This window comes from Neophocaena asiaeorientalis, unplaced genomic scaffold (assembly GCF_003031525.2).
Source record: "Neophocaena asiaeorientalis asiaeorientalis breed wild unplaced genomic scaffold, Neophocaena_asiaeorientalis_V1.1 scaffold180, whole genome shotgun sequence".
NCBI lineage: Eukaryota > Metazoa > Chordata > Mammalia > Artiodactyla > Phocoenidae > Neophocaena > Neophocaena asiaeorientalis.
The window spans coordinates 3587256-3731434 of NW_020173697.1; positions in this window are offsets into that span (position 1 = coordinate 3587256).

Genomic DNA, 144179 nt, shown 5'->3' on the forward strand with positions numbered 1-144179 from the left:
CGACCACATCAGGTCGCTAGGAAAAGCACAGGTGGACTTGTTACTACCCTAACCACACCACAGCTTACACTTTGCTGGTACAGGTGCTGCAGCCAGTGTCTCATCTTTGGTCGTTCTCAGCCCTGTATCCCCCAAGCTGTGGGGGACAAATATGACGGCATCCGAAAGAGCCATTGGGAACCCCACCTCCCTCTCAAGGGGAGACGTGACGCATCTCATAGCACAGTGAACTTCCCACATCCAACGTCTCTCCAGTAACACACACACACACAGACACACACACACACACAGACACACACACAGCCTATTTGTTCTGTTTCTCCAGAGAACCCTGACTAATACAGCGGGGTTTGCTGAGACAGGCCCTTTATGAGGACCCCCACCTCTGGTTCCCTGGCATGGCTGATAAACTCTTTAGAGCCACTTTAAACCCATCCCATCGGTCCTTGCTTCTCAGCGGTCCATCCAGGCATCATCCCAGCTAAAGTACCTCTTCTAAAAATAACTCCAAGTGTGTCTGACCCTTTGATCTCCCGCCCGACCACATCAGGTCGCTAGGAAAAGCACAGGTGGACTTGTTACTACCCTAACCACACCACAGCTTACACTTTGCTGGTACAGGTGCTGCAGCCAGTGTCTCATCTTTGGTCGTTCTCAGCCCTGTATCCCCCAAGCTGTGGGGGACAAATATGACGGCATCCGAAAGAGCCATTGGGAACCCCACCTCCCTCTCAAGGGGAGACGTGACGCATCTCATAGCACAGTGAACTTCCCACATCCAACGTCTCTCCAGTATCACCTCTGTATCTCAGCATCTCCACCCTCTTGTATAGTCTGGAGGCTGATGTCAGTGACATTCATCACATCCCTCATCTGAGACCCCCTTTGCAAATCTTCCTCAGGCCGTCTACCCCTCACAGTGTTCGGCACTTAGTCTTGAGGCTTCGCCAAAAACACAGACAGAAAATTACCATTTTAATATCTGCATTTACATAAAGCAATTATGATCATGTTAGTCCCCTGCTCTGAATGTTTTAATAGCTCCCTGTGGGCGCTGGTGTGCAGTTTCCTTTCTTAGGACAACATACCAGGCTCCTTGCCTTTCTCTCCCGCCTCAACGTCACGTCTCCGGTCCTCAAACCTGAGCTCTAGGCATTGATTTCTTCTCAGTCCCTGAACTGGTCTTTGCTCTTTTCTCTCTTTCAAACCTCAATCCCACTGTTGCCTCTTCCATGCTGTTGCCTCCACTGCACCAGATAAGTCCTGCTCGTCCATTAGGACTGAGCTAATCTATTATTATCCCTGAACCTTCACCCGGCCTCCCTAGCAATACCAACTTAGATGCCCCTGCTAAGTGCTCGTAAGCACCCTTCTCCACGGTGGCTAGTAATTGCATGGTTAATTGCTTATCATCTCAATTAACGTGTTGTAAGGGCACGTGCACGGCGTAAGGGCAGGCATCGTATGTATCTAGCTCGAGGCTGCGCACCCAGAACCTAGCATAGTGACTAATAATGCATAGCACCCAATAAATATGTATTAGATGAATCAACTAACCGTTTGGTTTGGGCTTGGCACTCATTATTGGGAAAAAATAAATCACATCCATTTCAGTCACATGAAAAATAGGATTCTGCCTGTTGTCTAACTTGGCATTTGACTGGATTTCCAAGGTACAGTTACAAAATTATTAAAAAGACCTCTGGTACTTCTGTTACAGAATACAGTATCAGGATTTAAAATAAATGGGGACCCCAGAGATTATTTTAAACATCTTTGGTGTTTCAAAGAGGAAGTCAAAAGAAACTTTCTTTGGGGTACTCTAAGAATACAATTCTTGTATGTTGTGAAGTTACAGCACTGAAATCCTTTTTACAACAAGACCTTGTACCAAATAGGTCAACAGTTAATCATTTCCTTACTTAACATTTTCTGTCCTTTAAGGGTCTTAAAACTTCAATGAGAGAAAGTACTCTTTGCATTCCCAAGTAACATGAACTGGAAATTAAATAAGGATGCCTCTTTTTAGTCTAGTTGAAGATGACAGAAGATATATGTCAACTCCCAGGATTCTGTAATTTAAATGGTAACTGAGTTGATATATCACTGTAAAATACTGACAAAGGAAATCACATTGTTTCTCCTTTAAAAGTAAAATTCTTGTCAAAACACTCTCAGCTATTTCCCCTCATTTATTCTATTTGTCATCCTATCATGAAATCAGATTAGTTAGACTTTACTAAGTCTTCACAAAACCGTGTTGGTCATTACCTTGGCTACTTGTGAGAATTTTATATGGTAGTTAATGATTTGTTTTAGTCACCATCAAAGGAAGGAAGTGAAACTGTCACTCCTGTAGTTCCCAAGGTGCTGTGTTTAAAAGGTAAATATTGCTATGACCTGGTTTGAAATGCACTCAAGTTCACAAGTCACTCATACCTACACATCTGAGGAGAACCTATGCCTTTTTTTTCTCTCTTCTCATCTTAGTTGTGTCATCATCCAGCCCATGTCACGTCCACAGATTTTTAGTAACAACTGAATCTGCTTCTATAGACTGAAGTTAAAGAAAATGGAGATAATTAACTCTACATCACTTTAGACCCATTAATTTTGCTTCAGTAGCTCTAACTTTCTATCCCTAGCTACTGAATGGACAGATTTTGTCATAACCACAATACATTTAAATTTCTTTTTATTGCTCTTGCTAGATATATATGTTTCTAGAGAGAGCCAAAGTAAGCTTATACCCAAGACAAATACAATATATATATAGTTTAAATAAAAGAGAAAAAATACCAAGCTATAAAAAAAAATGCTGTTGAGAAAATCTTCTGATCATAATATCCAACTCCAAAACTGCCTCTCATTGCCAAAACACTGCACTTAACATTTAAAATTTAGTAATAGAATGACTGCTTAGTTTTATTTTTATTTGTAATTAATCATCTTATTATTAAGAATAAAGACAAAACTTGTAATAAAACATGGAAGGCAATGCTGGAGTTACTTTTATAGCTTGTGATAGCATCATAGACAAAAAAAGAATCAAGTTTTGTTTCATGACTCAAACAACTGGTCAAATGCATTGCCTTTGGAAATGTCTAAACTGTGTCTTTTCTCTTTGCTGGTTAATCTTTAAACCCATGGGCATTTCATGGTAAACCTAATCAGTATGCTTCTGATTCATTGCCACTAAAGTTATTGAAAAGTTGTTCCTAAAATGTTAGCTCACGACAAATGAGCTTTTTGAACCATTTTAAAATACTCTCAGGACCTTGTAGTTAGAGACAAAAAACCTCATGAGTTTTTCCCAATGTCACTGGACTGAAATCCAAGTACGGAGAGCTCTAACTATAGAATTCTAACAGTCAGAATAGATTTTCAACCTGAAAAAGCACATCTTCTGCTGCTATTCTCCAGTGTTGTCCAATCTTCTCTCCCTTTCCATGGATTTGTTATTTAAGAAATTGAACTGTGACTTCAATTTAAAGGCTATCCAAGCGCTTCTCTTTGATTGCATGACTTTTTCACCATTTACCTGTTAAAATGACACCTAAATAACTTTTTAACTCATTGATCAGATTCATCTTTTTTACACTTGTGCATTTCATATTTGCAATTACATTTATATTAACAGTCATAAAAGCATGTTAATTACTTGAAATTAAATATTTTCAACTGTTCTTATATCAACAGTAACAGAAGTATGACGATAAAAAAATAATCCTAGCAAGTCCTTACAGTGTGTGTTAAGGACATTATACACATTATCTAATTTAACATTCTCTACAGTCCTTTGTATTAGATATTATTGGTACTGTTTTAAAGATAAGGAAACTAAACTTCTGAGAATTTAAGATATTTGACTAATTTTGTATAGCTAGAAAATTTCAGATTGTGAGCCCAGATCTGAGTCCAAAGCTTGTGCTTTTATATACATACATACATACACACACACACACACGAACTACAATTTATGAATGTCTTACATGAAACTATGTCTGTGTTTAAGTAGTTTCAGTTAAAACTGCTGATTTTCAGTTTCTATGTCAGGGGTAGATCAACTTTTGATTTTTTAATCTCTAGGCAAAGGGGCTCACACACTGAAAGCTATTTAAGGAATCGAGCTGCTGGAGTGAAGTTGGTACAGTAAGAGACAAAAGAATCAAAGAGAAGCTGAGGAGAATGCCTAATAAAGCCAAGCCACTCGTTAAGACTCCTCTCTATTTCTCTCATACACACACTTTTCCCTCCACATACACTTTTAACCTTTGTGCTTTAACCTTTCTTCCCTTGGTCTCTCTCTCTCTCATATTATAAACTTAAGCCTTTAAAAATGATGTATTATGATATTTGGTTTTATGCTCTTACTTTAAAATCACTAAAGCATTTAATGTTATCAAATTTCTTATTTATCGAAGAAAAATAATTTAAAAAACATGAAGCTGGGGGCTTCCCTGGTGGTGCAGTGGTTGAGAGTCCGCCTGCCGATGCAGGGGACACGGGTTCGTGTCCCGGTCCGAGGGGGATCCCGCATGCCGCAGAGCGGCTGGGCCCGTGAGCCATGGCCGCTGAGCCTGCGCATCTGGAGTCTTTACCAGGTCTCTTTACTGTGGTTTCCTGCCATGTGATGGGTCCCCACATTAATACTCCAGGGGATCTTACATGGGAAAGGACCTGTGAAGGGCAAAACGCTGAGGAGGAGGGTTTGGAGAGCACACAATGCCCCCAGGTCCTCCCTTCTTTCTATTAAAGACTGCCACAGCTCCAGGAATCCCCAGCCCAGATCCCTCCACCTAAGCTAAGCTACGGTTTCCAGAGGCTTCTGTTTAAAGATATACCACAGCTAAGGTTGATGATCATCAGTTAACTTTAATTTAAAAATCAGGTGTATGTGCTGACATGACGACAAAACTGACGTTTAAGTTTTGACGTGGAATTGGAAAAAATATTATCTTAACAGTAATAATCCCGATGATGCTTTGGGTTAAGAATTCTGGGAGGCAGACCTGAGTGAGCCCCTCTGAGGATGCTTCCTCGGTAGGGAAAGAGGAGAGTCATTAACGGGAGAGAAAAACAAAACAAAACAACAAAACCAAAAAGACACTAAAACAAACTTCAACAGCTCACACTTTTATCGAGGTACTCAAGACAAGACCTGAACACAGAATCAGCCCGTTAAACACAAAGTATTTAGTACAGATGTGATGGATCTTGTTCTGTGATAAATTAGTCTACAGAACTCTAATGCCACAGATGGCATGTTGTTATAAATTTCAATAAGCTTAAAACATGTCAAAAAGAATAAACTCACTTATTCAGGAAGTCATTTGAGCAGAGCAAGTAATGCTGCTTTTAAGAGTGACTGGTGTTCATTCAGAGGCACAACAGGCACATGAAAAGAGTCTCCAGATCGTTAATTATTAGAGAAGTGCAAATCAAAACTACAATGAGATATCTCCTCACACTGGTCAGAATGGCCGTCATCCAAAAGTCTACACATAGGGCTTCCCTGGTGGCGCAGTAGTTGAGAGTCCGCCTGCTGATGCCGGGGACGTGGGTTCCTGCCCCGGTCCGGGAAGATCCCACATGCCGCGGAGCGGCTGGGCCCGTGAGCCATGGCCGCTGAGCCCGTGAGTCCGGAGCCTGTGCTCCGCACCGGGAGAGGCCACAGCAGTGAGAGGCCCACGTACCGAAAAAAAAAAAAAAAGTCTACAAACAACAAATGCTGGAGAGAGTGTGGAGAAAAGGGAACCCTGTTGCACTGTTGGTGGGAAGGTAAATTGATACAGCCACTATGGAGAACAGTGTGGAAGTTCCTTAAAAAACTGAAAACAGAAATACCATATGAACCTGCAATCAGACTCCTGGGCAAATATTTGGAGAAAACCATAATTCGAAAAGATGCATGCAACCCAATGTTCACTGCAGCATAATTTATGATAGCCAAGACATGGAAGCAACCTAAATGTCCATCGACAGAGGATAAAGAAGATGTGGTACATATATACAATGGAATACTGCTCAGCCATAAGAAGGAATGAAGTTGTGCCATTTGCAGAGATGTGATGGACCTAGAGATTATCCTACTAAGTGAGTCAGACAGAGAAAGACAATTATCATATGATATCACTTATATGTGGAATCTAAAGGAATGATACAAATGAACTTATTTATAAAACAACTAGACTCACAGACAGAGAAAACAAACTTATGGTTACCAAAGCAGGAGGGGTGGGGAGGGATAAATTAGGAGTTTGGGAATAACATACACACTGCTATACATAAAATAGGTAAACAACAAGGACCTACCGTATAGCACAGGGGACTATACTCAATCTCTTGTAATAACCTACAATGGAAAAGAATCTGAAAATGTATACACATATACGTATACCTGAATCACTTTGCATACACCTGAAACTAACACAACATTGTAAATCAACGATATCTCAATAAAAATTTTTAAAAAGAGTAACTCATGTACTACAAGTGCTACTGGTGCCCAACACTGGGTGAGGTCCTCATCTGCCCACTCAGCCAATGTCCCCTGACCACCTGCTATGCGTTAGGTGCCACGAAAACAAGACGGGGAAGCAGTTGGTGCTGTGCTGGTCGTGGCCCACACCAAGGGACAAGAACTGATAGTCAGATTTCAGCAATTTTGAGCTAACTGTTAAATAGAGACACTGTTTAAAATTAAATTATATAAGCTTACGATTAAGCGCCTTTTATTTTTTTAAGTTAGTAAGTATTCAAGGCTCATAATTCCCTAATCATTTTACTACATTTTACTGTAATCCATCCTCTTGAGCTTATCTGTGTCTAGCGACCTGTACGATGGAAAGATAATATAGTGGTTGCTACTCTATACCGCTTTAGAACTCACCTCTCAGTGATGTCACATCAGTAACTTGTAATATGTCAGGGTGGGAGTTTTACACCACAGAAATGAGCAAATGCTACAAATCAGAGTGTGATTTCTTCATTGTGTTGATTGTCAAGACATAAGCAAATAATGGGTAACATGTTAATAATGCAGATTTAACTTAAAGGTGTATCATTTTTCTATTTGCTACACTGTCGATAGCACACAAATTTGAAGAAATATACTTCGAGGATTCAAAACTATCATGCCTTTCAGCAAAGTCACTCACCTCAGCGACTAACATGTGAAGTCCCAGCACACGTCCTTGCTGTTTGAACTTCATCTTACTCATTAACATAAATGAAAATATCAACCAACATTCATGTCAGAACTACACTCACCCACCAGTGATGGCCATAGGTTGATTACAGATACAAAAATGCATCAGAAGTCAACAGAAGTATTCTCTGAGAATCAGCTGCCTATGTGGAATGATCGATAGAGAGCTTTGTACATTTAATTATTATTTATGTATTGCATGCTACACAGTCTTTATGTCAGTCAACTTCATAATAAACTTACGTACATATATATGCATACTCTCCCTTTCCAGGAGAACTGGTCGTTAAACACCTATGAACACGTGTTTGGAGTGGCTGTAATGGTGTACTTATTTTGAAGACACTCAAAACCTAGTGTAAACGAATGGGCACTGCAATAACAGACATGCAAAAGGACAGACAACCCAGCTGAAAAATGGGGAGAAGACCTAAATAGGCATTTCCCCAAAGAAGACATACAGATGGCCAACAGGCACATGAAAAGATGCTCAACATCGCTAATTATTAGAGAAATGTAAATCAAAACTATAATGAGGAACAGTCTCACACCTGTCAGAATGGCCATCATTAAGAAGTGTACAAATAAGTGTTGGAGAGGGTGTGGAAAAAAGGGAACCCTCTACACTGTTGGTGGGAATGTAAGTTGGTGCAGCCACTATGGAAAATAGTATGGAAGCTCCTCGAAAAACTAAAAATAGAGTCGCCCTATGATCCAGCAAATCCCATTCTTGGGCAAAAACTTGGAGAAAACTATAATTCGAAAAGATACATGCACCCCAATGTTCATTGCAGCACTATTCACAATAGCCAAGACATGGAAGCATCCTGAATGTCCATCCACAGAGGAATGGATAAAGAAGATGTGGTACATGTATACAGTGGAATGTTAGCCATAAAAAATAATAAAATAATGCCATCTGCAGCAACGTGGATGGACCTAGGATTATCATACTAAGTGAAGTAAGTCAGACAGACAAAGACAAATACCGTAGGATATCACTTATAGGTGGGATCTAAAATACGATACAAATGAACTTATCTACGAAACAGGCTCACAGACATAGAGAACAGACTTGTGGTTGCCAAGGAGGAAGGGGGTAGGGGTGTGTTGGATTGGGAGTTTGGAATTAGCAGATGCAAACTATTATATAGAGAATGGATAACTAACAATGTACTACTGTATAGCACAGGGAACTATACTCAGTATCCTGTGATAAACCAGAATGGTAAAGAATATAAAAAAGAATGTATCTATCTATCTATCTATCTATATAACTGAATCACTTGGCCGTACAGCAGAAATTAACACAACATTGTAAATCAACTATACATCAATGAAAAACTAAAAATTAAAAAAAAAAGATATGCAAAAGGTACCTGAGAATACAGAGGAGGAAACCTAACCCACAAGATATCCAAAGAGGCTATGGGACAGTTTTCCTTGAGAGCCCAATAGTATTTGAGCTAAGTAGGAAGTGAACCGTGTTTTAAGACAGAATTATTTACTATAATGATTGCTGAAATACCAAGCTCAAGATTGTTTTACATGTAACCAATCAATATGTAAAGATCGTTGCCATGCAGAACTATGATGATTCTGCATATGTATATAAAGGGTGTTCATTTAGAAAGTTAACAGAAAATATTTTTTAAAGAATACTTTTAACCGCAATGCTTTTCTGAGTCTATTTCTGCACAGAGAAGGATGTACAAAATCATACAAAACTAGATGTCTTAGGAGAGTAAGGCATTCATTTGTAAGTCGTACCCTGGAGCCACAAAGTATTAACTGACAGGTTATTAAGAGATCTCCCACCTACCAGATGTGCAGAGACCGCAGAACATCCACGCTGTCAGCAAGCTTTCAAAATTGCCAGAGAAAGTGTGGAGACACAGCAGAGAAGTTCTTTCCTGGGGTCAGGAGTGGAGGGTGAGGAGGATGAATGTTTCCAACAGTCCCAGACACAGTCCTCAATGACAGCACCCTAAGAGAACATGCTATGGAGCACTGCAGGGGAAATAGAGAGAAAGCTGCCTTCTCTCCCCCTGCACCTCCAGGGAGGGAGACTCTGACCAAGTGCTCCTGGACACGTGGTCAAGGATCAAGCCTGCACATGCAGGCTTGTGTGTGCACGGGATGTGTGGGGTGTGTAGGTAAAAGAAAGAGAACAGAAACTAAACAGATTAAGTCAGATAAAAGCTAGACTCCTTGGCTTCCTAGTAAATGTCCTCAAACTTTGCTCCCTATTCTTACTCTACAAAAGATAGCAGTCATTTTATTTGATTCTAGGTCTAAGTGCTGCGATTTCAGATATGAATCCTAGTCTCACATTCAGCTCTGTGTCTGGGTTACTTACAGAGAAATGCTCGAATCTCGGGAAATGACGCTTTCCTTTTTGTTATCCTTTCCCTACTTCTAGCCCCGGAATCAGCTTAGTCACTTCTGGATTCCACAGCTAAGTTGACAGAAGAAGAAACCCATTCTCCAGATGGCTCTTCACCTTCCTCTCTTCACAGGAGCTCTGCCTCTAGCCTCTGTTCACGGGTGACTCTTCTGCTGATTTCTTCGGTGACATTTCACATTGATCTCAACTTTACAATTTCCCTAACGGTTTACCGCGTTCATCTTCTTGAAGGAAGAATATACTGTCGCCAAATTAACTGGTTAATAAAGTGACTGTATTGCTTTATCGCTAGCATAGTAACTGTGGGTTGTATTTTTTTCATCTTATTCAGCATGAAAATTTATTCTACATTTCATAAGCCAACGAAGAGTAAGAACAAAGCTGGGGTTCTAAAATAGCGACATCTATTAATTCTTAAAAACAAGAACTCTTCTGCATTTATATTAAATTCCTATATATTGTATAAAATATGTAGACAGTAGTAATACGGAAAATTTTATCTATACTCTGATTCACACCGCCCTGCCCCCCGCCCCCCATAAGAAGAATACAACTTGAAGACTATAAATATTGTTTGGGTGAAAAAAACAGCACCTGAAATTTGAAGTATATTTTCTTCATACTAGTCTTGGCCATAAAAAAAAGGTAAAGGAGTATTATGTCAGTCAAGATAGACTAGGTTGTGCTGCTGTAATAAAAACCTCAGCCTCAGATGGCTTATAACAGTGTATTAGCTTCCCATCAATGCTGTAACAAATGACTCAGACTTAATGGCTTGAAACAACACAATTTATTATCCTACAGTTCAGGAGGTCAGAAGTCTGAAATGGGTTTCAGGGACTAAAATCCTTCTGGAGCCTCTAGGGAAAATCCATTTCCTTGCCATAACCAGTTTCTAGAGGCCATTTAAATTCCTCGGCCCCTCGCTTCATCTCCATAGCCAGCAATCACATCAGCCCAACCTCTCCTTCCACTGACATCTTTAAGGACCCCTGTGTTACACTGGGCCCACCCAGATAATCCAAGATAAGAGCCCCGTCTCAAGGTCCTTCACTTGATCATATCTGCAAGCTCTCTTTGGCCACAAAAGGTTACATATTCACAGGTTCCAGGAATTAGGACTTAGTCACCTTTGGGAAGACATTACTCTGTCCACCACTCACAGCTCAGATTTGATTCCTGATCGTGGCCCACGCCCACTGAGAAGGCAGAGCCGGTGTAGTCCATCAGCTAACCAAGCCTCAGAGCAGCTGCTACCTTGAGCAATGCCAGCCATGACACAGGGGAAAGGGAGCTCTCAGAAGCAATTAGGTGCTGGGTCTTGAAGTGACACAAATCACTCTTGCTTCCAGTTCATTGGTCAGAAACAATCACACAGTCTCGCTCAATTTCGAAGTGTTATCCTTCCATGAGAAAGGATGGCAGAACCTGAATATTGGGTGCAGGGTATTCTATCATAGCCCCATCACTCAGGTCACCCCCAATTCCCCACCAGGATGTGGTTGCTGTTAACGCTTTTCACCAAATATTGCCAATTTTTCACCATCCAAATATCATTTAGGCATCTCTCATGATCAGACTAACTCAGAACCACATGGAGAAGGGAATTTTGCAAACTGTACTTCTAGGCCTCTGTTAAATGATACAGAAAACCCCCAAAGGGGTGAGCAGTGGTAGACAATTAACAAAGTAAGACTAAGGTGTTCCAGTAAAACTGCCCTTATCGCATGCTTACATATAAACTGTCTTCTTGCAATTGTGACATTTAATCTCAAAACAATCTTGAAATAGTGTGATGTTATCGCTCTGACGTAGAGTTGAGTAGTCTGCCTAAGTAAGCAGTGAATGTTGGCATTGAGAGCCAACCTTAAGTCTTCTTTTATTCCCAAGTCCATAGATTTTCAGTCCTTTTTTCTTCCACTGTATACTTACAAGCTCGTGAGAGAACCAATCTGCTCTGCTCTGAACCATGACTGCTATGCCAGTAGCACAGTCAGAACTCATGATGAAGAGATGGTATCCAAGTTATAATCCGTGAGGGGTGACCATCAACGCCCACTGGCAAAGCACACCATACGGTAAGAACATGGAGGCATAAAACGTGGACTGTATTCCCAACGTGGCCAAACAATCACTTTGAGGTGAATCACCTTCTGTCTCCAAGCCGTCTTTTCATATACAGAAGTGGGCAGTATCACCGTAAGCCTCTGTTGCAATACTGAAAAGATCATTTGCAGTGACAGACAGGAAGCTACAAATCAATGCATTTACACTAACATTAATTCATGTACTCATTTAACAAACAACTATTCCTTAACTATTCCCTAATGGACACTCAAAATATGTGATCACGGAAGTGTTTCAAAGTAGGGAGATTTGCACACCGATGGATCTGATTACTCATTACAAAAGTTTTATTAAGAAAATACTTTCTGCCAAGTTTACGTTAGATTCTCTCCATATTAAAACCAGAAAACATATAATTCCTAGTGTCAGAGAAGGGTCAGGCCCCATTTCATAGGTAAGTGATAACTCTCACAAAGACAGACTTTTAGTACCATTCTGAAACAAATATTTACTCCCCCAGTTTTATTTCTCTTATTAAATTACTACAGTCACGTTTTGTCACATTTTCACAGAATTATATTAATTTATGCACATTAGAATGTTTCTTTCTAAATTCAAACTCACAGACATTGAATAACATCCACAACCATCTCTACAGAGTCACGAGTCCTATGTTGACAGGATTTAAACATTTAAACATTTCAAACAAAAAAGCACATTAATGCATGTAGCAATAGATTCCAATCGAAAAGGATTGTGCCAGCTTCTGTTGTGCCAGCTGACTTTGTGAAATACGCCCATGTGCTTTATTCACTGTATTTTCCCCTTTTCCTCATTCTAAGCAGGTCACCGAGTGCCCTATCTTCTTAGCTGTGACTTTTTGTTCGCGGAGAACTAAAACTGATTGTATCTTTTTAAAATCCTAAATTCACTGACAACATAATGCCAGGCATCGCAGAGCAAGAAGGGACTGATTGACAAGGAAGCCAGCCCATCATAGAGGAAAGGGGAGTGGGGACTGGGAACCCAAGCCCTGTCCAGAGTTTGTTACCTGAGGGCGTGGCTGGAACTCAGAACCACCTGATACCTCAGGCTTTGGCTGCAATGACTCGCAGCATTGCCAGGCTGTGGATGGAACACCAGGGATTATGTATGAAACGCTAACACTTTTTAATGCAATGTCATTAACTTTGTGTTCAAAAGAACCTGATATTTAAATCATTTACGTATCAGTAATGAAATCCGTAATGTAGCTTCTTGATATGTGCCGAAAAGACAAAACAAAGGGCTGTCTATAAGCCCAGGCAAATCTGAACCTACACATTATCTTCTATTTTTTTTTTTTTTTACTATTCTACTATTTTAAGCATAATTATTGCCAATTACAAAGACCTTTTGAACAAGTGAAATATTAGCACCGTAGTATTAAACTGATACGTTGCATTGATTGTATTGTGGGATGGTGCTGAAAAAATGTCTTCTATGTTATCAATAGAACCTGTGATTATTTAAAGATAAGGGACTCAGGGGAAAATATCTGAAGTTTGTTCATAAATGTCTACTAAACATTCTCCTGCTGGGGAAGACCCAGCAAGGGCCTTGCCATCAGTTGGAAATCTTTTTACAAAAATACACTCAGCTCAATAATAATCCTGTCAGTGCAATTTCTTAGAGGATCTCTTTTACAAAGAAATTGAACTGCATAATATCATTTTAATGATTCATGCATAATTAAGTGTTCAATTTAGGTAGTGCTGGCTTTTGGATGATATTAATTCTTCTAATTTTATCAGTCTATGATAATATAGGTTTAATATTTACATTTTGTTACTGATATTTAATATTTCTAATATATTTATACATTTAATGTATCGCATACTGAATTTTACTGATTTTTTTATATTTTATGAAGTCTTAACACATTATTAACATTATTACCATTATTAATTAACAAGCAATAAAAATATTAGTATAACTATTACACTCTCCTATTGGAATCATTTTCCCGGCCTCGCCAATCTCACCTGTGTCTCAAGAACAGCAGAAAAAACATTAGGACTGACTGTAGTGATTACATCCTAAAACAAGGGTGTGTCCGCAGCCGTGACCCCAGCGGTCTTCCTTAGATTTTAATGGGAAGACATGACTGAAGGGAAAAGTCCACTGAGGACTGAGATTAAAGTCCTTGTTAGCAGAAAGACAGAAGGGGGAATGATAGGTGGATTTTTTCATATCGTAATTCTTGCACACCAGCAACTGAGACTGCAAGTTCATGTCTTTTCTGACTTGGTATCTTTGCTGTCCATACTGTAGCCTGCATTATCCCGTGCCTGTCCTCTGGTGAATTCTGCCAAACTGTCTGCTCAGAATTCAGGTCCACGGAAAACAATACGGCTTCCGCGGATTCTCCCCTCATTGCCCTCCAGGAACCAGATATTCCCCTCAAGATCTCTCTTAAATCTGATCACAAGACTCTTAAGAAACATCAGTTCTGAACACTGTATTTAAATTATGTGTACTCATATTTTGTCTCTCCGATAGATTTTCACGCTCTTCCACGAAGAGCCCTTATTTATTTTATCTTAGTATTCTCATTGGTGCCTACCATGGTGCTCTGTACCTAGCATTCTCCACTGTAGATGTTCCAAACCTTGGCCATCCCACTTCAATGTATAATCTGGCCTCAAACAGTCCTCAGCACTGTTCTTTTGGCTTGTCCTAACTTGTGATATTTTTCCTATGAATTCTGGAAACTTTTTCTGGTTAGGTTCTCCTTATACCTTTTTCAGTTCTCATTTTCTGCTCCTTTAAACAGCTATGACTTCCAACCTATCAATGTCCCCCGGACTTACAGGGTTGGTGCATTTACCTTGTTGTTCACGCACTTTGTCTGAGCCCCAGCAGAGCCTCTCACAGCTCCATTCACCACAGACAACTCCGAATACTGTTGGTCTCACAGCTTGAATTTAACCTCTCCCTCAGCATGTGCTCCCAGGATTTTTCTCTGGTTTAGTAAAGCCCCCCTTCATCTGGGCACCCTACCTCCTAATTCTTTCTCCTCTCAGGGGGGTCAGTGTAAATGTTAAATGGGAGGGAAGAACAATGAGGCTTGGGAAAATAAAACCCAGATACGTATTGAAAGCAGACCTACAGGATTTACTTTGGGTGTACAAAAATGGGAAAATAAAGCAAGACTGAGTTTTGTAACCTGAATAACTGGCTGAATGATGGTGCCTTTTTCTAAGATGGGAGGCACAGGAGGAGTCAGGTTTATGTCAGGGACGTTGGTGATCAGGGTTCATTTAGAGCCACGACACACAGACAGAACTATCCACTAAGAGGCTGATACTTGTGTGCACAGTGTGTGTGTGGGTATCTGTGTGTCCGTGTGAAAAGACAGAGATTGGTAAGGTCTGAAAATCTAGGACATTAATGTACAGATAGCATCTAAAGCCAATGAACTAAAGAAGATCATTTAAGAAGTGATTAAAGATGGACAAAAGAAGAAATCCAATAAAGGAGAACTGGAGCAGCCCAACATCTACAGGCAGGAAATGCAGGACTGAGCGTTGGAACAAGATAATTAAAAACAATGACCCCTGCCAACCCAGAAAACCTCTCTACAAGAGTAGAAGACAAAGAAAACAGTTTTCGTCTGTTGAATTACCATTGGTACTAAATTACTACTGTTAATCATACTGTCTTAGTATGGGTTGTACAGCACGGGTGATCCACTAAGAGACTGCAAAGACAGAAAGAAATCTTATCTTTTATAAAGCCAGGTAGATACAGCCCATTATATACATGTAAGATAACCAATAACTAGTCCTCAAATGAGAGGACTGACAGCACTGTTTGTCATACAGAGTTCCTTCTAGATTCACGTGGTGATGGGGTGGCCATCTGTATTACCTAAGTGGCTTTATCCAAAGGAAAAATAAACTTCTTACATCTTTATTACAGGAGGTAGTTTTGTAACTTGGAGCAAAGCATCCACTGAAATTAGGCTTTTACTCTCCCACAGAAACTGGGAGATGGGGCCCTATCTTCCTTGATGATTACATTCAGAAAAATGGTTCTTAAGTCTTTGAGATACTCCTGAGTCTTAAAGGTGGAAAGAGGCTTACTTAGCGATAAAAACATTTTACATACATCTTTTACGTTATAATTACAATGTTTGGTTTTAAGTAAATAATATGCTAAGAAAATGTGGCATGGGGAGTCTCTTTCCTTTTTTCACTGGAGAAAATTGTGGGTTTTTTTTTTCTTTTTTCAGCTTGTATTTATCCTCAGATGAAGAAAGAGGAAGATTAAGAGCACATGGTACCTTTGAAAGCAAGGGGGGAAACCAACCAACCAACCAGAAATATTTTGAAAAGGATGGTGTAATCAGCTATGTCCAATTTCATGTAGCAGTTGAGCAAGGAAGGATTGAGGAATGATTGTCAGATGTGGTGACATGTAGGACATGTGACCTTGATTATTTTTTTTAGTTATCAGTGGGATGGTAGGAAAAAAAACCTTAAAGTGGAGCAATTCAGGGAAGAGGGGGCAGGAAGGGGAGAAAGTGACTAACAGAAGTTAACAGTTGAAGGGTAAGGCATTTGATGCTTATGGGATAATCCAACAGGCTGGGAAACATTGATGTTTCATGAGAACAAAGATGATTAAAGCAGTGATGTCTTGGGTAAGAGACCAGAGGAGATGGAGACCTAGCAGAAAATAGAGGGTTTGTCCTTGGATGAAAGGAGAGGTACAGGCAGACCTACAGATTGGGTAATGGATGATGATGATGTTTCCTTCCGATTACTTGCTCCATGAAGTAAAAAGCAGGACCACTCTCTGAGATGCGAAGAGGAAAGAGGTGTGAGCTAAGCAGCTCAGAGCATGGTAGAGTCACAGAGACCTGACTAACCCAAAGCACTATGAACGTCAGACACCAAGATCCTGCTGGAGTTGGTTTGTGGTCATGAATTTAGGTGATACTAGTAGGCATGGATGTGTCTGTCCAGTTACATGAATCTGCTCTGACACTACTGTGGAATTCTGGGAGTGCTAGATTTAACCAGGACTGGGTTATAGTGAGGCAAGTGCAAACACAGAGCAAAGGATATAGGAGTTGGGATGCCTGCTTATAAATTACTATATTGACTAGGGGCATTTACTTCTAAGTATTTGAGTTTTCACAGTAAACTGGAAAACAAGATTATCAACTGAGAGTAAATATGGATGAGAAGGTGGAGTTTGAAGATTTGAAGAGAGGAGAAAAGCGAAAAAGCTGTCCAGAAAGAGGGTGAATACAGAGGAATATAGGGTTTCTGAGCAATAACGAGGGGCCATTCAAGGTTAATGATCATGGATTTAAAGGGAGACCAGTCACCATAGTTTTTTGTTTTGTTTCTCTAACCATGTTTAGGTGAGTGCATTCAGGCATGCAGTGGGAGGAAGCTTAAATTTAAGCAGGGTTGTATTTATCCAAGCAATTAAGATGAAGGAAGAGACGGACAAGGGACTATGGCACAAATATCAAGGTGTGATCAGAATGCTTTAATGTGGATAGAAGCTAAGTAAGAAGTCAAGACTTGAGGGGTTTGAGGGAAAGTGAAAAGTTGGGACGGGGATCAGGAGAGATGGCAAGAGATTATCAGATTAGATAGATATTAGAAGTGACCTCAAAAGATGCCAAGAGAGGGATGTTCGCTTTTGATATTGTGGAGGGCTTATACCCAATGATTACGACAAGTGACTTCCTAGAGTGAAAGCAGAGGACCACTGAAAAAGAGGGCACCCAGGACATGGAAGCAACCTAGATGCCCATCAACAGAGGAATGGATAAGGAAGGTGTGGTACATATAGACAATGGAATACTACTCAGCCATAAAAAGGGATGAAATTGGATGGCCCTAGAGACTGTCATACAGAGTGAAGTAAGTCAGAAATAGAAAAACAAATACTGTCTATTAACACATATATGTGGAATCTGAAAAAAATTGGTATAGACGATCTTATTTACAAAGCAGAAATAGAGACACAGATGTAGAGAACAAATGTATGGATACCAAGGGGTAAGGCGGGAGTGGAATGAATTAGAAGAATTCACTTTGCTGTACAGTAGAAACTAACACAGCATTGTAAAGCAACTATACTCCAATAAAAATTAAAAATAAATAAATAAATAAAATTTTAAAAAATAAAAGAAAGAGGGCACCCAGAATGGTAACACTATAGAAGGAGCATCTACATGGATACTGAGATCACTGAAAAATATAGTAGTGTGAAGAGGAACAATGGAATAGGAGGTAAATTTTTGTTTCTTTTCTGTACGCGGGCCTCTCACTGTTGTGGCCTCTCCCATTGTGGAGCACAGGCTCTGGATGCGCAGGCTCAGCGGCCATGGCTCACGGACCCAGCCGCTCACCGGGGCACAAACCCATGTCCCCTGCATCGGCAGGCGGACTCTCAACCACTGCGCCACCAGGGAATCCCAGGAGGTAAATTTTTAAGGAATGAGTTTTGATCAAGAGGAATGGTAGATGGCTACAATATGGAGGAGTGATACAAAAGGTATTAATAAAATATCACTAAGATACACAAAGCAAAAAAGGTTAGAAACATAAGTAGCTGTATAAAAATACACGGAGTGGGAGATTTAAAACAACTACCTCAACAATTGACAAAACAAGCAGATAGAAAAATCAAGAAGAATACAGAATATGTGAACATGATTAAATTATTGACATAATGGACATATATAGGAGATTATAACAAATTACAGTAGAGTATATATTATTCTCAAACACAGAGGAACATTTACGAAGATTCATCATATAGTAGTCATAAAGAAAGTTAAAACAGCTTTTAAAAGTTTAAATCATACAAAGCATGTTTTCTGACAATGTAACTTTTCAAAAAAGGGTATCAATTACAAAATAAGTATTTCATGTTTGGAAGTTAGAAAATATGTGTAAAAAAACTCATGAATCAAAGCAAGAGTTATAATCAAAATTAAGCATGTAACAAAGTATCACATACAAAGAAGTAAGTGGCAGATAAAGCAAAACTTAGAGGAAAATGTATAGTCTCTCTCTGCCAGTCAGAAACCACTAGGTTCCATATATTAAGAAGTTTGACCTTATCGACAATGGAAGCTGGTGAAGCTGTCTCTGTAAGACTGTTGTCCTCACACCAATGTTACAGCTTGACATCCCCAGGGCGAGAATTGGGAAGGAAAGATGGATCAGAGGTGGACAGAGAGAAACCAGCTATAACTCCTGAGCACAAGCCTGGAGACAACACTGAAACCCATGTCAGTTCTTCCACCTTTGGTCTCAGTGGCCTGGGTGTCCTGGAGAAGCCAGGGCTCTTGACTGTGTATGTGAATACACACACGCACCTAGGAGTGAGGAGGCTTCAGGAAGAAGCAGGAGAAACTGGGGCAGTCACTGCCCAAACCACAGAGGGGAGTCGGCCCTTCCATGTCAAAGATGAGCTGCGACATGAGCAGTTGCTTCACTTCTGCCTCCAAAAAAATGTGTTGTTTGGTTTTGGTTTTGAGAACTTGATTATTTTTCCAGGTTTACTGAGATATAGTTGACATAAAGCTCTGTATTAGTTTCAGGTGTACAGCATAATGATATACGTATATATTGCAAAATGATAACCGCCACAAGTCCAGTTAACATTTATCACCTCACACAGTTACAATTTTTTTTCTCATGAAGAGAACTTTCAATATTTACACTCTCAGCAACTTTCAAATATACAGTTAAGTATCATTAACTGTACCTTACATCTCCAGGACTTATGTTATAACTGGAAGTTTGTACCTTTTAAGTACCTTCGCCCATTTCTCCACCCCCTAACCCCTGCTTCTGGCAACCACCAATCTATTCTGTTTCTATGAGTGTTTAGATTCCACATATAAATGACATCCTCCTCCTAATCTTGTGCAAGGACCTCATGTAACCCACTCTAACTGAAAGCATACAGGGGGATTCTGGGCAATGTAAGTTAGCTTAGCCCAACACGATACGTACAAAGCCACCACAGCCTCAAATGCGTATTTTAATAACAAACAGATGTCAATTAATAGACCAGGCATTTCTGACAATATATTAAAAGGGTACAATAACACCAAAAGAAGTAGAAAAAAAAAAAAAAGAGAGAGAAAGAATTATAAGAAAACATAACAAAAGAGTAACCAAGAAGAATTATAAGAAAAGAACATGAAATAGAAAACAAATATAAAACACAAATAGACCCAAGCAGACATAGTGAACAAACTTATGGTTACCAAAGGGGAAAGTTGGGGGAGATAAATTAGGAGTTTGGGATTAACAGACCCAAACTACTATAAATAAAATAGATAACCAACAAGGACCTACTGTATAGCACAGGGAACTACACTCAGTATTTTGTAATATAAAAAAGCAAATAAATATAAAATATCAATAGAAAGGATTAACAAACCAGAAGCATACCTTTGCAGAGCTTTTTAAAAATTGACAAACCACTCAAGATGAAAAAAAGCAAGAGGACTCAAAAGCTAGTATCACAAATGAAAAAGGGAGGTATTATTGAAGATGCTACATAAGAGAACGTTAAAAGCCAAGTTTATACTAGTGCATTTTAAAATTGAAATAAAAGGATACATTCTGAGACAAGTATGTGATATACTAAACAAAAAGAGCTAGAAAACCTAAATAGTCCTACAATCACTAAAGTAATTCAATTAGTACTCAAAATCTTCCCAAAGAGACAATTCCAGTCCCAACTGACTTTTTTGCTACATCTCCCAAGATCTATCTGCATCTCCTTGTCCAGTAATTCCACTCCTAAAAGTCTGATGCAGTTGAGTACAAGGATGTACATACCACCTGTATGATTACAGCGTGGACAATAATGCTCACAGCAGTATTATAAAAGCCCAAAGCTGGAACAACACATATGTTCATCAACAATAGGCTGGATTAATACTATTCTATCAGTTGAGTACTGCATAGTGACAAACAAACAAACTACAGCATCATGTAATGACCTAAATGAAATTCACTAAATTACGTTAAGAAAAAAAAAAAGCAGATAATGAAAAAGAGAACGCATTATTTTGTTAATGGATCTATTCATACACAGCTCAAAACTAGGGTAATCTATTTTCAGGAATGCAAACAAAGGAAGCAAAGTGCTAAGGAAAGTTGAGCGTGTTGATCACAGAAGGGCTCTAACAGTGAGAGAGGGGGCTCTGATCAGGGTGGGGCTTCTGGGGTGCTGGCAAAGTCTTATTTATTTTCGGCTCTGAATGTTTCTTGGGTTTTCACTTCATAGGTATTAAACTGCATGTATTTTATTCATTTATCTGTATGTCATACCTTATAGTAAATGAAGGAATGTTATTAAGCTCAAAGAAAGCCTACTTGATGTATAATGTGTATTATTTCAATTTAGAGGAATCAGATTGTAACCTTTCCAAAATCAAGCCGTCTTTCAGAAAAGCCATCTTCTACAGTCAACTGCAAAAAGAAGTTAGTAGCATTTTGATGAATGTGTACTGCTGACAACCAAGTCAGATGAGATGTTATTGATTTCCCTTATTTTCAGTAGACCTAGCCAAGGGGAAGGTATTTGATGGTTGTGCTCTCAAGAGGCCAGTGACAGGTGGTCTGGCGGGAGTTTACTCTCGCTGCTACTCACTCTTGAGTTCTCTTCATGCGAAGAGATTTATCATCACTCTTGTCAAACTGCGTGATTACGTCAAAAACAGGGTAAATTTATGAGTTTTCCCGTGCCCTTCAGTAAATCTGCTGATTAAAGCTGAAGATGTGAATTCTATACTTAATCCTCAGGGATCCTATGCTTCAGCTGGAAAAACAACAAAAATACTTGACATATGACCCCTCAAGGTGTAAGAGCAAGTTATACAGGAGCACGAACTGATTTTTGAGTGTGTAAGTTCAGGCTAATTACTAGACTTTTAGTGTTATAAACTGAGGCTCAAAAGGTGTGCTAGAGTCAACTCACACATCCAGTGGACAGAAAAGATGATCTGCATTCTGGTCTCCTGACAACCTAAGTGCTGTTCCCTGTAGAAACCTGTACTCCCTGGACCAAAATTTAGAGCTTCTGAGGCTCGTAACTGTCTATATTTTTCCTTCCTGCTTTCAAACTACTGTATATACTTTAGAGTTAACCCCCTGTTATCTCCATTTGAATTATTTACACAGGGTTAGTTCTTTCAAGGGTCAGATTCCCGAGTGGAGGCAAAAAAGAGACTCCATTTTTTTTTTTAACCATTACCTTCTGAAAATGTTAAGTGTTATCATAAACTACTAGCTAAGAGAATCCTGCTTAATTGCTTAGTATTGGATTATTACTTTCTAAATGTCCCTGATAATTAAATATTTTGACGATTAAACACAATCAGCCTTATTACAACTCCTGATCGGCTAATTTGAAAAAATATATTAAAATGTAATTGAACCTTCTTAATGACATTTGTGCTACGTATGCATGCACACACATTGTCATTCCTCTGTTTGCCAATTTTATAGCAAATAAAAATAATTTTAGTGACTGCAGTATTTCAAAAGAGCAACCAGTGCAGCCTACCTCTTATTTCTCTACCAAGTGGCAGAGTATGTGTTAGACAGAGTTGGACAAACCAACTAGGCCCCCGAATGCAGACAAAGGTTCTCTTATCTTCCTGTGAATCATGCACTGAGAGTGAAAACAGCAACATTATATACCGGGTGCATTTAGAAATTATGTCTGGGTGTAACGGGTTAAATATTGAGTAGAAATGTGAATAAAAGAGTTGGAAATGTGAGATGCATTTAAATTGACTGAAAAACTCACACTTAAAGACATTTGCTTCCAGGAGTCACCCCATTCTTGGAATGTGGTCCTCATGAATAAAACGAAAGTTTTATTTTTACCAAATTGTCTCCATCCTCACGTTTTATCCCATTCCATAAAACCATTTTCTCCATACAACCTTATGTTAATAATCTGCAAAGACCTTACACTTTGGTTTAAGTTCCTTTGGGGTGAACTGAAAAACCATCTGTGATTCACTAGTTCCTGTGTAATTTTAGAGAATTTTACAATGTAGCTGGTGCTCGTCTTATTCAACAAGAGTTAGCATACGGATACAAGACAGTGAGAAAACTAAAATCTATGGTGCATGTTAAAATGAAATGGGTTTTAAAGGCAGCAAGTTTTAAATGTTTTTTTTTCCTGATTATAAATATTGCAATGTATAAAATTCACAAATCATGGAAAAGTATTTTTTTTAAAAAGCCCTTCTAATTCCTAATTCTACTCCCTAGAAGCAACAACATTTAGTATTTAGGCATATTTCATCTCAGTCTCGTAATAGTAAAAAGTATAGAAAAAAAAATAACCCCAGCACATGAATTCCTACTCTATTTTAGCCCCAGTATATCTATTTCAGTAGCACAGGTGAAAGGGAGAAGCAGGGGGAGGGGAGAGGGATAGAGAGGGAGAAACATAAATTAAGCAGGGAGTTGGAGAGTGTAAAGTAAGGGGTTGGAGAGAGTCTGGGGTGCTATTGCCATTCTAGGTCAGAGCAAACTTTCCTAAAAACTAGACATGAGAGGCGAGTCCTGAATTCCTGAATGATCTTTGAGACAAACTCCTCTGTGTTCTTGCTAGCAAATTCCTGGGCTCTTTCCCCAAAGATTATGATTCAAAAGTTCTGAGGTGGATTCTAGTAGTCTGTATTTTTAAAACGCCTCATTTGACTTCAAGTAATTGTGATGCAAGTGACCTGCTTTCACACTTTGGAAAACATCAAGTTTCATTGTCCTATACTGTAGCCACTAGTCACATGTAAATATTAAAGTTAATTTTTCATTAACTAAAGTTAAAAATTAAGTAATAATACACATTTTTTCTTTTTTTTTTTTTTTTTTTTTTTTCCTTACGGGCCTCTTACTGTTGTGGCCTCTCCTGTTGCGGAGCACAGGCTCCAGACACACCGGCTCAGTGGCCATGACTCACGGGCCCAGCCATTCCGCGGCATGTGGGATCTTCCTGGACCGGGACACGAACCCACGTCCCGTGTATTGGCAGGCGGACTCTCAACCACTGCGCCACACTTATTTTAATTAAATGAAATTTAAAGTTCAGTTCCTCAGTCACACTAGGCACGTTTTAAATGCTCAGTTGTCACATGTGGCTAGTGGCTAGTGTATTAGATCCTGTGATACGGGACATGACCATCGCCACAGAAAGTCCCCCTGGACAGTGCTGGTCTGGCAGGATCGGTCTCCCTTTTCCCGTGGTCATTAGCCAGGTGACTGCAGTCAGCAATGTCAAGAGAAGGGAAACGGGTATTCCAAACCCAGAGGTTCTCTCTAATACTTGCAGCAGATAAAGTCATCCTGAGAAGATTATCCTTGGGACTTTTCTAGAAATTTCTGAACACCACATATAATTGGCACTGACTGGTCAAACCAAAATTATCTTTCTAGTCACTTTATTCAAAACTGATTTTTTATCAATTTTTTAACATGCAACTCTAAAAAAGGAAACAATAGGGATGGTTTATTCTTCTTCCAATCCTTTCAGTCCTGCCTAAAAGTAATGTGTGTAAAAATCTGTCCCAATAAACACTTTTAAATTCAGAGTGCTCAAATTCTAACATTTTGGTAACAAAGACATTTTTTGTACCTGAGGCCAATTATGCAGTGCCAAATGAAATCACTAGTGAACTAGGACTCTGAGAGACAAATCAAATTATAAAAATCTTAAGTTGAATTTAGGGTCAGCATAACCTGAATTAAATATATAGCTCATCTCTACTAGATTCAGATACATGCGTCCCTAATCTGACCCAATACAGGTGCTTAAAAGCCACGGAGGGCATGTATTCTCAATGACAAGGATGGCTGCCTTATTTCTAGCTCCAACAATGCTGCCATGTAGTGAAGCAAACACTCACCCATGAATTCATTATTTTTTTAAAGCCTGAAATCAGAACTATCAGAGTATGAAAGGGAAAATGTTACCCAGTTTAGGCAATGGTAAGGCTGCTGAAAAGACCCTGCTTCATTTTTTCTCATTTCTTTCTTAACTCTCCATAGTTCTATAAAAACCCATAGCCAATCGTAGTAGGTATAATTAATAACATGTAGGTTTGGGGGAAAGAAAAATCAGCCATGACCTATCTCTACCCTCCAAAAAGTAACTTTTAAATTAATTCAGTTCTCAAATCTCCTTCTTTGCAGTAACCCATTGTCTTGACTTCTTTACTCAACTCATAATGCAGTTAATATAGTGATATGACTATGCAAACATACATATCCAGACCTCAAAGTCATTTATTTGTAAATGACAAGTTTGAAAAGTAGATAAGACAATACACAAAAATTAAATACTCTATGTTACCACCTATATGTAGAACCTAAAAAATAAAACAAATGTATACAACAAAACAGAAGCAGACTCACAGATATAGAAAACAAACTAGTTATTACAGTGTGGAGAGGGGAGGGGAGAGGGGCAATTTAGGGTAGGGAATTAAGAGGTACAAACTACCAAGTATAAAATAGATAAGCAACAAGGAAATATTGTACAGCACAGGGAAATACAGCCATTGTTTTTTAAATAACTTTAAATGAAATATATCTATAAAAATATTAAACACTATTTTGTACATCTGAAACACACAATATTGTAAATAAACTACACTTCAATAAAAAACTATGTAGGACTATTTTAAGAATTTTCTTTTAAATAAAAGCCTTATTAAAACTCTAAAAAAAAATCAGTTGCATTTCTATACACTAACAATGAAACGTCTGGGAAAAATAAACTACCCCATTTACAACAGCATCAAAACCAGTAATATACCTAGAAATAAATTTAACCAAGGAAGTGAAAGATCTGTACAATGAAAACTATAAGACTTTACTGAAAGACATCAAAGAAGACACAAACAAATGGAAGGACATCCCATATTTATGGATTAGAAGAGTTAATATTGTTAAAATGTCCATACAACCCAAAGCCGTCTATAGATTCAACACAATCCCAATCAAAATTCCAATGGCATTTTGGAATAGAATAAACAATTAACACATAGAATAAACAATCCTAAAATTTGTTTGGAACCACAAAAGACCCTGAATAGACAAAGCAATCATGAGAAAAAAAACAAAACTGGGGCTTCCCTGGTGGCGCAGTGGTTGAGAGCCCGCCTGCAGATGCAGGGGACGCGGGTTCGTGCCCCGGTCCGGGAAGATCCCACATGCCGTGGAGCAGCTGGGCCCGTGAGCCATGGCCGCTGAGCCTGCGCATCCGGAGCCTGTGCTCCGCAACGGGAGAGGCCACAGCAGTGAGAGGCCCGCATACCGCAAAAAACAAAAACAAAAAACTGGAGGCATCACACTTCCTAATTTAAATATATATATGTATATACTACAAAGCTATAGTAACTAAAAAATATGGTACTGCCATAAAAATAAACATGTAGACCAATGGAAGAGAATAGAGAAACCAGAATTAAACCCCTGTATATATGGTTAACACATATTTGATAAGAGAGCCAAGAACATCCAATGGGGAAAATCTCTTCAACCAATGGTGTTGGGAAAACTGGATAAATACATGTGGAAAAATGAAATTGGACCCCTATCTTACACCACTCACAAAAATTAACCCTACATGGATCAAAAACTTAAACATAAGACCTGAAACTGTAAAACTGCTAGAAAAAACATAGGGAAGAAGAATTCTCAACATTGGTCTTGGCAATGATTTTTTTGGATATGACACCAAAAGGACAAACAACAAAAGAAAAAAAATCAATAAGTGGTATTACATCAAACTTAACCTTCTGCATTGTAAAAGAAACAATCAACAAAATGAAAGAGCAACCAATGGAAGAAAATATTTGCAAACCATGTATCAGTTAATGGGTGAACATCCAAAATATATAAAGAACTCATACAACTCAATAACAACAACAGAAAACCCAATTAAAAAATGACAGAGGAACTAAACAGAAATTTTTCCAAAGGAGGCATTCAAATGGTAAATAGGTATATGAAAATGCACTCAACATCACTAATCACCAAGGACAAGCAAATCAAAACCACAGTAAGATATCATCTCACATCTGTAAGAAAGTATATCATCAAGAAGATAAGAGATAATAAGTGTTGGCGAGGATGCAGGAAAAAATGGATCACTTGTGTATTGCTGGTGGGATTGTAAACTGGTGCAACCACTATGGAAAACATTACAGAGGTTCCTCAAAAAATTAAAAATAGAACTACCAGCCATAGATCCAGCAATTTCTTTTCTGGGAATATATCCAAAGGAAATTAAAAAGAGAATATTAAAGAGACATCTACATTCCCATGTTCATTGCATACAAACAACCTAAGTGTCCATCAATGGATGAATGGATAAAGAAGATGTGAGATTACACACACACACACACACACACACACACACACACACACACACAATACTCTTCAGCCATGAGAAAAATAAAATCCTGACATTTGCAACAATATGGATCAAACTTGAAGTCATTATACTAAATGAGGTAAGTCAAACAGGGAAAGACAAATACTGTATGATAGTCCTTACATGTGGAATCCAAAAAGCACCAAACTCAAATAAACAGAGAGTAGAGCTGAGGAGTGGGGGAACAGGAGAGCTGATTTTAAGGGTAGAAACTTGCAACCAGTAGATAAGTCTTGGCAATCTAACACACAGTAGAATGATTATAGACAATGTAACTGTATCATAAATATTAAACCTGCTTAGAGAATAGATCTCAATTGTTCCCACTACTAGAAGAAATGATAATTATGTGACATGACAGAGGGGTTAGCTAATGCCACAATGGCAATCATACTGCAATATAAACTATCCAATAGATATGCTGTACCTCTTAAACGTACACATTACACGTCAACTGTATCCAAACACACACACACACACACAATTCTCTTTGTAGCGAGTGGGTACCACTGTTACAAACATCTTTATTACAAGTGTTTATAAATACCTCTCTAAATGCATTACCACGAAGAGTAGCCCCCGCTCACCACAACTAGAGAAAGCCCGTGCGCAGCAACAAAGACCCAATGCAGCCAAAAATAAATTCAATAAATAAAATTTAAACAATAGATGCATTACAGAAGTAATATCTAAAAAAAATAGTAAAATAAAGAGTAGATAAGAATAAACAACTGGCCACTTCATTTCTGGAATAATAACTGGGAAAAATGTTCAACTGACAGAACTATTGAGAGGCAGTTGTGCTTCAGTATAACTATTGCATTAGTACTTTTAAATGCCCAAAGAAACTATTCTGAACGAAAGGGTAAGTGCTAGTAAAAGTTTACTGTTTAGAATAAATTTGTTTAGTTGGAAGAGTATTTTTTAGATAAATTATGTTTAGTTGATTGCTTTGTTGCAAATACTAATTTAAACAATTTTTAGAAAGAAATTTTCAGACGAGTTGAGCCACTTTCAATGCCAACTTTCACCCTCATACAATTTAACGTCACAGGATATAAAACCACAGAAAAGAGAATTTATCGTGGAAACTGCAATAGCACTGCCACCCTGCAGAAGTAACTAATTCTGTTATAACTGAGGTCATAGTGCTTCGTTAATTCAACTTTATAAGCAGCTGATGGGCAGGCAACATGAAATAAACTATAACCAAAACCATCAACAAATCCGTTTCAGGAATTTTACTCAACAATGATAATTTAACCATAATGAATCTCTCCTTAATCTCTCATATTATCTAAACATACATTTTATTATTCGGTATATTTTATCTCAAGTTTCTCTCCAGAAAAAATTTAATAAAACCAACCTCAATTAAATAGAGTAGGGAGACCACCAGGGGGAACCTCATGCCCTGTGACAAAGTCCAACAGGAAGAAGACTCCTTTTCTTTCCTAACAAGGACTCAGCCACGAAAAGCCATGGACTCTGTTTACTGTGGCCCTTCCCTTTTCCTCCCTATAAAAGTTCTCCTTTCCTTGCTGTGTGGGGATTTGCACGCAGCTCACCATGGTTGCACAGCCCTAATTGAAATTCTCTGCTGATATCCTGAATAAACCCATCCTTGCTGGAGAAATACCTGGCCATCTATTGGTTTCAGGTTAACACCTCTCATGGTTCACATGTTTAACTTATACCTTCCTAATGAAACTACAGGTGCCTTAAGAGGAGGACTTTGGGAGGTTACTCCTGGCAGCCAAGGCAAAGTTGAAAGGTTGGCAGCATAAAATCGAGTGTGCCCTGGAGGCGAGGCCAGCAGCCACTGCGCAGTCCAGCAGCCTGTGTGGTGTAAACATGACGGGTCCTGATGAGTTTCTGGGTTCTCCAAGCTGGCAGGGCATCTGAGAGCTGTGCACCACCCTTAAATTCAGTTCATTTCCTGCTTTGTTAGTGAGAGTTTCTACTACTGACAGCAAAGAACCCTGTCTGATAAAGTACAAATAATAAAAGAGTAAAGTGCAGCCTTTACAGTTACCAGCCATTTCACATGGTGATTTAGGAGTTTAACTCCAAGTGATTGCTCCTAAGGTTTGGGCCATGGCGAGCTGGGATAATTATAGGTTTACTCTATTCATGGTGTTCTTTAATACAAACATCCATCAAACATTCTCAGTGGAACAGAAAAAAAATCATGTTTTCGTATTTAAACCACGATTTTTCAGGAGAAGATGCTCAGCTGTTTAATAAAATATCAATTTACTTGAAGAATCACTAAATAGGAAATTTCAATCACTATGTATTTTCTCACACAAGGCACAGCAGAACTACTGTCACTTGGAAGTCTAGTAAACTAATTCATCTTTTCAAAGAAGTGCAGACTCAAAAAAGGAGTAAAACCCTGACAAAGATTTTTTTCACATGGAAAGAGCCATTATAAGGTTATTTTCAACCCAAAACTTCTAAAATTGCATGAAACCGATAAGAACCTTCTGGATCAGCATGGGAAAACGCATTCCTAAATACCTGCACACAGTTACAGAAGGCTCAGTGTGGGAAGGGAAAGTGACTGTGTGAGGTTTGTTGGAGGGATCTGGGCATAAATCTCCAAGAAGAAGGGTAAACATGTGACAATGAGTTCACCGTCACTGCTATTACAAAGCCCCTCCCTGAAGCAGAGAGTCACCCAGGTTCTTTCTAAATAATACTCCAGTCAATGAAGAACTAAAACAACCAGAATGAAATAAGGCCCACACCAGCCACGGTCGGAGAAGACAGAGAACGGCACAGAACTGGCTTGAAAAGGAAGACAAATACAGGAGAGCAGCATTTACCTGATTACAGGGCTTCTCTAGGACTTGCACAATACTTCGTTGTTGGTTTTTCTTTTTTCCATCCTTTAATTTCAATTTTTAAGTGTGTCTCTTGTAAACAAATTTTTTTTAATTCATATATCCCCATATCCCCTTCCTCGTGTCTCCCTCCCACCCTCCCTATCCCACCCCTCTAGGTGGTCACAAAGCACGGAGCTGATCTCCCTGTGCTATGCAGCTGCTTCCCACTAGCTATCTATTTTACATTTGGTAGTGTATATATGTCCATGTTGCTCTCTCACTTCGTCCCAGCTTACCCTTCCCCCTCCCCATGTCTTCAAATCCATTCTCTACGTCTGTGTCTTTATTCCTGCCCTGCCACTAGGTTAATCAGCCACGTTTTTTTAGATTCCATATATGTGCGTTAGCATACCGTATTTTTCTCTTTCTGACTTACTTTACTCTGTATGACAGACTCTAGGTCCATCTACCTCATTACAAATAACTCAATTTCGTTTCTTTTTATGGCTGAGTAATAGTCCATTGTATATATGTGCCACATCTCCTTTATCCATTCATCTGTCGATGGACACTTAGGTTGCTTCCATGTCCTGGCTATTGTAAATAGAGCTGCAATGAACATTGTGGTACATGTCTCTTTTTGAATTATGGTTTTCTCAGGGTATATGCCCAGCAGTGGGACTGCTGGGTCATATGGTAGTTCTATTTTTAGTTTTTTAAGGAACCACCATACTGTTCTCCATAGTGGCTGTATCAATTTACATTCCCACCAACAATGCAAGAGGGTTCCCTTTTCTCCACACCCTCTCCAGCATTTACTGTTTCTAGATTTTTTGATGATGGTGTGAAGTGACATAGCTACATGTAAGAGAATGAACTTAGAACACTTCCTAACACCGTACACAAAAATAAACTCAAAATGGATTAAAGACCTAAATGTAAGGCCAGACACTATAAAACTCTTAGAGGAAAACATAGGCAGAACACTCTAGGACATAAATCACAGCAAGATCTTTTTTGACCCATCTCCTAAAGTAATGGAAATAAAAGAAAAAATAAACAAATGGGACCTAATGAAACTTAAAAGCTTTTGCACAGCAAAGGAAACCACAAACAAAATGAAAAGACAACCCTCAGAATAGGAGAAAATATTTGCAAATGAAGCAACTGACAAAGGATTAATCTCCAAAATATACAAGCAGCTCATGCAGCTCAATATCAAGAGAAACAAACAACCCAGTGCAAAAATGGGCAGAAGACCTAAATAGACATTTCTCCAAAGCAGACAGATTGCCAACAGACACAGGAAAAGATGTCCAACATCATTAATCATTAGAGAAATGCAAATCGAAACCACAATGCACACTTTAGAAGAGACAAAGACCTAAGCTAGTTATAGCTATTTACATGTTATTTATATTCATTGTGTTGTATTTATATACATTGTTTAAATTAACAGATTAGTATCTATTTACTTTTCATTCTATCTGTGGTTTCAGAGTCCAAATAACTTCTAAATAAGGAAACCTCTTTGGATATTAGTAAAGAGAAGTATCTGAAATAGAACCAATTAACAGATCTCTCACCCTACCCTGGGTACACTAATTTGGTGACCATTTCCCCAGAGCTTTGGGTAAGGCCTTCCTGTTTGGACATGCCACTGTTACGTTTTTAAAATTCGTTCTTATTTCCTTTTAAAATTTTACTTGTATGTAATACACCCATCTCATGGATCTGTCCTTTAATTATCCGTAATAGGAAAGTAATTACATGAGTTCTGTTTATTAGAAAAATCACAGAACTTTCGAAAGAAGATGCAACTTCTGATTTATGACTTCATTGAGTTTTCTGGGATTTTTTAAAACTTTCTTTCACTTTTATTATTAATATCAATAAAGGATGATGTCAGGATTTCAGACTCTGGAATTTGGATTTGTAGGGTAAACTCTTTAAATATATTGCCTGTATTGAAACATCCTAAGTAATGCACAGATCAAAGACAAATATTTAAAATTCGTCACTGAAGAGTTTCATTTCTAGCAACATAAGATTGAATTTCATGAAAATAACAAAATGTGTCGGGTCAAATTATAAAAAGTCTGAAAGTTTGCATGAGATGTTAACACAGTGAGGAAGTCGGGACAGGGAATGAGTACAGAGATCCAGAGAGGAAAGAGGGGTACATGAAGTGGCCCTAGCCCTTCTGAGCCTTTTCCAAAACCCAGTAAACTTTAAAATAAATTTTCTGACAGCCCAGGGCTCAGGGACAGATAAGTAAATACAGCCTCACCACTGCCCTCCAAGAGAGTCAAATGAGAGGGTAACAGTCTCGGTAAAATGGTGAACCATCATTAAATCTGCATCCCCAAAAGTCTCCAATAAACTGTCTCCAAGCTTCATGCTCAGTGGGAGAGGGAAAATTTCTCTAAAGAATGTGAAACCATAGCCAACCAAAAGACGGATTTTCAGCCTAATTCATATTGTCTGAGTTACCTAAAAAAGTTTAACTTATGAATTATGTTCCAAGTGTTTCTGGATTGGTGATGTTAATACTTCCTAGATGAATCCACCTTCACCTCAGTTTTCAAAGCATTTCCACAGATCAATTTCCAAGGAAACTATGTCCCTTATTTCCAAAAATGGTTAAATAAAAAGGTATGATAACTGTTATGTGTCAACTTAACTGGGCCATAGGGTGCCCAGATATTTGTATATCTGCCCATATATTTGTATAACAGACTGTATTCTGGTGTGTCTGTGAGGGTGTTTGTTGGATGAGACCAACGTCTGAATGGGTGGACAGAGTGAAGTAGATTGTCTGCCCCAGTATGGATGGGCCTCGTTCAATCAGCTGAAGACCTGAATAAAACAAAAAGGCTGACTCTCCCACCAGGAAGGAGCAATTCCTCCTGCCTGAGTGTTTGATCTGCGACACTGGTCTTTTCCTGTGTCCAGACTAAAACTGAAACTTCAGTCTCCTTGGGTCCCAAGGCTGCCAGCTTTCAGACCAGACCTTACACCATCGGCTCAGACTGAACCACACCATCGGCTCTCCTCCTGAGCCTCCAGCTTGCCAAGTGAAGATTGCTAAAATCAAGCACAAATGGAGACCAGACTTGAAATTTCCTGAGCAGAAAAACCTGTGTAGTCACACTGGCAAAACTTAATGCAGCTTATTCTGCAAATCAAGTGAATCTTAACCTGGGTCACTTCTTGTTAATGCCTCCTCCAGTGGCCAACTCCAGGCCACTCTAGCCTGAAAATCATAAACAAAACTTAAGCTGTTCTCCAAAACGAATACGATGTTACCACTTTTAAGCAATTCCCTATCACTAGGAAAACCCTAACGTTATAACCAAACACTGTGAAGAATCAGTAACCACTGCCTTTTCACCATATAAACTGTTTTATAACAATATACCCTGAGCCTCATTCCATGTTCAGTTTGAGTGTTCCCATGACCAGATTTTTATACACACTAAACTTTTACCAATTACTATTTCAGTGATTGGTTTTATTTCTGCTATTTCTGAACTATCGACAAGATCCTGGAACTTGTCAGCCTCCATACTCACATGAAAGCCAACTGAAAGCACAAGGAGAAAATTCAGACCCACCAAAACTTTAGATATGAGCATCATCAGACACACAATATAAATTTTATGTTTCAAATCATTGGTTTTGAAAATGAGTAAACAGCAAGCAAATCTGAAAAAGAGATAACAAAACCATACTTCCAGCAATGCAAACATGCAACTGAAAATAAAATACTGACATGTGTGTGTTAAAGACAAGCCTAGACATGGGTGAAGAAAAATACTTTGAAATATAAAACTGAAGAAATTAATCTAAATGCAGCACAGAGAGCAAAGAAGTAACATACAAAAATTTAAGGGTCATGAAAGGTAGAATGAAAATATCTAACATATGTTCTTTCAAAATCCCAAATGTGAGGACAGAGAGAATATGGCAGAGGCAACAGTTTTAAAAGGAACGGCTGAGAACTGCTTCAGAATTGGTGGAGGACGCCAAAGAACGTATTTAATAAGCGCAAGAAATCTGAAGCGGGGTAAATAAAATCTTCACGTAGACATGCCACGGTGAAATCACAGAACAGCTATAACCAACAACAGCTCTTACAAGTAGCCAGAGAGAAAAGCATTGCTTTCAAAAGAGTGCCGATGAAATAACAGCTGACTGCTCTAAAAGACCAACAATTGATTGCTTATGACCAACATACAAAATTCAAAACAGAATGAGAAAATAATCCATTGATTCCAAACAATGAAGGAAAGGAACAAAAAATAAACATGGTAAAGAAGGAATAAAAACAAAATATTAACTAAGTAAATAGGAATGAATCAATGTCTCTTAGTAATTAAAATAAAAGTGAAATGGACTGACTTTCAATTCCCAAAACAAGAAGAAATGCTGAACAGAGTATAAAACCAATGATTCTTGAATCCATGAGAAGGGGGTGGCAAAGGGAAAGCCACGGTGCCCAGGACAGGTGAATATGAGGGGTAACGGCTTACCTGAACAGAAACCCATGAGCAGGAACCGGGGCCACGAGGAAAAGGTGAACGGTCAGTGACAGAGTGCTAGAGGCTCCGTGTGGACGAGCCTGAGGGATAAGGACTCCAGGGCACCCCGTCCTGGGGGCCCTCACAGTATTAGCAGGAGCTCTACCAGCTTCTCACAGTAAACACTGCAGAAAAATTCCCTCCTGCTTCTGGCTGGGGAAGAGGAAAGAAACTATTTTAAAAGACGCCAGAGCACTCCTTAACAAGACCAGCCCTCAGGTGAAACTACTTATCCAGAGCCTCACCAGCTGCAAGCAATATCAGAGCCTAACTAACCTGAGCAAAGGGAAATGGCCAACTCCAGGCTACTCTAGCGTTTGTGAAGTTCACAGTCAGAGGCCCAGGCTCACCGGCAGACTGAGGCCCAGTCACATGACCATAGCACGCTTCCCTCCACCACAACCACGTCATCAAAGGTATTTACAACAGTTCCTTTTACCCAGTATATTATGTCTGACTATCAAGAAAAAAATCATAGGGCATACCAAAAGGCAAAACACCCACAATTTGAAAATAAAGGGAGCAAGCATCAGAACCAGACTTGGCAGGGATGTAGGAATTATCAGACTGGGAATTTAAAATAACTGTGATTAATATACTAAGGGCTCTAACGGATAAAGTAGGCAGCATGAAAGAACAGATGGGCAATGTAAGCAGAGAGATGGAGTCCTAAGAACCAAAATAAACGCTAGAGATTAAAAACACTGTAACGAAAATGAAGAATGCCTTAGATGGTCTTATTAGATTAGAAACAGCTGAAGAATCTCTGACCTTAAGAATATATTAACAAAAACTTCAAAGAGGGCAAAGTCTTTAAAAAAAATGGAATAGAATATCCAAGGATTGTGGGACAACTACAGTAGTGTAACATATGCATAATAAGAATACCAGAAGAAGAGAGAAAAAGGAACAGAAGAAATATTGGACAAAACACTAGCTGAGAACTTCCCCAAATTAATGTCAGACAACAAACCACAATTCAGGAAGTTCAGAGAATAACAAGTAGGATAAATGCAAAAAAACTGAACCTAGGCATAATCAGTTTCAAATGATTGAAAATCAAAGATAAAGAAAAAATCCTGAAAGAAGCTGGGCCAGGGGTGGAGGGGAGGGAAACACCTTACCTTCAAAGTAACAAAGATAAGAATTACATACAACTTCTCAGAAACCCTGCAGGTGAGAAGAGAGTGGAGTGAAATGTTAAAACCGCTGAGGAAAAAAAAAAAACTAACCCAGAATACTGTATTCTGCAAAATAAACCTTCAAAAGTGAAGAAAAAATAAAGTCTTCCTAGACAAACAAAAATGAATTTGTTGCCAGTATACCTACCTTGCAAGAAATGTTAGAAGTTCTTTAGAGATAAGGAGAACAATATATTTATAGTCAGAATAATACAGGTCAGAAACTCAGATCTGCATAAAGAAAGCGTAAGCTTTAAAGAAGTAATAAATGAAGATAAATTACTTTTATTTTTCTTATTCTTAATTGATCTAACGGATAAGAGCTTGTCCAAAGTAACAATACCAACAGTGTATTTGATTACATATGCTTATATATATATATATATATATATATATATACACAGACATAAATATATATATACTTCTGTATGCTTATATACAAGTGAAATGAATAACATCAATGATACAAGAAACAGGAAGGAGGAATTAGGATTATTTTGTTATTATAAAGTTCCCATACTACCCATGATGTAATGTAGTGTTATTTGAAAGTAGACTTGGATTACTTGCAAACAATAGGACAACCACTAAAAACTGTAAAAAACAAACAAAAAACAAAGAAGTATAACTGATATGCTAGGAAAGGAGCGAATATAGAATCGTATAAAATGCTCAGATAAAAGCACAAACAGCAGAAAAAGAGTGGAACCAAAAAAATAGTAGGAAAGAACAAGAGCAACAAATAATAAAACAATAATATTGTAGACATTAACTCAATTATATCAATAATCATTTTGAACATCAGTTATCTAAATGCACCAATTAAAAGACAGATTGTCAGAATAGGTCGGAAAGCAAGACTCAGCTATATGTTGTCTACAAGGAAAGCACATTAAACACAAAGATACACGTGAAGTAAAAGTAAACAAATGGAGAAAAAACATACCATGATAACACTAATCAAAAGAGAGCAATTTATTAACTTCAGACAGAAAAGACTTCAAAGCAAGGAAATTACCACAGATAAAGAAGGGCATTACATAATGATAAAGGGGTTAATTCTCCAAGAAAACATAACAATTCTCAGTGTCTATGTGCCAACCACAGGTTGCCAATCAAGCTACCAGAGGCAAAACTGATGGAAGTGCAAGGAGAAATCAAAGAATCTTCTATCACAGTTAGAGACCTCAACGCCCCTCTATGAGAAATGGGCAGATCCAGCAGGCAGTCAGTTAAGGACACAGCTGAACTCAACCACACCATCAGTCAACCGCACATAATCAACATCTGTAGACTATCTCACCCAAGAACAACAAGTGATACTGTATTCTCAATTTCACATGGAACATTCACCAAGACAGACCACATTCTGGGCCATAAAACACACCTTCACAACTTAAAAAATAGAACTCATACGATGTCTGCTCTCAGATCACAATGGGACTGAGGTAGAAATCAACAGCAGAAAGAAAGCTAGAGCAACCCAAGTACACGGAGAGTATGCAGTACACTTCGAAATACATTTTGGGCCAATAAAACCACTCTCAAGAGAAATCTAAAAATATTTGGACTGAATGAAAAAGAAAACACAACTTATCAAAATTGGTGGGGTGCAGTGAAATCAGTGCTTAGAAGTAAATTTATAGCGGTGAATGCATATATCAGAAGAGAACAAACTGGTGGTTACCGGTGGGGAGAGGGAAGTGGGGAGAGAAAAGATAGGGGTAGGGGATTAAGAGGTACAAACTATTAGGTGTAAAATAAACAACAAGGATACATTGTACAACACAGGAAGTATAGCCAATATTTTATAATAGCTATAAGTGGAGTATAACCTTTAAAAATTGTGAATCACTTATATTGTACACCCGTAACTTGTATAATGCTTTCCAGTAACTACACTTCAATTTAAAAAATGAGCCAAAGACCTGAACAGGTATCTCACCAAAGAAGATATACAAATAGCAAATAAGCATATGGAAAGATGCTCCACAATTGTATATCATCAGGGAAACACAAATTAAACAACAATGGGATACCACTATATACCCATTAGAATGGCCAAAACCTGAACACTGACAACACCAAATGCTGGTGACGATGTGGAGCAACAGGAAGGCTTATTCACTGCTGGAGGGAACGCAAACTGGTGCAGCCACTTTGGAAGACAATTTGGCTGTTCCTTACAAAACTAAACATATTTTTACCACATGATCCAGCAGTTGCAGTTCTTGGTATTTACCCAAAGAAGTTGAAAACTTATGTCCACAACAAAAACCTGGACACTAATGTTTATAGAAGCTTTATTCATAATTGCCAAAACTTGGAAGCAACCAAGATGTCCTTCAGTAGGTGAGTGGTTAAATAACCTGGGGTACATCCAGACAATGGAATACTCTTCAGTGCTAAAAAGAAATGAGTTATCCAGCCATGAAAAGACATAGAGGAACTATAAATGCATATTACTAAGTGAAAGAAGCCAATCTGAAAAAGCTACGTAATGTAAATCATTCCAACTATATGAGATTCTGGAAAAGGCAAAGCTGTGTGTACAGTAGAAAGATCAGTGATTGCCAGGGACTGGAGGGAGGGAGAGACAAAGAGGATTTTGAGGGCAGTGAAAGTACTCTGTGTGGCACTAAAGTGATGGATACTTGGAATTATACATTTGTCTAAACCCGTAAAATATCCAACAACGAGTGAACCCTGATGTAAACTATGGACTTTGGGTGATGATGACAGGTCAGTGTAGGTTCATCAATTGTAACAAACGTGCCATCTGGTGGGAATGTTGATAATGGGGGATTTGTGGGAGCAGAAGGTACATGGGAAAATCTCTAATCTTCTCAAAATTTCCCTGAAAATTTATTAAAAATTATTTTAACAAATGTTTTTAAAAGGTAAAGGAACTGAAAGTTTAAAAAATAAACACTTTCAGATAAGATGAAAATAATAAATCCAGCTGACTTCTGTTTTAGGGAGATATAAAATCATACATGAATAAAGGTAGAAAGCAAATGTGTATATATATATATTTATATAGAGAGATGTGCTATATACATAGATATACATACATATATATAGGTAGATAGGTATAGATATAGATCTTGCCCTCTCTATATGTAAAAATTTATTTATATTTATATCTTTACTATCAACCTTTATTTGCATATATATACAAATATTAATCAAAAGAAAACAGGTATAGCTATATTAATGTCAAACAATGAGAATTTAATTCAAAAAACATTCCAAGGAATAAAAATGTATACCACCTAATGTAAAAACATTAGTAGAAGTATTTAAGTTCTCTGTATAATGATAATTCACCAGGAACATAAAATGATACTAAGTGTGTATGCAGCTAATTAGTCTTGAAACATGTAAGACAAAGATTGGTAATCATATTGAAATATATAAGTGTATCAAATCAACATGATGTACACTTTAAACTTATACGATGTTATATGTCAATTATATTTTAATAAAACTGAAAAATATGGTAGAAATACATAAAGAAATATACAGACCCAAAATCAGATAAAAACTGTCAAGACTATAGAAGGTTATAGAATATATTAAAAATGGTTTTACAAAGTAGACAAAAGGCATTAACAGGTACTAACAGGAAGAAGGAATGACTTAGATGCATATGCGAATACATTCACTTTGACAGAAATAAAGGAAATTTCTGTGCTTTATTTCTGAAATAAATGAAAAAACAACAATCAGCTATCATTTTATACTGACTGTAAAAAAAAATCCAGTTGATATTATGTGAAGCACGTACGACTTTCATATGCTGCTGCTGGGTGTGTAAATCAGTCAAACCACTTTGAGAAATATTTGTGTTATAAAGGAGAGTTGGACATGTTCACAGTTCACAACTAGCAACTCATCTCCTAGGTGGAGGTCCCTACAGAAAATGGTGCGCAGCGTACCGCCGGAGACAGGTATTTTTATGACAGCGTCAGTCAGAATGGCAAAGACTGGAAACAACCCAAAAGGCAATCTAAATTAAAGTGGGTGAATAATATGGAATCCATGTATTCAACAGAATACTATGCTGCAGTGAATAAAGTTGATAACAGCCATAAGCATTCACACGGATGACCTAAAAGATTAGTCATCGACAAAGTGAGTTATAAGAATACATACACTATGATTTCTTCTATATAATGTTTTAAATGTACAAAGTTAAATCATACTTTGCTTAGGACTGAATAGGGATTTATAAAGGTGGCAAAGACTAATGTGGAAAGCAAAGAAATGACGACTACAAAATTCAAAAAGAGATTTACTCTGGGGAAAAGCAAGGGAGATTTAATCGGGCTGCTCAGGGAGGTAAAGTCTATTGGGTTGGCTGAAAAGTGCCTTTGGTTTTTAAGTAAAAATAAAAGACACATTTTTCATTTTCACCCAGAACTTTATTGAACAACATATGCACCCTTTTGTTCCCCTACCTTTTGCCATTTTTTCAGGCAACCTCATAATTCCATATTCCCCAAACGTTTCATCTTTCCAGGTACCTTTTACAGTCTTCCAGGGAATTGAAATTTTTGCCATTAAGAGAATTTTGTCAAGACCGGAATCAATGGAAATCCAAAGGTGCAATGTCTGGTGAATACGGCGGATGAATCAGAACATCCCAGCCAAGCTTTAACAGTTTTTGCCTGGTCATCAAAGAAACATGTGGTCATGCACTGTCCTGACAGAAGATTATGAGTTTTCTATTGACTAATTCTGGACGTTTTTCTTCGAGTGCTGCTTTCAGTTGGTCTAATTGGGAGCAGTACTTGTTGGAATTAATCGTCTGGTTTTCCGGAGGGAGCTCATAATAGAGGACTCCCTTCCAATGCCACCATATACACAGTGTCACCTTCCTTGGATGAAGACCTGCCTTTGGTGTGGTTGGTGGTGGTTCATTTCCCTTGCCCCACGATCTCTTCCGTTCCACATTGTCGTACAGTATCCACTTTTCATCACCCACCACAATTTGTTTTAAAAATGGAACATTTTTGTTATGTTTAAGTAGAGAATCACATGAGGAAATATGGTCAAGAAGATTTTTTTTCACTTAACTTAAGGTGGAACCCAAACATTGAAGCGATTCATGTAACCAAGCTGGTGCAAATGATTTTCAACGCTTGATTTGGATATTCTGAGTATGTCGGCTCTCTCCCACGTGGTATAATGTCGATTGTTCTCAATTTGATCGCTATCAACTTCAACTGGTCTACCTGACCGTGAAGCATCGTCCAGCGAGAAATCTCCAGCACAAAACTTCACAAACCACTTTTGACACGTTCGATCAGCCACAGCACCTTATCCATGCACTGCACAAATCTTTTTTTTTGCATTTCAGTTGTGTTTTTACCTTCCTTTAAATAATAAAGCATAATATGCTGAAAATGTTGCTTTTTTACTTCCATCTTTAATATTAAAACGACTACACAAAAATTCACCAATTTTGATAAGTCTTTTTTTTATATGTATGCTGATATGAAAGCTGTCACATACAACCTAACAAAATTGTTTCAGATGAAGTTAAAGACAACTAAGTGCTACTAGAGCCATCTTACGGAAAAAATTGAACGAACATTTTGGCCAACCCAACATTTCTTGGCCCGGGTGGTGGGAATGTGGATCCTCATTGTGTTATCTTTCCTTAATTGTAACGTATGTTTTCACATACTCCTGTGCACTTATACTATATTTCATATATTGGAAAAACAATAAACCACTGAAGTAATTGCGACTGAAGGTATTTTACAGATCAGACGACATAAAGATCTGTTTTACCCTTTAGAGAAAAATAGCAAAATATATTTAATAGTCTTCACAAGGAACATATGAAGCACAGGAAAGTACGGAATCAAAGGAAAAATAACGATTCCTTTCTCATAACTACTAAATCTAAACTAGACTATTACAACCATGAGTCAGCTGAACCGATAACTAGTTGGGGGAAAAATAACCCAATATTTTCACCCTCAGCAAGGATTCCTCACTGTTGGTGAAATGTTAACACCCTTCCCCTGCAGGGTGCGAGAAACGAGGTCAAACACTTTAGGAATAATTGAATAGTTTAACCTGTGCTAGAGGGGCTTGTTAAACAGAACTTGTCTGTGGTGAGAAGGTGACAGATTTTTCTGGAACTCTTCCAAAGCTGTCAACTTATCAACCTAATTGGACACATAATGAACTTCTTCCTGTTGTCAAATGCTTGAGAAGAAGAATTTCCTTTTCTAGTGAAAAGCAAATAAACCTGTGGCCAAAGAAGTAAATAGCTACAATAATTAAATTATGAATAGAATGCTGTTTTTAAATTAATATTTTATCTGGTTGTTAAATTCACCTTTGTATCTCATCACCAGCAGATGTGAGGATTTGGGAAGATGAGCTTGTTTTACACAGAAAACTATCATTAGAGGATAAGTCAATTATAACTTGAAAGTAAGAGGCATTTTCCTGAGAGGAGGAAATTTGTAACACATTGAACTAGTCAGATCCTCTGGGGCAGTGACAGTACAATCTTTCAGTAAGTGCTGCAAGGCGATAGTCTGTTCCTTAGCTTGTCTATACACCCAAAGCTACTTGTAAGACGGAGTCACAGAATTAAAGATAATAATGGTAATCAGCTTATTCTCAAAATGATCTAACAGTAATTTGGTACAAAACTTCATTTTTCTTATATACTCCAATACAAAATAAAAAGTTAAAAAAACTTAATTGTTCTTAATTTTAGAGGTAAGAAATCATTTATTTTACATTGAAATTAGTACAGTTATATGTTTAAAGTTAATCCACTGAGCTGAGGGCTATATCATAGTATTTGTGCTCAAAGTCTGGCTTTAGATTTTTAACCTACTGCAATCATAAGCATTTTTTTTCACCTTTGCAAGATAACCTTTCATTTGAGGTCAATAATCAAATCTACAGTTTCCTCTATTTACATAGGGAGCTGAAAAGTAAATGGATTTAAACTACACAAGACTCATATTTGCACTTTATCATTCATAACCTCAAAGGTATGATCTTGACCTACAATCAGACGACTCCAAGGAACAAGGTCAGGAGGTAGACCAGGAGTCTGAATCCAGAGAGAAAAGATTACAACTGGAGGAGACTCAGCTCATCAAAGCCAAATTAGCTATGTTGTCAGAGTTTTAATAATTGATTTTTTCACATCTTTTTCCTCACAAAAGTGTTATTTGATGTTATTTAATTGAATTAAAAATGAACGCATCTGTCTATTCAACAAACACATATGGGCTGCCTACCTTGCACCAGGCCCTCCCCTAGGAACTGACAAAATCCCCGACTTCATGGAGCTTTTATTTTAACCAGAGGAGATTGACCTAGAGGAGGAAAGACCGATACTCAACAAATAAAAAGGAGAAAACAGACAATACGTGAAATGATTTTAAGCGCTATAGAAACATTTGGAACCTGGTGTATCAGGGTTGCTGGGGTCCAGGTGGCAAGCTATTCTATGTGTGGTGGTTAGGAAACGCCTCACTCCTTGGTGACATTTAAACAGAGGTCTGAAGGATAAGAGGGGGTAAGCCTTGCAGACAGAGGAGGAAAGTTTTCCAGGCAAAGGCAAAAGCAAGAGCAAAGATATTCAAGCAGGAAAGTGCTTGGCATGTTTGAGGAAACTACGCTTGGGCCAGAGTGATGGAGAGCAGTGAGTCGGAGATAAGAAGAATATGGACAGCAAAATACTGACAGTCCTTAAAAGACTATGGTAATGACTTTTGTTTCTGCTCTGAGTAAGATGGGAAACCATCTGAGGCACAGAACTATTCATTATTAAAGCAATCTCTCCAGCTATTCTGTTAGGAAGAGCCAGGACTCACTGATGGATTATATGACGGTAAGAAGAAAAAATAAATGAAATAAAAAGGAAGCAAGGATGATTCGAAGATGAGTTCTAAGGAATGAGCTTTGGGACTTATTACTTTGAAATGTCTTTTGGACAACAAAGGGGGAGTGTTAAGCTGGGAGCTGGGTATACAAACGTGAAGTTAGGAAGAGAGGTCTGGCCTGGAGATATAAATCCATCGGTGCAGAGATGAATAATTTAAAGCCTTGAAACTACAAACATCAGCTAGGAAGAGTGGATGGAGAAGATAAGAGATCCAAGGGTTGAAAACTTCAAACTTTCAAATTTCAAAATTCAGAGGTCCAGGTGATCAGTGAGAAGCAGGCAAGGAGAACGAGGTAAGTGGTCCAGAGGAAGATAAAGAGAGTATGGCGGTCCATAAGCCACACTTTGAAAGTGGCTCTTGAAGGAACACTGCTGATATGAGAATTTTTTTTCTGTTGGAAACATTAGCAAGTTGATGTCTAGTTATATTTTTAAAGATTGGTTTGATGGAGGGATATGTGTGAAAGCCTGTTTTGATTGATTTACAGAGGTGCCTGAGTGAACACACGGAGAGCCCAAGGCCACTAAAAGGAATTTCATTACACAGTTGCCATGAGACCAGGGGACATGCACCATGCAGGGTCACCTGGGGGAGCCTCAGTCTGTCAGGAGGCAGAAGGAGTGAGAGGAAAACTTAGTCCAGAGTCTTTATTGGTGTTTTCACAGAAAGGAATGGGTGAGGCTGGGCAGGTACCCTGAGCAAGCTTGGGATTGACTAGTTGGAATACTTTTTGTGGGCTCTGGGCTATAAGGATGGTCTCTAGCTGTCCAGTACCTTGCCCAATGGTAATTTAGGGCAAAGGAAATGCTGGCTTGGTGTGTGAGTTTGATAAAGGAAGAGGTTGGGGATATGGGCTCTGGGTTGGGTGGTCTGTATATGAAAGGCACTCATGGGGGAGTGGTTTGCATCTGTAGGAATCAGCAAACCCTGAGAGGGGCAGTTCCTCCCTGGGTCCACAAGGCCCCTGATTGTCAAAGCATCATAAGATACAGAAAGTAGAAAATATAATTAATACAAAGCTTCAGTGGAGTCTCTGAGAAGAGTCATAGGAGGGTGAAAATTGGAGAAACACTTTCAATGAAAATCTCTCTAAAGGTAGAACAGAGAAATGGGAAAAAAGGAAGTGTATTTTTCTTATTATGGGAGAATTTATATTCTGTTTCTATGCTGATGGTAAAGATCAAGTGAAGAAGGAAAAAATGTGATAATGCACTGATCCCAGAAGTGTATATGCTGACTTTGAATCATGGATAATTTATCTGCGATTACAGGAGGTGGGGGGCAGCGTGCATAGGCAAAGGTGCAGGAAGCTGAGTGAGTGTGGGAACAGATGGAGTTTTATTCTGATTGATTCTATATTCTCAGTAAAATTGGAGGTAATCTCATGAGCTGATAGTGCAAATTATAGAGGAACCGTAAGATTGATGAAGACAAAAGATATGACATAACTGTCTAACAGAGTGGGATAGCAATTGAACTTGGAAAATACATTGTTTGCCAGAAGACACTAAGAACCTACTTCTTATTAGTATTTACAAGACTGAAGTGGACCATGTGTGTATTTTTTCTTTACCTATATTTGGTCTTACAGAACCAGGTAAAAAGTTTGTGGATTAGTTGGATTCAACCAGATCTGAAGTTTTTTCCAAGTGAACAGAACAAAAGAATAGTGTTAAGAATATATGCAAGGAAAAGATTATGATAATGGACCATTAAACCTGTCTGTGTGAAAAGAGCAGTAAAAACATGTGTGGCAAGAGGAACAATGAAAAACTGGATCACAGGTGACGGGTTTTCACGGGCTCAAGGAATCAATATTTATGAAGCACTTACCTACTATTTGTAACACCCTGCTAGTACTCTTGGAGATTAAATAATCAAAGAAAATATGCCCCCCTTCAAGGATTTTAGAATTTAATAGAGGAAAGAAGTATCATAATGTTTTGTTCATGATAAATTTATTGAGCTTCTTTTATACCACATTATTCTATGTATGGTTAGCTATGGAATACAGGAAAACATTCAGGTTTATTCATGTAAAAATAGTAAGATATAAAGCAACTACCAAAATACAAACAGTAAAATCACTTACCTAATTTAAGCATGAGGTTATTTTTTTTTTGCTTCTGGTTTTTATTTTTCCAGATTATATCAGAAAACACAGAGGGAAACAATATTCTCATAGTATATTAGGCAACAGTGCTAGATTATACACTACTGAAAAGCAGTAAAAACATAGCCCCGGTAAATAAATACAGTATGTTGATTTGGTTGATGTATTCATTCTTTGTGTACTAGAAACACAAAAGGTTATCTATAAAATGTAATAACTGACTTGAACATAGTGTCTGGTTTGATATATTCTCTCAGTCACTAAAACTATAGAGAAATCCAATTCTGAAATAAAGTTCTACTTTTGGAAACCAAATGTTTTTCTTTGTTTCTTTGTTTGTTTTTATTTAACATCTTTATTGGAGTATAATTGCTTTACAATGGTGTGTTCATTTCTGCTTTATAACAAAGTGAATCAGTTATACATATACATATATCCCCATATCCTTTTCCTCTTGTGTCTCCCTCCCACCCTCCCTATCCCATCCCTCTAGGTGGTCACAAAGCACCCAGCTGATCTCCCTGTGCTATGCGGCTGCTTCCCACTAGCTACCTATTTTGCATCTGGTAGTGTATATATAAACATGATGTATTTTAAATCCATTAGACATTTAATAGAAAGCAGTTTCCTGCCACAGATTGAGGTGCTTTTGTGCTCCTCCCCACAGCATCACCAAGGTGAACTGGATATACATCTTCAGTATCTTGGCTTATGTCATTTTTGTACTAGAATCTCTCATGAAACCACACTCATGAGGAAGGAATGAGGACTTAGACTGTGTCTTAATCTAGTTTGAACACTCAGCACCCAGGACAGTGCCCACCATATAACAGATGATGTTAAATATGGCATTGGGTAAAGGTAGCTAGCTTTCAATTTGGGAGGTAGTAACCTATTAACATCCACATCAGTATCAACACATCAACATCAATTTGGTGGATGGGGTTAGCAGCAATCTTGCAATCCATCCTCTCCCTTTACTAGGGCAATGCCCCTGGGAAAGACAGAAGGAGGGTACCTTGCAAATCTCCTTGTAAGCATGTTTATGATCACACTCCTGAGATATACAGTGATTGGCTACTAAGGGAGTACTTACCTAAGGAATGTTTGATCAGGATATATCTGTTTTATCTGGGATTGCTTAGGGCAAACGAAACCGGAATTTATGGATTTATGGGGAATAGCTTTCTGGCAAATATTCTTTAAGTTAGATAAACATCTACATATAAAATGAAGGTGTTTCATAACCAGAACATCTCCTTTTTGCATATATAGCATACGTACATACACTACTTACGTACTTCATATGTTAAACCTGAACCAGGGCATGTCCTACTGCTGCCTTAGATAGCTGTGCTGTAACTCTCTGCTTCCTGCTTTTCCTGTGCCTCACAGTTACATATATCCTTGAAACTGTTACTAAATTTTGATAGTGAGTAAAATATTTGATTCTTTTGAGTCTGATTTTAGAATCTGATCTTTTGAATTATCTTAGTTATTTTTAAAGGCATGAGACTAAATGAAATCAATTGAATTAGATTATATGTAAGCATAAAACACTGAGGCTGGCCAAAAGTTAGAAATTAGAAATAGAAGGAAAATAACACCGAAAATAAATAATGAGATAGGAGGACCTCTGAGAGTTAAGATATCTAAGAAAAGAATAAATGTTTCAAGTAGGAGGGAGTATCATTTGTGTGGGATGCTACTAACAGTTCAGACAAGATAAACGCATAAAATGTTGCCTGGATTTGGTAACAGGAAAGTTATTGACACAAGTAGTTTCAATGCAGTGGTAGAGATTGAAGCCAAAGAGGAATTACTTGAGGAATGAATGGCAACTGTGGAAGTAGAATGTATTAAATTTACCTGTGAAAGCAAGTGGAGATATGCGCTGTAGCTGTTAGGGAATGTAGTGCAATGATTTGTTTTAGGTTTTGTTTCTCTTTCTAGCATGGAAGATACAACAAAATATAACGATAAAAGTGTGAGAAGGGATAACTCCAGGTGTAGGTCCCTGAGAAGATGGGGGGAAATGGGATCCAGACCAAGAACAGAGAGAACAGCTACCAATAGGCACAAAAGCATCGTTTTCACTGAAACTGTACTTGTAGCAGAGAACATCGGTGAGGGTATCTTACAGATTTCTTCCACGGTATTGGTAAAATTAAAATAATACATAGTCCTTGTTCTCAAAGTATTGGGTTGGCCAAAAACTTCGTTCAAGTTTTTCATAACAAATACGGAAAAACCCAAGTGAACTTTTTGGCCAGCCCAATTATTTCTAACTTAATCACCTTGGGCTGCTGTAACAAAATACCATAGACCAGGTGGCTGAAACAACAGACATCCATTTCTCACAGCTCTGGAGGCTAGAGACAAAGACCAAGGCAGCAACAGATTCAGTTCCTGGTGAGAACCTCTTCCTGGCTGGCAGGTGGTCACATTCTCACGGTGTTCTCACGTGGCGGGGTGGAGAGAGAGCTCTTGTCTCTCTTGCTCTTTTCATAAGGACACTAATCCCATTATAGGGGCCCATCCTCATGTACTCCTAAACCTACTTATCTCATCTAAACCTAATTATTTCCCAAAGGCTCTGCATACCAGGCCACTGGGGGTTAGGGCTTTCACATATGAATTTGGGGGGGTGGGAGGGCAGGCACAAACATTCAGCCATAACAACTTTCATTCTTATAAATTTGGCAGAGAACTGTGTAATTACTGAACTAACCATATAAGTGGTTATATACACCAGGTGTACTAGAGTAAGATTATTTTGCTATTTAGATTAAGTTTTAGGTTAAACTGAAAAGTTTAATTTTTTACTTATATTAAGTTATTTAGGTTAGGCTTTAAAAAGTTTTATTTAATTATTTTGAAATTTAATCAAATTACATTAAGTACATTTACAAAAATAAAACCACTCATAATGTTAGTGTTTGTTGCTAATATCAAACACTGTTACCGTGCGCCACACATTATGTCTAGATCTGCAGATATTCAAATGCTGTGAAATGTCAATGTACAGCTCTTGTAAATGCTGAACTAATTAACGATTACCTCTGGAATCACAAATAGGAGCACAAAAAGAAGCAAGGAAATGGAAGCACAGCACTGGTCTAAAGTGATATTTTATTACAAAGAATCTTGCCCATTTATGCATATGAGACGAAGGAGGTGACAAATTCATATTTCTTTTTTCTTGTCTAAGCCCTGCTGCTACTCACATCCTCCCTGACTTCAGAGCAAGGTCCATTCCAAAGTCGGCAGTGGCACGATACACAACGCTTCCCCGAACTGGGGTTTACCTGGTCTTTGTTTTGCGTAGAGAGAATAAGAGAAGGATTTCCATTTTCCTGGGCCAGAGGAGTGTCAGTCCTGAGAGCAGAGGGTTAGGATCTGTCCAAGTTCAAGGACAGATCTTCAGTCTGACAGAGGCATTTGTGTTCCTTAATAAGTTATTTTGTGTCTATTTGTGGTATGTGGGGTCCTCTGAGTTGTGGAGCTCAGGGCAGAGGTCACCATGCCTGAACCTGAGAGCACTACTGATGGGGTAATTCCACAAGCCTACCACCAGCTAAAAGGGAGACAAGGAAATTGGCGTTTCAATGGAGCACATCACTGTCCTCCAACTCTCACCCCCCAAAAAGTCATACTTCTGCTATTAAAGAGAATAAACACTGGGTGAGAAAATAAAGCTGTAAACCACAAAGAAATTACAATCAGAGACTCTCCAGCTGCCCAAATGTGAAATCAACATAGCAAAAGACAAAATTTCTACTTCAAAAACTCAGCTGCATGGGCTTCCCTGGTGGCGCAGTGGTTGAGAGTCCGCCTGCCGATGCAGGGGACACGGGTTCGTGCCCCGGTCCGGGAAGATCCCACATGCCGCGGAGCGGCTGGGCCCGTGAGCCATGGCCGCTGAGCCTGCGCATCCAGAGCCTGTGCTCCACAATGGGAGAGGCCGCGGCCGTGAGAGGCCCGCGTACCGCCAAAAAAAAAAAAAAACCTCAGCTGCAATTTGAACTTATAGCTGCTCTGTAGGCAGATTCCTCCTAAGGGGAAAACTTCTTGTATGTTTAAGAGAAGCATAGTATGTTTGATTGATTAAAAAAAAAAAAGTTACCTATAAACATAGACTAAATAGGACACCTTCAATCAAAGTCTTTATATGCATATCAAATAAAAGGAATATAACTATTCATTTTGAATATTTGGAAGACAGGTTTTAGGATCGAGAAAACTGGATGGAAGGAAGGTCCTCAGCACAGAGAACCTCAAGCCAGCTGCATGCTGAGGAAAAGAAGCCCAGTGATATAGTCTCTGTGACGGACACAGGTGAAGAACCTTTAGAAAGGGATGCCTCATTCAACAGTGTTTGTTCTAGAAGGAGATTGGCAATTGGGGTAACAAGAATTTGGTGTCAGTGGGAATTCAAAGCAACATATAACCATGGAAACGCAAATGCTCAGAGTATTTGGGATGTTTGAGAAGAATGTAGCCTCCCCATAATGTAACACATGATATAGGAGTTCAAGCCATTCTATTAAGTTATTAAAGCAAAGTGGAGCCTCAGAGTTTAGGAGGAACTTGGAGGCCTCCAGCTGAGCAATATATGATGTACCTGAAAAGCACCTTTTAGCTTGAACTACATCACCAGCCACATGAATCCAAGCAGCCATTGAACTGTTTTGTGCCTCATTTCTTTTTATATGAAAGGATAATAATCAACTCTCCTTTAGAGGTTTGCTGTAGAGAAAACGAGTTTCATTGGCCATACTGAAAGTTACCGAGTTAGATGGTGATGTGAGTAAGAATGGAATTTGTACACAACAATGCAATTACCCCAGAGTAAACAAACCAACATTCTCAGCAAAAGCTCAGCTGTGACATAGGATTATAAATGTTCAATTAATGATCACAAGTGTAAATGTTGATTTTTAAATATAAATAAATGTTGATTTTTAAATATAAAAGATTTAAAAATCTTTAAATGTAAAGATTGAAATATTTTGACAAAATGTTACAAATCCAAAATCAAACAGGTGGGAACAGAGTTGTTCGCCCAGCTATGAACCAACATTAAAGAATATTTCGGTTCTTTGGTCCCATCAAAATTTAAGCTGGAGATGAAAATCACTGAAGTGTTTTGTAAGTTCTAATAGTTCACCCATTTGTTTCTGGTGAAAGAGAAGACCACTGGATCACTGTCAGAAGAATTAGGTTAGGATCACATATCCAGTGCACCCCAGATGTCCCTTGACCTCCACTAGCCTCCTGGCCCTTATCTGTAAAATGGGAACATTGGTCTTTCACTGACAGTTATTGTCAGGAGTAAATGAGACAGTGTATGTCAGAGTGTCCAGCATAAGGCAGTAATATAGTCAAGGCTCAATGCATGTGTTTTCTAATATACTTTCTATTGGAGTCATGTTATTTTGGTTAAGCAGTTTAGTTTTTACTTGGATATACCCGGGCATTGAATCAGTACTCAATCATCTTTTTGATAGTTTTTAGGAAAATTATGTTATTCAAGAAAAAAAAATTCATGGAGTTTTTAGACCTTTTGCTTTGCAATATCTAATGATAGTGAATATTCAACTGTCACGTTCAATACAGTCTGGAAAATTTCTTGGTAGAAAGTGTATCACCTCATTAAGCAAGCCAATCTATCACCAACATTTGATCCCAACAAAGAGATAAGCAAATACAGAGTGGTGGAGTTTCTTACCTGCTTCCCAATATATATTGTTCTCAAGTTCTGGAAACACTGGCAGCCCCTGGTTTTCCTCAGGGAATCACAAAGCTGTCCTCAGGCTCAGGTTGCCTTTCTCAGCTCATCACTAGACCAGAAGAGGTGAAATGAGATATTAAAGACCCCTTTACTTTCTCCCTAGAGCAAGTCTAATAAAGCAGGGAGCTCCCCATACTTTCTGCACCAGTGACAAAGGCATCCCTGAAACAAGGCTTTTCCACATCCACCTCAAAGCCAAGGGAGCCACCAAACATCCAAACGCTCCGAAGAAAACCCTTCCCCAAGCTAAGGTCATGGGCTCTTTGATGTTCCTGGATTCAGACTGTGTACGTTCCTAGTCCGAACTGTTCCCTCCTCTGAACTCTTCCCTCCTCCAAATTTTGAAATCATTCCTTTAGGAGGAAGGAAAAAATGTGCCACTTTTTCCAGGTCTTTTCTGGACAGTAACGAGTTCATCTCTGCCACCACTGTCCAGCGCGTGCCCCTTCCTCAGGTCAGGACCACGGCTCCCTTAGTGACTGATGACTTACATATAGCTTCCCAGAGCAGGTGGAATGTCGGCGATACACACGGCAATGGAGGTCCTGGCCAGGAGGTGGGGAAGTGCGCTCCCAAGGACCGTGCTCTCCCAGATGGGCTACTGGCGTGTCTATGACCTCCAGCTTCAGGGCTGCAAACAAGAAAACAAAGTGGGAGAGGAGGCTGCAAAGGCTTCCACCATGCTCTGTATTCTTGGGTCAAAAATAAAAAAATCAAGATCAGAGACTAATGGCTATTTACGGCTATTTCAAATCTATACCGTCTTTAGAAGAAGAGACATAATTCTTTGGTAATGGCAGATTACTCGCAGAAATTAAAGAGGTAGAAAAAAACAAAAGCCATCTTATTTCAGCTTCTCATCCCAATTACTCTTCAAAGTTAGCAGGGTTTGACCCATCTCATTTTAGATTATTCCAGCACCTCACCTCATCACTTTTTTTTTTTGAAACTATTTCTCACTTTAACATCCTCGCCTGCAGCACAATTTCTAATCTAGAGCCTAAAAATTTTCTTTCGCTTGGTGTCAGGCCGCTACCTTATTTATACCTCATTGTCTTTTTTCACACCAGGTGATTATAAAGTAGAACTTCAGGAGATGGCCAGCAGGTCACCACCTGATGACTGGAGATGGTGGGGTGGAGACAGAGCTCTGAGCCAGCTGTACACTATTTTCCTTATGAAGTAGATAATAATACTTAAAGCACTGCATCTGTCTCATTCCATTCCTACTCAAAATTTCCAAATGCTCTCGGTCATCCCCAGAATAAAGTTCAATCTGCTCTGCTTGGGATTCAAGGCATATTGCAAACTTGTTCCTAGTTCATGTTTCTAGCTGCGACTTCCACTATCTAATTATAAACAAGTAACAGACCAATCCCTTGAATTGTTTTCAAATAGTCTTTGTGGACTTTTGTTGTTGTTTAAGAATGTGCTTTTTCTGATTATAATGTTTCCTCAGTTTTAAACATACACAGTGAATGGCAAACAAAAAAAAAAGAAAAAAGAAGGAAGGAAGGGAGGGAGGGAGGGAGGAAGGAAGGAAGGAAGGAAGGAAGGAAGGAAGGAAGAAGAAAGGAAGGAAGAAGGAAGGAAGGAAGAAAGGGTGTCAAGGACACAAACTGCCAATTATCAGTGAGACAGAAATGCTTAGCATGGCTGTTAGTGGAAGAAATGTAAATTTTATCTCCAATAACATGCTAATTATTAAACTATCATATTCGTTAAAAATTTTTAAAGAATGTTATTTCATAAGTATATACAATTTCTTAGCTAACACCTTATTAATAAGTAATTTGCTTATTTAAATTTTTTCCCATTGTGCTTTTTCTCTCATCTCCCTGGGATACCTTTCTATACCAGGAAAGTCTGAAAGCAGCAATAGGTATGTGTGATGTGCCAAGCTGCCCTCCAGAATGTGTGAGCATCACCCCCACTCAGGGCTGGCTGCGAGCACAGTGGTGCATTACGTGCACTGCACAAAGTTTCCTGGCCAAAGAGAGTCTTGGGGGAGAGGAGAGTGGGGAGGCCAAAATTCTGGCCATGCTTTACTCGCCAAGACCCATGCCCTATTACAAGTCTGGTCTCTTTTCGTCTTCGTTGTTTTTATTCATAGCAACACTGAAACTCCCATCTTCTCCAAGGTCTCTGTATCAGTACTGGTTTCTGGGGTTGCATCATCACAAGTGGAATCTCAGTTCTCATTGACACAACCTCTTATTCTCTTAATATAGTGAATAATGTTTATATCAGGAAACTAGTAGGAAATGATTTTCACATTCTAATTCAATTATATATTTTTCTGATACACAGCCCATTGTCCCAACATCATACATTGAATCATGTATTATTTTTAGAAAACTGCCTTTTACCATGCTGGATTTTATCCATATATGGTTTGATTGAATATCACTGTCATAATGTTTTATTATCCATTAATGACAACCCCACATCATTTTTCTTCTTTTAAAGAAGCTTTAGCCATTTTTACACATTATTCACATTATTTTTACTGATACATTTTGGAGTAGTTCAGTTGGAATTTTTATTGCAATTGTATTTATATTTACACTTAATTTTAGAAGAAATAAAATATTGTATTCTGTTTGCCTTCTGGGAAAAAAAATTTCCTCTCACTAAATTCTATGTTTATGACCCTCGGTGATATCTCATACTTTTTTCATATAAGTCCTGCACATTTCTTGGTAAGATTACTTACGGGCCTTTTAAAATATTTTCTGTTTATTACTAGGATCCGTTTTTTAAATTATATTTTCTAAGAGGTTATTGCTGGCATATAGGAAAGTTATTGATTTTTAAATAATTTTCAACCAGGCTACTCACATATATGTTTTTAACTATGTTAATTTTTCTGGTGCTTGCCTTGGATTTTCTGAACATACAGTTATATACTCTACAAGCATTATCCACAGAGTGAAAATGCCTAGCTGCACTGGGGTGGGCAGAGCTATTACACATCCAGAAACTCAAATGCTGATCTTCCCTCACACACTTCACCTCCAGCTTCTCTTCCCAAAGGCTAAATAACACAGCAGTTTTAGTGCAAAAACAAAACAGAACTCATGTCTGATGGCACACCTGTAATTTAGATTCACAGTAAGAACAGGTCTGGCTTAATGTAACTGTTGATAAAAACCACTGACAAATAACTCGAGCTTCCACAGTCTGCTCAGGGCCACTTACACTCTGTGTAAACAAAGGAGTGAGCTTCAGAACAGCAAGTCGATGAGGTGTTCACGTCCTCGGCAGTATTCTGAAAGCACCTTCATCAAGCATAGGGTTATAACAACTGTCACCACAATTCTGTTAATAACATCACGTCCTGCTCACCAGTCATCCTATGGCACCCAGTATAGGAGGAACACAGGAGCAGATGCTGCAGTATAAGGCATGGGCAGAGGGGGCCCTGTCCAGGGTGCTGAACCGCACTCCCCATCACACACTTCAGAACTCACCGGAGAACATGAGCTAGCTGACTGGGAGCTATGTTGATGGATTACTCATCAAATCTTAGTACCAGCTCTTCAGTTGATCTGTTAGGTGATTTTGTGTTTCTCTGTGATTTTCATTGTGTATAAACTATGAATTATATTGATGGCTCCACTGTATTTGTAAACAATATTTTTCAAATAAAAACTTTTACCTTGGCATAGTAAGAAATTCCCACTGCACTCATGTAAATTCTCATATATCACTGCTCATGCCTCTGTTTGCAGACTGGACCACATCCTCATTTGTTTTCTAAGCACCTGTTAGATGGAGCTCTTCAAGGGCAAAGATGGGCTCTTTCGATTTTTTGCATAGTATTGGAAACATAATAGGTGATCTAGGATTTTTGAAGAGAAAAGCAAGGCAAGACAACTCAAAGCAAAAGAAAATAAGGAAGCAACTGGCTAAAAACTGGCCAGGTATACAGATTCAACAGGAAAAAGAAAAAAGTTTTTATACCCTCATGCCCTCTTTTTTATCTTAACCATATTTACTTTGGGATATAAGAAATGAAAGCAAAGCATAGTTTCATGTGGTGATATTAAGCAGAGAATGTAGCTAAAGCCTTTGGACAATTTCTCCCACTGATCAGCTTGTGTATTTTCAGTGAGCAGCGTGAGAGGCACGTAAACATCTGAGAGCAGGTGTCACCTGCTCTGTCACCTGTCATTGGTGTCACCTCCTATGACATGTGGAAGTCCTGAAAATGTGTTTAATACAAAGTGTTTTTCAGTGACCTTGAAGGTGAGCATCCCTGTTTCTGAGTCAATCTTTCTCAGATAAATGACTCACTACAGCAGTAGCACCTTATGGGAATTTTAGGCTCCTGAACTGTCTTACCACTGATACCATAAACATCCAAATTTTAGCTGTAGAATTGGAAAAAAAAAAAAAAAGGAAGAAACAACTTTGGTGGGTCTGGAAATCATACCACCTGAGCTTACAAACAAGTTCACTCACAGGCTCATCTTACAGAAAGTACCACAAATGTGTTGCATACCCAAGCCCAGCCTCTGGATCATGCTTGCTCTCACAGATGTACCTAACAGACAACATCTGAAGATGCAGACCGTGATTTAGGTGAAAAAAGAAAGAGATTTTATGACTAATCATGAATCCGGGTAAATTTTCTGAGGTAACACTTTAAATCCTTCCTTCTTGTAGTAAAATCTCCACATCCTGGTTCTATTGGTCTGCTAGTTTTCCAGGCTCCTTTGGCATTTATTTTAGTTGTCTGAACACAGTATGTTCAGAGGACAGAACAGTCACTTAAAAGCGCACCAGGGAGACTGAATTTTCATCCAAATTTCTCTAGAGAATTACATTTGGGCTCCTTTCACTAGAGTCCACATTGCCCTTCTTCAGAATCCACCGGCTAGTTTAAATGCCATCAGGTCTGCCACAAAACACTGGGGTTTTATGAAATTTCAATATCTGTCCATGAAATATTTTCGCACCATCTATAAAGAAGTCCTGGTAGAGAGATTTGGGATCTTAAATTAAATCAACTTCCCTTACATCTCTGTCTCCATTCTTGTGTGAATATGTCTCCTCAAGCCAAAAGCAGATGTTGCTTTACGGAAACATTTTGCATAAATATGTTATTTTCATCAAACGGTCGATAAATTCACTTCCTTATAGCAACGTTCCACCTCAGAATGATAAAACCCATCAACTCTCTGCCAACATATTTTTCATAATAAGTACATGAATAGAAACCATCTGAGATTAAATTTAAGTCTCAGGTGATTGCTACATCACTTCCAAAGGCTTGTGATATATGTATGAAGCAAAAGATCTTTCAGCATCGGAGAGCAGTCTTAACAAGGTCAGAATGCTTCATTGGTGAGTAAATCTGTATATTTTTGAGGCATAAATCTCAAGACACGATGTAAGCCTTTTAAGAACATTTCATATCAGTGTCATGTCCCCACTAAGGTAAACTGTCTCCATTTTTTGTTTTCTCTTGTGTTTAGATAAAAACAAATACAGTAAGTCCCCTACATACAAACGAGTTCCATTCCATGAGTGCGTTCATAAGTCCAATATGTCAGTAAGACCAACAAAGTTAGCCTAGGAGCCCCACTGACACAGTCGGCTATATACTATGTACTGTAATAGGTTTATAATACTCTTCACACAAAGAATACATACAAAACAAACAAACACAAAAAATAAACATTTTTAATGTTACACTACCTTGAAAAGTACAGTAGTCCAGTACAACAGCTGGCATCCAGGGGCTGGCATTGAGGGAACAGGCAAGAAGAGTTACTGACTGGAGTGGGGAGAGGAGGTGGGAGATGGTAGAGCTGAAGGATCGTCAGCAATAGGGGATGGAGGGCGAGCTGCAGTTTCACTCATGCCTGACGTTGATGGCGCAGGCTCTGGTTCCTTGCTGGATTCAATGCTATCTAACCTCTTGAAAAAATGATCCAGTGATGTCTGGGTAGTAGCTCTTTTTTCCTCATCATAGATGACACGGTGGCACTGGATTGCATTCTGAACGTCTGCTGCAACCTTCGTGTACCGTTCTACGTTGGGGTCCTGTACCTCAAAAACTAACAGTGCCTCCTCAGATAAAGAAAATCCCCTTGCCCTTTCCTGCGTCGTGAATCTCTTTGGTTCTTCAGTTACTTCTTCCACTTACTCCTAGACATCCTGGGCTTGAAATAAAGATACTGTACTCCTGTACTCTATACAGTACTGTACAGTAAAGTACATGAAAGCACAACCACTTGTAGAGGATGCACGCATGTGACAGTGTATGCCAGACACGTGAATTAACTTACGTGATTGGACACGTGGACACGTGTTCACGTCTTTGAAAGTTCGCAACTTGAAGATTTGTATGTAGGGGACTTACTGTGATCCTAGAAATACCTGCATGAGGTCATCTCCTATAATAGGGGGAGGGTAGGAGATTGGGACTGACTCTCTGGCTAGAAACAAACTGAAATTGCTGGATGAAACATAAAAACATCCTCTTAAAGGCATCAGTCAGCTAACAAGATGGTAAGGAATGACTAGCCACATCTGAGGGGCAAGTTTGAATCCAGAGAAAAGGGGGCCACTGACCTTCCTTTCACCTGAAGCCTTTACCACTTGGAAACTTTGAATTTTGGTTGGAGGGGGCATATGGAAAGAGGGAAACAGAAATCAAATCCAGGGTCTGCTTGAGGTGGAGGGTCTAAGAGACTTTCCCCATATTAAGCTGAGACCACAGTGGCTACACGCCCCCAGGGCAAATCTGACATTCACGTCAACCAGATTTACATCATCTAAGAGGGCCAAAACACTCAAGACGTGAGATTTTAACTAGATTCCAGAAAGACTAGGTGTGGAATGTAAACAATGAAAATCTTTCTGAAAGCAGTGGTTTTCCAACTTGAGCACGCATCAGAATCACACAGAGGGTTGTTAAAACACATACTGCTGGTCCTCAACTCCAGACCTTCTGATTCAGTGGGTGTGAGATGAGGCCCAAGAATTTGCATCTCTAACAAATTCTCAGGTGATGCTGATGTTGCTGGTCCAGGGGCCACACCTGTAGAACCACTGCTCTAGACGAATATACTTTTATCCTAGGCTTCAAATTATCTCCACAGAAATGTTTGCAAGGATATGGAGGAGCACAGGATAAAAGATAAATAAGCACTCAAAGAAATAAATATGGGCAAAAATCAAAAGCAGAGCTGCAAGACTTCAAATGTTGGAATTATCAGTCACAGACCATAAAACTACTATGCTTACTTAACATCTACGACTGAAAGAAATAAGAGTCAAGCTTAAAACGTCTTTAGGAGGTAAGAAACTGTAAATACTGATAGCACAGATTTGAAAAAGAAATTGCAAATAGATATGCTGGAAGTGAAAAAGAAAGTAAAGAGATGAGATTAACAACAGATTAGATGAAGCTGAAGGGAGAATTAGTGAGCTGGCAGATAGGTCAGAAGGAAGAATCTAGGTCAGAAGTCAGGAAATTATAGTCCACAGGCAAATTCTGGCCCATTGCTTGTTTTTGTAAATAAAGTTTCATTGGAACACAGCCATGGTCATTTATTTACATATCGTCTATGGCTGCCAGGGCCTGAACTAGGATTATGAGGGAGTGAGATACCTAGGAGGCAAAATTTAAGAATGCATTCACTATCAGGCAAATGCTGCTTCTGCACTTGCCGGACTCTGAAAGTAAGTACTTCCTTAATTTAAACCCTTGGCCCTCTCTTGGCCTTGGGAGGAGGCATGAGAGGGTCTTTTGAGTGGTAAACATATGGAGCTGCTCATTTTTGCTGTAATAACTATAATTGTACAGTTTTCTGTATTTATTTCAATTTCAAAAAAATTTTTTTTTGAGAAATGCTCCTCTGAATCAGGTTAAAGAAGAAATAACAATAAAAATTAGATCCATTTTAAACTATAATTATGAAAAGACTACCTATCAAAGTAAGACTACCTATCAAAGTAAGTTGGCTGAAGTTAAGACAATAATGCGTATATTGGCAAAGCAGATAAGACAGATATAAGCATACATGGGCATCTATGTTAAGAAGCAGCACATCCGATGAAGCAGCCGTTCTCCTCCTGAGTATAAGCCTTCAGGAAACCGTGTCCTTGTGCCCAAAGCTACATGTACAGGAATGTCTACAGCAGAATTATTATACTGTAGAGCTATAAAAATGATTGCATTACAGCAAAAAGCAAAAACTGTGTGACTGAATCTCACAAACATAACGTTGTACAAAATAAGCAAAGGGAAAATAATATACACCATATCATTCCGTCTATATAAAATTCAACAGCAGGCAAAACTAAGTCTGAGTTAAGAAGTGCCTCAAGGTAAGGGGAATGGGTTATGATCAAGAAGGTATACAAAGTGATTTTCTGTTCTTACAATAGTTTATTTCTTAACCTGAGTGAAGCTCATACAGTATTTGCTCTTCAATTATTTACTAAACTATACATTTATTTTATGCACTTTTCTGCATATATTTCAAATTTTAAAAAAATGTTTAAAAAAGAAAAGCCGTATATGGGGAATAATTGAATAAAAGAGAATTAAGAGAGTAGTTTTTCCATTTAACTACAGACTTTCCTAATATTTCTGAAGTTGCATGCTATTATGGCATCAGATCGTCTAACAGTACACTGTTGACTGAGGTTCTTGAAACACCAGCTTCTGTGAACATAAAGACTGTACACAGTGGTCTGCTGAATGGTTCATTTTAATAAATGCGGGAAAAAACACCTGCTACTATGGAAAACAAAATGTACACAGAAGTAGACAGAATAGTATAATGAAAATTTATGTATTACTCACCCAACTGGAATATTTATCAACAATTTTGCACACGCAGTTTTACCCACTCTCCTCTAATTCTTCTGAATGTTCTAAAGGAAAACCCAGATATCATGTCATTCATCTGCAAATACATCGTTATTCGATTTTAAAACATAAAAACAGCTTTTGATATCACCACCAGGGTACCACTATCACACCAAACATTCCAATAATTCTTTAATACCATCAATATATGTTTAATTGTACTTTTTATCTCAACCCTAATTTTATAGTTGTTTTCTCTGACGCAGGATCTATATAAGGTCTACACTTTGCATTGCATCATACTTCTTCACTCTGCTCTGCTCTTCAGCCCACTCCAATTTTTCTTAATGCCACTGATCTATTGTAGAAAATAGATCATTTGCATTGTAGAAGGTCCCATGTTCCGGGGTTGGCTGCTTCCTTGTACTGTGGATAATCTTTTTCTTTATCTGCCTTTTACTTTCTTTTTAGAAGTATACAAACTTAACTTCCAGTCTCGATACCATGCGCAGAAACCATGGCGGCGGCAGCATCTGCTAGATTACACATGAAAACTCACTTCACACCCTCAGAGAAATAAAGATCACTTTCAAAAACATTCATTCAATTGACAATGGTCAGGTCCAAACCATCTATTTGGTGCAATAATAACTGCATTGCTACAGATCTAAATCTAGTTACAGAAAAGACTTCAGAATTAATGGACTTTTGCACTCATTGTGTTTAAGATAATGAACTCTCTTCCAATTAACTGCTAATCCTAAACCCTAAATCAGTCTCTCCTGTGCACTCGGCAAAGTCCCACTTACAGCGTCAATCTCGTATTTTATAGAGCAGACCATGTACTGTGTCTTCATCACATTCACAGGATACCAATTCTAGATAAATTGAGAAACAGGATTATTACAAGTTTTTAAATAATAAAATTAATAACCAGATTTCAAGTTAACAATATTAAAAATATTTTGTGTCAGTGAGATGGATGATATTATTCGAAAGTTTTCACCAACTTATTTGTACTAGGCTGAATGATGACTACCTGGGGATGCAAATCAGGTCCTGTATCCAGTGAATTACTTCATTTATTCTTTATTTCTACCAAATCAGAAATTCTTAACTTATATTAAGACAACAAATACAAGTCACCTAAAATGAGTTTGAATGTTTTGTGTTTCTGCCTTATAGTTCTAGATATTTGGATCGAACATGAAATATATCCAAACTATGGGGAGATTTCATATTGAATACGATGCCCCGTGTGCTGAGAGATGCTAAATTGATTACTACATTGTATTCAAAAGCATTTGAATGATGCGGAAGGGGAAGAGTGGTAAATGTATTTATTTTAAACTCTCTTTTTTTCTATTTATTTATGGAACACATTTCTTCGTGTTCTGTGGCACCATTTAAATTCGTTTTTAAAATATATCACAGTGTGTCAATGATTTTCGTATCTGACAAGTGAAGAAGAAAAAGAACCATACTCTTGGCGATTGAGCTCTATGTACCCATTTAGACTTCTTAAGAAATCTGTTGTCTTATCATCAATATTAATCACTAAAGTAATATATTCAGACTATTCAAGTTACTCTATGTATTTCTGAGATATGTCACAAAGCAAAAGTGCCTGAAATCAGAGAAACAGACCTTAATCTTTTATCGATGCCGTGAATCGTTAAAGGAATCTTACCCCTCATTTGAAAAGCTCCCAGGAGCGCTCGCCCCCTTGACAACTAGCATACTTCAGAGGGAAAAAGTGAGTCTTGCTTTCACTTCTAGCCTGTATATTTGAATAGCAACCTGAAAAGTGAGACATTCAATGGCCACGATTACCGACACTCACGAGGTTTTCTCTTTACCTGAACACTAAATTCAGATTGGGCATATTGCCAGTTACTGACTGAATATTTGACACTTAGATGCTTACTATTTTATCTGCATATCAAAAACCTACTTGCGACAAATATAGTGATTACTGCTTGTTACTGATACCAAACACCTTTATCCAATCGTAGTTAAAATGATTATTGTGTATTTCCCCATATACTAACTGAAAATGGATCCACATCAGGACAGTCCTCCACTCATCAAGCAACATATTGGCCATAAGCACAGGTGACTGCTCTTCCACAATGCACGTCATTGACACCTATCTGACTTTACCTCCCTCCACTCTCCCCTTAACACACGACGTTGCAACCAGACAAGTCTTCTTTCTTTGGCACAGAAAGGTCCCGCTTTTGCTTGCCACGGTACCTTTGCATGAGCTTGTCCCTTGATCCCCTTGGATTCTCTTATTTCATACGGCTGCTTCCTCTCCTCATCTTTCTCTCAGTTAAAAGCCTCAGTAAAGTCCATCCTAACTTCTCAATCTGTATTACCACACTCCCAGTCCCTTACCACCACATCCAGAAGGGATAGTAAAACACTATTTAATGATCTCTAAAGCATGAGCACCAATCAGAAGGGATGCAAGCTGCAGACTACAAGCATGGCCAGATGGGTGCATAGTTGCTGAATATACACCCTGACAACATTAAGCGCTCTAGTCTCTTCAGAGCATTTGTCACTTTCTGAAATGAATCTTGACTTGGCTGTTATGTGGTTCCTCCCAATGAGAATATAAGCTCTACAAGAGCAGAGCTTTCCTCACCACTGCGTCCCTAGTACCTAAAAGTTTGTCACACGTCACCAATCAACAGGTGTTAATAACAGGTGTGAAATATCGACCTTGATAAGTGCCTGACTTTGCTCTTTGAACGATACCTCTATAGTTTCCATTTCTTATGTGCCATTAGCAACGGCATTAGATGATCACAGACAGGAAAACCTTATTTTGTTGCCATTCTAGGGAAAACTCAATGAGTTTGCCAAGCAGATTACTGAACTTTGCTTACAATGAATGGTGCAAAAACACGAGTGGCTCCCTACCTTTGACAGCACCTGGCAGACTTGATTCGTTCTCACCAGTCCATGGACACTGCCCACTCCTACCAAGAACCACCAGGGGCCATGGACCACACGTTGATAAACACTTCTGTGGAGCAAAGTTCGACTTCAAGTCAATAAATGTCCAAATTCCACTGGAGCCAAATTAGGGAATTTTCAACTAAATTTCATACTCTTTGTCTTATATGAAAGTAAAACCCAAGAAAATAGTAAGATTAAGTTTTTTGAAGTGGCATGGAAAAGACCATAAATATAATCAGAAGTTTCAGCAAAATTTCTAACATTTTAATAATGATCATTACATTTCCACTACACATAGGGACAGTAGTCACAGAATTTACCAAATGCTTTTAATGTACCAAACAGTCTTCTGAATTTTCTTCATCTGTGAAATAAGGATAATAGAGCCTATTCTAGGGGCTGTTGTGAGGACTAATAAGATACACAGGAAGAGTTCAGCACACTGTTTGGCAAGGCAGCCGATGCTCAACAAATACTGTTATTAATAATAATTTCAGCAATTTTAAAAGATTGATATGAAGTACAAATCCCAGCATCTGTAAGAGTTTGTGACCTTATTATTCCAGGAATGTCCTAAAAATCGTCATGCTCAAAAACTGGGTAAGAGAATGTCAACTGAAAAAAAAAAAAAGCACAGCCTAAAAGTTGAGAATTATGTTTTATTTGGCAGTCAAAACTGAGGACTTTAGCCCGGGACACAGCATCTCAGATAGCTCTGAAGGTCTGCTCCGAAGAGGTAAGGGGGGAGCGAGGATACACAGGGGTTTTTGCAACAAAGACCGAGTACTCTGAACGTCAAAAGACTACTGTTAATTAAAGAAAACCAGACATCTCAAGTTAAGGAATTTAGCGCTTTTCTACGTATGGGAAGACGCAAACGTCTGGGCTCATTGAAATCATTCCTTTGATCTGCACCTCAGCTCTCTGGGGCCTCTGTCCAGTGCTTTCTCATCCTGAGTCCCTGCAGGGTGCACCGTTGTGGGGCTGCAGTGGCTGAGGGCTTGATGGCATCCTGTTTCCATCCTGAGTTCCCTCAGGGCTCACCGTCCGGGCTGCTGTAATGTGATGGCTTGACGGCTGCAACATCCTTTGTTTACTGATATGGCAGCAACAACTTTTTTTTCATTGGTAAGAAGGAGATCCAGTGCTGTGTAATAAAGTACCAGTCCTCTCCATCTTTCAGTATCCCTTAAGTGAATAGCTTCAGGAGGAGAAGTCAGTTAAAAAGTTTATAGTGACTGTGAAAACTCCTCTTCCAAGCTCATACCCCAAAATGCCAAAAAACAATGAATATAATTATGAATATATATGACATCGTTACAGAGTTCAAGCTCACTCTGCTCACCGCATGACAGGCCAATGAACTGAAGACGAGGTGCTGAGGGCAGAGAATGCGACTTTATTCGGAAAGCCGGCAGATGGAGAAGATGGCAGACTGGTGTCTCCGAAAAACCATCGTCTCTAGGTCCGGATGCCAGTTTCTTTTATAGAATCAGAGATGGAGAGGAGGTGAGGAAGTAAAGTAAAAGGGCCATCAGTCTTGCAAAACATCTCCTGGAAAGACCAGCCTCGGTGAGGGGATGAATTAGTTCCTTTTTTCTTGCAGCCATTCACAGGTGGGCAGGGTTCCCTGCAGCAGGCCATTATGTACGATTATAATAACAAAAGCAATGAAAAGCAAAGGTTAAAGTCAGAGAAACAGATCCAACGTGGAGTCCGATTTAGCACTTCCCTGTTGCAACATGAATATAATTATAGAATTATTCTGTTGAGTGTTTACTCTGTACAAGGTAACCTGCCCGCTATTACAAGGAATAAAACATTAAAAAACAAAAAAACAAAACATAAGGGATAAATTCTGCCTCCAAGCAGTTCACAGTAACGGGAGAGGTGAAAACACAAGTATTGTTAGACCCAAACGGTCTACGAAGGATTCCAACTCGCCCAAGAACCGCCAAGAGTCGAGAGCCGCTGCAACACGCAAGAGGTTTATTAGGAGAATTCATTTAGGGAAGATAAACAAAACAGTGCGAGCTGGCAAAAGCAGATTCAGGACTTGGGGAAGAGACTGAAGTGAGAAAGCTAGATTTTGGAGTCATCCACATGGAGGTGATCAAGTTTTTGGAGTAGGTAATATCAGCGAAGGGTCAGCTGAAGGGAGAAGTGGTGACAGCAGAAGATGAAGGTCTGGGGATTGTTTTCTTTAATCCCTTCTTCTAGTAGAAAGAAGAGCTGTCAGATGAGCCATAAAGAGAGTCTGGAGAACAGGAAAGGAGCGACCACCCTGTTTTGCCAAAAGTTTTACCTTCGTTCTAGGTTCAAAGGATTCGTTAACAAAAAGACACCACTTGTCACACAAATAGACAATTTCAACTTAACTTTAATAGAAAATCATTAAAAAGAAAGAAATAGAAATGAAAAGGGAAAGAAAAGTAAAAGCACGTACATCACCAAATTGGACCGACACCTATATCCAGACTGGAACAGCGCTGGGAACTCCCTCAAACAGCAATCTGGAGTCCCAAGTGGGAAAGGTCCCGGGCAGTAGGTCCACTCTGCGGGTGAGACTTCAAATTGCAGTTTAGGGGAGTCCCGCTTATAATACCAGGCTGCAAACTGATATCATCAGTTTGTGTGCAAATATGCATCTCTGGGTTTCTTCAGCAATGCTCTTTATCTCATTTTGTGTATCATAAGAATTTCTAGAACCACCCCCCTCCCACCGGAACTGGCCAGGTCCCCAGGCTCAAGAAATTCTGTGATCCACACCCTTCTTTATCTTAAGTGCCGCCGGACTTGCTGGTGGCAACTCATAAGCAGACACGTAGTCCAGGCAAGGTCAAGAATCCGAATATCGCCTCTGAAGTCTCAACAAAACATCCTCTAACACACCCTTCCTTGCTCTCATAGGCAGTAATTGCTGGGGTGGAGGGAGAGTAAGGCAAATATACATATATATATATAATATATACGTATATACATAATATATATGTAATAAATCTCCCCACACAAGTCAGAAGAGAAGCCCATTATTACTCCAAGAAGAATGCATCTCTCCTCACTAATTATAAATCTGAAGATCGCACACTTGCACACCTCTGCTTCCCTTTTTTCCACACGCACTAAAAGCATCTGCTTCCTGAAGGGAAAAAAAAAAAAGCCAGCAGAGAAGGAGAAGATGTAAGCCTAAGAAAGGATAATCTATGACAGCAACATGCTCTAAAATACAGAAAGAGAATCAAGAACGTTAAAAGAGTGGGGGTTTTTTTAGGAAAGGAGGCACTATGTCTTTCTTTTTTCCTCAGACAGTGAAAAATATGTCAATTCTAGTGAACATCTGTTCAGTGCCTATGACCGTGCTGCACGCCTTGTACGCTGGAATTAGAGATGCGTATGGGAAAAGGTGCGCTACAGGGAACCCAGACTTTCGTGGGAGGAGCAGCCCAGTCAATTAAGCAAATAAAAACAATCACTTTACAAAATTCTGCTGCGCCTGCGCCATGAGCTCAGCACTAAGGGAACAGAGGACATGGATCCTGCCTGCAGGAAAGGGGACACGTCTGGAACAACGGACATTTGCTTGTAACTGGAATAAAAAGTAAGAGTTTGCCAGATAATTAAGTTATGGAAGGTAAATTCAGGCTGAGAGAACGTGAGCAAAGTCACAGAGAAGTGAAACAAAAAAGAAAGGAAAGGGCCTGGGATACTGATAAAGGACAAACGGACGAGTTAGGGTCCTGGGACCCCATGTCCTCAGTGGAGGGAGGTCTAGACTGGAGAGGGCTTGGGAAGGGGGGTGAGGATGTGAGACCACTGAGGACTGAACTTTGAAGAGGGTTCACAAGAAATACACAAGGGGTGTGATCTGCGCTCTGAGTTTAGGCTCGTGAATTTCCAGTGAGCTGGGAAGCGTGCTCATGTGAATTTCTCTCAGCCACAGCAGATAAGAATGAAAATCTGCCTCTCCTGACTCCTAGTGAATGTTTTTCCCCCAAAACACAGTACTGCCTAGTGAGCTGTCCTGGCAGGAGAGGCCAGACTCTTGTTTTGCTGGGTGATGGTACAGGATGTAGATAGAGATGGTGTGAACAGGCACCTGACTTGTGAATCCTCAGAACTGATCCGGGAAAAGCTGCCCTCTTCAGGCCCTCATTAGAATCAAATGACCACTGAGACATTAAAAATAATGAAACCAGGGGACTTTGAACAATATGTCTTGCTGGATTAAAATTCAGTTACTTTTACAAAACAAAGTTACTTTATTATCCAAAATCACAGAAGCACAGAGCTATGCGAGCTCAAATAAACAGTCACTAACCCTGAATCCAAAAATTCAAGAACCAGCTAGGGCACACGCGTGCACGCACACACACACACACGCACACACGTGCATGAGCATACAGACACATACTCACCTTGGCCCTTAGCTAATAGGCACTTTTAATCTATATTTTACTATAGAAAATAGTACAACATATGCAAAAGTAAGGACAGTAAAATGAACATTCTTGTACCTACTATCTTGCTTCTATAATTACAACCTCATGGCCAGTCTAAGCTGATGAACTTTTAAATTCTTTTACATTTTAAGAGGACACTATAAGGACTTAAAGAGTTGTAAAAAAAAAAAAAAAGTGATGAAAGTATGCAAGAGAATGGAAGTTATTTCATGCCTACCAATGGTACACATTAGCTTCCCTGGGCTGCAAAACATAAAACAAAAAGTTGCAAAAGCCTCTTTTAAATATACATAGAATGAACCATAAAGAGAACACAGAACAACTGGATTCCACCCTCACAAAAGACCAATAAAATTATAAGAGCTTAAAATCTCCCGAGAGAGTTTACATAAGCCCTGAATAATTTTTGATGACAGTATAATTTAACACTGGAATGGGATTCTATAGGAAGCTGTTAATTTCCATCTGCGATGATCATTAAAAATATCATCAACACCCATGTATCTGTGGGGCGTGGAGCCGTCAAGTAAGTATCTTTCTATATTATTGACTTATTTGTGTACTAAGTCAAATCATACTGTGTGGAACTCAAGTAGTTATACTAAATTCTAAGTGATTTAATCAATTTTCAAATGCTGAAGTGTGTTACTATTTCGAATTTGGTGTAAGTGTAGTTAATTTGCTAAGGATTTGCACACAATGCGGTGTTGTGTTTTTAGGGGGAAAAACCCAGCAATCAATAATCTCATCAATCTTTGTTAATGTAATCATCTTCCAAAACATACAATTTAATCAGTTCCAATTATTAAAACAGCTCTGGGCCCCAGTGATACCCCTTAATTCTGTACAAGGAAGGGCAAACCAGCCAGGGCTTTTCACCTAACTCTCCACGTGGTCCTTCCAGCTCAGGGAAAAGTAACTGAGTTGTTAACTGGCTCAAGAATCATCTGATTTGTATCACTTTCCTCTCCTTTATGCAACTTTCTTTGATCTGCAACCACTCTCAGATTAGCAAATACTACTTTACACAGATTCTCATGATATACAAATATACATCCTGCTAAATCTACTCTTAGCACTTCTAATTATCATTCAATCACTTGAAAATGTTTTCCTTCTTTCCTTCTCTTTAGACATATTGTGAGTTTTTAAAAAATTATTTCAACTATGGCTAATAAATGTTAGTGTGGTGGTAGGTCTGTACCTGCATCAGGAATTTTGAAAACAATTATATATATAGTAAGGAACAAATACCACCCCTGACATGTTAAAATTCCACTGAAGCTCCCTTTAAAGTTACTATCCTTACCATCCTTTGATAATTTATCTGCTTTTCCTCAAATGCCAGCATGTGAGAAAAATCTCTTAATTTGTATGTTTATCCAACTCTGGTGTTGACTAAGACCTAGGCACTGCTAGGCTAGGAGTAAACAGTGTTAAGCAAAACCAGATGTGGCCCCTGATTTAATTCAGCCTGAGACACTAATTAAATATTCTCATCTTGGTCCTAACCTTTAAAGCAATGAGAATCCAACGAAGAGTGTTATCTGTGAATGAGTCCGAGTGTGTGTGTACGTGTGTGTACGTGTGTGTGTGTGGTGTGCACGTGTAGAGAAGTGTCACATTCATGTTTGCATTGCCAAAAGATCATACTGGTTTCAAGGTGGTAAAATCTTAAAAATAATTTGTACTTTTTTGGTTTATCACCAGCGCTAGAAAATATGTTCTTTATTGTGAATATAAAGTTTTTATCTACGTATGCACAAATTTGGTTTATCTGAGCTAGTCTAGAAATCTAACCAAAGCTTTGAGCAGTCTGCAAAGACACAGTGCCATCCAAGTACCAAATATCTTGTAAAAAGACTAGAAAAATAACCAGTCATATATATGCACCTGCTATTTCTTTCTGGCTTATTATGCCCAAACTAACGTTTTCTATGAACAATTACTTAATTATCTACTTAAAATAGATAATCTGAAGTAAATCTGATGACTGTTCAGTCAGATATTTTAAAAATAATGAGCACTTAATGTTCTTGTTTATCTTAAAACATAATTGCATTTATTCGAATACAGTGAAATGAAAATAAGTGGATAGTTTTTAATTAAACGTCATGACCTCATTACAGGGATACCTGCATCCCAGTTTGCCCAGAACTGGGGAGTTTCCAGAGTCATGGGATGTTCAGTGCTAAAACTGGGGCACTCCAGACAAACTGGGACTTCAGTCAATAAACACTGAGGTACATAACAAGTAAGCGTCAACTGCCCTCAGTGTTTAAGTACGACTGTGATTTTCCCTGTTTTGTCTGTTTATTTAATTCTGAGCTTCCCAAGTAAGAGTGAAAAATTAACACTAAATCGTGACCTGGGAGACCCCAGGACTCATTCTTTGAGGCTGTAATTTGTTCAAGCTTCAGTTTGGTCCAAGGTTTTGGCCTGATTGTCTGAGTTACTCATTTTCTTTTCTGCTGTTCACTAATAGTCTCTGAAACAACAGGAGGACTTGAAAATACTACATGTTCATTCTCATCAAACAAGTTTTAACAGAATGCAGGTGATACATCTATTGCTTAACGGGCCAGACGAATTTTCCATCTGGTCTGTCTTCATGACAGAGGAGTTGTTGGCGTGCAAATTTCTTACCACGGAACAAGCTAAGAAGATCCGACTTTCCTATCTTCTCGTACCAATTGGAAACAATAATTAAATGGAAAGTGTTACTGATACACTTGGCTCTTAGAATCCACAATGGTCACCATGAAATGAAAAGAGAAGTAATAACAGGAACGCACTGAAACAAGACAGGAGAGAAAAGACAATGAATGTATACATATATATCCCCGTATCCCCTCCCTCTTGCTGGTTCACTTTGTTATACAGCAGGAACTAACACAACATTGTAAAGCAATTATACTCCAATAGAGATGCGAAAAAGTAAAATAAAATAAAATTGTAAGACTAAAAAACAATGGATAATTAATGTATTTTCTAATCAATATAGTAAGAATGAGAAACTAAAAATTTCCAGTTTGATTCAAAATAAAGTTTGAACTACATGTAGGCAGGGGAAACCATGCAATTAGGGGGTGAGAGTGGTTGCGTATATTTGATGTTTTTAACAAATTTTTTATAGAGTAAGTTCATGGCTTTATAAAGAAACAGAGAGTCATAACAGGCTGAGACAACATCCAATAAAAACTACTTGGACTGGAGCCACTAAATCTTTTCTTTTTTTTAAGCTGCATTTGGAATGAATTCCAGTTTTATACAGATTCACTGAATATAATCAAAACAAAGAGTAAATTATCGACTGCGTTTTCTAGTAACCATGAACGTTCAAATGGGAGCACCCTTTTTTTCCTTTCCTTTTTCCTTTTTTAGAATGAAAATTAATCAGAACAAACCAGGCGCTCTCAGTGTAAGGACCTCGCTCTCAGCCTTGGAACTGATCCAGGAGAGTCCCGGACAGTGATGCCAGGGGCACAAGGTAGATGGTCTCCTGAACGTCACTTTGTATATATTATTTGAAAAATGAATGTGGTGTCTACATTTGTCACATTTAAATGCCAGATTGGTGTTATCATATGTGACTGAACTTTTCAAGGAAGCAGAGTGATACTGAGGGATGTAGAAAGCTGCACATACACGCCTAGGGAACTTAATTATAAATAATGCAATCTGTGTATGTAAATACCACAGAAACATGTGTTAAATTAAATCACTGGCAACTTAAAAGTTTGTGCTTCTTCAACACCGTCCCACTGGAGTACTTCATGGAAATATAAGTTAAATGAGGAAATAGTGTTAGTCATAATGCCCTTCAGAGACTTAAAAACTGTAAAAATGCTTTATGTCACTCTAAACAAGGACACGTCAGCATGCAAGGCTTACGTTTTGCCACGATTTACAATTTTGAAGCTTATCCTTCATATATCAAAAGACAATTCTATCAGCTCAATTCAATGTGTAATTAAGTTCTTTGAAAAACATGCTCTAGGATGGGCACAATTTGCTCAGTACTCAGGAAGCAAAAATCTAAATAAAATGTAGGGGTATTTTTGAGAATAAATCCGAAAATGCATAAAAAATCAATCAAACACAACTAATGAGCTACTCTTAAAGGTTATTCTTCCACTTAATTACAAAATCGTAATCCTAGTTATGTGAATGCTAAGAAGCATGGATATCACTGGAAGAAAAAAAATGTGGTATTCAACATGTCAATAACGGGGTTTTGGAAAAAATGAAGATTGTCTGAAAAATATTCACTTGTTATTATGTAAGCAAAACAATTTAATTATTAAGCAGTAGCAGGTGAAAACATAAGGAAAGCCACATCTAAAACACAGTTTGTATATGACCTTTAAAAAATGAAAGTTTGGAGGCACCTTATCCTCAAAAAGATGAAAATGTGGAGGGCACACAGTCAAGAAGTTGTGATATTCAAAACCATGGCTTCTATTTATTTATACTGTGTCAAATGGTATGTTCACATTAATTTTAGTAGAAAAATACATGCAATGACGGTTTAGTTAATACAGATGTCATTTTAATATAACTTCATAAGTTATGAAGCAACGCTGATTGATATGAGAACTTTCTGTGCCCCTCTGTTATTCCACCCTGTGGAAGAAGCCTAGCACCTTGACCAATATCGATTAACTGCCACCATCTCCTCCCATGTATATTTAGGGATGCATTTAACATAGGTCATCAGTCAGTTTTATTCCCTCCAAGACAGACTATCTTCAGGAAGAATCCTTAGGGATCATCTGGTAACCTCCTCCTTTTTCAGGTGAGGGAGAAACACACACACACACACACACACACAAACACACACACGCCCCAAGACACAGTGTGTAAAATTGGTGTTAATTCTTTAAACATTCGGAAAATTTCTTCAGTGATGCCATCTGGGCCTCTATATTTCCTTTTCAGGAATTTTTAAGTTACAACATCAGTCTTCTTAATAGTTATGATGCTATACAAATTATCAGTTTTATACTGAGTGAGCGGTAGTAGTTAGGTTTTTCAAGGAATTGGATTATTTATAAAACTTGTCAGATTTGTGTGTGTAAATTGGTTTGTAGTATTCCCTTATTATCCTTTTAATGTCTGATGGGTCCATAGTGATATCCAGTTTCTTTCCTGATATGGATGATTTGTATCTTCTTTTCCTTTGTCAGTCTTAACCAGAACTTTATCAATTTTTTTTTAATCTCTGAGAATCAGTTCTTTGTTTTATTGATTTTCCTTATTATTTTTGTTTTGTTTTCAATTTTATTGGCTTATGCTATTATCTTTATTAGTTTTTCCTTGGTTTGGGTTTATTTTGCTGTGCTTTTTCTACATTCTTGAGGTGGGAGCTTCAATTACTGATTTAAAACTTCCTTTTTTGATGCATGGAGTGTTATAAATTTCCTGCTCAGCACTATTTTTAACTGTGTCCCACAAATTTTGATGTGTTGTATTTTTATTTTCATTACCTTGACACTTCCTCTTTCACCCATGGATTATTTAGGAGTTGTTTGATTTCTAAGTGTTTGGAGAATTTCCTGTTATTGATTTCCTGTTCAATTTTGTTGCGGTTGGAGAACACAATCTGTATCTATCAAATTTTTTATACTTGATGAGTTTTGTTTTATGGCCCAGGATATGGTAAATCGTGGTATACGTTCTGTGGGACCTGAAAATGATGTGTTTTGCTGTTGTTGGATGGAGTGTCCTACAAATGTTTATTTGATTCTTTTAATTGATAATGAGTTCTTTCATATCCTCACTGATTTTCTGCTTAATTGTTCTAACAATTGTTGAGGAAAGAGTATTAAAGTCTCAACTATAATTATGGATTTGTCTAATTCTCCTTTCAGTTTCATCAGTTTTTGCTCACATATTTTGTAGCTCTGTTGTTTGGTGGAAACATATTAAGGATTGCTATGTTTTCTTGGTAGAATAACTCTTTTATCATCATATAATATCTATCTCTCATGAGTCTTTGCTCTGAAGTCTATTTTATCTAATATTGCCACTTCTGCTTTTTTTGATTAATGATTACATATCTTTTCCCACCACTTTACTGTTAACCAGCCTATAGCATTATAACTGAAGTCAGTTTCTTGCAGACAGCATACAGTTGGGTCATGCTTTTCAATCCGCTTTGCTAATCTCTGTCTTTAATTGGTGCATTTAGACCATTTACACTAAATGTAATAATAGATATGTTAGGGCTTAAGTCTGCCATTTTTTATTTGTTTGTTTAATGTTTGTTCTCCGATTTTTATTTCTGTTTTCTTTCTCCTGCCTTACTGTTGGTTACTTGAACATTTTTAGAACTCCATTTTCATTTATATGTAGTATTTTTATTGCATGTCTTTGTATAGCTTTTTTGGTGGTTGCTCTACGTGTTGCACTGTATATACATAACCTGTCACAGTCTACTGATGTTATCATTTTACCAGTCTAAGTAAAGTGTAGGAAATTTACCTTCCTTCATGTTCTTTTACACCTCCCCCGTTTATAAAATCATTGTATGAAGTATTTTTTCTAAAACAAATTTAGAACGACATCAGACAGGGATACAATTTTTGCTTCAATCACCAAGCATAACTGTGAAAACTTGAGGAGAAGGAAAGTTGTTGTATTTACCCATATTTTTGCTTACTGTGTCCTTCCTTCTTCCCTAAGGTTCAAAGGTTCCTTCTTTAACCATTTCCTTCTGGTTTAGAAAACCCCTTTAGTCATTATTCTAAAGTAGTTCTGCTGACTGCAAATTCTCTTCATTTTTCTTCACCTGATGCCTTGATTTCCCTCTTCATTCCTGAAAGATATTTTCACTGGATGAATAGGTGAGTCACTGCTTTCATGATTTTTTTCTTCTTCTTTTTCAGAAGTTTTACTATGATGTATCTTGGTGTGCGTTTCACTGGGTTTATGCTATTTGGAGTTCACTCAGCTTTTTGAAACTGCAGGTGTATATCTTGTGCCAAATTTGGGAATTTTTTAGCCATTACTTATTCAAGTGCTTTTTAAGTTCTACCATCTTTTGTTTCTCCTTCTGGAACTTCAATGACAAAAATGTGAGACCTTTTGTTATAGGTTGACAGGTGCCTGAGGCTCTATCCAATACATTTTTCAGTCTTTCTCTCTACTGTTCAGATTGGGTAATTTCTATTGTTCTCGCTTCCTGAGTAATTTCTATCATTCTAGCTTCCAGCTCCATGATTCTTCCATCTGTCCCCTTCATTATGCTATTCAGCCCATCTGTGAAGTTTTTTAAAATTATGTTAATGTATTTTTCAGTTCTAAATGGTCCATTTGGTTCTTCTTTATGTCTTCTATTCCTTTTCTGAGACTTTCTATTTCTTTGCTGTGATTTTCCACTTTTTAATTTATTTCAAATGTGTTCACAATTGCTCCTTGAAGCATTTTTTATATGAGAACTGATTTAAAATTGTTGTCAAATAACTCTAACATCTCTGTCTGCTTGGTGCAAGCATCTATTGATTATCTTTTTTGTTGTTGTTCTGTTTGAGATCTTCCTGGTCCTCAGAATGAGTGATTAAAACCTTGACACTTTGAATACTATGTTATGGACATTTTGGGTACCATACTTGTATTTTAGCTGGCTTTCTTTGACTCCATCCTGGCAGGTGAAGGAGGATGCCACCATATCACTGCGTGAAGTGGGCAGAAGTCTAGATTCCCTCCAATGATGACCATGGTAAGGGGCTCCTCATCACTGCTACGCAGGAGTAGGAATTTTGATCACCTGAAAGGCCTCCACTGATAACTTTCTGGCTGGGAGGGGCAGGAATGTCTTGTTACTTCCCTACACAGCCTGTACTGACACCTAGGAGAGCAGAAAGTTACCTAGTGACCAGCGGGCAGTGGTGAAAATTCTGACTTTTCACCACACCTCTTAGGAAACCACTTCTCAAAAGGGCTACCTCATTACTGCCTGGTGGGGGTGGAAGCCTTTACTGATGCTATTGGGGATAGGGTACTATTACTGCTCTGTGAGAAAGAAAGGCCCTGCTCCCTCCTAAGCCTTCTCTGACCACTCCAGGGGGCAGTGGGCACAGTCAGCGAGGATGGCAGTCTAGGCTACCCACTCAACATTTAATGGAGCAAGTGGGGATAGGGCCACAGTTTCTCTGTGTTGTTTGTCTAGAGTACAGTGGTTATTGTCTAAAATCTTTCTCTTGCAAGAATGCCCCTTTTACTGGTGCTTTGCCAGAAGGGACAAAGCTTATGTTGGGGCTTTTTCTGGATTTCCAGCTCCAACTTTAGGTTATATGAGACAAAAAGAAAACCCTGGGGAACTAACCACCATGTCATTTCTTAGGACCCGAGACCCATAGCTGGTTTGTTTCCTTCTCTCCACCATTCGGTTTTCTTTCTTTCTTTTTTTTTTTTTTTTTTTTTTTTTTTTTGCGGTACGCGGGCCTCTCACTGTTGTGGCTTCTCCCGTTGCGGAGCACAGGCTCCGGACGCACAGGCTCAGCGGCCATGGCTCACGGGCATGGGATCCTCCCGGACCGGGGTACGAACCCGCGTCCCCTGCATCGGCAGGCAGACTCTCAACCACTGCGCCACCAGGGAAGCCCTCTGTTTTCTTATGTTACTTTTATTTATATATCATCCAGAATATTTAGTTGCATTTAGCAGGAGGAATTGAGAAAAGTATATTCAATACATCTACTCCGTTCTTTCCAGAAGTGGAGGTCTTCTCTTTGCTACCTTTAAACATATGAATTTTACTATTTTTCCTGTGTTTAAACAGAGTGATGATACTTTTTAATAAGAATGAGGAATCATCACATACTGTTCTGGAATTTTAAATATTGAATCCTTATCATCACTTCATTCAGTTAATGAAAGTAAATACTTATCTTTTTTGTTGTTGTTCAGTTTGAGATGTTGCATTTGTACTGGACTCTCTTTTGCCAAGTTTATCTCATCTGTTTTTGGCTGGCTTGCAGGACAGTGATTTAAGCAGCTTGTTGGCTAGGTTTTACTGACTCCTGGCTTAATTCATTTTCATATAGATGCTCTCCAATTATGTTTAAAAGGGATCAAGGATGTTTTCTAACTAAGAAATAGGTTAGATGCAAATTTCATCTCATGTTCTATGGTTTAGCAGTCTAAAACAATTTTAGGAAGTAAGTGCTGTAGTCAGTTATTCCTTCTGCATTCCCTTTTCCTATCCTGAGGCCCTTTGCAAAAACGATACACAAATTTTTCTATATTTTCTAAAACCTTCAAGTGGTTGTTAAACTATATGTTATACACTAGCTTTCTTTTCAGAAAATGGGAAACCCTTTCTGCCCTCTTTCTTCTGCAGGAGAAAAGACAGACAAATTCAAAATTGAAGTCATAAATGCTATGAAAAATCCATCTCAAAAAATTACTCAGAGGTCACAAAACTTTTGTGGCATAAATGGCAATATAAAGAGTAAAATTTAACAGATCTGAGACACAGAGAAACGTTTCTTCAAAGGGAGCTCAAAAATATCGTAGGAAATAGCCCAGATTTAATTGGCAAGTGCTTAAGGGCTGCTCTTTGAGATACTCTTTCCTTCAGATCTGACAAAAAGTAAGCATTTGTAAGACACCCCTTTGAAAAATAAGGTGTCAGGGTTAGGTAGTAAAACTATTAAGTGGCTTCCCTTTGTCATGCCCCGCTAGCTCATAAAGGAGTGAACTTAGAAAGCAGGTGACCTGGCAAAATATCCCTAAAAGTGGGATCAGGATATAGCAAGGAAGTATAGACCCCCAGCCCTCAGACAAAGGAGGAAAAGAGCAGTAATTGAAGAGAACAAGAGCTTCAGAGAGCTGACTTGAGTGGAAATGGTTTTTAGAGTGAGTTTGTGCTAAAAGAAAAAAAAAAGGCATGCTAAGGTGGCTTTTTGGTTTATTTCCACTTTTTTTAAAAAAAGATGAAAAGACGCCATATATAATAGTCATTGGCAGGGTTCCTGAAAAGGGGAGTACTTAGTTAGAAAACATCCTTTGATCCCTTTTAAACATAACTGCAGAGCATCTATATGAAAATGAATTAAGCCAGGAGGCAATAAAACCTAGCCAACAAGCTGCTCAAATCACTGTCCTGCAAGCCAGCCAAAAACAGATGAGATAAACTTTGCAAAAGAGAGTCCAGTACAAATGCAAGATTACTTTAAGGCAGCGTTCAAATCTAGTCCATTAGAAACGAAAACTGAGTAACAGAGACCCGATATGTAAGGACATGAAAACTATTTAACGATGTTAAATTAGTCTGACAAAACAGAAAGAAGAAAAGTAGCAATAACTTCTCCTCGATGAAAAAAAACACATGTTCCATTAACAAAAAGAAAACAGGAATGGGTCCATTGTGCTATACCCCACCTAGTTGGAATTCTAAGAATAGAAGTAGAGAAGAGATCCAGAGACCTGAAACAATATTTAGACTCACAGGTGTTCTGTGCACCATCACGGTCAGTTGGAAGACAGGTGATCCTGATTAACTACTTTTGGTAAAAAGTTTCCATAAAAAGGCTCTACCACAATTGTTCACATTTAAGCAGTGTAACTATTTAAGAATCTGAGGACTGGAGATTCAGTGGGAATTAAATGGAGTTTAAGAAGAGTACATGGTACCAGTTCTTATCTCCTTCTGGGGATGGAAAAAAGCTGCATGAATAAAGTGCAATAAACGATAAACTGACTTTGTTCTTTGAGCCTTGAGTTGGATATACTTGTGGAGAATGCACTTGGCACGAACTCAGGAGAGGAGGAGGGGCCGTGTGAGCAGAGGAGGGTGTGCGGCTTCTCAGAGGCAATCCGCCTTCAGCAGGGAAATGTTTCTGAGCTGACATGTCTTGGGGTAAATTCAGTATTGGTTTCAGGCTCTCTTTGCACCTGTTGAGCAGCTGGGATGAAGTTGACTGTCATGAGGTGGCTACAGTGTGAGATTTGGAATCATGCAAAACGGAGTTGAAATTCCAGATCTACCAACCATTTGCTGAGTCAATTTAGGATTATTCTTCTCTGAAGAAGCTTCAGTTTTCTAATCTGTAAAAGAGATTATAAAAGCAAACTTGCAAAAACACTGCATTACTATATTCTTGAGGGTTCTCCAGAAAACAGAGCCAATAGGAGATATCTACATCTATATCCATATCCATATCATATCCATCTATTGATGCATCCATCCATTCACCTATCCATTCCATTTCCTTCCTCCCTCCCTTCCTATACACACAATCATCCCTTGGTAACCTTAGGGAGTGGTTCCAGCAGTTGCCAGGGATGCCAAAATCCACAGGTGTTCGAACCCCATAGTTGGTGCTCCACATTTTTGGTTCCACATCCATGGGTTCAACCAACCACAGATCACACAGTGCTGTAGTATTTACTATTGAAAAGAATCCACATACAAGTGGACCCTTGCAGTTCAAACCTGTGTTGTTCAAGGGTCAACCGTGTGTTTACATACATACACATACACACATGCACACACACATACATATAATAGAAATGTTATTGTCTGGAATTGGTTCACACCATTATGGAGACTGAGAAGCCCTGAGATGTACAGTTGGCCAGATGGACACCCAAAAGAGCCAATGGTAACTGCTCTACTCTAAGTCCAAAGACCTGAAAAGCAAATGAGCCAATGGTATACATTCCGTTCAAAGTTCAAGGGCAAGAGAAACCCCATGTTCCAGCTCAGCAGTCAAGCAGTCAGGTTCCTCTTACTCAGCCTTTTTGTTCTATTCAGGTCTTCAGTGGATTGGATGAGGCCCACCCACATCAGGGAGGGCAACCTGCTTCGCTCTGTCTTCCAATTCAAATGTTAACCTCATCCAGAAACACCCTCACAGAAACACCCAGAATAACTTTTGACCAATTATTTGGGTACCCTGTAGCCCAGTCAAGTTGACAAAGGAAATTAACCACCACAATTACCAATGAAACATATCAAAGAACTAAGGATGCAGTAAAATACAGCAGACACTCAACAGATTATTAACTATGGTGTGTAGCTTCCGGCATGGGGCTATCTGAAGTACAGGCTCTCCAACCTTGCTTTCCACTCTGGCTTTTGGACAGTAGAGATCTCACAGAAGTTTAATTATGTTAATTAAGAAGTTTAATTATCTATCTAGATAGATAGAAGGAAAGGGAAATATGATTTAAAAACTCAAAAAGTGAACAGTCTAAGTGAGACTGAACTTTGGGCATTAATCATACCCCAGTCAGGAACAGCAACAAATTCACTGATTAAAACAAAAATGAAGCAACAAAGAACAGGTTTTCTTACATCTGGAAGTATAATACCACAGAACAGACTTCTATGGTCTGGAGGAGAGGGTTTTCTTCTCCTCAACCTTGGAACTGTACTTTTTCTAAAATCAATCTCACTGCATAGTGAATGAAATGCAAAATAAATGAGAAAAATTTTGTTTGATGAATGTCATCTGATGTTCCAGAAGATCATAAAAAAATTTAACAGTGCCACTTAAATTACAAACAGTAGAGTAATGTAAATATTATTCTGGGCTAAAGAAAAATATTTTAATCTACAGATTTAATGAAATTGAGAACCTTTACTTTTTTTGTGTGTGTGTGTATCACATTGATATAAATTACCTGGGGCAGAATGGGCCCTGCCCACAGCCCATATCATCTGCACATGGTACATAATAGCTATTACCCAATTTATACATAGATCTAAGAAAAAGTAAAGGAAGGGTTGAAGACAGGTATCTTCATGAAATAAATAATATTAGCAAACACTTATTTTTTACTATATGCTTATCACTCTTCCAAGTATTTAAAATATTGATATTTTAACCAGTTTTTAATCCTATCCTCCGAGACATAGGTACTATCATTACCCACTAAAAGTGAGCAAACTGAGGCACAAATGGGTGAAAATAACTTTTCCGGCATCACACGGCCAGTAACTAGCAGAGCTGTAATTTGAACTCACACAGGCTCTTCACTCTGATATTCTACCCACTACAAGAGAGTGTACATCTCAGTCCTAACAGAAGACAAATTACCAAGCACCACGTATAATAACAATAGAATAAGCGATTTTTTCTCATTTGTATTAAAGAATGACATCCATCCATATATATGTAACCAATCTGAGACCTGATTATCATAAACTAGTGATCCATGTGTTCTACTGAGTGTACCATTTCCTAGGGACACCTCAACAAAACACCACAAATTTGGTGGCTTGAAATAGCACAATGTTATTCTCTCACAGCCTGGAGGCCAGAAGTCCAAAGTCAAGGGCCTGCTCCCTCTGAAGGCTCCTTCCTGCCTCTTCCAGTTGACAGAGACGCCAGTCCTCCTTGGCTTGTGGCAGCAGAGCCCCGATCTCTGACTCCATCTTCCCAGGGTCTTCTTATCTGCGTGTGTCTGTGTGTCCTTCCCTGTCTCTTACAAGGACCTTCATTGAATTTAGGACCCACTCCAATCCAGTGTAATCCCATTTTTATCTTTATCTTAATTCCACCTGCAAAGACCCTATTTCCAAATAAGATCACACGCAGAGGTTTCAGTACACGTGGATTTGGGGAGATATCATTCAATCCACTACAATGAGTTCAACACATCTAGCCCAAACCGTAAAAGCGCATCAAAATTTTAAAGAACCTGATTGTTTTTACTGAAATTCACTTCGGTACCTGTTGGCCTTCATGGATGAGAAACTCCGAATTAGGAACCACTGGTAGAATCCAGCCCCGGTCGTCGGGCAGACATCAGGGAAGATTCTGGCAGGAGCTGACTCATGATTGTGAGGCGCTGATGCAGCTGAGTAGGAATCAGAGGTAAGGTCGGGTAAGGAGGGGCTACTACACAGGAAGGCAGGCTTAGACTTAGACGTCTTCTATGTCGACAATAGCTCAGCAGAGCTGGGGAATGGATGGGGGGGTCAGGAGGAGGGGCCTAGGGGGGAGGAAGAAGAGGGTGATACGGATACAACAGGGCATAAGCAGGGCCTGGGAGTATGGACCGGGCTTGGGATCAGGCTCCCCTGTACCCAAATGTGGCTCTGAGACACTGCAACGTTAGAAAGGGCTTAAAGGGAGCGTCAGAGAGCGTGGAGGCCTCTCTAGACAAATTTTCCCAAGACCTCAAAACACCCCTGCCAAGGCTGCTGCACCTCCCAGCCCTGCCTCAGGGGTAACACTCTTTCCTTTGACCTTGAGATCAGAGGATGAAGTTTCTAGAGAGGAACTCACATCCTCCTTTTCCTCACTCAAAAGGTGTATTATAAGGTAACATGCCAGGCCCAACTTAGGGCACTAACTGGGGAGGGGTACAGAAAATGCAAAGAGTGTCTGCAATTTGGGGCCTATAATAACTTTTAAAAATGAATTAACGGGGCTTCCCTGGTGGCGCAGTGATTGGGAGTCTGCCTGCCAATGCAGGGGACGCGGGATCGCGCCCTGGTCTGGGAAGATCCCACATGCCGCAGAGCAACTGGGCCCGTGAGCCACAATTACTGAGCCTGCGCGTCTGGAGCCTGTGCTCTGCAACAAGAGAGGCCGCGATAGTGAGAGGCCCGTGCACCGCGATGAAGAGTGGCCCCCACTTGCCACAAATAGAGAAAGCCCTCGCACAGAAACGAAGACCCAACACAACCATAAATTAATTAATTAATTAACAATGTTTTAGTTGAAATAGCTTGAAAGAAAATTCAGTGTCCTTGCAAAGAGAGGCGGCCGAGCAGAAAAGCTGGCCAGGATGGTAAGGATATTTTATGCTTGGATCTCGGGGAGACTAAACAAAACTCCACAAAAATCAATCCTATTGCCTTAGTTTATCTATATATTATTTATTCCCGTTGCCCCCATTCTCCATACGCATTCCTCTCCTCCTCCATAGGTTACCATCCTAAAGTGCTTAATATATGTATTTTTGTTCTTATGTCTTTCTGTAACAGGTATAATTTATTTTACAGGACTATAGATTTAATTTATTTAAATGGTGTTCTCTAGTCACACTTTTTTCATTTAACAAATTGGTTTAGGATCCATTCACGTTGCCAGGGGTCTATCTAGTTGCTTCTCACTGCTGCCGAGTGCTCTGGGGTGGGAACCCACCGGATTGAAGCTGATAGACAACTTGCCCACTGATAGACACCGGGACCACCTTCAACACTGTCACCACAAATGTGCTGTGATGAACATTCATGTGCAAGTTCTTTGATGGTCCTGTAAAATAATTTATTGGGGATATATGTCCAGGAGATGACTTGCTCTATCTTGGAGGACATCGTCAATCAATTTGATGAAGTTGTGCCAGATTTCTCTCCAGAATGGGGGGAGCTTTCTCCATTCCCATTAGTAATGGATAAAAGCCTTACATCAGCACATCCTCTCCATCATCGAGGCTGTCTAATGGGATGTCGCCTGATACGTTATAGCCATATACATACATAGTCTGTATTTCTCTGATTACTAATGAATTTTTAAGGTTTCTCTTCTGAAGATTGCTTGGTCATGTCATCTGCCCACTTCTCCACTGAGGTTCCTGTTTGCTGTTTGGTGAAGTTTGGAAGAACACAAAGCAACTTTGGAGCAAAGAGATGAAAAGAGAGACGGGATAAAGACAGGGTGTGACTAAGGATGTCAGAGCTTGCATGGCATACAAAATCTTCAGGGGCAAGAATACTTCACAGATGAACATAGCACCTCTCTGCATGGGGAGAATGGCCTTAAATAACTTAAAATCAAATCTTCTTTAGAGTTGTATAGCGATTCTGGAAGAAGGACTCTTTAAAGGAAAGAAAGAAGTAAATAAAGCACAGTTGAGATGAAATGAGGTTGAGAGAAAAAAAAACAAACTGTGAGGTACATTAGCCCAGAACTGACTCCCCAGCAAAGTTCAGGAAATCTCTATCACTTGCATCAGTTAAAGGTGACAGCCTCTTCTGGAAGAAACACTGAGAAATAAAGCATAACTGATGGTCCTTCATTACTGTGGGAATGGATTAGATGCTGCAATGATCCCTCCTGCTTTTCTGCCCTGATTTAACGTGGCATGCATGATCACAGAGTGAAAAGCCCTTCTCACCTGTCCACAGACATCTTTTAAATACTCATGGAGAGAAGCTAGTTTGCCTGCCATATCCAGTTATTTTTAAAACTCTTTTTTAAAGCTGCCAGTTATTGGTAATTAAGAGAGGTTATATAGTGCCCACTGACTCAAAGTGAAAGCAGCTCTTTTGCCCCCTTCCCGTTCACCCGTTTCTATTCCGCTCTAAACCCGAAAGAATCTAATTAACCTATTGATTCTTTCCCTAGATAAAAAGAAGAATGAAGAAAAGTAGTTAAAGAATGACTAGCTCTCTACCCCGCAACAGCTCCCTTAGCAATCCTGCAGGCAGATCACACAGGCAAGATGCCATCTGAAGAGAGAGTCGGCCAGTCTGCACGCAATGGAGATGCAGAACCCAACCTCCTGCCTTGATGATTCACTGAGATTCTCTCCCCTTTTCCCCTGTAAAAACTGTCATGGCTGAGCGGAATCTTCAGAGCTGGTCTCAGGACACGAGTCCACCTTCTCCCCAGATTGCCGGCTTTTCTGATTAAAGCACCTTTCCCCTCTCCTGACACTTGCCTCTCCAATGACTGGCTTTTGAGCAGCGAGCAGCTGAACCTGAGTTCGGTAACAAAAGCAGGGAAGATGGGAGAAAATACCTATTTAGGAAGTGCAGCTCTGCTTACTATATCCACAGACCTGACAACTGGGACACCAGGAGTCCAAGGGCTTCCCATCCCAGGGGCAACACTTAAAATGACTCACTCCTGGTAATGGCTCTTCTCAGTGAGGTGCACAGCACTTGGAGTGCTGAGTCATTCTTCTTAAGTTGAACAGACAGATTATGAATGACAGTTGGAAAGGACATCTGAGGCGGAGTCAGTTCTTTATCAGCTTATAATTTACTTTTATGAACCCGGTTGATGAGGGTTAATTTCCTCCTTTCAGAGTCTTATCTAGAGAAACGACTAAGTCACGTTGGTCTTTGATTACTGTTTTCTGTTCTCACCGATAAAAACATATTCTACCATTTCACACTTATATGGAAAATACATCATGCTCTCTTGTTTCTGAAATTGAACATAAGTATACTGAAATCTTACTCACAAGCCAGTTTGTGTCTTAAACTCCATGAAATACGGTATCAATCAAGATCTATTATCTTTTAAAGAAAAGCAGTAGGTTCCCAGAGATTAAAATATGCTATCCTAATAGCTTGATTTTTCTTGTATTCACACAGTGCTCTTTGAATGTGTATGAAAATCAGATTACTAAGCATGGAAATAAAACACCTCCCTGAATTCATAGGATATTTTCGGCCTTGTGGTTGAAGACAAAGAAGACGTCACTACGGCTAACTTTGGCCATTAATTAAACTACATGTTACATACGTTCCAGGCCCCTATCCACTGAATAACAGTTATATTTGCATAGAGGTTTACAGGTTTCATACATATCACCTTATCTTAACGTGACTGATCTGGAGAGTTAGAGAGGTCCACTCCCACTTTCAATTTTATCATCTGCAAAATGAGGTTGATTACAGGATGGCATCTACCCCGGAGGTCCGTGAACCTTTAAAGGGATAATCTATCTGTAGCAGTCTGCACTGTGTCCACGTGTCCAGATACATCAAGTACTCAGTAAATGTCACTGAGGTTACTAGGAGCACTAAGAAAGCTTCCAGGAATCCTCTGACTTGACCAGTACATACAATCAGTTGATTCTCCCATCTTCTGTCTTCATGCCCATAATAAGCTGGTCTTCCCCCTGAACCCAGTATAAATGTTACGGGCAATCAGTAGAATCACATTCTCAATTTTTGGATCCTCTCTAGCCTCATTATACCCACAATTCTTGCTAAATACAACTTTCTGCCTACTCCTTGAATGCTTGCCCTCGTGTAACTGAATGTGGATACACACACACACACACACACACACAATCACAAGCATTCTGGTTTGCCTGATCTTAAATGTATACCCACAAGTCAACCTCAAGTGGGCCCTTCAAAGGACCCAGCCATCCTTGTACATTTCCTGAGTCACTCTGCGCTCCGTACAACTGAACAATGTTATTCCCTCCTCCATGAAAATCTCAATACAGCCTCCACATCCACACTCCTCTTCAGATCTTTGCTCAACGGTCACCTTCCTGATGATGATTTTCTGATGCATTTGGAATTGTGATCCCACCCAAGCCCCAGAATCCAGCCTCCCGACCTTGCTCGATATTTCCCCCAGCATTCCCGCCATCTAACTTGCCACATAATGTGCTTATTTTGTAGGCATGTTGTCTTCTCTAATAAAATGTGAGCCCCACAAGGACAGAAATGTTGCAAACAAAATCCGTTCTGTTTACACATATATCTCTATAGCCTAGAACATTGCCAGGCTCGTAATAGATCCTTTCAGTACAGATTTGTTCAATGAATGAATCAATAGAAAGGATGCTTTCTTATAAAATGGACAAGGAATTAGAAAATCAAGTTTCTTCAGTAATTCAGAAACGTTGGGCTGAAGGTTGAATGATAATGCATTTTTTCCCATTTGGGAAAAGGCTTTTGGGTAATAATGACCAGACAGAGAGATTCTGAAATTAATATGAGAGATTTTGGAATCATTCGACGTTTTAGGTGGACATACCTTAGAAACACACTGCGACTTGACTAGGCACACCGTTACTGCTCCACTCCTGAGAGTGGAGCCTGGAGACAGAAGGGGCATGAACTTTCCCAGGAGGCTGGATTCTCAAGAGCTGGGGCAGAGGCAGTGAAAGCAAATGCAGGAGGTCTGAGCCTGATCTCCCCAATTTGCCCTCAGAGAACATAGCAGTAGCCACTCAGAGATGACCATGGGCATTGTCATGGCGGCTGAATCATGCGAAATGGACAGAGTATTGGATCAAAAGCACCAGAAGGCCTTGAATTTCACTCAACTGTGTGAAAAACACTAATTACTTGGGGCTTAAGGGTTTTGGGGGGGTTATGTTGTTTTTTGCTTATAAAATAAAAGCATTTGTGAATTTAGGTACATTTGTTCTCAATTTCTTTCAACACTTCCTACATTCTCATTTTGGAAATAAGAGTTTTCAATCTCAAGTCTCTGTTTTCTTGCTCAAAGACTTTTATCGAGATAAATTATATGACCAACAGAGAAACTAAAACTTCTTGGATTCTATGTTTTCCTATAAACTCCAAAACGCTACCTAGAAGACCTGAATTGCGCCCATTTTACAAAAGTTAACACCTGTTTCACAAGTGCTGTACAGGACATTTAAGCTAGTTCATCTGTGAATTAATCTTTAATATATACTTTTATGGAAAAGATGAGACGGGGAAAAGTCTAATAGCTTCTTCCAATGAGAAGAATATCGCATAGGTGGATAAAGTAGAAACAAAAACTTTAGCCATCAATCAGGGTTTTTAGTAAAAGAACTAAAGACAGAACCCAATCTGTCGATTTGATACACAAGAGAAATTCGCTATGTGAATCCACGTGGCTCATGACTCCAGGGCGCTAGGCTCCAGTGCTTGGGGCCGTGTTGATGAGCAGCCTCTCTGTGGGCCTGCCCTGCAGAACCCTGACCTGTCCCCACTGCCCTGAGTCTGTGACACAGACCCAACCATGAAAATCTCCACCGGGCATCCCCAGCAAACAGTGCGTCTGCACTGCATTTGTCAGGGTGGTTCTCCCCAGAGGGCCTCTGTTCACTTCAAATCTACCTTGTCTCCTGATTGTTAGGTACCAAGTCACACGTCTAAGCTAATTAGTGAAATGACAGAGACTAAAGGGCCAAAAATGATTGATTTCTAAGGTCCTCTCCAGATCTAAAAAGCCATACATCACTCAATCATGCCTTTAGTAGACACTGGCCACATATTCAAAAACTGGGACCCTAAACTAACCACTTTTCTTACCGCACTGATTTTGTAGGATGAAATAGCTTTATCTCTTCCAGTCATGATCATTTTTACAAATAAAAAGATTATATCACTTTAAAATTAGCTTTTAAATGCACATGGAATACAGGAATGCATTCTTATTAAAAACAAAACAAAGCATAATATCGCTGTCACCTCCCCTCATCACCCTCATGGTGGGCTCATATCGGTGGAAACAACCATCACCAACCTGGTGGGTTTCCTTCTAGAGAGTTTCCATTCCTAATTCTCTTAGGACGTGAGCAATTGAGCTAGTAGTTAATTTTACGGCATATTAGACAAGTACCGATTTCCAATAATAACGATTTTATATCAAGGAACTCTTAAAAAAGAGCTTTTCTAAAAAGTGTTGACTATCACATACTGAACTAAATACTAATACTTAATACTAAATTATAAATATTTGTAATACTAAACAGTATTCCATTTAGTAAATCATGGGAGTTTAAAGCGGCACAATGTCCTGAAATCTCATTTTAGCAAAAGAAAAAAAAATAGTCTTCTGAAACTCAAGAAAATTTGTAGAATGCTTAATTTACCATTGTGTTTAAAAATCAAATCTGTACTTTCAGGAAATCTATTTATATAATTAAATACACAGATTAAAAAACACTAACACCATAATACAGCACCAATTTAAAATACTTGCAGACTATATTTTAAAGGCATTTCCATAGGGGGATCTGCAGTAAATCATGTCTACTGAAAGCACTGTCTTTATTACAGAATGTTAGCGGAAAATTCTACATATGTTACTCTCATTGTGTGTCATGTTCCATGTTACTATTCTGGTCATAGATAATAGGAATTGCCGATTATTAATTGTAGAACTGAATTGAAAGTCATTTGATAATGTGTACCTAAGTGTATTCTGTGTCAGACCAACGAAATGGGATGGATCTACAGTCAGACCACAGAACAGGCACACAAACTGTGGAAGACTGCCTAATCTGGCTCTACTTCCATACCCTTGTTGCTAATTTTAAAATGATCATGAGAGTAAGAGGACCTAATTATTGTGAAGAGGAAATGAATTAATCCATGTGAAATGTCTACAACAGTCTTTGGTATAAACTAAGAGCTCAATAAATGTCATTTATTATTATTACCATGCTATTATTATCACTGCTGTTATTATAAGTAGGTTTCTATGACTGAAAAGATTACTTTCACAAACTCATGTACCTATTGAGTGAAGTTTTGACTTGAATATCTACGGTTTGAAAGTACGGTGTTCTTGTGTCCAAAGATTTTAGTTATAACTTCTTAAATTTTTCAGGGTGTGTTCCTGTAGCCTTTAAACAAAAAATAGCTGCAATTCATACAGTCCATGCTATATTCTAAGAGTCTTATCACACTCATCTTGGCTTAAACTCCTTTCCACAACTCCGGGGGTAGCGGAGGAGACCTTATTTAAACATGCTGAGCACAAATTATTAAAGTGGATGCTTTAAGAGAAAGGAAATTCAACGACGTGTTCTATAATTGGTATATTATTATAACAAACATATTCACAAAATTTCCTAATCTCTCAAAATGTCTCAAAGACTACGCCAGAATGTCAGCAATAGCCCTGTAGGATGGGTATTTCCCTGTAAGAATCTGACTGACGTGGTCCAGTGGGACAGACGTGATGCTTCTCTTGCTTACCTTATTCTCCACATTTAATACCTTCAAATTATACAAGGTCATACATGACAAACCACAGCTAACATCACACTCAACAGTGAAAAGCTGAAAGCCTTTCCTCTACCATCAGGAACAACAAGACAAGGATGTCCACTCTTGCAACTTTTATTCAACATATTATTATTATTACAAGTCCTAGCCACAGCAACCAGAGAAGAAAAAGATATAAAATGAATCCAAATTGGAAAGGAAGAAGTAAAACTATCACTGTTTGCAGATGACAAAATACTATACATAGAAAATCCTCAAGTTGCCACCAGAAAACTACTAGAGCTCATCCATGAATTTGGTAAAGTTGCAGGATACAAAATTAATACGCAGAAATCTGTTGCATTTCTATACACTAACAATGAAATATCAAAAAGAGAAATTAAGGAAACAATCCCATCTACCATCACTTCAAAAAGAATAAAATACCTGGGAATAAACCTACCTAAGGAGGCAAAAGCCCTGTACTCCAAAAACTATAAGATGCTGATGAAAGAAATTGAAGATGACAGGAACAGATGCAAAGATATACCGTGTTCTTGGAATGCAAGAATCAATACTGCTAAAATGACCATACTATCCAAGGCAATCTACAGATTCAGTGCAATCCCCATCAAAATACAAACGCATTTTTCACAGGACTAGAACATTTCTGCTACTTCTAAAACCATACTGACTGATCCTCAGAAGAGACCAGGAAGAGGTGATAAACATCAGTGCCGTATCATTTTACATATTCATTTAGTTTCACCCATTTAGTTCCACTTTATACTTGGTTCCAAGCGAAATTCCCTTTCTTTATCAACCCATTTCCTATTCCTTATTATTTCTCTTTTCAGAGCCCTCTCCCAGTTTTCCAGCCTCCCAGTAAATCATCAAGCTAAAATTGAACACCTAGTAAAATGAATGCTTTCCATCATGTTTCCTTCCTTCCAATTAGAGTGCTTTCTGATGTGTAATTTTCAGAAGGCTTGCTGGTGGGGGAGGAGTTGGGTGATCTGTGCTGAGTATAAGGGTTCCTACTTTCTAGACGGCGATTCATAATTTCCGGTATCTTGCTTACCCTTATATGACATGTGATCATTTTTTGCATCACTTCTGGAAAACTAGTTTTTACTGATGTTGTACTCACTCAATTTATTTTTCTTCGAGTAGATTCTCTTGCACTAACAACACCATTATTTTTATAAATCTCTGTTTTCCAAATTCGTCATCAACTTGGTAGAATTACTACGTTTAATGGACATAATATATATTCTCTCCTGTAAGTCTTTCATTAATACAACTAGTAAGACCATACTACCACCAACACTGCTTACTGCATTTTACTTACTCCCTTATTTTTAAGTTATTTAGAACAGACTTTTAAATTTGTTTTCCTGCCACTCACATCTGCTTTAACCTAAGACCTCTTTGATCTAAACCATATTTCTACAATGTTTTGATAAACGCCCTGTGAGATAAAACCTTGAACCTCATTAAGGTGAAATCATATTACTTTTTGCTCCTTGTCACTTACCTTCTAGGGAAATCACATTCATGTGAGAAAAAAAGCCGGCTTAAGTTGACAGAATTTGTTTGCTTAGATGAATTACTTTAATAATGTGTAACATATTGCCAAGTTTGAAAGCTGCTTTTACCCTCATCCAGCCTCTTTTTTCCTCAGGGTCTCTACGTTTGCCCTTTTTCAGTCTTTAGGAATTAGCCTCATCGTTGATAAGTTCTCTGAAGTAGTGGGCAGCATTCTTCAGTAATGACAACCAGGTCTTGTGTGCCAGGACCACAGCCTGCGTAGGGTAGAACACACCTAACCTGTCAGCACAACCTTTACACAACCCCACCGATTTAACCATGGCCACTAACGTCAGGGGTCACCTACGATAGCCAGCAGAATATAGGTGAACTTCCAAGTGAAACCAAGAGTTTTAAAAGTAATTTTTTAAGTCTTTTCTAAGTCAGCTGACAAGAACTTCCCTTTTCCATCATCCCTTTTAAGCATCTCACTTAGCTTATTTTTGGGATTAAAGACTTTTTCATATTCCTTTATTCCTTACGTAAACTGCATCCACTTTGTTTTGTGTGTCTATGCAGCCGTTCAAGGGATTCCATTAAACCGCTAAGGGCAGAAGATGTCAAATTTCTCTTGTATAACAGTGGATAAGAAATCAAGGTATTTAAATAGTATACACCGTCCGCTTTTCCAGATGTTACATTTGCTTACTTCCAATAAATCTCTGTTTACCATGGGCAAATATTACGTGCTACCAACTACAAATGCTCACTTTGAAAGTCAGCTGCAACATTTAAAAAAATCATAGAGCTAGAAATTTCTTAATTATTCTAGTTAGCTGATGCCTCTGCCCCCAAATTATCACGGATTCAAATTATTGCACATATGCAAGTGGTTTGGTTCTTAAGAAGAGATTCCAAAGGAAGAGGAAAACCAACACTGTCTCCTGCCAAAGTAATCTACTGAATCATTATTTGTGAACTTAAGAAGCTCTTCCTGGGGCTTCCCTGGTGGCGCAGTGGTTGAGAGTCCGCCGGCCGATACAGGGGATGCGGGTTCGTGCCCGGGTCTGGGAGGATCCCACATGCTGCAGAGCGGCTGGGCCCGTGAGCCATGGCCGCTGAGCCTGCGCATCCGGAGCCTGTGCTCTGCAATGGGAGAGGCCACAACAGTGAGAGGCCCGCGTACCGCAAAAAAAAAAAAAGAAGCTCTTCCTAACATACAACCAAATGCCACGAAAGCCCTTTTTAAATGTCTCAAAAAACGGATCCTCTAAAATGTGGGGGGTTTTTAAAAGAAAATAGTGTGCAGAACAGTGACAAAAGGGAATATATTGTTGAAGAATGATATCAAAGATGGTTCTTTTAATTTCAATATGTTACAGTGACAAACAGCCTGCAACAAAGCAAAGACATACAATTTGTCTTGTAACTATTCCCCTGTCCACTTGCTTGGCTAAACACAGACTGGGTCAGGAATAAAAAATACATATTGATTGAATTTCTGTCCTTACATATTTTAAGATGAAGTCTAGTGAAAAGGGTAGATGCTGACGGTATTTTTAATGGCAGACAATTTCTACTTAATGGTTTTTTTTTGGCTCTATGAATTTATGTATAAATTTTCTCCTGAATCTATAACCTTGCTCCTAAGTGTTGGATTAACAATACTGATAACAGAATATTCACATGGGCAATGGATTATTCCTTAAAAGCACGTATACAGGAGATCTCTGTGACAGTGCTTCAAAACTTGGATATAAAGTGTCTACCAGTAAGTATTTTCAAAATACTTGAAAATCCATCTTTCTAATATTTTGTTCTGGCAACTCTAAACATCTATAAGTGAAATATTCCAGAATTCAGAACAGATTAACTCTATACTAAATGTACATTAAGTATACACGATACAATGATTCCAGGTGGAAGATTTTTTTTTCTCTGTAATCTCACTGTCTCAAGTGAGTTGTTCCAAAGTCTGTACCGAGAGGGATGCACTAGGAAACCTAATTATAGACATAAATCTAATCTGAGTTATTATTCAATCCAGTTGATACTTTGACCACTAGCTTCTGATCCTTACATCAGGTGTCTCTAAACACAAGAAAGTAATAAAGATATGATCACCATTCTAAGTACGCCCCCATTCGTGTAATTTACATTATTTGGAGATGTAACAACCAGAAGAACTGAAATCAGAAATGGTTAAAAGAAATGGATTGACTCCAAGAAATACAGGGTAGGAATGGGTGGCAGGTGTAGACACACTTTTTATTTTGTGTAATTCTGCTCTATTCAGTTGTTTTATCACATGCATTTGTTTTTTAATGTCAATCATGACTATACCGTGAAGGTTCATGTCCAATGATATGAAAATACAAATCACAAAGTGATCTTTTGAGACCCTGTTTATAGCTTCAAGATATTGGAAACTATGCTTCTAAGTAAAAGGAAAGGTTAAATAAACTACGGCACATCTACACAATGGAAGACCATGCAGTTGTATAAATAATTAGGATCTCTGACTTTATTTAATAATTATTTATCTCTGATAAATGAATCAGTGAAAAAAGCTAAGTGCAACATAGGTCTATCATATCTCTTTTGTTTGTAAGAAAAATGGAAAAATTAGAAATTATGCATATCTACTCCCATGGGCACAAAACAAAAGAGAGGACAAATTAGAAATTACTGATATTGGTAACAGAGGGAAAGAATAGAAGGGAAAAGAGGGAAAGAATAGAAGGAATTTGGGGGTATAACACATTTCTGACAATAGCTCTTGTAAACAGTTCTAACCTCAGAACTCTGTGTTTCACATACTCAAAAAGAATAAAAAATAAAATTAAAAGGAGGAATTGTGAAATAAAAAATAAAAACAAATAAACCAAAGTTGCATTTCAAGTTAGTAATAAAACTACACTAAGGAGGTAGTAGGGAGGGGCAGGAAAAGAGGAATAACCTTGGCAACTTTTAAACACTGTTTTTCAACTAATTGTCCCCAGGATAAGGAAAGAAAACAACTTTAAACAAAGGGTGAACTCCAGGCAGGAGACTAATTTTTCACAGAAGCATGAGCTAGCAATTCAAAATAAAATTCTGTGTGTATTCGAATTGTGCAAGATTAAGTAAGTAAATTGTGGATAATAGAAAACCAGTCTCTCACTATTGGAGAAGCAAGCTGCAAATATGGATAGAGGGAGAAATAAAATAAGCCCGCTGTTGTTGAATTGGAATAGGGAGTATCCACATGAGCCCATGGTTTTTATGTTAGATGGACAAATATAGAAACAGGCACAGATACGTATGAATGTATTAGCTCTTTGGCTAAGAAGGCCTAGAAGCAATGATTCCCTGGTGGCCCATCTTGAGTTCTAAATACCATTATCCACCAAGTATCACTGGAGACATGCTTAATTCCAGAGCTGGAGTGAGGAAAGCATGAGATCATTCTGGAACATCTTACTGTGTCATAAAATAAGAGAGTAGCAAAAGAATACAGATTCATCTGGATTTGAGGCTCCTACTAGCCAAATACGAATTACAATTCTGTAAATGACATTAGAATCTTTGAGTCCAAACATATTAATTAATTTACTAACTAGTTAGTTTATTAACTAGTTAATGGATAACTGGGGGTACTGATTCCTTACAGTACGAAGCCACCTAATAAACATGCAAGGAATGATAAAATAAGAGAATCATCATTCGTCAACCATTATAATAAAAATTGATTCAGAAAAGAATCTTCAATGGATGCTAAAACTAGTGGGCAAAAATTCAAGGAGTAACAGGATGTTTTCAGAGTTTCAACGTTTCTCTTCAGAAAAATTACAAGGGAAAAATCTGTAAAATTATAATGGAGAAGCCTGACAAACACCACCTTAACCATGTGACAAAGCTAAAAGCACCAATAACAGAACAAAAAGGCATTATGTAACTCCTGGTAGAATGCACTGAGAGGAACTTATCACTTCTGTGGTATTTTTGCTCAAAACCTGCAGCTTAAATTTAATCATGAGATATCAGAAAAATCAAATTGAGTGAATTCTATAAAATATCTGGCCTATTTTAACCTAAAAATATCAGCATGATTAAAAATTAAGAAAGTCTAGGGCTTCCCTGGTGGCACAGTGGTTGAGAGTCCGCCTGCCGATGCAGGGGATGCGGGTTCGTGCCCCAGTCCGGGAAGATCCCACGTGCCATGGAGCGGCTGGGCCCGTGAGCCATGGCCGCTGAGCCTGCATGTCCGGAGCCTGTGCTCCGCAACGGGAGAGGCCACAGCAGTGAGAGGCCCGCGTACCGTAAAAAAAAAAAAAAAAAGTTAGACATTAAAGCTCAAAATCACCACTTAGGGAGAGTACAAAAATACATGATTCATATCCTGTAAATTGTGGGGCACTGTTTTCTAGAAAGCAAGACAAGCAGGATCTCCTGTCTTACGTCACAATCCTATGCATGTAGGTCTCTCCTCTACTCAGTCTTTTTCTTCTACACATACGGCAGACCCTTAACGCTGCCCTTTGGGAACCAAGCTAAAGTTCAAAACCTACATCTCCTGTCCCTATATACTTATAGTGAATAATACCACTCTTGATTTTTTAGGATTTTTCTATGATCATAACAATTTTTAACCAATCCTGTAGCAAAGGCTAACAACTGCTCCTCAGGTGCGAAGGAACACCCAAAGCCATCAACGACCTTTGAGATCTTCTCCATTTCTTCCACATTTCTCTTCTTTTCCTCCTGGGCTAGCATTTTGCTTGAAGGCTATTTCACACTTTTCTTTTCAATTAAATTCTACTGAAGAGGATACACCATCTATGTTTTAAATTAGTTTTCCTTCTCCTTTCATTCTTAAATACTAAGAAGTGATTAAGATTAATGATGTGCTGGGCGGTCTGAGGACGCAGCAGAGTGGCTCCTGCAGGCTGCACGACGCCATCATTATGTGAGAAGGCTCCCATTACTTAAAAACCTAAGTCATAGTTTCCACAAGCTGAACAAAAGTTACTCTCCCGGGTACAAAGCTAAGTTTACTTCACTTTCTAAGTTAAAGAAATAGCTTCCCATTCCACTGCTACCAGATCTTGAAAGGACTGAGGAAAAAGATTAAAGGCCCTTATGAGGGCAGATGGGGTGATCTAATCCCCCTTTCCTGCTGCCTGCCTTCTTCCAGGGAGCATTCATTCCTAATCAGCCACAGCCAGGAGCAGGCATGAGAAGTACACACAGCCCCCCTGGGAAAATTCACAAATGCAACAAGTGAAATGTGGCCATAACACACGTAGTGAGTTCCATTGTGGCCCCCAATGATAGGCACATCCTCACCCCAGAACCTGTGAATAAGGACAAATCCAGAAAGAGGGGTTTTGCAGATGAATAAATTAAGGATCTCAAGACGAGACCAAGTTGCATGATCTGTAGGATCCTTAAGTTCAGTGATGAGTGTCCTTATAAAAGTCGGGAAGAGACCAGGAAAGGAGAAAGGCAGGGAAGACAGAAGCAAAGATTGCAGTGACGGAGCCACCAGAAAGCAGAAGAGGCAGGAAGCGTTCTCCCCGGGAGCTCTCAGAGAGAGTGCGGCCCTGCCCACACCTCGATTTGGCCTTCCGGGCTTCCAGAACTCTGTGAGATTCACCATACCTGTGTTTTAAATCACCAAGTTTGTGCTAATTTTCATGGCAGCCCAGGAAACTGACAGGGCATCTCACTTCCCAGGAACAAAGGCATGAAATTAACCCTGAAAATAAGGATTCGGATCCTCACACTGTTTCTCTTCTGGACAGGAAGTGGAAGCGTATATTAGGGGTGTGTGTGTGTGTGTGTGTGTGTGTGTGTGTGTGTGTGTGTATGTGTGTGTGTGTAAGATGATCCTCTATAAAGCATAGATAAACAACAGTTTTTTCCAAAGCGTAAAACATCATTGGAGTAATACAATTCGAGGGGATTTTCTGATTAAGTTAAATTTCCCCTGGTATCATACAGTTATCTTTAGAAGTATGTGGGACATAAATGTTTTAAGGCTTCCTGTTCAGATGAGTACATACTATATTAATCTCTCATTTAAAAAAAACTTCAATTAGCCATGTTCCTATTTGAACTGTCCTTACAAAAGAAAAAGTTCAGCCTAATGGAATCCTGCATCGGTGTTTCTCAAAGTTGATTAGCATAAGAATGCCTTGGGGGTAGATGTTAACATACAGATGCCTAGGCCCAGCCCCGGATTCAGTAAATCTACTTTAGTGAGGGCTGCACCTTAATTTTTAACAGCTGTCTCAGATTTTATTGCAGTGGTCATTGGACAAGAGTGAAAAAAAAAAAAAATGTCCCCAAGATGTACCATAACAGCCAAAGACTCTGCTTTACGCTGTACTTCACTGAGAAAAGAATTCAAACTGACCCAGACATGTGTAGATCAGAAGAGCTGCGTGCTGTGAAACACGCAACAAGTGGATTTTCTGTTCAAAATGAAATTAAAATAATGACAGTGAGATGAAACTCTTGTGTGTTTTTTTTTTTTTTTTTTTTTTTTTTTTTTTTTTATTTATTTGCGGTATGCGAGCCTTCTCACTGCTGTGGCCTCTCCCGTTGCGGAGCACAGGCTCGGGATGCGCAGGCTCAGCGGCCATGGCTCGCGGGCCCAGCCACTCCGCAGCACGTGGGATCTTCCCGGACCGGGGCACGAACCCGCGTCCCCTGCATCGGCAGGGGGACTCTCAACCACTGCGCCACCAGGGAAGCCCTCTTGCGTTTTTTTAATCCCTGTTATTCTCCTACATTTGGGTGTCATTTATGAGCTTGGCTTTGCCCCATAAGGAAATAGTTATTCTGCAGCCTGAAAACAAAAGCATCAATTGAGACCTTAAGAGTTTAAAAATTGATGATAAAGTATCTTCCTGCCCTCCACCAACTGCCTGGTGCATCAGGCTAGATCAGAATCCCCCACTAGCACCAAACACCCTGCCCTTCACTGCCCCCAGTTAATAGGTGTGGAGGTAAGAAAAGGCCCTCAGTTCAATTTGAGAAATCAAAGGTAGAAGATAATGGTTTCCAGCGTCACTGAAATCCTGGAAAGTTCCCACATGATCAGAGAGTGGAGGGAACAAGAGAAGTAGATGCTTATTGACCACAGATGGTGATTGATATGATTGCCCCACCAAGAATTCTAGACACTTAGGAAGGCATGAGATGGTAGCCAAACCTTCCCTGTGCCTCCTGAAAGATAAGGAAATTAGGAGAGAGGGAGAGAGAGAGAGAGAGAGAGAGGGGAAGGATGGGGGACGTGTGTCAGACTCAGTCCTGCCACAGTGGGAAGAAGCAGTCAAGTACTGTCAGAAAGACAGCCTCGGCTAAAGCCAATAGAGGGATGTCCCCATCAAGGGACCAGGTGGGATGAAACATCTACTGGAGCGGGTAGGAGACTGATGGGACCCGTGTCACCCGGCTTCTCCAAGGCGTCTGGCATCAGACTCTATGGGAGCTTGTGATGGAATCCACAGCTAGGAAGTTAGGGTTTGTTTGCACATGGGGGATCTATGACTTGAGAAATGTGAACGTACCACAAGATTTAAGCGTTGATGCTGTCAGAGTCCCTTCCACATTGTTACCATAGAGACATTTCTATATATAGCAAACTCCACCAGAGGGATTTCTCTTCTCCGCATTTTTATGTCATTCACCAGGAAAGAAGCTGCCCCATTGTCACTGGACAGAAACAACAGAAATATATTGATATGCAGGTGCCAACGTGAGGTGTCTTCCTGCCACTTCGTCACTAGGAAAAGGAACGGGGGCGGCCCTTAGAAATGCAGGATTCAATCCTAACCTTACGAAGTTCTCATCGTGTGATTTGGGGTGAGCACCATAAATTCTCTTTCAATTTTCTCATCTTTTAGAGAGCTCTAATTTTATCTACCTCAGAGGTTTAGTTTTGTTTTGAAAGATAGTAAGAAGTCAAAAGTTCCCTTTGGCTCTATATCCTCAGTCAAAAATCCACCAAAACTACCTCATATTATTAGAGTGTACAGAATGGTAAGTAACGAATAAATACAAACTTATTAATCTAGCCCACATTCGAGCCTCATTAATCAATTTTTATATTTTTATTTTTTATTTTATTTTATTTTTTTGCGGTATGCGGGCCTCTCGCTGTTGTGGCCTCTCCCGTTGCGGAGCACAGGCTCCGGACGCGCAGGTTCAGCGGCCATGGCTCACGGGCCAAGCTGCTCCGCGGCATGTGGAATCTTCTCAGACCGGGGCACAAACACGTGTCCCCTGCATTGGCAGGCGGACTCTCAACCACTGTGCCACCAGGGAAGCCCAATTTTTATATTTTTAGAGTTTCTTCCATTCTGTTCATAATCCCTCCTCTGTCCTTAGGGACAAGTCTCATTCTTTGGCTTGGTTTCAGATGCAAAGCCCTGTTCCTAGACCACAGCTCTGGGTGTGCCCTTGATCACCTGCTATCAGGCAAGTTTGCTGCTTCACTGCACCTCTCCTCAGCATCATTCTTAACCTCATCCCAGCACATAAACCTCTTTATTCTCCCTGGCGTGTGAGGCTGAGAGTGTTTCATGATCTTGCCCTTGTGTCTTCCAAAACTGGATTTTCCATCTTTTAAATCCCTCTCTGTCCTTCTGGCAAATTCTCAGCAATGGCGTCCCACTAACACAGTCTGATTTCCGATTTTTCATGCATATCCTGGTCCTAAATCACATCCTGTTGCTTTCTGCACAGTTAGCTTTTATTTTTGGCCTCTTATCATTTAGGCCATTTATTTAGACCTCTAGTTCTCTTGCTAATAAAACTTAACTTATAAAAAATCAGTGTCTCTAAACCTCCCTCTTGGATCTTTTTTATCCATCCTTTGGTCTAAAACACAGAATAAGGGCTTAGAATCATATTCATGACATGTGGGAAAGAGTGGTCAATTCTTCTAATTAATGTGAAACTTAAATGTCTCAAATCCATGTTTTGATTCAGTCAGCAAAGGAAAAAGCAGCAGGAATGCACTGTCCCTCCCCGCTGACTTTACCCTGGGAAATGGGATATTCAGCACCTGTATTTCAAATCTTAAGCCAGTACTAATCAAGTCATTGAAAATGCATCAGTGCATAATTCAGGAGTAACAGATAATCAAGGCAAGGAAAACAATATGAGAAGAGCACCCACATTATTAGCAAACCCTTCAACAGAGAACCACGCAAAAGAAGGTATCTTTTACCTAGAGCACAGTGTATGAGATCTAATCAACACTGTCATTAAAACCTAAAGGCTCCCCAACTTCGCCCTTATGTAGCTCCCTCCATCCCAATGCCAATGTGTCAACTCCCTACTTCAGGACAGAAAGTTGACATGCAATGTGATCAGAGAACATTGCACATCATCATATATGGCAAAAACAATCTGGGACTGCTGTGGACTGAATTGTGTCACCCTCCCTGGCCAAATTCGTATGTTGCTGCCTTAACCTCCAACGTACCTGTGTTTGGAGATGGGGCCTATCAGGTAAGAGCAAGGTTAAGTGAGGTGATAAGGCTGGGGCCCTGATCCAATAGGATTAGTGTCTTTGTAAGAAGAGGCACACAGAGCTCACCTTCTCTCTCTCTAAACACATGGGCACTAAGGGAGGGACATGTGAGACTCTCTGCAAGCCAGGATGAGCTCCCACAAGAAACCAACCCGGCCTGCACCCTGATCTTGGACTCCAGCCTCCAGAACCGTGAAAATAAATTTCCATTGTTTAAGCCACTCACTCAGTCTATGGTATTTAGTTATGGCAGCTCAAACTTACACAGGAACCAAGTGCAAACTCTTGAATTCCTTTTTTAATCACTCCTTATTTTGCCATAATTATCTCTTGTGTACTTTTACACCAGTTTACTGTCAGGCAAATATAGGGGTTTTTTTTTCCTCCTCTATTACATACACAGAACCTTAGAAAGAAAATGGAAAAAATAACTCCCATAATCTGTAAAACACAAATCTCCTACCCTCATCCTTCCAAAGGGAAACACCATCACTGGAGGCTATCCACACCCAAGAAAAATGTGGAAAATATGGTAGGTTCTCATCTCCAGGTGAACCCCCAGTGGTTTAATCTAATCCTGGAGACCCCATTCACCTTGCTGGTAATTGGTTTGGAGGTAGGCACGCATCTCATTCAGGATTTAATTGGAAAACATAAACACAGCAAATATTTGGTGTGAAAAAAAGGAAATTCAATGCAGGGAATTTTTTCCACAAGTGATGGAAGAGTTGAGAAACTGGACAGGGGGGAGGGGAGGCAACCAAGCCAAAGACACCCCTAAACTGGAGAAACAGTGGGAATGGGAGTTAATCAGAGCCCAGTGGCCTGGGTGGGGTGTCTGCAGAATCTGGACTCACTTCCACGGGTCCAGTGGGTGTTGGAGCAACAGAGCCAGGCAGCTGCTGGACACAGAGCACCAGGAAGAGGGAGGAACAGAAACACCCATCTCCCCTGCCCAGCCTTTAGTCTCCACTAGTGGTCCCCTGTGACCAAACCCAGTGAGAAACCAGGGTCCTAGAGACAGCCTACAGAGGTCAGATCCCCCTGTGAAGCAGAGCAAACAGGGCAGAACTAGCCACGTGTGTGACCCACTTCTGACAAATGAAGGAAAGTCAACCAGGCAGCTTCTGCCAACGATTTCCTTTGTCATAAGAACAGACACACAAGAAGAGACAGCCCCTATGCGTGGTTAGTCTGTGTGTGAAGCCGGGAATTACCACAGCCAACTTGTCACCAGAAGGGGACTAGGGAAAACACAGAGGGTGGCAGGGAAGACCCAGTAACATCTGCAGTAACATTATTATTTGCTGAGTCAATAAAGCTAGTCGTTCTGCATATGTGATTGTGAACAAAGGGCTTGCTGCTTCCTATAACAGCAATCTTCAGTGTCATTGACTAGAGTGTCAGGTGCTTTGGCAGTGGTTGGACACAGCCTCAGACACTGACTTGGGACGATCACTATGTCCCCACTGTCTGGGTACAGACAGGTCCCCACTATGACAAGGACACCGGACTTTAAGGCTCCATTTGTTCTGTTTCCATTCACTCCATATTGAGACATATTCTGACAAACAGCAACTCGGGAGAGGTGTTTATTCTGCTGTTTCAAAGATTTACATTTTGCCTTTTTAAAATATTTCCACTATAAACATGAGCCTTAGAGTTTTATACAGGAGGTTATTTATATTTATATATCCACCGGAACTGTTGTGAAGGAAGAAATCAACCATCCTACTCATGAGTTATTAAACACAATGCCTTCAGTGTGTGAGGAGATTAAATAAAGCCATGAAGGGCAACGGTGGGAGATGGACTTGAACTTGAAACCTGAGTTGGCCCCAAATGGGTTCCGTGGTCTTGGGTAAACCACTTAGTCCCTGTGATGCTCAAACTTCTTACTGAAGAAACGGGATCATTGTGCTGCTTCCCACTCTAGACTTTTGAGGGAATTCGATCGCACAATACATATAAAGTACTCACACAATGTGGGGCATTTACTAAGAGCTCAGAAAGTGTTATTTTCACACCCAGATCATCTCAACCTGAATGTAACTTATTCAGAAAGCTACCAGGATCCTCTTCCTGCTCGAGCTAGAACTCACGGTTGTACAACCACATCTACCTGTAACAGCACACAAAGACCATTTAAATAATATCTATTCTCCCATGCAATTAAAAGAGAGCACGTCTAGGGACTGCAGTTCAGTATTTTATCTCCAGAACTCAGGAGAGTGCCTTGACATCACACAGCAGGCGCGTAATCGAGGATTTGCCGAGTGAGTCGTTATTCTTGTCTTCTGCTTTTGTCTGCATTTCCCCCTTAACCCACCTTATATGTGGAGACTACAGGCTACCTACCACCAGAACAAGGCAATTTGGTTTGAGAAGTCACAGAACACAAGGAAATGTGGTTTTCTCAACACCTTTCTATCAAATATAGTTAAAACTTTCCCTGTTGGAATATAGAAAATATTGTTCTCTTTAAGACTTTCACACTACACTGCTGTAATTGGAAATAGTTTATGTTCCCTTCCACAATATTTCTGCCTGGAGGAAAGGCATCTGGGAATTTTAATCTTAAAATAGCAAACAGTGCTTAAGAGGAAAGCTGGGAAGAGAAGAAAGTGAAGGACTCAAAGGAACAAAAGATGAAAGAAGTGTGGAGACTGACAGAGGACGGGTGGAGTCTGTGTGACTCAGGTAAACACTGGCTGAATTACAAAAATCAAGGTCAAAAACCCAAAAAAGCATTTAAACGTTTATTTTACTCTAGAAGCCTTTTAGTCATTTGCTTCTGTGCTCATTTCTGCATAGGGTCGTCAAAGCAGCTAACTATAGGCTCTAAATCACCCTATTTGTAGAAGAACTAAGGTAAAACACACACACAATTGGGGCACAGCAATGCTGAGAAAGAAATAGTCAAGGAAGTAGTGCCATACACTATTAGCTTGTTTTCCTCATTTGTTCATTAGGTAGCTAATGAAGGTGAACACCTGTGGCTTGAATAATGTTCCCTTCATTATTCACTGAGATCTCAAGTGTTCAATTCTGTTAAGAATTCCCCTAGTTTATTCATCAGTATCTGAAAATAGGAGCCTCGAGCTCAGCTCTATCACGAATAGAACAGAGGCAGAGGATGTCCATCCCGACAGGACTGCAGGGTCTCTGCTTCCTCACCTGGAGATCAGCCCCATCCATTCTCCAGACAAACAGTGTCCCTAAAAGGGGCCTGAGGAGCCCCAATGACACCCCAGCACTCTATGCCAGGATACACTGGCCTCTATATCAGGGCTGCTGTCGTCCCCTGGTTCTGATCAGTGTTTTCTAATAACCAACTCACTGCTTTATTCATCTATCCCATTCTCTAGTTTATTCTTGTGAGGTCCAGGCCCTGATTATCTCTTCTGGCAGATGTTCAGAAACCTACCAACTCATCACGCGCCTCCCCCACTTGCCCACCCACAAGAATCAACATCTAGTTCCCTAGGTTTGCTTCTGAGACATACTTTGCTACGTCCCCCTCTTAGAAAATCCAGACATTAAACTCTCTCCACACTTCTAACCTATTCTCCATTCTAAAAAATATTCACCACGAATACCCTATAAGCACATCTTCTAGACATTCCCTTGAGAATTACAATACAAATTACAATTCCGGGCAGAACTATCTAGCTTTTTCCCCCAAGGATTGCACGGATGTTTATGTAAAGAGCTAAAGAAAGTTAAAATGATCGCCGTTGTTGAGTTTATTTCCCAGAAAAGAATGTGGGTTTTGCTATGTATTTAGGTTCAGCGCAACAACTAAGTTGTTAATATAAACTAACACGGAAAAGAACTGCAAGGAACACGTTACAGTCAAATTCGGTTGGGTTTGTTGTACATTAAGTTGCTGCATCAAGGGAGAGTGAGAGCAGGGGAAGCATGGAACCTCAGAGGTGGAATTGGTGGGGGGCGGGTCGGGGGCAGGGCTTAGAAAAGGGTGTGCACACACGTGATGGGGGAAGTAGAGTGCTAGCTCGTGCTGTGATGAGGAGACATTGGGTGTATCTTTGCTCAGGACACAGAAGGAATAAAGTGGGGCTGAGGGAGGCATGGTGAGAAGAAGCAATCAGTCGTATGATGAGAAATGGCCGGTCACTTTTCAACCACGGTGTGGCCCTGGAAAGTATGGTTTATATAACTTTGGCCATACGCTGTTAGGATATTTATTTTTCGCTTCAAATATTTTTTAAAAACTTTTATTAGAGCATAGTTGATTTAAAATGAGGATATTCTTTCAGATTTTTTAGGTACATCATAATCTGACTACCACCAGTGCTAGGAGAGAACTCAGGGTCTTATGTCCTTGCGTAATACAAAGTGAAGATATATTGGTGGGATACGGTGTTCAAAAAACCCTTATCTGAAGCTCTGTACCTGTTCTGGAAATAGACCTGCTTTCTGTGTCACAGTGACCCTTGTGGCTCTGATCCTTCAGACAAAAGTAATATGTTCCATTCTCGCAACTACAATTTCAAACAGCAAAGTTTGAAATCATCTGTGATTTTAGAGACAGTTTTCTCAGCACTATGTACCTGATGTTAATTAACAAAAGCAATTTTTATAAGTTCATTACTATGAGTTTCTTTATTTTAGATTTGTTTTCTAAAGAAAGAAATGATTTTTTAATCACAGTTGTTAGGAAGGAGCTGGCCAAGTAAAAATTATCTCATTCTTAGAACAGTAGGATTTGCTTCATTAAATAATATAATCTTACCATAGAAAGAGGATTCTATTTCCTTCTCTGAAAATCCTCACCATTTAGTAAATTGTCTACTATTTTTACTTAACGGAGAGAATTCATTTTAAAAATGTTTTTATGCAAAGTTTTGATTTTCTCTTAATGTTTAATAACATGAGAAGTATTACAATCATTGCTCCAGTCTTGCTGATTTTATAAAATATTCATCTTCATGGTTTCTATGGAAAGGACCAGGATTTTTCCATCTCAAAGTGCTTTTGTTTCTAACCTCATAATCCATGATCTTCCCTAAGCACATACAGGAAAATGAAAACGTTTTCTGCATTTTGACGAGGTGATAAGCATTCTGAATTCACGAAGATGTAGTAAGTGTAACTATGTTTCTGTCCTTGTGCAAAGTCTCTTGGATACCAAGATGAACAAGAGCTAGCAGCCCTGTCTCTCTTTCATACTGTTTATCTAAGATTTCTAAAACAAAATCTGGTTTCCAAATTCAACAACAGTCAATATTTTATAAATGAGTAGTAGACTTGTATAAAGCAAATTACTTAGGGGACCCTGAGAGTATACTTTCATCTATTAGTGTAAAGGCATAACCCCAATCCCTTGCTAATGCAGAAGAATGTCCTACAGTAGATAATCACATTACCTGGCAAGAGGCTGAGAGCAATTCAATCAGTAAGACTTTAAAATACATCTTTTCTTAGAAGTCACAGGACCATTATTAGTCTCTGTGGTGTCATTGAATTGTCCCTATTGGATTAACTAATTGATGCTCTTAACAATAGTTTACTCATTTTTACAAGGGAAAAATAAGAATGAATTATTGCTTTCCAAAATATAGAAGTCTGTTATAGATGATACAAGGAATTATCTTCTGTTACAGACGCACATAGGGAAGAGAGAGTAATTTATGTGTTTGTAAGTATTCTTTTCCCATTTATCATCGATCATCACTCATTGTACAGTATTAATTTTAACAGAGCGTGTTTAACCAGTCACTCAGTGTGCTGCTAAGATATATGGCAGAGAGGAAGGGAACTAATATTTATTTACAAGTCTATTAGTTTGGGAGAAAAGTGACATATTCCTTGGTTTTCCCCCCTTCTTTCAAAATACTTTCACCCATAATGCATTCACCCTTGAAAATGTTAGCTTTTTGAGCACTAGGCCCCTTATAGCAAGCCTAACTTCAAAGAGAAAGATGAGCAAATCTCATAGAAGTACAGCCATTGTTATCATATGTGGACACTTTTGCCTCCTGTCTTACTGACTCTCCAATTCTCCCCTTCCCACATCTGATCTTTTTTGTCCACTAACACAAACATCACATCAGCTCTGAAGCTCAACTTCACCTCTACAACGTTTTATCTTGTCTCTGCTGTAAGGTCTCCTAAATCAGTTTATTTAGGGACAGTTTATTTAGGGACAGAGAAGGCTCTGTAGGATCTGACTCTCCCTACTTCTCTGACTGACCCCACAGTCTCCTCCTCACTCCTCCACTTCACCCACCCTGGCCTCTTCTCTGTCCTTCACCAAACCAGACAAGCCCTCCCTTGGAACCAGGGGTCTAACTGTTCCTCCTGCCAAAATGCTCTTCCTCCTGATGTCTGCTCACTTAGAACAACGAGCCTTTTCTCACATCTCACCTCTCAAGGAGGTCTACCTGAACATCCAATTAATACTTGAGTCATGTCTCTTTTAAGCAGCATACAGTAGGGCTTTGATTTTAGATTCAGCCTGGAAATGAGGCTTTCACTTGGAGATATTTAGAGCATTTTCATTTTCTATAATTACTGACATACTTGCAACCATAGATACCATATGTCTATCTGTCTTGAATGTGATACACTGTGAAGGTTAATTGGGTTAATTTGATGTGTCCACTTGACTGGGTTACAGGATGCCCAGATATCTGGCCGAACATTATTTCTGGGTGTGTCTGTGAGGGTGTCTGTGGAAGAGATTAGCATTTGAATTGGTGGACTTGGTAAACCAGACTGTCCTCTGCCATGTGGATGGTCAGCATTCAGTCCACTGAGAACCTGAATAGAACAAAACAAAGCAAAAATGGAAGGTTTCGATTCTCCCTCTGCCAGACTGTTGTGCTGAGACATTGGTCTTCTCCTGCCCTTGGACTGGGACTCACACCGCTGGTGTTCCTTGCACATTTACATGTCCACCTTTCCTGGGTCTCCAGCTTGCAGATGTTAGATGGTGGGACTTCTCAGCTCCATAACATGTAAGCCAATTTCTTATAATAAATCTCATTATATATAACCTCTTGGTTCTGTTTCTCTGGAGAACCCTAATACAAACACGTTTTTTATGTTCTTTTTTCTTTCCAAATTTCTTTTGGATGTAACCCGTATTTTTGGTTTTTCTATATTAGCTCTATTGAATTATTATTCATTTGTATCCTGTTGCTTTATCCAGGACATTTACAACACACATCCTTAACTTTTTACAGTAGAAAGCAAATTGTTATCTTTAACATTTTACTAATATTTCTTAAACTTTAGAGGACTTTAACTCTGCCCTAGTTCCACCTTTTGTTACAGTGTCATATATATTAAATCCCACGAGATATTATTGTTTTTAACAATCACTGTTCATCAATACTTACTGCATGTTTATCATTTCTATGTTCTTCACCCTTTCCGCATTTACTGATTTCTTCATCAGGAATCATTTTCTTTAAACCTCTTAACATTTATTTGCATTCATGCCAGTTGGTAACAAAATTCTCTGATTTTTTTCTTTTTCTAAAAATGTCTCTATTTAGGTTTCTATTCTTGAAGGAAGTTCACTCTAGTTGTTGAATTCAAGCATGGTGACTCCATGCTCCCAAGCAATTTAAAGACATTACTCGTTATCCTCTGGGTTTTTATCATTTTTATTGAAAAGTCCATTTTCAGCCTTTTTTTTCTTTACTGTTGCTCCTTTGAAGACATTACGTCCACCCATCTCCCAATCCAGTCCTTGCTGCTTCTAAGTTTTCCCTCTGTCTTTGCTTTCCAACATGTTCACATAGGTGTGGAATTCTCTTTGACTTCATCTTCACTGGCATTCACATAGATACTTGAATCTATAGGTTGCTGTCTTTCATTGATTTTGGAATATTCTCAGCTATTATTCCTTCAATTTATTGCTACTTTCACACCCTCTCTCCCCCTCCAACTCCTATTACTTACGACGAGCATGATGATTGTGTCCCACGCATCACTTGTGCATTTTCTCTGTTTTCAAATCTATTGTCATTCCGGAATTCAGTTTGGATTTTTTCTATTTGATCTCTCTTCCAATTCACTCATCTTCCATCTGCTGCATGTACAGTCAGCTTAAGTAGTTGCTGGTTTCAGTTACTGGATTTTTTCATCTTTAAAATTTTTACTTATTACTTTTTACCAGATTCCAATTTTCTGGTGAAATTACCCATCATCTCATCTATTTTCTTTATTTTTTCTCTATTTCTTGAATACATTTACCAGATATATTTTAAAGTATTCTTCTGCTCATTCCAATATCTGATTCACCTATATGATATTTCTCTTGTTTAGCTTTAGATTTTCACCATATGGTTTAATCTCTTGGTATACCTAAAATATATTTATTAAATATCAGATATCACATACCTGTATAAAAATATAGAAGATTCTGGTGATACTATATTACAGTCACTATTAAAATTTTCTTAGAGTTAAAAATTGTGTTTTATTCCCTTTAAGATCATTTTGTCATGATTTGGTAGAGTATGATGGGGCTTTTTTTAAATTTTTATATTGGAGTATAGTTAATTTACAATGTTTTTTTAGTTTCAGGTATACAGCAAAGTGATTCAGTTATATACATACATATATCTATTCTTTTCCAGATTCTTTTCCCATATAGGTTATTACAGAATACTGAGTAGAGTTTCCTGTGCTGTACAGTAGGTCCTTGTTTGTTATCTGTTTTATATATAGTAGTGCGTATATGTCAGTCTCAAACTCCCAATTTATCCCTCCCCCCAACCTTTCCTCTTTGGTAATCATACGTTTGTTTGTTAAATCTGTGACTCTGTTTCTGTCTCGTAAATAAGTTCATTTGTATCATTTTTTAAGATACCATATATAAGCTATATCATGTGATATTTGCCTTTCTCCGTCTGACTTACTTCACTTAGTATGATAATCTCTAGGTCCATCCATGTTGCCACAAATGGCATTATTTCATTCTTTGGTTTGACATTGTTCCACAACTATTACTGAACTTTGTAATTAAGAGACACCTAAGCCAAACCCATTATTTTTGAGAAAAGAAGAAGATACAGATGTGAGGCAGGAAAAAATTGGTTTCAAATTTCAAACAGACAGCTTAAAAACATACACTTAATATGATATGATGGTGAATCTATGGATCTGATAAAGAGCTACATTTATTCCAATATTATTCAGTGGCCATAGACAACATCAGTGAAGAGACATAGAAAGTTACGATACTTTCTTTTCTTTTATGTTGAGAGGGAAGTTCGTAAGAGGTGGTGCAAAATGATAGAAAAAGAACATAGCTGAGAGTTAGCTCTAACTGTGCCAGCTTTGAAACACATCTCTGCACTTTGGTTTTTTATATTCATCCATAGTATAGAGATAATATCTTCCCCATAGTATTGTTATGAGGATCAAATATAATTATTGTGTCTGGTACAGGGTGGGAAATAAATTCATGGCTATATTCTGAAGCACGGTTTTTAGTTTGTTTGACTAGCTGGTTTGCTCGGAGAATCCTAAACATGGGCTATTCTACAGCTACAAACAGAAACAGGAAACCTCCATAGACAGTACTGAATCTCTGTAAAATAGCTAGCCCTTTTCACATCATTCCCGTGGAAGAAAAATTAAGCCATCAGAAGTAAGAAGAAGAAACTCCAGAGCAACTTCTTATTACCTGAGATCACTGAAGGTCTACCACAGATGCACATATCCTGCAATCATTCTAGAACATGGAAAAACTCCTTAACTCAGCCCTTCAGTTCTTCTTTCAAGGATTTCATGAACTGACCTTTTCATGAGAGCTTTCCTCAAATCCAAGGCTAATTCCAGGCTTACTACAGAACAATTTAAATCCTTACTTTGTATCATTTTCCCTAAGCCTCATATTTTTTTCTAGACATTTTTATTGCTAGCAACTACAATGTAATGTGACATAGGACCAAAAAAATCAGAGAACCGTAAGAAAACTTAAAAGTCGTTAATAAGAGACACTTATCCCTGACCTTTCTTGAAGTGTAAATACGTTTAAGCTTGATAATACTTAACTTCCTTCATCAGCTGGGAGACAATCATTCATCAACCCGATGGGCTATGGGGTTAAACAGTTCAAGGAGCAGGAGGTATATCAGAAGAAACTCTTGTTTCAATACAGGAAAATCAAATCATAACCTTTCTTCTCATTAAAAACTGAGACAATTCGGCAGACTTTAATTCTATGCCATCACTGCCATTTTCTAAGAAAAAGCCCCATTATGGCAAAGAATGAAATTCGCCTTGGACCCTGGAGGCCATTCAGACGTACAGGTAAAGAAGTGGGATTGTTATTAGTCTCCCTGATAATTACAAGTCAAGATCCTAAACATTTGGGGTTAAAAAATCTCTTATTAATAAGATGCAGACTGCTCGATTTGTATGCTTGAGAAATAGTGAGAGATAATTCATTAGGTCCTAATTGACCTGTCTTCTCCATGGTTCCTTCTAGAGCAGAAACCACCATTTATTCAGTAATGAGCCAGTCCTTGTCCTGCTGCTGTCCCAGGTCAGCCACACATCTGCAGGAGCTGCACGAGCTGCCCTCAAACATCAGTGAACACACAAACATAATCACCGAATTGCATTCATTAAGCGCCCTCTGGCCCGGACTGTGCAACACTGGTAAGTTAACATATAAATGTGACGAGGTGCCGATCTCATATGGTAGAAGTGAAAACAAATTAGACTTAGCTCGGATATCTCTAAGAGTTATTTATAAGGGAGGAAAAGACAACCAGTTCTCCTGTATTATGTTTCTTGTTAACAGAATGATTCACTGTTAGCACTAGATGTAGTCTGAGGGTCATCGCTCCCTTAGAATAAAATCCAGCACCAGCGTCATCTCGTGTGTATTCTACAAGACGCCAGCCCCGTCTCCCTTGATTAGCAATCACACCATCTCTAAAACACACTGCCAGGCATGGTCTTGGATACGCTTATCAGTAAAGTATTTTCTTGGCAGACGCAAGTGATTTTAGCTATTAAAATAATGTCTAGCAAGTTTGAACACACAGTTTCTTGGGGGCAGCCATATCGTATTTACATCCACCTACTTCATTAAGTAATATGACGTCAAAATGCCCAGACAATTCCCCTGGAAAATACAGGAAGCTATTTTGTACAGTAGAGGTAAAATGTCCCGACAAGAATTCCTTATTTTTAAAACATTCATATTTGTGGCATAAACTATTACAGAAAATCCTATTATATAAGCTGAAGTTTTCTGAAAGGATTATGATCATTCTTACGAATTATCCAAACTTCCCAGGACACAAAATTTCACCCAAACTTATTTTCCTAGAATGCTTACAATACTCAGAAGTGGCCCCAAAAACCTTTTTAGATGATTAACCAGATGTTGAGTTGCAAAACATGTTTACCATATTAATTAATGAATATCTAACAGGTGATTTTATTTAATTTTAGTACATTAAAATAGCTAATAAAGTTGCAAAAATGTTCTTGGTAATTTTGTGGAAATGTATTAAAGTGTCATAAAATTCTTTTCAGAGCCATTTAAGTAAGCTTTATTTAGGAGTCATTTTTGTCACTCAGTGGCTCTCACCTGATTCAACCTACAAAATAAGTAGTTTGAGATGAAAAATAAAACAAGCAAGGGAACCTCAGGGTGACGGGGCTGTGAGACATCTGTTTGTACAGCTAGGTGGGTCGCCCTCCATGGAAGCCATTTGCTTCAGCTGTTTCAGTACCAATAAGTAGTGGTGGAAAGAGAACGGGCCAGCAAGTAAGAGACCAGTCTCCAGGCTTAGAAAATTATCTTCTGAAGAACCTTGGCCGTGGTTACTCACATACAGAAGTGCCCAGAAACAGACCAGAGACTCACTAAGTTTTTTGAGGAAACTGTATAACCAAAATAATCCTAAGTGTAGTTTTCAGAAACCTGTGCCTATTCAAACTGCAAAACAATCCCCTGGACCGTAAATGTTCTCAGGGAGAAGAGGAACTGGAGAAGCCCATCAACGTCCACCCCAGATGTTTCCATGAAGAATAAGAACCAAGGAAGAACCTTCTAGAGAGTCTGTTCAGGGGCCATGGAGAGTGGTGGAGAGGTCGTTTTCCCCAGAAAAACAGAACCTGGGGCAGCCAGGTGGCTAACTGGGCCCCACCTCCCTAGTTACCCTGGACAGCTCCTCATGGACACAGACATGATCCCAGGCTCCACAGAACTATAATGTGAGACGGAAGAGAGAAGGTGCAGAGGTGCAACAAGAGGAAGTCAGAGAAGAGGATGGCAGCCAAGAAGCTTCTTCTCCGGCTGTGAACGCCCCCTTTTCCATCAGCTATTCCCCAACACAAAGTCTGGACCAAAGTTGGTGGCACGAACCAGATACTGCTCCTAGGTAGCAGCTACACAGTAAAGAAGGAAGATGTTGCTGAAGGGTCTTGGCTGGAAGAACTCTTATTAAGTGGTGTTCACAGGAAACAGTTCATAAATAAGCCAATCGCTATCCATAAACTTTAAAAATATTAATCTGTATACAAAATATTCCATACAGAAACACTTACTGCAGTCTGGCACAAACAAAAATAAGTGCAAATTAAAATACAAGTTTCAAAAAAGATGTCAAATAAATTTAAAATAGTGGGAGGTTGTAATCTTAGTTAAAAGTCATTACCTTAGAGCCTACAGATAAATGTTTTATATTTTAAACACTGTAATACCATAACTGCTATTTATTTGGATTAGTAACCAAAAAAAAATTGTTTCCCTTTCTCTTTTAATATTGTTCACAAAAAGACTTTGTAAAGAACTCTAAATCAGTGACTCAGTAATCACAGGGCAATCTAAAAAGTAAAATTTTTAATTAGATCAGAAAGATACTTATGGTTTATTATGCTCCTAGAGCACCAAACCTGACTCCACCTACCAGGTATTCCCCACTACATCCCCAAAGCCATGAAATTTGAGGCTTTGTTTCCAGAAAACCTCCATTAAATCTTCAATCTATCATTTTCATTTTACTATAGAAACAAGTTTTTTTAGAAGGCCTTAACTATTCTTTTGACCTGTATTTCATTAGTTCACGCAATTTTGAACTAATTAATAAATTAAGAACTTTGAAAACAAAATTTAAAGTGGAAAAGTGCTTGAAACATAGGAATACTTCTCCCTCTTTTAGAAGTTGCTGACCTCACACCTTACTTGAAGCTTATTTCTAACCACCACTCTCCTGCCATTGGTACAAGTAGGGACCCTCACACATTACAATTTAATGAGACTGAGGAATAAGCCATGAGCCTGTACAGGAAAGTATTTCTTGATCCTTCCAATATTTATAATATCGTCTATAGTTTCCGTGTCTAATTAGAGACAGCTAATAATTAATGCTGGTCAATTTGCATCCAGTTAAAGATAATGAAAAATTACAAGTGGAGGAGAGACTAGGTAGAATTACTTGCTCAGCATTGGGTACCTACCTCACCATAAAGCATGGAACACTGTGGTCCTCAAGCTAAGGTGTGATTTCAGACAGATTTCAAGCAAGAATACTTAAATTCAAAACAAGTCTGTGCTCTTTTTATTTGAGAAGTAAGACCTCATATTCCTTCATTCTTTCACTGTATTTTCCTTTCCTAAAGAGCTTTCTTGAATGTAACTGGAGTAAAATACACCAAATATATTTAAGGTATACAACTTGATAGATGTTGGCACATGTACACATCCATAAAAATACTGCCTCAATCAAGATGAAGAATATATCCATCACCCCAAAAAGTTCTTCTTGCTACTTTGTAGCTTTCCCCCCGCATTCCTCCACCACTGTCGCCAGGCAACCACTGATTTATTTTCCATCATTTGAATATTTACATTGTGTAGAATGTTATATAAATGGAAGCATAAATGTTTCCTTTTTGTGTTTTCTTTCATTCATCATAATTGTTGTGATATGCATTCACGTTGCAGCACGTGTCATCAATTCATTGTTTTTTATTGCTAAGTACTATTCTTGAACAGACACACCACAGGGTTTACCCCCCGACCTCTCGTTGGAATTTAGGTTGTTATCAATACTAACCTATCACAATTAGCTGTACTGTGAACATTCCTGTATATAGCTCTACGGGGTTACAGCTGTTTCCGTATGCTACTGGAGTCTGTTTGCTAGTATTTTGTTGAGGATATCCGTGTCTACATTCACAAAGGACAGTTAGTCTGCGAACTCTGCATCATAGTTTTGGTGGCTGTGTTGTTAGGTGCATATAATTTTATAATTTTTATGTCTTCTTGATGGATTGACTCTAGCGTTATACAATGCCCTTGATTTATCAAACTGTTACCAAATTGTCTCCAGTAATAATTTTTGTATTAAAGTCTTCTCTGTCTGATATTAGTATTAACCACTCCAGTTCATTTTCAGTTGTTTGCATGGTATATCTTTTTACCATTCTTCTACTTTCATCTATCTGTGTGTTTGATATACACACAAAGTATGTATATTACTTTCCTATGGCTGCCATAATAACGTACCACAAACTTGGTGGCTTAAAACAACAGAAATTTATTCTCTTACAGTTCTGGAGGCTAGAAGTTCAAGATCAAAGTGTTGGGAAGACCATGTTCTCTCTGGTTCTGGGGAGGATCCTTTCTTGTCTCTCCCTAGCATCTAGCAATTCTCAGCTATCCTTGGCATTCCCTGGCTTGTAGATGCATCACTCCAATCTCTCCTCTGTATTAACATAGCCATTTTCTTCCTGTATCTTCCCTCTGGGCATGTCGTATCCAAATGTCTCTCTTCTCATAAGGACACGAGCTATTTTATTTTATTTTATTTTATTTTTTCGGTATGTGGGCCTCTCACTGTTGTGGCCTCTCCCGTTGCAGAGCACAGGCTCTGGACGTGCAGGCTCAACGGCCATGGCTCACGGGTCCAGCCGCTCCGCAGCATGTGGGATCTTCCCGGACAGGGGCACAAACCCGTGTCCCCTGCATCGGCAGGCGGACTCTCAACCACTGTGCCACCAGGGAAGCCCACGAGCTATTTTATATTGAGGATCCACCCTACTCCAGCATGATCTTTTCTTAACTAATTAACCTGCAATGCCCCAGTTTCCAAATAAGGTCACATTCTGAGGTACTGTATTTAGAACGTCAACATATCTTTTTGTAGGACACAATTCAACTGATGAATCTGCCCTGGCCCCCCAAAATTCATGTCCTTCCCATACTCAAAATACATTCACCCCATCTCAACATCCCTGAAAATCTTATCCCATTCCAGCCACAACTCTGAGTCCCAAATCTCATCTAAATACGATCAACTCAAAAAGTCCCAAATCTCACCTTCTAAATCATCTAAATCAGGTATAGGTGAGACTCTGGGTATGATCCATACTGGGGCAAAATTCTTCTTTATGTATGGACTTGCAAAACCTAGAAAACAAGTTATCTGCTTCCAAAATACAATGGTGGGACAAGCAAAGATAGATATTCCTATTCCAAAAGAGAGAAACTGGAAGGAAAAAAGGAGTCATGGGTCCCAAGCAAGTCAAAAGCCCAGGAAACATATTCCATCAGACTTCAAGGCCTTTCAGCAACCCTCTATGGTTGGACACTTGTTTCTCCCAATGACAGCCATGCACTCTGGGCCCATCCTCTTGGTCCACTGGGTCAGCAGCTCCAATCTCTCTGCCCAAGGAGTTCCTGTTGGTCCAGTCCTCTGCATCCACGTCTCTTCCCTCAGAGTCATTCTTCCTCCATTTTACCCCATCTTTGTCCCTTGCAATCCAGGCCCGTAGGGGGTTTTTTTAATCTTTATTGGAGTATAATTGCTTCACAATGGTGTGTTAGTTTCTGCTTTATAACAAAGTGAATCAGTTATATATATATACATATATCCCCATATCTCCTCCCTCTTGCGTCTCCCTCCCACCCTCCCTATCCCACCCCTCTGGGTGGGCACAAAGCACCGAGCTGATCTCCCTGTGCTATGTGGCTGCTTCCCACTAGCTACCTGTTTTATATTTGGTAGTGTATATATGTCCATGCCACTCTCTCACTTTGTCCCAGCTTACCTTTCCCGCTCCCTGTGTCCTCAAGTCCATTCTCTACATCTACGTCTTTATACCTGTCCTTTCCCTAGGTTCTTCAGAACCTTTTATTTTCTTTTTAGATTCCATATATATGTGTTAGCATCCCGTATTTGTTTTTCTCCTTCTGAGTTACTTCACTCTGTATGACAGACTCTAGGTCCATCCACCTCACTACAAATAACTTAATTTCGTTTCTTTTTATGGCTGAGTGATATTCCATTCTATATATGTGCCACACCTTCTTTATCCATTCATCTGTCAATGGACACTTAGGTTGCTTCCATGTCCTGGCTATTGTAAATAGAGATGCAATGAACACTGTGGTACATGACTCTTTTTGAATTATGGTTTTCTCTGGGTATATGCCCAGTAGTGGGATTGCTAGGTCATATGGTAGTTCTATTTTTAGTTTTTTAAGGAACCTCCATACTGTTCTCCATAGTGGCTGTATCAATTTACATTCCCACCAACAGTGCAAGAGGGTTCCCTTTTCTCCACACCCTCTCCGGCATTTATTGTTTGTAGATTTTTGAATGATGGCCATTCTGACTGGTGCGAGGTGATACCTCATTGTAGTTTTGATTTGCATTTCTCTAATAATTAGTGATGCTGAGCATCCTTTCATGTGTTTGTTGGCAATCTGTATATCTTCTTTGGAGAGATGTCTATTTAGGTCTTCTCAGACCGGCAGTTTTGATACTAGTATAAGTCCTCCAAATTCTTATCAGTCTTCCACAGGTGTCAAGAAGATCCACTTTATGAGGCACAAGGGTTCTCCAGATATCCTGCCTAGGTAATCACATCCTTCTTCCTGACTTATGGTCCATTGGATCCAGAAGTCAAACTCTCTTTAGCGAACATGTGTCCAATCACAGCCATGGTCCTGTTTCCAGAACATGCTATCTGGGTCAGCTGAGAATTTTCCAAATCATCAAATGTTGATTCCTTTTTTGTTTAGCAAGGAGAAACCAGGCTGCACCTTCTACACTTTGCTTGGAAATTTTCTCAGTTGAATATCTAAGGTCATTGCTCACAGGTTCTGCTGTCCTCCCAACAGCAAAACATAATTCAAATGAGTTCTCTGTGTCACAAGGACACTTTCACATCAAGTGTACAAAATTAAAATGAAGTTAAAATTTTTTAAATGATCTAAAAGAAGGTCTTCAGTTATTCTGGAAAATATAGGCACCAAGCCCTTCTCTTTTCTCATTGAGCTAAGTCAGTCAAGAAAATAAAAGTATTAGGAGCAGAAGTGTCCTGAAAATGTAAATGTTCGGCAAATTTTTCATTCATTAAAGAAAACCTGCCTTCTCATTTTTATCTACAACACATGGAAAATTAGATAGAGTGGGCAAGAGAATCTCAACATAGTTTCAGCAAAAGTGTTGCTGAACTCTCTGAGATTTAATGCATTAACGTGAAGATGAGCCAGACGTTATCCAACTTAACCTTCACAGCTACCTTCTGAGATGGGACTAGCCGGCTTTACGTAACCTGTAGTCTTGTTTGGGGACATACTGTAGATGAGGCAGGAAGGAGGTAAGTAGATTCAACTAGTTAGCGGAAGAGCTGGGATTTGAAGGGACGGAGTTTGACTCTAGAATCTTCACCCACCAACCACCACCCGCACGGTGTGTGCAGCCAAGCTAAGCAACAGCCTTTGACCCCGTGAGCTCCAAGTCTGGGTACGTTTCTGTATATGGAATGCTTCCTTGAAAGCAGCCTAAGAGGGAGAGGGAATGAACAGGGTGACAGCAAAACGTTCACCCAAACTGACATGCTAAAGAGAAGGTTGCTCCTTGAAATCCTTTCAACTTTCCTTTCGTTTTAGTACTTTTGTACCAAACAAAGCCTGCAGATCACCAAAAAAAAAAAAAAATTAAAATTAAAGATAGACCATTGTATTAGAAGAAAAAAGCTTTAGATGAATTGATCTCAATGCTTTCTGTCAGCCTATGCCGAATATCAGCTGGGCTTCCACTATCAGCATTTTCAATCCTAAAACTCTTGGTGACTTAATACTAATATTATGTTAATACCTGATACTGTTAATTGTAGCACGTGTTACCATTAACACTGTTTACTAACATGACTTTCATTGCAGTGAAATCTGAACGGTATTTCCTTAAGTAAATATCCTTCAAGTATAAAAAATTAAATTGTGTTATCTATGAAATGCCATATGTACATTGTATTGTGTCTTTGTTGGATTTTTTAAAGAAGTTTAATTCTGCTGTGGAATTGAAGGGAATGAAACTGATGAAAGGCATGAGAAATAGTAAGCATGGACAGTAAGTTAGTAGCTGATGAAATTATCAGTGAAGCTCATGGGCTGTGTGGGGTACAGAGGACGGATACACAGCAGCTGGCGAGCCACGGGCAGAATCCATCAGACACTCAGATGGTAAGTTAGTAACTTCTGAAACATGTTAACAGTAGACTGAATAAATAGGAAATATGATGGAACAAACAGAAGTGTTACATCTAAATAGGAAGGCTGGAGAGACCAAATTACGATCACACCACCTCCAGGCTGACAGCGGCTATCTCCAGAAAAGGCACACATGGGTCCTTCTCAGGAGGGTCTCGTTCTAGCCCCATGGGCTCTAAGCTAGACCATGAATAAAACCCATGGCTGCTCAGCCGTCTAAGTGCCACGCAAGCTGCATGGAGCATTGAGGCCTCTGCTTTTCCCTGATAGGCAAGTGTAGGTCAGAGCCCAAGATACCTTCCATTCCTGGGCCTCCTTGCTCATACCTCCATGCTAATTCTTGTAACCACACCATCAGTGAGGAAGGCTGATGGACAGAGAGACAGGAGGTGGGAACACTGAATACCAAAAGACTCAGCCTTCCACCAGCTGGCATCCTATCCCATTTCTTTCTCCTTGCTTTTATTTTTTTCAACCTTTTATATAATTTCCATTCTTTGCTACAAAAGTACTAAAATAGTGAAAACGTTGAAGAAATGCTAAAGTTAAAAAACAAACAAACAAAGAAAACTATGTGATTCAAGCAATTTTATATCGTCTGTGACCTTTCCATTCTGTCATCTCTCTATGGCTTGCCCGGTAGTATATCTTGAGGCTAGCATTGCATCAGGGAAACTTTCAACATGATCCAAAATTTTAAAATAAATTTATAGATGGCTTGCTGCAAATCAGTAAAAGATTGACACGTGAAGATGTAAAATTACTAACCTTATTGTCCAAATGTTGAAATGGCATTGGGCTATTACTATGAGCTGAAGAAAGAAAACAACACTAATATCACAGACTACTTCAAATATTTAAGTTTTAGGGTAAAAAAAGAAAATGAGAGAGAAAAAGGACACTAAAAAGGCACAAAGAAATACAGTCAAAAGTATTATTATGTTTTAGAATTTATTTCTTTCCTGCAAGTTTCAAAACTTCCCAGCTTGTATTTTTAAGCACTTGAATGGGTAAATGGACTTCATTCATTCATTCATTCCCTCATTCAACAAATGTTTGGTGGCCTTCGATTACATTCTGGGTTCACCGCTAGGCCCTGGAGATTCATTGGAAATACAATCTCCATCTTCAGTAAGTCTATCTATGTATTTGTCTTTCACCTTCCAAATTTGGGAATTTTGAAAAATATCACAAATTTTTCCTTCGTGTTTTTCTCAGCATCCAATTGGCATTTTGCACTATGGTCTAGCACATTCTATACAACGTAATCTTAGGAAGCAGTAACAAAAGTGCTATAAGAAAATACAAAATGTCCTGAGTGATGGGTCCCTTTACACTGTTGACCAAAGGAGAAAATTATGTTTGGTCAGTTCAGAGTGATGCTTCCCAACTGTGACTGTGCTGACCAATCCCGTGTGGACTTTGTTGAAATTCTAATTCAGCTGGTCCTGAGGGGGACTAAAATTGCATTTCCAGCAACACTGAGTTGCTGGTGCATGGACCACACATCTAGTAGGAAGGCTATAGACGACAGCATTTTACATCTTTTGCTAAATCTACCTGTTGATGTCAAACATGACCAGCATCGGTTTTTACTGCCTGCTAGCCTCTTCTCCCAATATCTTCATTCAACAAGATCTTACAATCACCTTCCATGAGTTCTTTACAGTAAGGAAATCAGAGCCTGGTAAGGGGGCTTGAAGTATAAACATGTAACTATCTTACAGCATCATTATAACAGGATCCAAAAGTATAATTTTGCTATTTCGTCCCAGAGCCTTCTCATCCCTCTTTAAGGAAATTTCTGAATTTTCTAGGTTTGCCTACTCAGTAGCTGAACTTTGTTACCCTGATCAAAACAGGAGCAGAGAGAAAAATGAAGCTAGGCCAAGAGAAGCTACATTAATCCACACCATAGAAAATTGATCCAGCATGCATGCGTAAGAGGAGGAGAGAGTTGTAACACGCACTGAAGACCAGAGATTTTTAACAGCATGACAGTGGGTGAAAAGAGACTGTTGTAGAGCAGTTTCCTTGAGAAAAACCTCAGAAGAAAAAATTAGTTGGGAAAAGAAGGATACAGATGGATCAAGAACAAGTTGGAACAATGTGAAGTACCAATAATGCAATTCCCACTTGATACCCCCTTAAGCAATTTGTATATGGACTTAGATCACTTTTCAAGGGTTTTTCCAGTTGAAGTGTTTACATTTCTGAGCTGACACCACAGTTTACCCCAACTTTACCCCAATCACACAATTAAAGAGTTAAAATTGTCACTGTCCCTTAGTTCAGGCTTTTAGAATGTAAATTCTTTCCTCTTCACATGCAGTCGTTTATTTACTATCCCTCTAAAATTGTTAGATGCAATCAGATCTCCTCAGCCTGTTTTAAAATGTGTTTTTCAGACATAAATGTATTCATCATGAATCCTCCCTCACAAAAATAGTTATTCTGATTTTTGAATAAATTTTACAGTCATTTTCAGTATCATTCACCAATTTGAAACTCCTTAATTACACTCAGTGTTTAGAACCAAATACAACATTGCTTCTGAGGACTTGTAAAGCAGATCTGTGATTTCCCTTGATGCCCAGAACGAAGTTCACTAAGAAATAACTCAATTTTTATAAGTCTTCATGCTTCCAAAGCTCCAAGCTATGGTGCTGAGGACACGGTGCAAACAGAAGAAACAGGACAACTTTGTTCTGCCATCAGGTGCCCAGTCATGGCAGAGATGGGGGATGGCGGGGGTCTCGCTGGACTCACAGGGACCAGCAACATCATCTCTGCTAACAGGCAGGACTGCAACCCCTTAGCTGTGCCCCGCCTCCCCGTGCCACGGCAATTGTTCAAAACATTCCACAGAGCCAGGCTCTGATTCTAGCCATGTCTCCTTCATTGCAATCACTTTCTTCTACTGTTAGATACTCCATTCAGGGTGACATTTTTTAAGACGCGGGCACCAGAGAACATAGTCATCTAGTCATCCTATTGTTCTCTTTTACATCAATCCTTGCAGCGTGGTGTAGAGGGAAAAAGATATAATTGAAGTCAAATAGGCTCTGTCAGTTTCTAACCACCTTCCACCAATGTTCAGTTTTCTAATATAAATAGCCTGCTTCCCACACCTTAATGTGCATAGAAATTACCTGGAAATCATGGCGAGTGCATATTTGATTTCAGTGGCAAAGGACAGGACCAAGATCCTGCATTTCTAGCAAGATCCCCAAAGCTGCCAGTGCCGCTGGTCTGAGGACCACATTCCAAGTATCAAGGTGATCAAGACTCATGTACCTTGAGTTCTTTCAAAAATGCTGCGACATTTCTCAAAAAATGGAAACTAGAGAGTGAAGTTCCAACGTTCCTCTGAGTTACACTTAGAGATGGGTCTGGAGAAAGACCGATATTAAAGTCTGTAACAGCCAAAGGAAGGGTCTAGGATGATAAAGGGTTGTGAGCAACCCTTGTCGATCTGCAGAACCCACGAGAGACTGTGTAGTGAGATACTGAGAAAACAGACAGGGTCCTTGTCACAGAAGACCCCCTGCTGAGGACTGCTGGCAGCAGTGACCCTATTCAGGGAAGCTTCTGGAAACCATACACGGGAAGCACCAAAGAGGGCAACCACCGGGAAGGGCACTGAGAGTGCTGTTTGGGGGCCTAATTACTCAGAATTGTTGGCTTCAAGGTATCTCTATGCATCTCAAAGCAGAGTGAGAGGTGCTGGTCTTTGAGCAGAGGGTGAAATGACAGGAGGTCAGAGTTTTCTGGCAAACAGTTGATGAGATTGGAAGCCCAAAAATTGTGCGTGGAGTGGGGAGTACCTGAGCCAATAACAGAGGGTCCCAAACAATCCCCAGCCGTCAGCTTTTCAGCTGAAGCGCACATCCCGTTCAACAGCGGTGACATCTAGCGCTACCTAAACTCGCATGGTCCCCCTGCCTCTACCTGTTCCATCTGTTCTGTTACTGAGCTGCTCCTGGAGCTTGAAACTCCACCTTCAGCTTCTGACCGTTCTGGGGACCTACTTGTTTACCCATCCTTGTTGCCCTTCTTCCTCCGAATCCCAACCTACCACTCCATGAGTCATCAGCAGATTGCATTGCTGGCACACCGAGAGCTTATTGCTAAATGAGCCATATAAATCTTATTTAAAGTATTCCTGAACTTGGAGCCCATGGGAAACCTGCCTGTCAACTGCGCTCCGAAGAATTATTGTCCGTGTATTATTACCTCCTCTGGATTGCCAGTTACTCATTTATTTTAGCAATCCTCTGCTAATGCCATTAGGTTGGGACTTATTCACATGCTCTTGGAGAGATGTTTTATCAAAAGCATTGCTAAAATCAAGATAAATTATGCCTTGTTTGCAAGGCAGAAATAGAGACACAGATACAGAGAACAAACACCAAAAGGGGAAAGCGGGGGTGGGGGGGAGGGTGGTGCAGGTGGGATGAATTGGGAGATTGGGATTGACATATACACACTAATATGTATAAAATAGGTAACTAATAAGACCCTGCTGTATAAAAAAAAGATGAACTATGCCTTCATAAATTAACTTAGTTACTTCATCAAAAAAATTCAGATTAGTCTGACATGATTTATTTTTAGAGAATCCAGGCTAACACCTGCTCAACAACCCAGATAATTGATTTCATTCTTTTAGAACAGATTTAACATAGTAGCTCAGTTTGCTAAGAAAAGTTCAAATAATTGACCAATCACCTTCTCCATTAAGAGTCCAGAAAAAAAAAAAATCACAGGGAATACTCGTCTCTTAACTATATGCAAGAACAGAGTTTTAAAAATTATTTTCGAATTCTCATCCTCAGTAAACTTCAGAGGTACCAGATCTCAATTACTTTGAATAACGTGAAATGTTTTTATTGGCCTATTAATAGATAAGTCCACCTAAGAGAAGAGCCTTTGTTTCCATATGTCTGTGCGTCACTCATGGTATTAAAACCACTTGGCTATTTTGTGAAATCTCTTCTGTACCTGTTTCTTGACAGAGTGAACACAGAGGGCAGAGTTGGAATTATTTATGAGTAAATTATTTATACGTCAATTTGCATACGTTTCTGCAAGACAGCAACGATGGCTGGGCTGTGAAGTAAACTCAGAAATTTCAGTCGCATGTGACAGAAATGTATGCTGCTGAGGGGGAAGGAGATGGGTTTGACTAGGAAGCTAAAGTGGAGAGAGCATATGAGTACAGACCAACCACTCAGATAACCAGAGCCACTAGAACGAGAGCTAAAAACACCTCCTGGACCTTCCCCGTCTCCTGGCTTCTGTGTGCTTCCCTCCAAGGTCAGGGGAACGAATCTTCCTCTCACTGAAGACGTGGCCCCTCCCACCTCTCACGTTCACATTAATGGCTTCACTAGAGTTGAGCCAGCAATTCACTGCTGGTTCCAGGTTAAAAGAGTTGAAGGTCTTTACTGGATCTGGTTTGAATCATCTCTGGGCCAATAAATGGTGGTTAGCGGGAGGGATACACAGTAAACCATGTTCTTCTCCTATCAGAAGCTCAACAACAAAGTAACTGGCGATAAAAACATTTCACCTGCATCCCACCTTCCATACACAAAAGGTGTCAGTAAAATAATCTGTAATTTCCACTTTCATATCAGTGGACATGTTTCAATGCATTTATGATAAGAGGAGAATTTTAAAACGCATTTAAGATGGTTTTATTTCCAAAATTCAGATTAACAGTTAGAACAAAGTAACAAGTTAACTTTCAGTTCAAGATGGCAGAAAGAGCATAAACCTCACTGAAATGAGGGAATAAAAATACAATTGAAATAAGAATAAGAGACTGGAGAAACTCAAAAGCAGCAGCACCAGGGTTAAGACCATTTCTCCAAGTTCTGAGAGCTGGAGAGCTGGTGGGATAGTTGTGCCAGATGGAAATATACATGAGGAAGCCACACACACCCTCAGGGACTGCAGGCAAGGGTGGAGCAGCCCACCAGGGGAGTGAGGACCGCTCGCTCCTGGCTAGGACTCTGAACAGGACCGAGGCTGGGAGTTAGAAGCAAACATACACACACCACTGTATATAAAATAACCAACAAGGATCTACCACGTAGCACAGGGAGCTCTACTCAATATCTTGTAATAACCTATATGGGAAAAGAGTCTGAAAACGAATATATATATATATATATATTTAAATCACATATATATATATATATACACATACATATATATCACTGAATCACTGCTTTACACCTGAAACTAACAGAACATTGTAAATTATAAATTACCTATACTTCAATATAAGTAAATAAATAAAACAAAAACAAAAAAGCAAAACTTATATGGGAAGCTTAACTGAAGACCTGTAATCTGAATATCTGATTCCTCCTTTTCACCCCCCATGCAGGGTGCAATCAACAGGGTTTAATGGCCAGAAAAGCATCAGAAGGCTCATCTCTAAGAAACTGAACGCATACGCTAGGAAGATCTAGGATTTCTCGTGAGCAGGAGGGTAAAACAGGATAAACTCTTTCTGATGCTCTCACTTGGAGAGGCAGCATCTTGGCAATCCTGACAACCCTGGTGACCCGGATGACTAAGAATTATACTCAGGGAGACACGTCGGGAGGCCTTAGAACAAATACACACAGTCTACACCAGCCTTGGGTCTTAAAAGTGTGTGAGCAACCAAGGATGGCCAGACATTGGAGGAAAACCAAGAAGGAGAAATAACTAAATAAAAATTTTTACTGAATTATAGTTGACTGACATATTAGTTCCAAGTGTACAGCACAGTGATTCAGTATTTTTATAAGTTATACTCCATTAAAAGTTATTACAAGATAATGGCTGTAATTCCCTGTGCTACACAATATATCCTGTTGTTTATCTATGTTACACATAGTAGTTTGTATCTCTTAATCCTCTACCCCTGTTTTGCCCCTCCCCCTTCCCTCTCCTCACTGTTAACCACTAGTTTGTTTTCTGTGTCTGTGAATCTCTTTTTTGCATATATATTCATTTGTATTATTTTTTTAATTCCACATATAAGTGATAACACACAGTATTTGTCTTTGTCTGACTTAATTCCACTAATCTTAATCTCTGTCTATTCACATGCTGCAAATATTTCATTCTTTTTTAAGCCTGAGTAATATTCCAGTGTGTGTGCGTGTGTGTGTGTGTGTGTGTATACACACCACATTTTCTTTATCCATTCATCTGATGATGGGCATTTGGGTTGTTTCCATATCTTGCTATTGTAAATAGTGCTGCTATGAATACTGGGACGCATATATCTTTTCAAATTAATGTTTTCATTTTTCTGGATATATGCCCAGGAGGGGGATTGCTGGATAATATGGCAGCTCTATTTTTAGTTTCTTGAGACACCTCCATACTCTTCTCCATAGTGGCTGCACCAATTTACATTCCCCCCAACAGTGCAGGGTCCCCTTTTCTCCACACCCTCTCCAGCATCTGTTATTTGTAGAGTTTTTGATGATGGCCATTTTTACAGGTGTGCGGTGATATCTCATAGTTTTGATTTGCATTTCTCTGATAAATTAGCAATGCTGAGTATCTTTTCACGTGTCTGTTGGCCATCTGTATGCCATCCTTGAAAAAATGTCTATTCAGGTCTTCTGCCCATTTTTTGGTTGGGTTGTTTGCTTTTCTGTTATTGAGTTATATGAGATGTTTATATTTTTGGATATTAACCCCTTGCTGGTCGTATCATTTGCAAATTTTAAAAAAAATTTCTGAGGAAGTAGGGCTAATTCAAGAAAGAGAAGAGCTCCAATAACACAGTCATCAGTATACTCAAGAGCTGTAAGAAGATATTTAACTCCTAAAATAAGAATCACATGTTATCTGAAGGAATAGGCAGAGAACAGGAAACAAGCACTCAAAGGTCAAAAATACACTAACAAAAAGACACAGTCAGTAAACTTTGCAAAATCTTCTGGATTACAGAAAACAAAAACCGAATATATGGAAAATACGAACCACGTTATTTTGCATGATCAAAGTTCATAAGAGCTATTTATCGAGTTTCAACATTCGTAGCCAATCCATAAACACAACATGAAGGGCAAAGCTTCCTTCTTCATGGTGTTATGTCTTTATGTGGAAGGACCGCCATCAGAACTACACTCCAGGCTCCTGGCCACTCACTCACTCCTAGTGGCTGAGAAGGGGAGACACTTATCTGGTTGGTCAAGACTGGAGGAAGAATGGGGCCCTGGTGGCCCTAACCCTTCTGACCCCATTGGGGCTTGAGTGTTTGCAGAGAACGTGTGCAGGGCTCCGCTCTCTTCAGTGGGGTGACGAGGGTCCAACCCCACCAGAAAGCCCCCAAGGTCTCCACACTGCCTGACTCGGGGTAAAGCTCTGCCTCATTCTGGAGGGAACTAAGAAAAGAGTGTTTGCGGTCAAACACTGAAGCCACATTGTCCCACAGCTCTGCTTGTAACAAAGCTTCCACTTAGGATCAAAATATCAATTATGCAAATACCAAATGAGGGAGCGCTGACTTGGCAGGAGGGTATATAAAAGGCGCTGAGATTTAGTTGACTAACACTAAGCTGGTAGCTATTGATAAAATAACATTCATTCAATGGCATCACAATGCCCTCTTCCGGGTATCTAGCCTATAAAATAGTGACAGAAACATGTCCATGCAGTTGGGGTACAGCACTGTTTGCATTAAAAACAAGTGTCTACCTAACTCTAAAGGTGGACAATATTGGTCTAAAATTATCTCAAACAGAAAAACTTTCACTTACCCAGTGATCTTTTAAGAATTTTACTGAAATATAGTTGATTTACAATGTTGTATTCGTTTCGGGTGTACAGCAAAGTGATTCAGGCGTGCACACACACACACACACACACACACACACACACATATATATGTACACACTCTTTTTCAGATTCTTTTCCATTATAGTTTATTACAAGACACTGAGTATAGTTCCCTCTGCTATACCGTAGGTCCTTTGCGATTCTCTATTTTACATATAGTAGTGTGACTATGTTAATCCCAAGCTCCTGATTTATTCTTCCCCCCCTTTCCTCTTTGGTAAACATAAGTTTGTTCTCTATGTCTGTGAGTCTTTCTATTTTGTAGACAAGTTCACTTGTATCCTTTTTTTAGATTCCACATATAATCGATATCATATGATACTTACCTTTCTCTGTCTGACTTACTTCACTCAGTATGACAATCTCTAGAGATGGTGCAGTGATTTTTTTTTGACTGAATCTCAGAGCCCTGGGTTCCTCCGTGCTGCCTCAGGGGCCACTACAGGAAGCAGAACATAAGGGGCCACAGACCCCACCGCCTCTTACGCCTCCCCCAGAGCAGCCCCACTGTCCGATTTCATTAATCGGTTTACGTGGTCTGGGTCCCGACTCTTTACCTGAGTAAAGAGTCCACTAACTCTGTCCACTAACACTACCCTTTGAGTACTCAAACACTACCCTTTGAGTTTGAATTCCTTCCTTCCTTCTGTCCTTTCTTCCTCTCAACAAGTGTTAAAATAGTTATCTTAGACAAAATCAATAATAATAATTATTAGTAAGTGCACGTTACAATACCTAAGTTGACTATTTGCCCAATGGACAGAGAAAGCTAGTCTTTGCTTCCTGGCCGGCCCACTCTGAGCGTTCTCTCCTCAAAAGCCTCCGAGGCCACCACGTTGCTTCTTTGCTATCAGGCTACCCTTCCTCCAGAGTCTGATCAAGACTAACATTTTCTGATTCCACTCTTGGTCTAACCACAGAAAATTAGTTGTACTCTGCCTTATTCCCTCAGGGCTGGTTTTTATCATCAGCACATATAAGCTAAACTATTGATAATATGTATTTGAAATACACCCAAGTCATATCATCATATGAAGTGTTAACTTCACTGCCTCGATCATGCAAACCAAGAATTTTATAGAGTACGTGGAAAAGAGAGATTTATAGACAAAGAAGTTTGGGCACCTTTCCAATTATACCAATATGGGTGGATGCCTAGTATTTTAACACGTCTCTTCACTATTCAGAAATAAAAGCATTAAAATCTACACGACAGTAAGGCGCAGATAGTGAAAAGCACCATAATATGCTTATTTCACAAATTTCACAAATCAAAATCCTGTTTTTATCAAGTAGGAAGCCTTTTATTAATAGAATATGTAGTAGTCACTTCCAGCATCTAATTAGGTCTAACTTAATCCCTTCTCACTACCCTATAGGGTTGGCAAGTGTGAGTTAAATAGCAAGCTTGGTTTAACGAAGCTGCTTCAGGAGAAAAAGGAGTGTAAGATTTCAAAAACAGTAAAGCTTTCCCACTGAGACTCTTCCTCTGCAGACACTTCAAGGAACTTTGGAATTGAAGTCCTTCAGGACACAAAATTTGGAACTCTGACCTTGTGAATGTACTACTTGCCTTTGTTCAAGAAAGAAAAGAATATTTTATCACTATGGTCTCATCCTTCACTTAGATTTTTTACGGTGAGGAGGTGAACAGGGAGGAAACAGAAGTGGTGGATGGAAAAAAATGGAACAAAGTGGAAACGTGGCTTCAGATTAGCTCCCAGGAAGGGAGGAGCTGTAGGTGTGAGGGTCTCTGAGCTCTGGGGCCAGGAGGAGAGGGAGGGTCGGGGGCGCTGAGTGAGCACACATGGCTTTGGTCCCTTCTTCTCTCAGTGCTGTGACCTTGGATGCAGGCTGCCTGCAAATGTGACAGAGCTGGAGGGGCACTTCCTTCTACTTACTTCAGCCCAAAAAAGACAGAAATACTCGAGCCGTGATGAATGGTGTCTGAATCTAGCTTGCCTGACACACGAATCAGTTAAGGTGGGTGAGTGACTGCCGGGACCCTTCAGATTTCTGCTACATCATCAGAAAATATTAACAGCATTTTGAAAAAAAAAAATGTGGTGAAATAAATGAACTTGTGGAGGGTTATATTTCGAATTGATGTTAAGTTAATGAAATGATAGACTTAAGGGAATATTTTTTTAAAGGTGATAATTGTGCATTATTAAAGTTTTGATTTCTTAGGTTATATTCAATATCGTAAAGACTTTCTTTGTAAAATTAACTATTTGCAAACTGTTTCCATATCTGTGAGTGAAGAAAGTGATACGCAAATACAGTACCATGGCTGTATAACACTTCTAAATTATGGTTAAATTAATATGTATAGTTAAAATTTAGTTTAATGTTGAAATTAGAGTATATCAACAGTTCCTTGCTTTAAAAACAAAAACATCTAAGTATGTTAAAAAATATCTTCTAGAAGGCATTGCTAATCCAAAGAATGCGGTTATCACTACTCAGTTTTTATTTATCAGAGAATACGTGTGCCCTTCAAGGCTAACCCTTCTGTCCTAAAAGAAAATGTGGAGGGAGTGGGGGCACAGGAGTGAAGGATACAGGTGCTGTCAAGCCTAGGTGGTGCCTGGTGGGGTCCCTGGAGTGTATCATAGCAGGGATCTCTTAGCCCAAATAATTTGTACAAGTGTAAATTAGGTTTTTATATATAAAGTGAATATATAAGAAATCTAAGTTTTACGAATTTTCCAAACTAGGTGAAAACAGCAAGATAGGAAAAATTTTCTTTTTCACAATCAGCAAAATACGTTTCTGTGTTATAATTCCTGTCCTGAGTGACTTACATCCTTTTGAACAATAATTTATTGATTTGATGGAAAATATTCAGTACCTCCTCTATCCAGGCACAGATCTAGACATTTGGCATAGGGCAATGACGAAACATAGAGATCCCTGGCCTCAAGGGGGCCTACTTTCTAGCAGGGGAACAGGTAATAAAAATAATTATAATAAATGAGTAAATACACAGTGCGTTAGCAGATGATAAGCACAATGGAAACACACGGAGCAAGCGGGGAGATCAGTTGTCAGGATGGGGAGGCAGTTTGCAGTTTCAGAGAGGACCATCCCTGTAGACATCATTTCAAAGGTTACAGCTGAGCAACCAAAGGAAGTGAGTGAAAAGAGGAGGAAAAAGACACAGTTAAAAAGTCAGCCTCAGACGCAAGAGGAACTGTTCATTTTAACCACAGGTATGAAGGCAGAGCGTGTGATGCGGCTGCTGTTAGGTGGTGGATGTGCTGGTGGCCATCTGTGGATGTTCTTTTCTGATGGCTTTAATTTGCTCAATGAAATAGGCAACAAAATAATCAGCTAAGACAAATACGGGGAAGGAGAGGTTGGGAGTTTGAGAAGAGAAGGCATGAAATACCTGTCTAGGAGGGGGACAAACAAATGAGCTAGGGAGATGGATCACGGTCGCCAGGCAGCACTAAGGGTCCACCAGGACTCACCCAGGCACACCCAACATGGCTCTGTGCTTTTCATCCCCACCATCACGAGTGCTGGTACAAAGCAGACAGGCCTACGATGAAACACTGAGTGTATGGGTGAATGCAAGGAGGTGATCAGATAGATTGGAATGTATGCTTCGTAAGAAGAGAAGAGAGACCATTAAAGGGTTAAAAGGCAACAGAAAGCTGCAGAATCGATGGATCAGAGGTGTTGTGGGGGTCAAAGGATTGTCAGTGTCAGATTAATTGTGGGAGTTACTTCCAACTTATAGGAAGTGATGGTTAGAGTGGGATGGATAAAATGTAGACAGTGGAGGGATTAGTTACTGGTAATGACAAGGGCCATGATTATGACCATAGGAGAGCAGGACTGAAGAAGAAAAGACAAGGACAAAAGTAAGTGAAGAGGCACTGAAGTAACCCAGGGAACAGGTCTTAAGAAAGGTCATCCACGTGTATTTCTAAGTCACCCAGAATCAACACCGAAATCATGCTGGGGAAACTGACAGTAACCAAGGAATTAAAAGTTTAAGGAAATGAGGGGGCCTGAGTCTGGTGTCGGTAGCAGCTGCAATTAGGGATAATGAATAACTTTTGGTGACGAGAAGTCCAATACTGGCATCTTAGGAAGGAGGGAGAGAGGAGCATGGAAGCAGTGACAGGAAACAATATGGCACCTGTAGGACCTTCAGAATCAGCCAGGGAGGAGAAGGTCTGGGAGGGAAACGGTTTACCCCTTGAGAAGGCTGCAGGGTAAGGATTCCTCAAGAGGGATCTCCTGATGATGCTCAAGGTCTGAATTGCAATTTAAAAAAATATTTCACACTACAAGCTTTATCCTGCCTAGGGGCCAGGCATGGTAAACATGAGTTGAGGTCCATGGAGAAAACGCGTCTCAATTCAACAACTTTCTCCTCTTGCCCTCCACCTGCCACAGTATTAGAAATTCTTCCATGGGGGCTTAGGAGGCCACCTGGTATGGGATGCTGAAGGCCAGAGAAAGATCACCTTCACTGGGAGGATGTGTCCAGTGTCCCAAACTGAAAGAGACTCTCAGTGTACAGTATAAACCTTATCATGCTGTGTGCTTATACATGGAGGGTTAAATCCTCAGAGGACACCAGCAGAACACATCTTCACTCATAAAAGTTTGTCGTCAAATTTCAAAACTGTCTCAGGAAGCACATCAGAAGTGGGTAAAAATAAAATTCCTCCAGACTTGTAAGGGCCTTGCATGCGATAGTTCAGCTTTTCAAGAGCAGAGATTTTAGTTTTATTTTTTCATGTGGCAAAGCACAATCGGGACCTCTCCACCATTTCCTTTAGCCTTGAAACATGTTTATTCCAAATCCCAAAATTTTATGTAATATTTATGTACCTTCAACTCTCTACATGTGAAGAAAGGTTTAAATACATCTCTAATTCCACCTCCCTAATGAGTTAAATGAACAAAATTAGTGAGTGACAGTTGAAAAGTGACTTATTCACGATAGAGAGGGTGGGATAAAATGTTAATAGATTCCTTTGAAAGTGTACTGTTCTTTTTTTTTTTCATAACTTCCTTTAAAGCACACAAGCCTATCTCCATAACAACAACAAAAAACAAACCTTTGCAACACTTTGTAGTAAAAGGATAAAACACTGCTGAGTATTTTCAGAGTCTTAAAAGATTGGCTTCTAAAAGCTCTATGATAAATAATCCAAGTTTTCTTTTAATGTCCCCACCACTTGAAAGATAACCCTAACTAGCTTATATAGTGACTAGATGGGTCTTTTACATCTCTGAAAGGCTGAGCAACTCTCTTTAATCAAGTACCATTATATGTGTGGGTTGATAAGATGATGGTAAGATTTTTTTTTTCAAATTCAACAGAGGATGTCCCTGTTGACATGTGATTTTTAAAAAATCTTCCTCTACACCCACCTCTTGCCATAATTTCAAGTAGCTTTATTATCAGCTTGAAATATAAATAAATAGCACCTTAACTCTTGAACTCACAGTTTCTTACTCAAAACAATCACAATCATTTTCATCGTGCTGTATCTGAACTAATCCCTCAACGTTTACCATATCACTTAGAGGAGCTCCACTCCCCTAATCTTAAACTCTGCACTTAGGTTTTGCAAAGAAAACTTCCTTATCACTGCCAACTCTCTCACAATTCAAAGCCTGGATCTGTCCTCATTGTGACTTGGAATTCTTAAGATGGCAGAGATGATACATTATTCAACTCCTCTCTTGACACATTTTTTAACACTTGTTTTCCATTGAATTTTAAAATATATTTATTTTGTTTAACAATGAGTCATTATGATCTAATGAAAGATTAAAACCCATTGATAAACGACCAATGGATGTCTCCCATATATCATTTCCCTTAAAATCATGACTGATCCCTAGACTTAAATATATAGAAGTTTCGATAGAACGAGCATCTTGATGGAAAATTAGTGTGAGGAATTGCTTAAGTTCTATTAGGTCCTATCTAATTAAGTTTCAGTTTAAAAATCTCAAAAATGTTTGTGCCCTGATTAGTAGAGCATTAATCATATGAACAGCTACTTTCTGACAAAAGAAGTGTTTACTTGATCATGAAACTGTCTCCACGTAATTCAAACATGTCTATATAACAGTCGAGTAGATACATAACCAAGATATTTGTCTCACTACTAGAAAAAGCAATAGGCTGAGAGTCTTTCCAGATGAAAACTGCTCACAGTACATATACTGAGCCCCAGTTCGCTCAGCTATAACTGAAACAGTAAGTATCTTTCTCAGAGTTATTGTGAGGACCGAATGAGATAATGCTTATAAAATGCTTAGCAAATCGTGTAGCACATATATTAATTAAATAAAATTAGACGTTGGCTCCATGAAAACAATTAAGTGTTAGCTATCATTGCTCTTTATATGATTACTAATATGTGCTCCCAGTCCTAGCTTGGAGATTCCGTTACAACCTGTTCCTGGGTTGTTTTCTTGAGTATCCCATGGTATACTTTTTCCACTTTAGCCCAATGATTATGCTCAGCTCCTTGCCTTTGTTCCTGCTGTTTCCTGATCCACAACATTCTTCCTCAGCCTATTCATTCCCATCACACCCATTCTTTGGGATGCCACCTCAACCCCGCCCCAGCTGTCCCCATCCGCATTTGCTACGGATGACTGCACAATGAGCTACTACCCCAATCCTGGTGGCTTGACAGAACACTTGCTATCTCTCTAGGTCCAGAGTTCAGGTGTGGCTTCCCTGGGTTCCCTGTTGCAGGTTCTCAGGGGCTATAAGCAAGGTGATGCTGGGGCTACAGCCTCCTCTCCAGGATGGAGGGTGGGCTGTGTCTCCATGTCTCTCCTGGGGCTGGTCCCAGGAGGCAGTTCCTTCCAGGCTGCTGATGTGGGAGCCTTGCTGCTTCCACAGTGTTGGCAGATGCCCCTCAGCTCTCTGGCACCACCCAAATCTCCAACATGGCAGGATTTTTTTTTTTTTTTTTAACAAAACGATCAAAGTGTACAAGCTTAGAAGAAATAGAAAGAGAAAGCCAGCAAGAGCAAGGTCACAGTCTTCTGTAGTGCAACTAAGCCGGGGGATTTCATTACTTTGTCTTATGCTCTTTGTTAGAAGCAAGTCTCTAGCCCTCACCCCCTCTCAAAGGGAGGGGTACGAATACCAGGAAGTAGGAACCCTTGGGGACCATCTTTGACAGCTATCTGTTATCATCTCACCTTCAAACCACCTCTGACTATTCAACTGCTACAAACTTTTATGAAAATAATTAGGAAATTAGTGGTTAATTTACTTTCCAGTTTCAACTGGTCTCAACCCCTTAGAATTTTGAAAGCACTAATATCTAGATTCACAGTTTTTAATGTGTCATAAAATTGCATGCTTTTTTTCCAACAATATTATATGTCGTCACGTGTCTCTATATCTCTGGGAGAGTTTAGTACAAATGGTGGATTAAATAAATACTAGTTGAAAGAGCAAATATGATTTCTCACTGATAAAAAATCTGGATGATGGAATTCTAACACACTTCCATGAAAGATATTCATATCTCCGGAAAGAAAAAAAATATTTATTTTTTTCTATAAAAATGATACATTTACATATTAATACAAAAACAAACTGGCCTATATTCCCTGTCTTTGCAACATAATATGTTTTCTATAAAAACAAAATTATGTGACTTCAGCTATAAGATACTGTATTATAATTGTTTACAAGAACAAAGGAGCAAAGAAGACAAACTTCTTTTAACGATTTTAGAATTACTTTGTGATAATAAAAATTTAGGCCTTTTTACCATTTTTCCTTCACTCCAGTGGATGTATTTACGGAAAAGAAAGTTTAAATCAATCACTTTTAAACAGCACAAATCAGGTATGATATATGTCACCTATAAGGATTATATCTTTCAAATACTACAAATGATTAATATAAATTACTACAGAGATCTTCCCTCTAAAACATTAACATCCCATAAATATAGCTTTAAATAAGCCTATAAACTCAAAAAAATTAGTCTTAAATTAAGGCTAAAATATTTTTAGTCTAAAGAGCCTAATGACCTACTTTTCTTCTAATAACTAGATCTGGCAAGTAACACAAAAAAATAGATGGATTGCTTCATATGAATCTAGACTGGACCATGTAATTGGAATTTGATTAGAGAGGTAAAATCAATAAAATCTCTTGAGCTGTATGTTTAGACATATTACACTTTCAAAACTGTACCCTATTCCTTTCTGACCACATTTATATTGGGAATAAATAATCCACTTTAAATTCCTCTTATGTCACTAAAAATTGGAATAGTGCTGTTAAAATCTTAATTAATTCAGATGAATTCATGTAATTCCAAGGATGCTAGATAATTATTATAATCTAGAAATATTTAGCAATAAAAGAAACGCTGATTAAAAGGAACAAAGTAAAAGCATTAATATTATTTGTAACTTTTCTCAAAACCAATGAAAGCAACTACAGGAAGATAAATAAATAAAGGGTGAGGGCTCCACTCTCAATGGGACACAAAATATCCCTCAAGCTGATATATTTCTCCTCAACTCTCAAGCAGAATTCAAATTTCATTAAAGTTATTATCAAGAAACAATAAAGCTCTTAGAAGAAAAGAAAGGTGAATATTATTGTGTCCTTGGAATGGGAAAGATTTCTCAAACCTAACACAAAAGCATGAACAATACACTAACTCTAAAGAAAAATTTGGTAAATGAACAACTTTAAAATCAAATAGTTCTTTCCATCAAACATCACATTGAGACTTCCACTTCTGTTTAGAACAGAAAGTCACAAGAGAAAATTGTCACTACCCAAACAACAAGAACAAGCTGAGAAGCCACAAACTCATATCTCAAACCCACTGGAGAGCTGAGAAGGCAAAGAAACGTGAATTTACTAAACTCACTTAAATTTACTAAAGAGGGAGGACAGGAAAACTATGAGAGAAAGTCTCCAAGGACCCCCACTGCATACCAGGGAGAGGATACATGTGGCTGGAGGAGGGGCAGGAGAGCTGAGGGGCACCACCCGGGGCACAGACATATCACATTTGTGCAAGATTCAGAATAGAGTTCTAGGATGAGGAGAATCCTCTAATCCCTAACTTTGCAAAGAGGCCCTCATCTGGCCTTCATAGCAGCTGAAGCCAATGGAGAAAAATCCAGAAAACCCATTTAGCTACAAATGTGATTCAACTCCCAACACTAGCACTCTGACGAAAGGGGTAAGTTCATGACTGAGCAGAAATTTTATTTACTTCAGTCTCCACTGCTCTCTAACGTACAATGTATGGTATAGAATAAAACATTATGATTCTTTCAATAGGATTATTAGCAGTCTGGCCCATCACCAAAAAGAATCAGTCAACATACACTTGGGTCAATAGAAATTATTCAAGGTGAAATATAAGGAGCAAAAACGAATAAGCAAAAAAGAATAAAATACTCTTTGGAACAGTATCAAATCAACTACCATAAATATAATTGAAGTCAAAAAGAAGAGATTAAAAATAAGGCAAAAAATTTTGAAAAACACACAAATTATAAATCAACTATACTTCAATAAAAAAATAAAAAAATAAAATTGCTATGAACATTAGTGGACAAAAAAATAGAATCACTTTGCTGTACACTTGAAAGCAATACAACATTGTAAATCAACTGTACTTCAATAAAAAAATTAAATTAAATAAAGTTGCTATGTACATTAGTGGACAAAAAAAATTTGAAAAACAATGGCCAAGAGTTTTCCAAAGTTGATGAAATCAACAAACCACATATCAAAATTTAATAAAACATTAGGCAGAATAAATAAATCACACCTAGGCCCATCATAGTCAAACTGCAGAAATCCAAAGATAAAGATCGAATTTTAAAATCAATCAGAGAACAAAAGATAGGTTTTATATACAACCGCTGCGCCACCAGGGAAGCCTGACAAAAGATAGGTTATATTTTTATATATCATGTCACAGGTATAAAAATGATAGCTGAAGTCTCAACAGAAACAATGTAGGCCAGAAAAAATGGCAGTTTCTTTACAGTACTAAAAGAAAAAACAGTTGTTAGCCTAGAGCCTATAACTAGTAAAAAATGTCCTTTTCAAACAGAGGAAAAGAAAAATGTGTTCAGATTAATCATATTAAAGAATGATTGCTGTCATTTAAATAATTACAAAAGTTTGTATTGATGTTTATGCAGGAGTTACTCTGTAATTGCTGTATCTAGAAAATCTTTTCACTGATTTATATTCCTAAATTCTGCAGGATTTTCTAGTGAACAGGTAAGATTGTAGAGAATGAATACGTTTTCTCAAATGTCTGAAAAATGTTGCGCTGAAGAAAAATAAGGTATCGTGTAAAATGAGAGCATTAGACTGACTCAAGTTTTCTTTGACTTTACAATAACTGTACTAACATTGTTTATTTTGAATGTACTGTTTAAATCCAGAAATATGTAACCCCACAAGGTTTAGAAATATTAACTATCCCTGAAAGTGAGTTCAAACAATCCCAAACCATTGAAACTTATTACTAAAATGAATGGAGCTGATTCCAGTTTGTTAGGGGCCTACCCTATGACTAGGAGTGCTCTAAACCAAATCCTGTGTAGAATACAATCTTAACTAAAGTGCAAGCAATAGAAAATGTGCACATTTGACTGTTTAACCACAGAAATTTTTTAGAAATTAGGTGAGCAATTTCTTTTTTTCTGGAAAGAGGACTTTATCACTAACTGTGATAGTGATTGATTATCATTAATCTGCTGGGGCTACTGTAACAAAATAATACAGACTGGATGCTTTAAACAACAGAAATTTATTTTCTCACAGTTCTGGAGCCTAGAAGTCCAAGTTCAAGGTGTTGAAGGTCTGGATTCTTCTGAGGCCACTTTTCCTGGCTTGTCAGTGACCCTCACACAGTCTGTCTGTGTACTTACACCCCTGGCATCAGTGTGTTCAAATTTCCTCTTCTTCTAAGAACATCAGTCATATAGGATCAGGGCCCACTCTAACAATCTAATTTTAACTTAATCATCACTTTGAAGGCCCCATCTCCAAATCATCACATTCTGAGTTACGAGGGTTTAGGACCTCAACATATGAATTTGGGGGAAAACACAATTCAGCTCATAATACTGACACTGTTTAAGGTGTGTCACAAAATGAGAACTTAAAAAGCCAAGTAACTTTAATTCAGAATTGTTATTGTTTTAAAATTTTCTACAGACAACTTTTCCACGTGTCCTATACCTAGGATGAACCAGTCATACTGTCCCACAGTGGCTAAGAACATACTTAATAATAAAATACTGAATACTTTCCTCCTAAAATCATGAACAAGGCAAGGATTTCAGTCATCACTATTTCTATTTCTATTCGTTATTGTAATAGGGAACCTCATCCATGTGATGAGGCCAGAAAAAGAAATACAACACATAAAGATTGGAAAGAAACAAGTAAGCCTATATTTATTTGCAGATAACATGATTGTGTACATAGAAAACCTAAGGATCCAACCACAAAAAAAAAATCCTGGAAATAATAGGTCAATCACTAAGGATACAAACCTAATAAATAAAAATTAATTGTATTCTTATTGCACTAGCAATGTATATTGTACAATTTTTTTAATTTGCAATGGAACACAACTACTTAGGGATAAATATAATAAAAGATGTGCAAGATCTCATATCAAAATTGTAAGACATTTCTGAAATAAAGTAAATGAAATCTTTTAAAAAAAAGAGGAGAGTTTTGAGAGGATCAAGATGGTGGTGTAGAAGGACGTGGTCTCACTCCCTCTTGTGAGAACACCAGAATCACTACTAACTGCTGAACAATCATCGACAGGAAGACACTGGAACTCACCAAAAAAGATACCCCACATCCAAAGACAAAGGAGAAGCCACAGTGAGACGGTAGGAGGGGCGCAATCACAGTAAAATCAAATCCTACAACTGCTGGGTGGGTGACGCACAAACTGGAGACAACTTATACCACAGAAGTCCACCCACTGGAGTGAAGATTCTGAGCCCCACGTCAGGCTTCCCAACCCAGGGGTCCGGCAATAGGAGGAGGAATTCCTAGAGAATCAGACTCTGAAGGCTAGTGGGATTTGATTGCAGGACATCGACAGGACTGGGGGAAACAGAGACTCCACTCTTGGAGGGCACACACAAAGTAGTGTGTGCATCGGGACCCAGGGGAAGGAGCAGTGACCCCAGGGGAGACTGAACCAGACCTACCTGCTAGTGTCGGAGGGTCTCCTGCAGAGGTGGGGGGTGGCTGTGGCTCACCGTGGGGACAAGGACACTGGCAGCAGAAGCCTTGGGAAGTACTCCTTGGCATGAGCCCTCCCAGAATCAGCCATTAGCCCCACCAAAGAGCCCCAGTAGGCTCCAGTGTTGGGTCGCCTCAGGCCAAACAACCAACAGGGAGGGAACCCATCCCCACCTATCAGCAGACAAGCAGATTAAAGTTTTACTGAGCTCTGCCCACCAGAGCAACAGCCAGCTCTACCCACCACCAGTCCCTCCTCTCAGGAAACTTGCACAAGCCTCTTACATAGACTCATCCACCAGAGGGCAGACAGCAGAGGCAAGAAGAACTACAATCCTGCAGCCTATGGAACAAAAACCACATTCAGAGAAAGACAGACAAGATGAAAAGGCAGAGGGCTATGTACCAGATGAAGGAAGAAGATAAAACCCTAGAAAAACAACTAAATGAAGTGGAGATAGGCAACCTTCCAGAAAAAGAATTCAGAATAATGATAGTGAAGATGATCCAGGACCTCAGAAAAACAATGGAGGCAAAGATCGAGACGATACAAGAAATATTTTAAAAAGACCTAGAAGAATTAAAGAACAAACAAACAGAGATGAACAATACAATAACTGAAATGAAAACTACACTAGAAGGAATCAATAGCAGAATAATTGAGGCAGAAGAACGGATAAGTGACCTGGAAGACAGAATGGTGGAATTCACTGCCATGGAACAGAATAAAGAAAAAAGAACAAGAAGAAATGAAGACAGCCTAAGGAACCTCTGGGACAACATTAAATGCAACAACATTCGCATTATAGGGGTCCTAGAAGGACAAGAGAGAAAGAAAGGACCTGAGAAGATATTTGAAGAGATAATAGTCAAAAACTTCCCTAACATGGGAAAGGAAATAGCCACCCAAGTGCAGGAAGTGCAGAGAGTCCCAGGTAGGATAAACCCAAGGAGAAACAAGCTGAGACACATAGTAATCAAACTAATAAAAATTAAAGACAAAGGAAAATTATTGAAAGCAACAAGGGAAAAATGACAAATAACATACAAGGGAACTTCCATAAGGTTACAGCTGATTTCTCAACTGAAACTCAACAAGCCAGAAGGGAATGGCATGACATATTTAAAGTGATGAAAAGGAAGAACCTACAACCAAGGTTACTCTACCCAGCAAGGATCTCATTCAGATTTGATGGAGAAATCGAAAGCTTTACAGACAAGCAAAAGCTATGAGAATTCAGCACCACCAAACCAGCTCTAAAACAAATGCTAAAGGAACTTCTCTAAGTGGGAAACACAAGAGAACAAAAGGACCTACAAAGAGAAATCCATAAGAATTAAGAAAATGGTAATAGGAACATACATATCGATAATCACCTTAAACATGAATGGATTAAACACTCCAACCAAAAGACACAGGCTTGCTGAACGGATACAAAAACAAGACCCAAATATATGCTATCTACAAGAGACCCACTTCAGAAGGAAGAAGACTCAAATCAATAGAATTAGAAATGAAAAAGGAGAAGTAACAACTGACACCGTAGAAACACAAAGCATCCTAACAGATTACTACAAGCAACTCTATGCCAATAAAATGGACAATCTGGAAGAAATGGACAAATTCTTAGAAAGCTATAACCTTCCAAGACTGAACCAGGAAGAAATAGAAAATATGAATAGACCAATCACAAGTAATGAAATTGAAACTGTGATTAAAAATATTCCAACAAACAAAAGTCCAGGACCAGATGGCTTCACAGGTGAATTCTATCAAACATTTAGAGAAGAGCTAACACCCATCCTTCTCAAACTCTTCCAAACATTTGCAGAGGAAGGAATACTCTCAAACTCATTCTATGAGGCCACTGCCACCCTGATACCAAAACCAGACAGAGATACTACAAAAAAAAAAGAAAATTACAGACCAATGTCACTGATGAACATAGATGTAAAAATCCTCAACAGAATATTAGCAAACAGAATCCAACAACACATTAACAGGATCATATACCATGATCAAGTGGGATTTATCTGAGGGATGCAAGGATTCTTCATTATATGCAAATCAATCAATGTGATACACCATATTAACAAATTGAAGGAGAAAAACCATATGATCATCTCAATAGATGCAGAAAAAGCTTTTGACGAAAGTGAACACCCATTTATGATAAAAACTCTCCAGAAAGTGGGCATATAGGGAACCTACCTCAACATAATAAAGGCCATATACAACAAACCCACAGCCAACATCATTCTCAATGGTGAAAAACAGAAAGCACTTCCTCTAAGATCAGGAACAAGACAAGGATGTCCACTCTCGCTACTATTATTCAACATACTTTTGGAAGTCCTAGCTATGGCAATCAGAGAAGAAAAAGAAATAAAAGGAATACAAATTGGAAAAGAAGAAGTAAAACTGTCACTGTTTGCAGATGACATGATACTATACATAGAGAATCCTAAAGATGCCACCAGAAAACTACTAGAGCTCATCAATGTATTTGGTAAAGTCGCAGGATACAAAATTAATGCACAGAAATCTCTTGCATTTCTATACACTAATTATGAAAAATCTGAAAGAGAAATTAAGGAAACACTCCCATCTACCACTGCAACAAAAAGAATAAAATACCTAGGAATAAACCTACCCAGGGAGACAAAAGACCCGTATGCAGAAAACTGTAAGACACTGATGAAAGAAATGAAAGATGATACAAACAGATGGAGAGATATACCATGTTCTTAGATTGGAAGAATCAATATTATGAAAATGACTATACTACCCAAAGCAATCTACAGTTTCAGTGCAATCCCTGTCAAATTATCAATAGCAGTTTTTACAGAATTAGAACAAAAAATCTTAAAATTTGTACGGAGACACAAAAGACCCCGAATAGCCAAAGCAGTGTGAGGGAAAAACACGGAGCTGGAGGAATCAGACTCCCTGACCTGAGACTATACTACAAAGCTACAGTAATCAAGACAATATGGTACTGGCACAAAAACAGACATACAGATCAATGGAACAGGATAGAAAGCCCAGAGATAAACCCACACACCTATGGTCAATTAATCTATGACAAAGGAGGCAAGGATATACAATGGAGAAAAGACAGTCTCTTCAATAAGTGGCGCTGGGAAAACTGGACAGCTACAGTTTACATTTACAGTTTCATTACAGAATGAAATTAGAACACTCCCTAACACCATACACAAAAATAAACTCAAAATGGATTAGAGACCTAAATGTAAGACTGAACACTATAAAACAGAGGAAAACATAGGAAGAACACACTTTGCCATAAATCACAGCAAGATCTTTTTTGATCTACCTCCTGGAGTAATGGAAATAAAAACAAAAATAAACAAATGGGACCTAATGAAACGTAAAAGCTTTTGCAAGGCAAAGAAAACTACAAAGAAAACAAAAAAACAACCCTCAGAATGGGAGAAACTATTTGCAAACGAATCAACGGACAAACGATTAATCTCCAAAATATATAAACAGCTCATGCAGCTCAATGTTAAAAAAACAAAGAACCCAGTCCAAAAATGGGCAGAAGACCTAAATAGACATTTCTCCAAAGTAGACATACAGATGACCAAGAAGCACATGAAAAGCTGCTCAACATCACTAATCATTAGAGAAATGCAGATCAAAACTACAATGAGGTATCACCTCACACCAGTTAGAATGGGCATCATCAGAAAATCTACAAACAACAAATGCTGGAGAGGGTGTGGAGAAAAGGGAACCCTCTTGCACTGTTGGTGGGAATGTAAATTGATACAGCCTCTATGGAGAACAGTATGGAGGGGCCTTAAAAAACTAAAAATAGAATTACCATATGACCCAGCAATCCACTACTGGGCATATACCCAGAGAAGACCATAATTCAAAAAGACACATGCACACCAATATTCATTGCAGCACTATTTA